A 114,456-nucleotide genomic window follows, 5' to 3' on the forward strand; every position below is an offset into this window, starting at 1 on the left:
TTGGCTTCCAGAACCCCACACCCTCCTGGTTGTCTCCCTACCTCACCAGCAAGCAGCTCCTTCTCCATCTCTTTCTCCACACCCCTTCCTCCCCTGACCTGTATGCTTCGCTGTAAATGAATATTCCCCAGCTCTTGAGCAGGAGTTGTCCACAGTGTTAGCCACTCTTCAGGACAAAGATCTTCTTTTGATTAAAAGGTATTGAGAAATTGTCTCATTGGTAAGTGAAAACAAGAAAAAAGAATAGGGGAGGGGAGGAAGGTGGGAGGCGGGTTCAGGATGTCGGGGACCCATCTATACCTTTGGCCAATTCATGTTGATATATGGCTAAAACCAACACAATATTGTAATTATCCTCCAATTAAAGTAAATTAATTAAAATAATAATGGTCAAGTGGCAAAAAAATAACAAAAACATCTAATGTAGCCAGGGTAACTTGGCTTGGATGAAGAACAATTTGCTGGTGGCACTACGGCCTGCCTCAATAAGTTCCCAATATGTAGCAGCTTTGCGAAACATGGGTTCAAACTCTTAAAAGCAGTCCTCCTACTTTGGGAAGACACTCTAAGAAAATAATCCTAAAGGGGGAAATACATATCAGTTGTAGAAGTAGAAATGCAGGTGCTTCATTTTTAATGCAAGATAGAGAAATGAAAGGGACAGCAGCCAAGGCCCAGCAGGTGGGAGTGGCAGTCAGGGACTGGTTTGCAGAGACCCACCCACAGGTAAATTATCATAGATCGATATAATCCTGAAATACTGTCTAGAGTAAATTTGTGAAGTCTGTGTCAATACTGGAAATGTTTAAATGAAAAGGATTTTAATTGGAAAAAAAGTGGGGCACAAAATAGTACCTTTTTTTTTTTTTTTTACAAAATAGTACTTACATATTGATTGAACTGGAAAAGGTCAGTTTTCATTCCAATCCCAAAGAAAGGCAATGCCAAAGAATGCTCAAACTACCTCACAATTGCACTCATCTCACACGCTAGTAAAGTAATGCTCAAAATTCTCCAAGCCAGGCTTCAGCAGTATGTGAACCGTGAACTTCCTGATGTTCAAGCTGGTTTTAGAAAAGGCAGAGGAACCAGAGATCAAATTGCCAACATCCACTGGATCATGGAAAAAGTAAGAGAGTTCCAGAAAAACATCTATTTCTGCCTTATTGACTATGCCAAAGCCTTTGACTGTGTGGATCACAATAAACTGTGGAAAATTCTGAAAGAGATGGGCATACCAGACCACCTGACCTGCCTCTTGAGAAACCTATATGCAGGTCAGGAAGCAACAGTTAGAACTGGACATGAAACAACAGACTGGTTCCAAACAGGAAAAGGAGTACGTCAAGGCAGTATATTGTCACCCTGTTTATTTAACTTCTATGCAGAGTACATCATGAGAAACGCTGGACTGGAAGAAACACAAGCTGGAATCAAGATTGCTGGGAGAAATATCAATAACCTCAGATATGCAGATGATACCACCCTTATGGCAGAAAGTGAAGAGGAACTAAAAAGCTTCTTGATGAAAGTGAAAGTGGAGAGTGAAAAAGTTGCCTTAAAGCTCAACATTCAGAAAACGAAGATCATGGCATCTGGTCCCACCACTTCATGGGAAATAGATGGGGAAACAGTGGAAACAGTGTCAGACTTTATCTTTTAGGGCTCCAAAATCACTGCAGATGGTGACTGCAGCCATGAAATTAAAAGACGCTTACTCTTTGGAAGGAAAGTTATGACCAACCTAGATAGCGTATTGAAAAGCAGAGACATTATTTTGCCAACAAAGGTTCGTCTAGTCAAGGCTATGGTTTTTCTTTGGTCATGTATGGATGTGAGAGTTGGACTGTGAAGAAGGCTGAGCGCCGAAGAATTGATGCTTTTGAACTGTGGTGTTGGAGAGGACTCTTGAGAGTCCCTTGGACTGCAAGGAGATCCAGCCAGTCCATTCTGAAGGAGATCAGCTCTGGGATTTCTTTGTAGGGAATGATGCTAAAGCTGAAACTCCAGTACTTTGGTCACCTCATGCGAAGAGTTGACTCACTGGAAAAGACTCTGATGCTGGGAGGGATTGTGGGCAGGAGGAGAAGGGGACGACAGAGGATGAGATGGCTGGATGGCATCACTGACTCGATGGACGTGAGTCTGGGTGAACTCCGGGCGTTGGTGATGAACAGGGAGGCCTGGCGTGCTGCGATACATGGGCTCGCAGGGAGTCGGACACGACTGAGCGACTGATCTGATTGATTGAAGCTGTGTGAAAACAAATCAGATCATAAATATTCATCTGGGAAAAAAGTTATCAATGACAGGCTTTAATGAACAGGGCAGCATGCTGGGAAGTGACAAGAAAAGGGCACAAATATGCAGGAATAGTGTACAATCGGGAAGTCCAAGCTGCGTTCTGGGCTCCCTAAAAGTCTCTTGCAATCTCTGGGTTTGCAGCTGAGGACAAAGACTCTTGAGAGTCCTCCGGACTGCAAGGAGATCAAACCAATCAATCCTAAAGGAAATCAATCCTGAATATTCATTGGAAGGACTGAAGCTGAAGCTCCAATACCTTGGCCACTGGCTGCGAAGAGCCGAAGAGCCGACTCATTAGAAAAGACCCTGATGCTGGGAGACATTGAAGGCAGGAGGAGAAGGGGACGACAGAGGACGAGATGGTTGGATGGCATCACCGACTCGATGGACACGAGTTTGAGTAAGCTCCGGGAGATGGTGAAGGACAGGGAAGCCTGGTGTGCTGCAGTCCATGGGGTCGCAAAGAGTCCGACATGACTGAGCGACTGAACAACAAGGACAAAGGATGGGGTGGACGTCCTCATCGGGACTGTGTCCGATGGACCGCTAGAGGGCGCATCAAGCACGTCTCCACGTCCCCGGGCGCCCCGGGGCCGCGCGCGCTCCGCAGGGCTCCGAGGTCAGACATCTCCCTCCCTGCCGGCCTCCGCCCCGCCCGCCGCCAGGGGGCGCCGCAGGCTGCCCGGCGGCTCGGCTCGCCGTCCCGAAGCGCCAGCGCGGGCAAGCGGCGGAGGCCGGCCAGGCGGCGGCCATGGACCGCTTCGTGTGGACCAGCGGCCTCCTGGAGATTAACGAGACGCTGGTGATCCAGCAGCGGGGGGTGCGCATCTACGACGGCGAGGAGAAGGTAGGGCGGCGGCCGGCCGGGCCTCGCTCCGCGACCCCAGCTCCCCGGCTGGCCTCGCCAATAGGCGCCGCCCCCGCTGTCCACGCCCGCCCGGCGCCGGGCTCCGGCCCGACTCGGGAACGGCTCCCGCGGGGAGCGCGCGGACGGCGCCCCGCTCCCAGCCCGGGCAGAGACCCCCGCTCCGGGCGGCACGAACGCGGGCAGGGAACCCCGAGTCCTCGCCCCCGATCGCGCCGGGCAGGCCGGTTCCGCCTTTGTCCCGAGGCCGCCGGGTCCTGCGCTCCCGAACCGGGCGTGGCTTCGGGCGCCGGGACCTGGGGGAGCCCGGGGGACAGGGCAGTCCTGGCCGGAGCGGGAGCGGGGCGAACCGAAAGGATTTCCGAAGAGAAAAGCCCGCATCTCCTGGGACGCCTCGGCCAGAGGCTGTGTGTGTGTTGTTGATTGCTCTTGGTCCGGGAGAGACGTTGGAAAGGAGGTTTGATTGTTTGTCGAGTGATGGAACAGGCCGTGCCTGGTAATCCAAGCGTAAACCATAAAGAGGTGTGTTTGCAGATGGCAGGGAGAAATACTACCTGTGTTTCACGGACACGTTAACATTCACTGGAGACTACCGTCATACTACGAACGATCATTCTGTTCTGAATGAAATGTATGAGCTGGAATTGAGGGGGGGGGGGCGGAAATTGCTTATCAGCATTTTTAGTTTCCAGAACTTTTCTCTTGCTACCTTCTCCTTCCTTGTAGTTTCCTTAGAGAGAAACTTCCTCCTGTACTTTGGAACTCGTTGCCTGACCCAGAGCTTTTCCTGTCTGTATTGGAGAGAGTAGCTTGAGGCCTCCTTCCTTCCAGGGCGGGGCTTAACTCAGCCACCCGAGGCACCGCTGATACGCCTGGGGACCCCGGTGCCCTGCCTCCTCGAGGGCATTTTTGCATGTTTTTATTATTGGGTCGAGATTCCCTTTTTTTTGTTTGGACTTAGAAACTCTGTTTCGGAGAAGGCAATGGCACCCCACTCCAGTACTCTTGCCTGGAAAATCCCATGGACGGAGGAGCCTAGTGGGCTGCCGTCCATGGGGTCGTTAAGAGTCGGACATGACTAAGCGACTTCACTTTCACTTTTCACTTTCATGCATTGGAGAAGGAAATGGCAACCCACTCCAGTGTTCTTGCCTGGAGAATACCAGGGACGGGGGAGCCTGGTGGGCTGCCGTCTATGGGGTCGCACAGAGTCGGACACGACTGAAGCGACTTAGCAGCAGCAGAAACTCTGTTTCCTGGCTTTTCTCCGTGGCTCAGCTGGTTAAGAATCCGCCTGCCAAGGCAGGAAACACGGGTTCAATTCCTGGGTCAGGAAGATTCCTCCAGAGAAGGGAATGCCTACCCTCTTCAGTATTCTTGCCTGGAGGATCCCATGGACAGAGGAGCCTGGCAGGTTACAGTCCCTGGGGTCGAAGAGGCGGACACGGGGTATGGAACTAAACAACAGCTCTTTTTACTGCTTCAGTATTTTTATGAACTTGATCTCAAATTGGGTTTGCATCTTTTGCTTGGCATGATTAGCTAAATGTCTTTGTTTTTGTAAACGGAGGTTCCACCACAGTATAGAACTGTGGTGACTGGGAAGCTTAATCAACGTCCCTTTCCTCAGGGGATTGGAACTTCCCCAAACAACTGGTCTTCAAACACAGCTCCAAAGTCACCCTCTGATAGCAGTCTTGCTTTTGCAGATCACCACAGTGTTGTTCTACTGTAATTCCAATATGCAAATTAGAGACATCTTGGCTAAAACACAATATAACTATAATATCTTTAAAACAATAAAAAATCAAAACTATTAGTAGTTGGATATAAAAAAACCATTGCTGAATCAGCAAGTTTTAGTTTTTCCTTTTTTTATATTTCTGCTTGTTTTTGGGACAAGTAGATACAGGTATCAGGATTAAGAAAAAAGTTATGGGAAAAATTTAGTTGAGCCTTTTAAGTCAATTATTATTATTATTATTTTAAATAACCAATTCTTCTTACTGAAGTATAGTTAATTTACAATTCTGTGTCAGTTTCAGGTGTGCTGCAAAGTGATTCAGTTGTTATATTACAGGTTATTTGTTGTTGTTCAGTTGCTCAGTCATGTCAGACTCTTTGTGACCCCATGGACTGCAGCCTTCAAGGCCTCCCTGTCCTTCACCATCTCCCAGAGTTTGCTCAAATTCATATCCATTGAGTCGATGATGCCATCCACCCATCTCATCCTCTGTCGCCCTCTTCTCCTCCTGCCCTCAATCTTTCCCAGCATCAGGGTCTTTTCCAATGAAGTTATTACGAGATACATAGTTCTCTGTGCTATACAGTAGGTCCTTGTTGTTAGTCAAGAATTCTTGACTGTTCTGCAAGTTGAGGGTGCTGCGGGAGGGCTGAGCTCTAAGGCACTGTGGTCCCCAGGCCAGATCTACTCAGTCACTGGCTGAGCCTTCTCGAGTGTCACCTGAGGCCAAACTGAGTCCCAGGGGCAGTCTTGTGTCCTGGCTTCCTCGCTCTGCTGGAAGGTGTCCACATGGCCCGTGGTATGAGGCCTCCAGGAAGCTGCACATCAGCTTCCATATGTGAGCAGGAGCCCTTTCAGAATCTCTCACTTGCCCCCTCGTCTCAGCACCGCAGTGCAGACCTTCCAGCCTTCTCAGCTTTGCGCTCAACCCATTCCTCCAGCCAGTGGGCGCAGGGCTAAGACCAGTGGGTGCTCTCTCTTCAACCTTGTGTCTTCTGGCTCTTTGTGAGTGTGAAATACATTAAAGCAAGCACACCTTGAATAGACATAGTACCTACTATGTGCCAGAAGCTTTTCATAATTTAATCATCTCAATGGGCATATGAGGTGACTATTTTACTGAATGAGAAGAGAACTCTCAGAGGTAACATAATTTGCCTAAGATCCACTGAAGTAGATTACCAGAAGCGTGTGTGCTCAGTTGAGTCCAGCTCTTTGAGACCCTATGGACTATAAGTGGCCAGGCTCTTCTGTCCATGGGATTTCCCAGGCAAGAATACTGGAGTGGGTTGCCATTTCCTTCTCCAGGGGATCTTCCCGGCCCAGGAATTGAACCTGGGTTACCACAGAGCCAGGGGTTAAATCTCTGCTGATCAGATTCCCAGAGCCTGTGCTTTGTTCCCAGTGATGGAGTGCTTGAGAAACACAGCAGTCACCAGTGCCAGCCCCTTTCTGTCGTGTAATGTGTATCTTCCACATGCAATTTGTTTATGAAACAGCGTATCCTCTGAAAATGAGGACGCCGAGACCTTCAGTGGGTGGTTGAGAAAACTGCAACCTGTGCAGGGTCACACAGTTGGTAATGGTGGAGCCAGACCAGTGCTCTTTCCACCGCCCAGGTGCCTTTTGCTTGTTTATACAGACACAGTTTTCATGGGCCCCTTATGACCGGATAATGTGTTTTCGTAAGCATTGTAGACAGGTCATTTGTTTCAATTCACAGAAGCGTCTGTTAGCCTCAGCTAATTTAAAAAGTAATGTAAGAAGGTTAGTGGTGTGTAAAGTGTCAAGTTGCTAGCTTATACTAGAAGATTTAGAAAATGTATTTTCTTAAGTTGGCTGTTTCACTTTTTAGGAATTTCAGGTTAGTTCAGTTGCTCAGTTGTGTCCGACTCTTTGCTACCCCATGGGCTACAGCATGCCAGGCTTCTCTGTCCATCACCAACTCCTGAAATTTGCTCAAACTCATGTCCTTCGAGTCAGTGATGCCAACCATCTCATCCTCTGTCATCCTCTTGTCCTCCTGCGTTCAGTCTTTCCCAGCATCAGGGTCTTTTCCAATGAGTCAGTTCTTTGCATCAGGTGGCCAAAGTATTGGAGTTTCAGCTTCAGCATCAGTCCTTCCAGTGAATATTCAGAACTGGTTTCCTTCAGGATTGACTGGTTTGATCTTCCTAAATTTTAGGAATTTACCCTTGGGAAATAGTCAGGGACACATAAAACTATAAAAACTATAATGAATGCATATGTGCATGTCAGCAATATTATATGTATATATAGAGACGTATCTCTCTCTATGTATAGATATACATAGGCTTCCCAGGTGGTGCTAGTGGTTAAGAACCCACCTGCCAATGCAGGAGACATAAGAGACAAGAGTTCAATCCCTGGGTTGGGAAGTTCCCCTGGAGGAGGGCATGGCAATCCACTCCAGTATTCTTGCCTGGAGAATCCCATGGACAGAGGAGCCTGATGGGCTACAGTCCACGGGGTCACAAAGAGTCAGACTCGACTGAAGCAACTTACACAGCACATAGCGTATATATGCTGGGAGGGATTGGGGGCAGGAGGAGAAGGGGACGACAGAGGATGAGATGGCTGGATGGCATCACAGACTCGATGGACGTGAGTCTGAGTGAACTCTGGGAGTTGGTGATGGACAGGGAGGCCTGGCGTGCTGCGATTCATGGGGTCACAAAGAGTCGGACACGACTGAGCGACTGATCTGATCTGATCTGATTATTCTGCCATATAGGGAAAAATTGGAAGCAATCTGAATGTCCACTATGGGGCTTGGTTAATTAAGTATGACATGCCCTAACCAGCTTGAGGAATGACTAACAATAGGCTGCTAAGTGAAAAAAGCAAGTTATAAAATTATAAATATCATGGCCTCATTTTAAGTTTATATCCACACATCCTGGCTGTCTAATTATGAATGATTTCATTTTTGTTTTCAGACTTAAAAATTTTTTTCAACAGCATATTACTTTTATGACAGACAAATGTTAAAACAGTAAGAGCTTATTCAGTGAATGCCTAAGTTATTTTAACTACTAACTTTTAAGTAGTTGAAATTATTCTAGCTCTGAGTGGTAAGCACAAACCAGCCTAAACTTGTCTGTGGGCTTGAGCTCATAATCCCTTGCAATCCCTGAAGCCAACGATTATTACACAATGTCTTCACTGAGGGCAGCAACGCTTTACGCATTACGTGTACACATTGTTCACCCCATAGAAATGAAACGTCCTCTGGCTTCAGCTTTAAACTCGCAGCCTTATGCTTGGATTTCAGACAGATGAGGTGCAGTTTCTTAATCAGGACTATTAGGTAGTTATGCTGTGTAATGTGGCATCAGGTACTCTCAAGCTGACAAAATATTTGCTCCTGGGAAAGGGCAGTCTTACTCATTGGCAAAAAAGAGATTTTTTAAAAATAGCTTGAACTCAATCGTTTGGTTTTGTGTATGCCACATTAGCCAAAACATTCGTCGCCAGACCAAAATAAGTGCCAGGAATGAGTCTGTGTTACTTCAGATGTTACTTCTCTGAGGTGCTGAAGTGCTTGGTGGAGTAATCTCTCTCAGAGTGTCTTCAGCCAGGCAGTGCAGGTTTCTTCCTGCGCATGCTTGTTAACCGTATTATTTAAAGTCACTAATGTTAAGATATTAGTAATATAGTCAGTCAGAGAAGGCAATGGCACCCCACTCCAGGACTCTTGCCTGGAAAATCGCATGGATGGAGGAGCCTGGTGGGCTGCAGTCCATGGGGTCGCTAAGAGTTGGACACGACTGAGCGACTTCACTTTCACTTTTCACTTTCCTGCATTGGAGAAGGAAATGGCAACCCACTCCAGTGTTCTTGCCTGGAGAATCCCGGGGACGGGGGAGCCTGGTGGGCTGCCGCCTATGGGGTGGCACAGAGTCAGACACGACTGAAGTGACTTAGCAGCAGCAGCAGCGATACAGTCAGTGTTACTCTTAGAAAATCATTTTTTAAAATTCATGTTATGTATTAGGAGAAGCCCCTGGTGGTTCAGATGGTCAAGAATCTGCCTGCAATGCAGAAGACCCAGGTTTGATCCCTGGGTTGGAAAGATCCCCTGGAGAAGGCAATGGCAACTTACTCCAGTATTCTTGCCTGGAGAATTCCATGTATTAGAAAAGGACTTCTGACAAAGAGTGTTTCTGCTTATGTTTGATTTAATAAAAAATAATTTATATACATTTCAGAGTTGCATGAAGTCATATATACCTGTAACAAATTCCTTTGTCTTTTCTTATTAGATGAATAATAAAGTTGTTAAAGATGGGTAAGCTGAAAGAAGTAGCTTGAGATAATCAGTATTCCTTTCCTTTTGGCACATTCTGTCTGTGTGATTGTGCACGTGTGTGTGTAAACTATGTGTGTTGCTTCCTTTATTAATATCAAGAGTATCTTGTTGGAAAATCCCATGGACAGAGGAGCCTGGTAGGCTACACTCCATGGGGTTGCAAAGAGTCGGACACGACTGAGCGACTTCACTTTATTAATATCCAGAGTATCTTGTAATATATTGTCAAGTGCCTATATAAGTACATTTATGTATATTTTCACTTAAGAATGATACATAATAATGTTCTAATTGGTTATTTACTTGATATACATTTTTTAACCACATTATTTTAAACTCAAAAGAATTATTATTGGTAATAATCTGGACCCTTACTAAAATCCTTTCCTTTAAGTTTCTATTTTATACATAGGATCAAGCTTGTATCTTTTGAAATAACTGCTCCTCAAAAGGGTATGAGCACGTCCTACCTATGGCCAATTCTACTCTCTAGCAATTAGAGTGAATAGAAGCTTCCAATGTATTTCTTGCTTTCAACAAAAATGGAGAGGTTTGGCTTTCCAGTCTTTTGGGGTTCCAACTCCAAAATTTGCTTATTTAAATAATTTACAGTGTATATCAAGAACCCACCTTGTACGTGTTCGTTAGTCACTCAGTCGTGTCCGACTTTGCAAAATACTTCCAGTGCATAGTAACAAATTATGAGGATTACAGGTTTGGTCCTAAAGACCTAGCTGGCTTTTTTTGTGATTGTATTTTAGTTTTTAAAAACATTTTAACATTTGTGTTTTGCATAAATGACACGATTCCATGATAAAAAATAAAAAGCTAAAAGTGTCCCTCCCATCCTAGGAGGAGACTTTGTCCCCAGTGCCCGCTCAGAAGTCACCAGCGCTTCACTCTAGAGTTATGCATTTGTGTTATACACAGGTGTTCACGTAGAATACAGTCTCTTGCCTTTTAAAGTGTCAATTCATACTATGCATATAAAGCTCTGACACTTTGCTTTTTTCACTTATCTATGTAGAGAATTTATCGTATTTCATTCATTCTAAATGTACATTTCCCCTCAACCCCCTCCTCCCCCACACACATTTTAACAACTCTAGAAGCCAGATGTATCTTATAATTAATGGCATCTTAGATTTTATCAGATACAACAAATACATGAAGAGTCTCCTCATTCTTTTTTAATGACTAAGTTGTCATTCCTTGTGTGGGTGTGCATTTCCTTGGTGATGGACATTTAATTTGTTTCCTATCTTTTGCTTTTAAAAAACAGCAATGAGTAACCTTATATACACATGTGCAAATTCATCAGTGGGATACCTTTCTAGAAAGACATTGATTGAGTCAAAGGGTTGGTGTATTTGTATTTTTGACAGATGACAGTACACTGCCCTCCAGTGATATGTGCAAATGCTTATTTTCCCAACGTGTCAGCCGCTCAGTGTTACCGAACTTGTGAACCTCTGCCAATCTCATGGGTGAAAAGGGTAGCCTGGTGTTCTCTCAATTTGCCTTTTTCTTATCATCAATGAGGTTAACCATCAGTTAATGTGTTTAGGAGGCATGTGTAGTTCCTTTTCTGTGAACTTTCTGTTAATAGTCTTTGCCCATTTGTCTAATGGATTATAGACTATTTTCTTACTGATTTGTAAGAGTATTTTATATATTAAGGAGATGTACATGTTTGTCTCTGATGTGAGTTGCAACTATTTCTTCCAGTCTGCCGTCTTTGCTCTTGATGATTTTTGCCATGAAGAGTGTGTGTGTGTGTGTGTGTGTGTGTGTGTGTGTGTGTGTGTAGGTGAATTGTTCCATCTTTTCCTCTAATGCTTATGGGTTTACTATTTTTCTTAGAAAGATTTTCTCCCCTCCGATGTGATTTTAAAAATTCTGATTTTTCTAGTGCTTTTATAATTTTTAACTCAAATAATTTTATACTTTTTTGTAATAAATTTTCAATTTTTTAACTCTGTCCAGAATTTATTTTGGCACGTTGTGTTAGGTGTAAATCCTACTTTGTTTTTTTTTTTTTGTCCCTGCTGAGCAATGCAAGTGTCTTGGTACCATTTACTGAATCTCCATCCACACTCATTTTGCATGTGTTTGTGTCTTTTTCTGGATTTTCTTGTTATTTAAAAACCATTTTAAAAATTTATATGAGTGTTATGCACCTTCAGTCTCATGGTAAAAATTCAATCAATAGTGAGATATATGGTTTTGGAAAAGAGCCCTTTGCTTCTCTTTCTTCCATTCCTTCATACTTTTTCTAAGATAATATTAACAGATCATTGAGTATGGATCCCATTTAGACCTTTTTCTACTATTTATCTGTGTTCATAGTACATATACACATCTATCTGTCTATTTATAGATATATCTCACATGTAGTTTGAGAAATATGGAGTTTATTGATATCTATATCTGTCTGTCTATTTGTCTAATTACATTGTATGCAGTATCCTTTGATTGCTTTCTTCCCCGCTCATCCTATGTCTTAGAGTTTCATGATAGTTTATATAGCTCCACCTCATCATTCTTTTTCATCTCTGCCTGGATTTCATAGTATGAATATATCACTCCTGATTTAGCCACTCCCCTCCTGTTACATAGCTAGGTGGTTTGCAATTTTTTTTCCTAATTTTAGCAAGGTTTATGAAGTGTGTAGCATTGCTTCTCTTTGACTTATGACAAACTTAATTCTAAAATGTTTATGTGATTGACTTACTATCGTGCAGTTCATGGGGAAGAAAATCTGGACCATGTTGTGTGATATGTTATTAACATTTTGTGATGATCTTGTTTTTCCAGATAAAATTTGATCCTGGGACCCTCCTTCTTAGTACGCACCGTTTAATTTGGAGAGATCAGAAGAATCATGTAAGTTTAAATTATTTGCATCAGTTCTAGGTTTTAAGTAGGAGAAGGCAATGGCACCCCACTCCAGTACTCTTGCCTGGAAAATCCCATGGACAGAGGAGCCCGGTAGGCTGCAGTCCACGAGGTCGCTAAGAGTCGGACACGACTGAGCGACTTCACTTTCACTTTTCACTTTCCTGCATTGGAGAAGGAAATGGCAACCCACTCTAGTGTTCTTGCCTGGAGAATCCCAGGGACGGGGGAGCCTGGTGGGTTGCCGTCTATGGGGTCGCACAGAGTTGGACACGACTGAAGCGACTTAGCAGCAGCAGCAGCAGCAGGTTTTAAGTCACTAATTTCTTTTCTTTCATTTTTTCTTTCTGGCAAAGCTATAAGTAGATGCGATAAATTATTGCTTTCAGATGTCAGAAGAATGTATCCCATAGTCTCTCTCGATGGGGTGCAGATAGAGGAATTAAGGTCTAGCCTCTCATTCAACCCTGAAACAGACGGTAATTACTGTACAGAGAGTCGTGGTGACTCCTGGATTTTAAGCCCAAACCAGATCCTCCCCCACATTCGAGTGTCCCCATCAGTCAGCAGTCCTTCAAGCAACCCAGTCTCCCTGATTGTTGTTGAGAAACAGGAGGAGGACGCCTGCTGCCAAGGGCATGCTTCCACCTAGATGCTGAGGGGAGCTGCCTCTGGGTCACTCGGCAAGAGGAGAGACCCCCTCCCACCCCGTTTTTGCATTTCTAGGGGGAGAGGACTCAGTTATATGTATAGACCTGACATCTTTATCTCAAAGAGCTTTAACTTGAAAGTGTGTGTGTGTGTATCTGTGTGTAAGTTTCTGTCTTGTAAAAGAAGCAACACAGCATGGCCCCTAACCCCATGAACTTTTAGTTCTACAGGTAAACTATGCATTGTACTGAGGCTCTTGGAAAGGTCACTAACCACTGCAAATTCTGTCTCTTTTTGCCCTGCAAGAACCAGTTTTTCCCCCTTGGTGGTAATATTGCCCTTACTGGTAATGCGTACCTCAGAACTGGTAATTTGCCTAATCCTTTCTTTTTAAAGAAATAAGCATTCAAGAAAGACATCTTTTTTTGGAGGGATAGCTGTCCTCAAGCCATATATTTATAAATTATTCTTGGTATAATTTTTTTTTATTATCATGGAAGGAAGCTAATATGGCTATCATTAGACCTATTCAATGCCAATCATTCATAATGAAACAAAAAGTCATTATAGAACTTTATTCCTATTTCTAGTTGATCATAAGTTTCTCAACTTGCCACACACCCCATAAGTTTATAAAACAAGGATTTTTGAGGAATCTTATGGATCCTGTTTTCTCCTGATTCCCTCCCAGGAATGCTGCATGGCCATTCCTCTTTCCCAAATCGTGTTCATTGAAGAACAAGCAGCTGGAATTGGAAAAAGGTAAGGTCTGTATATGACAGTCTTTATGCACAAAAGCGTTTCCCGTCAAGCCATCCTCATTAACTTGGTTGTGTCATTGCCCAGTCAGTCATGGCCATGACAGCCTATGTGTGAGCGAATCTGTTGGTTGTGTTTACCTTGAGAAAGTATTGTCCTGGGGGAATAGAGAAATGGGTGAGGAAGGTTAAGAGGCATAAACTTCCAGTAACAAAATAATTGAGTCATGGGTATAAAAGGGACGGTGTGGGGAATATAGTAAAAAATTAGGTCATATCTTTGTATGGTGTCATATAATAGGCAGACTCCTACTCAGGAGTTTGCTTACAGTGTGGGAGACCTGGGTTCGATCCTTGGATCAGAAAGATCCCTGGAAAAGGGCATGGTAACCACTCCAGTATTCTTGCCGGAGAATTCTATGGACAGAACCTGGCAGACTATAGTCTATGGGGTGGCCAAGAGTTGGACACTGAGCAAGTTCCACTTTCATATAATAACTAGACTTATCATGGGATGGTTTTGAAATGTATAGAAACATCAAACCTGTCTGTTGTGTAACAAACTAACATAGTGTTGGAGGTCCGTTATACTTCAAAAACAACTAAATTCATGGAAAAAGAGATCAGATTTGTGGTTGCCAGAGGTGGGGCGGGGAGGGAAGGGAAAATTGGATGAAAGTGGTCAAAAGGCACAGACTTCCAGTGATAAGATAAATAAGCAATAGGGGTGTGATATACGACATGATGAATGTAATTACCACTGCTGTGCACTATATATGAGAGTTGTCGAGAGTAAATCCTAAGAGTTCACCTCACAAGGGAAAAAAAATTTTTGTTTTTCTATTTCTTCAATTTTGTATTGGATGTTCACTGAATTTACTCTGGTAATTGTTTCATGATGTGTGTAAGTCAAATCATTATGCTCCACACCTTAAACTTCTAGTGTTGTATGTCAGTTATATCTCAAAAGTGGGGGAAAATATCTATGTTTACAAAGAGATGTTATCCTACTTTAAACTCATTGATAAATGGAAGTCATTCTTAAAGCATGAATCAAGTACTAAGGTTGTTGTAGTATCCTCGGGTCATAATAAATAAGTGTGGGTCAGCTGTCACTGAATATATTTTCAAACAGTTGAATCTTTTTTTTGCCCTGACACATGGCTTGCAGGATCTTAGTTCCTCGACCAAGGATTGAACCCAGGCCCCTGGCAGTGAAAGTACAGAGTCCCAACCACTGGACCACCAGGGAACTCCCCCGACATTTGCTTTTATGCATCTGTGTATCTCTCATGGTCACCTGATGCGAAGAGCTGACTCCTTGGAAAAGACCCTGATGCTGGAAAAGATTGAAGGCAGGAGGAGAAGGGGACAAGATGAGATGGTTAGATAGCATCACCGACTCAGTGGACATGAGTTTGAGCGAACTCTGGGAGATGGTGGAGGACAGAGGAGCCTGGCATGGTGTAGACCATGGAGGCACAAAGAGTCTGGCATGACTTAATGACCGAACAACAATAACATTTCTCATTCAGTACTTAAGATCAGAAATGACCCATCTGAGAAAAATGCCTGACTTTACTCCTAATTCTAGTTGACCATGAGTTTCTCAGCTTCAACTTTTCAGGCATCAGTGTTGAATAGAGTGTCACAAGAGTTAGTGTCCAAACTGGGACATTTATTAGAATAATAGGGGACCCTACTTATCATTAGACCAGGCGAGTATAAAAAACAGGACTGTCCCCAAGCAAACCAGGAGATGTAGTCACCCTGTTTTAAAGCCAGAGGTTGAAATGTTTCTGTTTATTCAAGTATATAAGACATTTTGGCTTATATATACTTGGGCACATGTAATTGAGGACAATTTGCAAACAAATATTGCTGGTAAGGAGTTTTTCCCCTACCTGGGCTTATCTTTAGCTTTCATGTAGTCAGATCCTGCAATCAAAGAACTGGGTCCCTCAGCAGTGAGAGCACAGGGTCCTAACCTCGAGACTGGCAGGGAATTTCCAGCATGACTCTTATGCTTACTTTGTTTACACTTCATTTTGTATCATCTTTTAGCTTTTCATTGAGTTTCCTTTGAAAAGTCCTGATAGGGCTCCAGGTTTTTTTCAGTTTTAAAGGTTGTATGGTGCGTATGCTCACTCCTAACTGATCCTAATTGTCATAGTTTGTTTGTTTCCCTGACAGTTCATTTCAAACAGTCTTGGGATTCTGCTTACACGGTTTTATTTACTCACTTCACTTAAAGATAGTCCCCAAGAAGGAACCCATGGAGAGTCCATCCACGCCTAGCCCCAGTTCACTAACCAAAGCGTTTGTGACGTCAAGGAGGCCCCACATGTGGTTGTTCAATTTTAGGATGATATTTAGGCAGCTCTATGGGTCTAAACAAAGTAATACTGCGTAATCGGTATATTCCTTGTGTTGGCCCAAAAGTTTGTTTGGGTTTTTCTAGAAGATGTTATAGGAAAACTCGAACGAACGTTGTGGCCAAGCCAATATAATGTGGTCATAGAGAAAAAGGTCTAAGCTAGGTACGCAAGATACTTTGAGTTTTTCAGTTTTGCTCATGTTGATAGGAGATTGTTTATTGAGCTGGTGGGGGGGGAAAAGACACAGAACTGAACAAATACAGTGGTGTTTTTAATGGCATAGAAGATAGCAGTTGTCATAAAGATCATGGCAGTTTGTGATCCTGGGGTAGCAGCGTTTTGAGAATTGTTTTTGCTGCAGGATATCTCTCTAAATCATGTCATTGACTGAGTGGCATTTTCCAAAAATGACACTGTGGAATGTTAGTTTTGGATGGAGTTTTAATAAAATGTCAGCTGGCCAGTTTTACGCAGATAAGTTTTCACATTTTGTTTTCAAATGAGTACAGTCGTATGCCTTGGCAGAGATGATCGGCCCCTAGTCACCTTTGGAGATGACTCTGTGGGTGGAAAACCTGATTGTCAACCAGCATCATAAACCACCCCACATTCTGCAAGTTTATTTTGAACTGATTTCCTAAAACCACATTTTTATTTAATCTATAGAGCTGGTAACTTTAATTTTTTTGGTGCACAGCATATACGTGTTAAGTAGAGAAATTTTTGAGAGATTCATTAATACTGAATTGATACAGACTTTAAAAGGATTCCTTTCAGGATGTTCTTTGTTTCTACATGAATTTTTTAAGTGATCTGAAATACGTTAAAAGTTACAAAAATAGAATTAATGGCTTTTTTTTTTTTTTGTCTGCGCTGGGTCTCCATTGCTGCATGTGGGCTTTCTCTAGCTGGGGTGAGTGGGGGCTTCTCATTGCGATGGCTTCTCTTGTTGCAGAGCACAGGCTCGAGGGCACGTGGGCTTCAGAAGTTGTGCTCCCAGGCTCTCGAGCACAGGCTCCGTAGTTGTGGTGCACGGGCTTAGTTGCTCTGTGGCACGTGGGATCTTCCCGGACCAGGGATCAAACCCGTATCCCCTTAGTTGCACGGTGGATTCTTAGCCACTGGGCCACCAAAGAAGCTGCCAAATTAGTGATTCTTAAAAGGCAATTCAATACATTCCATCTGCTTTTTCTTCAGTGCCAAAATAGTGGTTCATCTTCACCCAGCTGCTTCTAACAAAGAACCCGGCCCATTCCAGAGCAGTAAGAACTCCTACATCAAGCTCTCCTTCAAGGAACATGGCCAGATTGAGGTAAGTCTCCTTATGAATAAAACTGAACTAGAAAAGTGGCTTTGTATAAATCTGGTTGTTGTTTGTTTATAGGATGGAAGGCAGTATTGCTCAACATACCCGTTTTCACCATAACTTTCCAATGAAATTTTCATCATCTCTTAAACCTGATCAGTGAAGAATATGAAGTTTAGGTTTCAGTGGGAACAGGAAGCAGGAGGATGTGGGAACAGGAAAGATCGGAGGCTGGAAATGAGCTAAGTCGTGGCACTAGGTGACTAGTGAGGATTCGGTGCTGTAATTTGTTTGGATGAAGGGACAGAGGATGATGCAGTGAAATGTGTAACTTCCTCTGTGCCTGACAGTTCACCAGCCTTACACCAGGCAGTCTACCTTTATTAACTCCATACCAATCTAACTGTTGTAAGTTCTTATTCCACAGTATCATGGTTTATACGTTCTGGCTAATAAGTTGGTATGTAAATATTCTTTAGACATTGATAAGCCTGTGTTTATCTCCCCACCAGGATCATAAAGTATGTATGTTCTTTTTCTTTATAGCATCTGACCCAGTGTTCTCGATCCGCAGGCTCTGAGCAAATTGAAGTGACTAACTCAAGTCATTCTCACTGTAGTTGAAAGATACAGTTGTTGGTTTTTTTTTTTTACGAGCATAGGCATGTTTTGGCCCTAATATCTGGCCTCACATTTTAACTAGACAAATTATTCTCTGCTTCCTTCATGGATAATGGTTGTGTATTTTTCTTGGCACTGGGTCAGTTTCAGTATGGATCGAAAACAATCCACACATGCAGGATTGTTTAAAGTCAGTCTATTTATTTCATTGTCACTCATCTGTTTGTTGAGAATAGTTCACTTTATGTAGAAGGTCAGTTCCTTCTTTTTTTTTTTTCTTTGTGTTTTCTGAAGTTGATCCAAGAAAAGAACTTCCTTTGATTTCCTTTGATGTCTCTGAGAATTCTAGGCTTGTCACAAATGACCGAACAGACCTCTCAACTAAACAAATGTTAAGTAATGATGTGTATGAGGATGGCGCAGCCTGCCTGATTCAGTATCGTGTATTAACACATATATATGGAATCTTGACAGGCGGTACTGATGAACGCATTTGCAGGGCAGCAGTGGAAACGCAGACTTGTGGACACAGTGGGGGAAGGAGGGCTGGGACAAATTGAGAGTAGCATTGAAACATATGCACTCCCATATGTAAAATTAGATCGGCCGTGGAAATTTGCTGTGTGACGCAGGGAGCTCAGCTCAGTGCTCTGCGGCAACCTAGAGGGGTGGGATGGTTGGGAGGTGGGAGGGTTCGAGAGGGAGGGGACATATGTATACCTATGGCTGATTCCTGTTGATGTATGGCAGAATCCAGCACGGTGTTGTAAGGCAATTGTCCTTCAATTAAAAAGAATTAAACAAATTAAAAACAAATAAAGTGTTTGTATGTGCATAACAGTTTTACAGGCGTCTATCAGAGGAGATGACACAGCGAAGATGGGAGAATATGCCAGTTCCCCAGTCATTACAAACAAATCGAGGACCCCAGGTATTTTTTTAACTGTTTCCTAATCCAGTGTTTTCAGCTCTGTCTTTGCATCTTCATTAAAGGAAAAAGAGTTCTCTGATTATAGAGCTCGCCAGAAGCAAAATGATGATGTTCTAATTAGAACCTTATTTTCACAGAACCTGACTTAGTACTCTCTAGACAGTAGACACTTGGAAATAACACATGATTAACTACTTACTAACGTAATTTCAGGGTGGCAGGAGTTAGAGTCCATCTTCTGGCATTATGTTTTTCATAATTAGCATGGCATCTGACAGAACAGACAGCAGTACCACGGGGTGACGTTTTCCAGGCCAGTCTCATTCACCACCAACTCTGGACAGGCACTCAAATGTGTAAAAGTAGCTTGTATAATAACTGTCAAGTACCAGAATTTTAACTCTTAATTTTTTGCACATTTGAGGCCCTATTAAATATCTGATACATGCATGATGACTTGCCAGAAAACAAAATTGAAGAGGAAATTTAATTTATACCTGAAATACAGAGTAAAAATATGCCATCTATTTTTGTGTTCAGTCTTTATTTATAATGATTTGAAGGTCATTATGTGTGGCCATAAACCGACAAACGTTTTGAAAGGAAACTGGATGTAATTATGTGCTGTTTTTCTTGGGTTCTTTGCGTGTCCTCTCTCGCCATTGAACACACAGTGTGGTGGGGTTACAAAAGAGTGTGTTCTTCCTATTTGGGACATTTTATTTTCTACTTTTGTTTTTTAGCCAGGAAGAATACGGGCTGTAGGAATCGTAGGTATTGAAAGGAAACTGGAAGAAAAAAGAAAAGAAACTGACAAAAACATTTCTGAGGTAATTCTTACACAAGTTCCTGTCAGCTGTCTTTTTCAGCCATCTTGCTTATTCTTTGGGATACAGCTGTGGCTGCCTCCATTCTGTGTATTGGAATATAGCTTTCCTGAAGCCACAGTTCCCATTGAATGCATCTACTTCAGGTTGGCATAATTAAGCCCAAATGTGTTTTAAAAAGGCTTTCCAGAAAGGAATAAAAAAGAAATACAGATTGATTTTGTGATGTTAGAAAACGTCATGAATTATTGTCCATATATTTTAAAGTCTAGGTGGCATTGACTGGATGGTACTCATAAGGAATTCAAGGTCCCCTGTATAATTATTTTGAATGTTTGATTAACTTAGTTAAGGGGCAAATGCTGTTCTGCGGCCCTTGAGTCTGATTGGGCACCCCCGCTTCAGCACTGAGGACCACTCAGGGACCAGGCACGGAGATAGAAAGAGTGGTTCAGACCAGCACGTTACGTCTTCTAGGAGCACAGCTTGCACTTTGGTGTTTCTGAAACCTCATCATATTTGAGGAAATTCAAGTAAAGGGGAGGAGAAGGCAATGGCACCCCACTCCAGTACTCTTACCTGGAAAATCCCATGGACGGAGGAGCCTGGTAGGCTACAGTCCATGGGGTCGCTAGGAGTCGGACACGACTGAGCGACTTCACTTTCACTTTTCACTTTCATGCATTGGAGAAGGAAATGGCAACCCACTCCAGTGTTCTTGCCTGGAGAATCCCAGGGACGGGGGAGCCTGGTGGGCTGCCGTCTATGGGGTCACACAGAGTCAGACACGACTGAAGCGACCTAGCAGCAGCAGCAGCAGCAGCAGCAAGTAAAGGGGAAGGAACTCTAGTTTAAAAAATGAGCAGTGCATTAGATTTGGGCAGTCAGTTAATACATTTACATCATCATCAGTTTTCCCATGTTTATATGAAAATGGTCTTGCATTTTTATGAAATGATTTTATGAAGTAATTTTTATAATTTTTTATAATAGTTTGTAAGTAAAATTCCATTGATGAGTGCTGTTTATGGAATTTCAAAGATTTACCTCAATCAAATAAAGTCCAAACTGCAAATAGTTACCAGATACTTGTGTTAGTCAAGGTTTCTTTTAAGGAGAAGTAGTATTTCAAACGGAGAAGGCAATGGCACCCCACTCCAGTGTTCTTGCCTGGAGAATCCCAGGGACAGGGCAGCCTGGTGGGCTTCCGTCTATGGGGTCACACAGAGTCAGACACGACTGAAGCGACGCAGCAGCAGCAGCAGTATTTCAAAACCATAATCTGCCTGCTAGAAATTTGCATCTCTATTGAGTTGATGTTTATTTGTAACCCTTTCCACTGGAAAAAGCTAAGGTTTTTTTTTTAGTAAAAGTGTGTCAAGAGGTCACACTAATGCTTCTTATTCAAATTCAGGACTACACTAGTGAAGAATTACTAAAACAGTTAAAAAGTGTATATATATATATATATATTTTTGTATATGTTCTTCCCTTTCTTCCCAAATGTAAAACATAGGTGTGCTGTATCTATTAATACACTGTCTGTGCATTCAGCCACCATGTACCCTCTTCCATTTCCCCTGTCATTCAGTCTCATTCGTGAAAAAAACTGTGTGTGATGCGCCTGGTCCCTACATTCACTTCCCTCTGTTCATTTCTGTTGTCTGACGCTCATCCTCTCATAGATGTTTGAGAAAGTGCTCATGGGAATAATACTCCCTGAATTCTGGCATCTCCGTGTTCCTTGTACACGAAGGTCAGTTTTGCTGGATTTATAGTCCTTGGCTCACATTTTCTTTCCTGAGTGCCTTCAATGTGTGACTTTCACTTTTTCGTCTGACATGAAGTGTTGCCGCCAGAGTAGTGAAAACCTCATATTCTCCGTTCTTTGAAGTCACTTGCTGTTTTTTCTAGATGCTCAACAGATTTTTTTTTTTTTTTTATCTTTTGTCATTTTACTAGAATGTTAAGTGTTAGTCATTCTGGATTGTTATTCTCAGGGACACAGTATGCTTTCAGTATTTGGTTTCAGACATGTTTTCTTTTCATTTCAGAGATGTTTTTCTATTATTTTCAATAATCGCTTTGGTATCTTTTTCTTCTGAGACTGTATGTTGCAGCTTTATTGCCAGTCTTCCCTCTTTGTGACTTTCTTCCCAACCCTTTTTGGCTTTTTTATTTTAGAAAAATGTCCTCTTTTTCACTCTTTTTTCTCTTAAGATATTATCTGTTGTGTTTATTCCTCCTGTGTTCACCTAGTAGTATAGTCTTTTTTTTTTTTCTTTAACTTTTCATTGTATGTATTTATTTTTGGCCACACCGCATGGCCTGCTAGATGTGGGATCTTAGTTCCCTGACCAGGGGTGGAACTTGGTCCCCTTGCGTTGGAAGCACAGAGTTTTAACCACTGGACCACCAGGCAAGTTCCTAGTATAGGCTTTATTTAAAAAATGATTTAAAAAATTCATTCCTGATTTATGGTGTTCTTTCACAACTTCTATCATTTTATCAACATCTATCAGCTCATTTTGAAACCGAAGGTTAATTTTCGATCCGATCTGTGAACATGTCTTTCTGGCTTTCTTTCATTATCTGTAATGTTACTCGGCTCCTGATTTTCCTTTTTTCTTGTAGTAACCTTGTGTGGGATTTGACCTTGATACTTTGCTGTTGCTAATTTTCATGTGAAATTAGTTTTCCTGAATTTTTAGAGGAAGGCCTAGCTCAGGGCGGCGTCTCTTACTCCACAGTGCTCACTCTTGTGCTCTGTTCATGCGGGGCACACGAGGGAGGTGACTTGCCGTCCGTGGTTTCCTGGCCCCATGCCCACCCCTGTCTTTAGCTGACCCTTTCCCCGCTTCCTATGTTACCCCTGCCTCACTCAGGTTTTGATTCCTGTCTCAGTAGTTTCTCCCCAATGTGGGCTCCTGTCCTGGCCGGGAAGCCTGGGGGTGGGGGGCCCTTTCCAGAGTTTACAGGCTGCTTCAGCCCTGCCTGAGGACCCCTTGCCCGCATCCACTGCTGAAGTGGGCAAAGCTCTCTCCGTTTCAGTCCCTGACCTCAGGTTTGCCCGTCTGCTCTCGAGTGATGCCTGCTGGCTGGGTCGGGGTCTCCTCTCCTCAGGTCTGTCGGTTGCTCTGTTGCCTCCCTTTTCTCTCTCTGCCTCACTGTTAAGATGAGGAGCTCTTGGGGCTCTTGGTGGCTTGTCTCCACTAGCTTGTGTCTTGGGGTTCTTGTGGAGATCTCGTCACTCAGCTTCTTTGTATATGCTGCCTGTGGGTCTTAGAGGTTTTGAGATCTTGTTGGCCCATGTTCATGGTGGGATTTGGAGAGATTCAAAAACGATGCTGCCACAGCCCCCATCTTCCCTGAATCCTCTAGTCCCATAAAATTCCAGCATTTTCTCATGAGAGGGCTTCTTACTATCCAGAGAGGGGATCATCTCAGGGCTGGTGATGAGACTTGGAACAAGGGTTATGAGGACTTGGGTTTCCTGATTTGCAGACAAGTGTGGTCTGCTATGTCCCAAGCACTCTCTGCCACCCAGAAGGTGCTGTCGCTGTCCTCTTGCGGTGGTTTTTGTAGTCACCCTTCTGTGTGACAAGCTTGGAGGTGGCATGGAGCAATGAACCAATTTTGCATTATCAGTATTCCCTTTTCTAAAGGCTGCCATACTAACGTGGTATTCAGAATAGCGTTTTTCTTAGCTTATGAACTGTTATTCCACTTCAGTGTGGTTTTCAGAGTTGCATAGTCAGGGGAGTCCACACAAGCATCGGGCTCTTATGCAGGTCATTGATTTCTTCACCAGATGGTCCCAGGTGGCGCAGTGGTAAAGAACCCGCCTGCCAATGCAGGAGACCCAAGGGGATGTGGGTTTGATCCCTGGATTGGGAAGATCCCCTGGAGTAGGAAGTGGCAAACCACTCTAGTATTCTTGCCTGGCAAATTCCATGGACAAAGGAGCTGGTGGGCTACAGTCCATGGGGTCACAAAAAGTCAGACACAACTGAGCAACTAACATGTTCAATGCTAATACCAAATTTTAGAATAATAATAGAAATAGAAGTGAGGACGCTTTTAATTATGCTTTATAATTACCTAGAATTTTTTTATAGGTACTTCTTCCAAAATACTAAAATATTTGTATTTATTTTTTATGGACTATGCACATTAAGGGTTAATTTGTGTATTCTACATAGACTTACCATTATTTTCAGCAGACTTTTTCTATGAAAATATAATACAGTAAATACAATGACTTACCATATAAAAATTTAGAAATGTTGTCTTTTCTTTTCACTTAGGTAAAAGAAATCTAGTAACTGTATATGCAAAGTAAAAATCTAAGTGTGTAAAGTGTCTGCATTTTAATTTTATTTGAAAATGAGGTTGGTATGCGATTTGCCCTCCATTTAAACATTTGAATAGCCTTAGTTTCAGGGCCGTTGCCCAAAGTTTCCCACAAAAGGTTTCCTGCATCTGCTGGCCGCTGCTGATAAGAATCCAGTGTTTAAGCCTTTTGTTTATCTGAGGAAATTCCTGTTAGGTGTGTGCACATTCGTTCCCCTTTGTTTTCGGTAGCAGCCCAGTGAGTTGACCATAAGAATTGTACACAGTACTCTATTCTTTTAGCAAAGTCTTTCTGCAGATGGGGGATACGTTCCTGCATGTCATTAAGACGGGCATCAGCCAGGCTGAACCCGTGGACCACTGTTCTCGGTGGATTGAAAGAGTTTTCAATTAATGATAAGCTGCTTAATTGGTTTTAAAAAGTAACATCTGTGCACATCAGTTAGATGCTATTCTGCACTGGAAGTGTGTGAGTGTGTGCTCATTTGTGTCCGACTCTTTGTGACCCCATGGACTGTAGCCCGCCAGGCTCCTCTGTCCATGGGATTCTCCAGGCAAGAATACTGGAGTGGGTTGCCATGCCTTCCTCCAGGGGATCTTCCTGATCCAGGGATCGAACCTCCATCTCCTGCATTGGCAAGCAACTTCTTTATCATTGAGCCACAAATACTTGAATTATAAATATATCTGATCAAGTTTGAAGAAGCCTTTGGAGGGGATGGATGTTCATTGTAGTACATCAAACAGTTGATGGGTTTTATTTAGATATGTTTTGGTGGTATTTAAATGTTCTCTTGTGATATCCAGTTTAGCCAAGGCTACAAGTATAATCTGTGTAATATTCAAGGCTGAGGTTTATGGTTTTGGTTAATCACACCTGCTATTAAAGCCGAAATTGTTGGACCCAAAGAAGTATTCCTACAGCTGCATGTTGCCATTTTCGGCCAGGAAAACTGTACGACACCTGTGATTCCTGACCTCTTATCTGGGAAAAACTGGTGACAAATTTTCTTACTTGTGTCAAAGAGATAATATTTTCTAAACTATTGTGTCACCTTTTGTTTGTTTAATCAGTAACTGTTTTCTTTCTGAAAATTTGTTTTTTGTAGTTGGTTTTGGAAATTTGACAGCTTCTAAGCTAAACTGAATTCTTTAGGATAAGGTAGATTTATGACTATATAACTATTCATATAAATAAATTGATATTTGTCAGAAAATTTCATAAATTTCTATCATAGGGAAGAAAATAGAGTGCTTCATTGCTTTAAAACGTCTCAGTTCTTTAGACAAATTCCAACAAAATTTCATTTCTCATTTCAGGCCTTCGAAGACCTCAGCAAGCTAATGGTCAAGGTATATGTCATTTACATGTATTAAATTCATACCAGTTATAATACACTTTTGAAAATTTATTTTGTTAGCAGACATTTAGGGACATTATTTCTTTTTGCTCTTTTTCTGTTCTCTTGACAGGCTAAGGAAATGGTGGAGTTATCAAAGTCCATTGCTAATAAGATCAAAGACAAGCAAGGTGACATCACAGAAGATGAGGTAAACGGGTGGCCTCTTTAAGGCTTTGAGAACTAGATTACAGAGATAACACAAGGGCATTCTGGTGGTTTACCAGCATGCTGTTTCTTAAAATAGTGTTTGATTTCTTGTAGGACTTGAGGATATATGACAATGTGGAAGAAAAAGTCAGCCATAAAAACTTTGTTAGCTCTAGCAGAATTAAAGGATATTTCAGTACTTTTCCTGGAATGTAGAAAATAAGAGATACTGAAATGTGGAAAATTGTTCTTGACATACCCTTAAGTTTGATATGTTTCATTAAATTTGTCTACAATCTGGTCACAGCTGTTTTCCTAGGTTTTTGGTTTTATCATTTGGTTGACATTAAGCAGAAGGATGGTTGTTACCTCAGTCTCATCTGCCACCAAACCTGTGGGGTAAATAGAGACTGAGATACTAAGGCAGGAGGAGAGTAATGATCCGATTTATGCCAGGAAATACTAGGAATTCACTCATATATTTCACAGCATAGAAACACAGTAGAAGAGATGGGTAGATATAGAAATAATCGAGTGGAACTGAATGTCTGATGGATTTCAGATGCTGGGTAGAGAGACTAAATCTGCATAGTCTTTTTGTGTATCTTTCCCTCTCCTTATAGACCATCAGGTTTAAATCCTATTTGCTGAGCATGGGGATAGCTAACCCGGTTACCAGGGAGACCTATGGCTCCGGCACACAGTACCACATGCAGCTGGCCAAACAGCTGGCTGGAATACTGCAGGCACCTTTGGAGGTAAAAACAAAATCTTAATGGTCTCTTTAAATTGTGTTAAATTATTTTTGTGTCATCAGAGGTCTTAAGAGCTTAACTCCTTTCATGATGTGGCTTCTATTCAACCAACATGTTATTTTTCCTTGCAGTAATAAACTAAACTAGTTCAGTGATTCTTTGGAGAAGGCAATGGCACCCCACTCCAGTACTCTTGCATGGAAAGTCCCATGGATGGAGGAGCCTGGTAGGCTGCAGTCCATGCTAAGGGTCGGACATGACTGAGCGACTTCACTTTCACTTTTCACTTTCCTGCATTGGAGAAGGAAATGGCAACCCACTCCAGTGTTCTTGCCTGGAGAATCCCAGGGACGGGGGAGCTTGGTGGACTGCCTTCTATGGGATCGCACAGAGTCGGACACGACTGAAGTGACTTAGCACTTAGCAATGATTCTTTGTCAATAATTTTCTAAATTGTTTTTAATTTCCATTTCAGATATCTAAATCTGTTTGATACAAAAAGTCTTTCTTATCTCTTATTTTCAAAAGGAAATATATAATCTGTATATATTTTAGACACATTTTTTTCATATACCGTGTGCTATTAATAACTTCATAATAAAGTTTCATATTCTAGTTTAACATTATTCAGGGAATCAAAACTTTATTAAAGCACCTGTATTAAGAAATATTTCAAACAGATGACAGAGTAGGATAGCATAATGAATCCCTATGTCCCCATCATCCAGCTCCACTCAAAATTATTTTAAAGTGAATCCCAGACATCATATCCCTTTACCTGTAAACATTTAACTATGTAATTATAGTGATAAAGATGCCTTTAAATGTGATTATAATCCCATTTCACACCTAAAAATTAAAAAATAATTTTTTAGTATTATCGGATACCTAGTTAGTATTCACATTTTCTGCTGCAGTTGATTTGTTCAAGCCAAGATACATTGCAAATGTTTGATTTCTTTCAAGGTTTTTTTTTTTTTTTTTAATTCTATGGGTTTTTCCTTCTCCCATCTCTTTTTTCCCATCATACAATTTATTTACTGAAGAAGCTAGTAGTTTATCTTACAGTGTTTCAGAGTTGGATTTTGCTAACTGTAAGTTACCATGCTTCACCATCTTGTGTGTTCCCTGTAAATTGGTAGTTATATCTAGAAGTTCTTTTTTTTTGTCCTAATAAAAATATTCCATAGAGGGTTTTGTGCGTTTCCATCAGAAGGTATGTTATATATGATTATCTTTTTTGTGTGATATTAACAGCTACTGACAGTCATTATCTATATCTGTTACTTCATTAGGGGTTGCAAAATGGTGATATTTAATTCCATCATTTATTTAGTTATTAGCTGGAATAACTTAAAACATTTAAATACACTTTTTGAAACATAGTGTCCAACCCCTCTTTTTATTTAAGTAAATGTTAAAACAGTAATTATAGTATTAAAGTCCAAATAGGGAATTTGAAGTGCCTCCTGGTATCTGAATAGGTTCCTGGTGTGTAAATATAGTTTTCAAAAGCTTCTTAAGAAATTTTATAATTTATGATTTTGCTCTGATTATGATTTCTATTAGGAAGTGCTAACTAGTGCTAATTATAATGTTTCTTTTTATTTAATATTTTAACAGGAACGAGGGGGAATAATGTCACTTACGGAGGTGTACTGTTTAGTAAACCGAGCTCGAGGAATGGAAGTAAGAATTTTTAGATATGCTTTTGGCTAAATATAGACTTTCTTGATAGAATACAAATTCTCCTACAATGAATACAATCTGAGGAAGGGCTGTGAATATCAAAAGTATTGATATTTTGAAAAGCAGTGTGGTGCAGTGAAAAAGAACACTGCCCTGGGATCCAGAGGGTAGATTCTGTTCCTGGTTTTGCTCAGTGACTTTGAGTAGCTTCCTTAACCTCTCTGGAACTCAGGTTTTTTACCTTTAAGATAGGGTTTAGATTGAGTGATACCTCAGCGTTCTAATAGCCTGTGTTTGTGTCGTGATGAGCAAGACTATGCCTGGTGACCTTACTCTGTGATTGTTAACTGTTTTGAATGAACCTGGCTGGACTCAGATTGCCTGTGGATAACACAGTGGGGAAGCTGCCCTGTTCCTTTGGCTTAGAATCAGCCCCAGCTACACCTCAGCTCTCGCTGTCCTTTCCACTCACATGTCCTTGGCCTCCAAGGGTCTGTCTGTGCAGTCTCTCTGCCCTCCACGCAGATAGCTCACACATGTGTCTCCAGTGCTCACCCAGGTTCCCCAAGTCAAAGCTCTGCTCTGTGTTTTTTTGTTTTTTTTGAAATTTTTGACTGTGCCACACGGCATGTGGGATCGTAGCTCCTCAACCAGGAATTGAACCCACATCCCCCTGCATTGGAAGTGACCACTGGACCACCAGGGAGGTCCCTCTGCTCTGTGTTTTAATTTGAGCAGTCATAGTAATCATCCCGGTGGGTACTTATTATCCACCAGGCGCTCTGCACGTGTTCTCTGCTTATCCTCCCCATCACTCAGTGTGGTAGCTACTTTTACTCTCCCCATCTGGGGGACAATTAGGGGATGAGGACACTGAGGCTCAGGAAGATTCAAAAGCTTGACCACGGCTCTACCAGGAGACAGTCTTGTGACAGAGATTGGGACTCAGGCTGGACTGGCTCCGGAGCTATTCCGTGTGACTCACAGCTGCTGGTCACCACTGTACTGAGCTGATTCTTCAAGGCCACGTGAGCCAGAAGGGTAGCCACTACGTAGCTACAGGTGACGATCGTGAACTTGAAATGCAGATAGTCCAAATTGAAGTGTGCTGTAAGTGTGAATTACACCCTGGATTTAGAAGACTTTGTATAGAATAGAGAAGTGTTAACTATCTTATTAATGATTTTTATATCAATTACAGGGCAAATTTTTGGCTCTTTTGGGTTGAATAAAATATATACATTAAAATTAATTTAATCTGTGTATTTTTTAACGTGGCTACTAGAAGGTTTTAAATTACCTATATGACTTGTATTATATTTCTTTGGATAGCACTGCTCTAATGAATAGATGTCTTTGCTTCTTTGTTAATCCTTTTTGCCTTGTAAGTGAGTAAGCCACCTAAAATCCTTGATGCGTGATCATTTTACACTTATCTCTTCTGTTTGAGTGGTCATCATAATTACATAGCATCACTCTATTAAATTTGCAGTGTAAATGGTAAACTTGTATTTCTCCCCCCCTCTCTAGTTGCTTTCACCAGAAGATTTAGTGAATGCATGCAAGATGCTGGAAGCGCTGAAACTACCTCTCAGGTAAAAGAACCTTGTGGGAAGTTTGCCGTCTGTTGTCACAATTCCACCCTGAGTAGACAGAACAGCCCTGTAGGTCTGTCCTCTTGCGTGGTGAGCCAGCATATACATCACTCTTCTGGAAGTTTGTTTCTCACATGTGGGCAGGAATCACCTGGTACCATGGACATCTGTCATCCCAGCTTCCATCCTTCTCAGGGCTGTGCAGGGCCTCAGGGGCAGGTGGTCAGACTCTTGCCAATGTGGGCTCCTCCCATGAGGTCACAGTGACCAGTCTTTCTGTCCTTACACAATTTTTTTTGTCTTAGTCTCTGGAGACCTGGAAGTACAGTCAGCTGTGAATTGTGTTTTCCTTATCCTCAGGTTTTAAAAAAAGTAGCCAGGCATATTTTACTTAGCACGTGGATTACAGTTCAGAATTTCATTAACTGTTTATGAGCTTTTTTGGTTATGCTTTAGTCACCCATGGTCGTTATATCTGAAATGCTGTTTTGTGTTAATATTGCCCTCAGACCTGGGCATAAATGAAAGTAAAAAAATATTTTTGCCTCCCCGAGGGTCCAAGATCCCAGATGTTCACGGCTTTGTTCTCCCTTCTTCGACTTTTAGACTCCGCGTGTTTGACAGCGGCGTCATGGTCATTGAACTTCAGTCCCACAAGGAGGAGGAAATGGTGGCCTCAGCCTTGGAGACGGTACGGGGACCCCGTTTCCTCCCTCCCTTGTTAGAGCTTGCCCCCCGAAGACCCCAGTGCTTAGCAACTTGAGAAACAGGATTTCCTTTTGAATTTAACTTTGCTAAAAAGTAATGTTCACAGACCCAATTGAAAACGGTTGATCATTAACAATGAGTGACTATTCATCACATTTATACTTTGAAAGCTCTTTGAAACTTGCCAACACTCATAACATTTTGTAAGTAAGGGGAGCTAGAATGAGGGAGGTGCTTACTCCCTTTCTGTTTGAAACTCAGCCTTGAGAGTAAGTTTTTAACTTTGTCAGAGTGTTACCCATGATTGAACTTTTTCTTTTAGTCATACCCACGTAAGCTGCATTGTAAACATTGCAAATTGTTTTGTAAAATAATTGCTTCAAAAAATATGGAAAGCAACTGTAGTTTAGGTGGATTTTGCTGGCCAAACTGATTATTTGTTAGGACCTTGAAATATTCTTATTTTAAATTTGATGAAAGTTTCAAGACTATACATATTCCGATCACATACTTAAAACCAGTCCTGTGTATAAGGGTCCTTCGCTGGAGCATGTACTATGCACTCAGTTAGAATTTGTTGTATGTTCCTTTTCAGACTATGAAGTACATTGCCCTTATTGGGCTTCCCAGGTGGCGCTAGTGGTAAAGAACCCGCCTGTGGATGCAGGGTACTTAAGAGACACGAGTTCAATCCCTGGGTCCGGAGGATCCCCTCGAGGAGGGCATGGCAACCCACTCCAGCATCCTTGCCTGGAAAATTCAATGGACAAGAGGAGCCTGTCGGGCTATAGTCCGTGGGTTCGCAAAGAGTTGGACAGCACTTAAGGGACCTCGCGCACACACGCACACACTCCCTATTACACAATGTTTCAGTCTACAGTGTTTGTTTTGGGTCCTTCCACTTTTGTAGACTTAAGCATTAGTGAAGAAGCTTTAGTTCTGGAGTGATTTTAGTAGAAAATTCAGTCAATTATTTCCTGAGTATACACATAGATATTCTCAGGTTAGTACCGAGGTGGCCTAAATGATCACATTTTTTTTCCTGCTCTGTGTTTCTGTTAGGTTTCAGAGAAGGGATCGTTAACATCAGAAGAGTTTGCTAAGCTCGTGGGAATGTCTGTCCTTCTGGCTAAAGAGAGGTAAGCAAGGTCTCTGCTGCTCACTTGTAGCTCTCATTTGTGTTTCTGAATGAATGGATGGATGATGGTGTTTTTTTTCCCCTTGACTCCTAGGTTGCTTCTTGCTGAGAAGATGGGCCATCTTTGCCGAGATGATTCAGTGGAAGGCTTGCGGTTTTACCCAAATTTATTTATGACACAGAGCTAAGAGTTTTGTATCTGAAATAACTTGTTATCCATATACTTGCATCATGGAGAGGTTGAATGCCATTGAGCTAAGGGTAAACCCTGATAAACAGAATTACTGGAACTTTGTAGTATCATACAAGACCCTTATAATTTCTCCCCAAATATTATGATCCAGGAAGCTTCTCTAGGATATATATAGGAAAAATACAGAAAGCTGAATGCCAATATGAATTCAAAATCATGCTACCATTGTATAGAAACCCTCAGAGTTTAACTGGAAATTTGGTGGATTTTAACTCGATCTTCAAATCTGACCATTTTTTAAAGAAAAGAATTTAGTTCATTGGGGGAGAAGGAGAAGTTGCATGTTTGGACAGTTTAGATCGTTATTTTGGTTTGACTGAAATTCGCTGAATTATAAAAGAAGTTTTCTTTGCATTTAGTGTGCACCTTTGAGGGGTTTTCATGAAGAAGTTTAGACCTACAGTGTAGTTTAAGAACCTGACAACATCCAACTGCAGGATGTCACGTAAGGCTCTTCCTAAGGGCTTTTTAGAAGCAGCCATAGGCATGTCTTCAGCAGACCAAATAAAGCAGCTTAAAAAAAAGAGAGAAGTTTTCTTGACTTCCATATATATAATCTGACTAGTTCCTTTTTCTTTTTTTTTAAGTGATGATTTCATGGCTGGCATTTAAAGAATGCAACTATGTCATTCTGTTTTAAAAACTGCTGTGGATTTTGCTAGTGAATTAAAGAGCTGTATGGACATGCCCGGAGATAAGGTGACAAATTTGGGAAGTAGACTGTTCAGGATTTCCCTCAGATTGTTGTGTGGGTGGAGGCGCCTGGAAGAACCTTGAACTAGCTTTACATGAACCTTGGTGCTCTTTTACCTCAAAGCCAAGGATGGACAAATAGAAAGTGGAAATGTTAATATGTCTCCTTTTCCTTCCCTTAAGGAGTTTTACTGCTGAACTTTAAAAAACTCTTTCTATCATCCTCTAGCAATATTTTTTTCCTTTGCTTCACACATTATAATTTGTGTGGAGAAACTCTCACTAGGAAGTATTACTGAGATGACTGGCAAATATTGAATCCAGATCGCTTGAGTTTTCTAGTGACCGCCTGACTTCATTACTGCAACACGGCGTACAGTCCGATGGCATTACCTCAAACTCAGGGACACCACAGGGAGAGCCCCTTTCAAGGCTGAGTTGGCAGTGGAAGGTCACTGATAGGTTTTGGCCAAGCCTCTAAAACGGGTGGTATCTGTACTGAGAGAACCTTTGAGACCAGGAGGCAGGAACGCTCAGGCTGAGACTCTGGGCTCCCTGAGACATCCTCACTAAGAAGTGGAGGACCACTGCCGGGCTGCTGCAGATGCCCTATGGGCAAGGTCCGGGCACCCTCAGCTGCAGACCCAGGGAAACCCTCCACGTGCAGCCAGAGTCGATCCCTGACCCCTGCCTGATCCCTGTTGCTGCTTCACATCCTCCAGTGTCACGGGAACGTCGTGGCTGAAGCATCCTGACTTAGTTCCAAATCTGTCGCTGATTCCACGTGGTGATGACACACCCCTTAACATCCCCTCTCATTTGTCTGGGGGGAAATTCAGTGTCTGGCTGCCCAAGTCTTTGGAGCCATTGTGTATGGTTTTTGGCATGTCACTCCTCTCTGGGAAGCACTCTGTCTCACACACACACACACACACACACTCATCTCATTCACTCCATATCTCATCTGGCCAAAGTTTTTAAAAATTACACAGATAAATAATCTGTTTCACCAGTTGGAATGAGTTGCAACTAAGATTGTTAGAGCTACTGGGTCTTCTAGCTCTAATGGTGTTGATTCATTACAGCAGACTCATGAGTCAGCATATTTATTTATACTAGTGTGCCAACACATTAACAAAAATGGAGCAGTCTGAATTATATAAAGTGAACTAAAGTGACATGAATCTAGTTTTGCAAATGTCACATTAATTAAAAAACAGGTATGATTGATTTTATTGTTTTAAAGTGGGCATTCTTCACTGTTTCCAGACCTCTATATGTATATTTTTGTTCTTTGTGTTTTGTTTTTGCCAAATAAGGTGTCATTTTCATTCCTTTGTTGGTAGAGGTTATGTTTGAATACAACCAGTCAGGCCCTAAGTGCAAAAAAGTTCCGTCTTCTTGGTGCTTATCACTGTTATATTATTATTTTTGCTTTCTAACTTTGCTCTTCAAAGCACAAATCTGTAGCTTTATGATAATGGAGTATTTCTAGTCACATACTGTCCAATTTTTTACATTGTACAAGTGAAGAATGTTTTCAGGGTTAAATGATTGGTATTAATGTATACAGAGTAAAATTATTGCAAAATTTAAAAATGATTTTTCTTGACTTGGTGTTCTTTTTAAATACTCTTTGAAAATGTATGAAAATGATAAAGGTTTAGTCAGAATAAACCCATATATTAAGATTTTTTCTTTTAGATTTTATAATCAAGTTGATTATAAATATTTTTGACCTCAAGGTCTTACTATTTTAGTTGTCTTAAAAAATGGGAAATGACTCATGAACTGTTCTTTTTTATTTTTTTTAATTCTTGATGTGAATTCCACTGTTGATTGACCATGTGTATATAGGTGAAGGTACTATCTCTTGTTCCCTGTTACCAGACTAAGCCAACCAGACATGGATTTATCATGTCATTATTCTCATGTTCAGATACTTAGAATGGTTCTTCCTTGCCCAACAACCTCCGAGTTTCCATCTGATACAGTAGAGTCACAACTTCTATGATGGGTAGGTTTTAAGGTCTATGCTTAAGGATGGAATCAAGCATGCTCAAAATGATCCGTGAAAATCTCTGAAATTGCCAATAAAGTTCTCTATATAATCTTACAAGTAGAATGGCTGTAAAGTGATACATGGCTATGAATATTTTATGACTATAGCAAGTAAAATATATAATAAAAGACTATATATCAACAGTAGACTTTTGTAGTACCAATAATTAAAGTACTTAAGTGTGTCTTTTTTGTTTTCCTTTTTCTTCACTATGCTGATAGGTATGGCTGAATTTATGTAAATGTATCGCTGATCCTACTCCTTATGATAGATCTTAAGTGTCAGCTCCACGGGGGCAGAGATTTTTCTCTGCTTTGTTCACGGATGTGCCCTCAGCCTAGAGTGAGGCCTGGCACACAGTAAGCGTCCAACGAAATGACAACCAAATGAGCGACCGCCCGTGTGTGTGCCTGCTTATAAATGGGCTTCACTTCACCCTACTTTCATCTCTCATTGAATTCAATAAAAAGAAACATTTTTGAATACCTGTTGACTTTGTGTGAGGAACTGGGCCACTGGGGGATACAGAAACGAATAAGATGCAGGCCCTGCTTTTAAGAGGGTAGCCTCACTGGGACATAGACATGTGAGCAGCCTTAACTGAAGATGGGAATGAAGTCTGTGCCATGGCAGGGGCACGGGTGCCATGCTTGGAGGACAGAGGAGGGAGGCTTCTGTTCTGATGGAGGACAGTCTGAGAAGGTCTGGTGGGAGAGGAGGAGCTGATCCACTAGGCTCAAGAGAACCAAGAGATGGTCAGGGGAAGGCATTGATCAGGCCCTTCCTCTTCCTGGGCCACATTGCCCTTGTTCAGACGTCCCTTTGTTATTTCCTCCCATCCACCCACCCCTATCCTAATAATCAAAACCATACTTTGCTCATTCCCACCTGCTCTAGAAAAATCTGTTTCCGGGACACAACTACTATTCCGAAACCCAATTAACCATATATTGGGTTGGTCAAAAAGTTCATTTGGGTTTTTCCATAAGCTCTTACGAACTTTTTGGCCAGCCCAACACTTGACTGTCTTTTATCTTGTTCTCTGTTATCTCGATGCCACAAGAAAATAGAGAAATTAGATTTCTTTAAGTTATAAGGAATATCACACAACACCTCTTTGGAATTCCCAGTGACCTACATCAATAATTGTACAAGGTAAATTCCTAGTTAAGTATTCACTCAGTTGAGTGGCTTTTCAATTATAGTGTGTCTTGAGTCTGAAACTTTAGTCTGTGTCCTTTACTCTCTTTCCAAGAGGCTTCTTATCCACACTTGTCCAGCCTCAGCCTGTCTGAGATACGCTGTCTTATTCAAATTCCATAACATGGGCCAGGTCCATGATGTGGGAAGCGTTCCAGAAAAGTTAGATTAACACACACATAAGGTCTTATTTTCACAATGTGACAATTGGGTCAATCATTTTCTTTCTTGTGCTCTAATAATCACAAGTCAGTTAAAGCTTGTCTCTCAGAGTGTTATCTAGGGGGAAAAAATCTCCCTATTTATATAAAGGGTATTATTGAGATAGTGAACACATTTTACACAATTTGCAAAAGATCCCTTGACCAGTCACTTACTCAAGATATCTTTGTCAGCCAGCTTGTTTTAGTTTAATACAGCTAAGACCATACCACGGTTCTTTTGAAAGTTTTTTCCTTTAAATTTCTGTTGGCTTCTTTTTAGAAAGGATTAAACTGTCTTAACTATATAGTAAACAGTTTGGCAAGAATTCAAATTAAAGCAAAAATGACCAAACATCTCAATAATGCTCTTATTTAAAAATTGACCAAGCACACTGACCCCAGGCCCTTGCAACTTCGATTGAGGCAGAGTGGGTTTCTAGGGAGAGTGTGTGTCTGAGAGATCAACACTGAGCAAATTGCTTTCTATACATTTCACTCATTCACCACAAAACTTCAGTATGACTACATTAGATGTCTTTTGCAGTGGAGGAAAGGAGGGGTTAAGTATTTGCCCGAGGTTATGGAGACAAAGTAAAGAGGAACTTAAGAGCCTCTTGATGAAAGTGAAAGAGGAGAGTGAAAAAGTTGGCTTAAAGCTCAACATTCAGAAAACAAAGATCATGGCATCTGGTCCCATCACTTCATAGCAATAGATGGGGAAACAGTGGAAACAGTGTCAGACTTTATTTTGGGGGGCTCCAAAATCACTGCAGATGGTGACTGCAGCCATGAAATTAAAAGACGCTTACTCTTTGGAAGGAAAGTTATGACCAACCTAGATAGCGTATTAAAAAGCAGAGACATTACTTTGCCAACAAAGGTCTGTCTAGTCAAGGCTATGGTTTTTCCTGTGGTCATGTATGGATGTGAGAGTTGGACTGTGAAGAAGGCGGAGCGCCGAAGAATTGATGCTTTTGAACTGTGGTGTTGGAGAAGACTCTTGAGAGTCCCTTGGACTGCAAGGAGATCCAACCAGTCCATTCTGAAGGAGATCAGCCCTGGGATTTCTTTGTAGGGAATGATGCTAAAGCTGAAACTCCAATCCTTTGGCCACCTCATGTGAAGAGTTGACTCATTGGAAAAGACCCTGATGCTGGGAGGGATTGGGGGCAGGAGGAGAAGGGGACGACAGAGGATGAGATGGCTGGATGGCATCAGCGACTTGATGGACATGAGTTTGAGTAAACTCTGGGAGTTGGTGATGGACAGGGAAGCCTGGTGTGCTCCGATTCATGGGGTCACAAAGAGTCGGACATGACTGAGCGACTGAACTGAACTGAACTGACTGATGGAGGCAGGCTGGACTTTATTTCTGCTGCATCTAACTCCCACTCTTAAAATGAGCTCTTGCTTTCAAAACCAAAAATGGCAGGGCTTGTGGCATGTATTTAAAAGGAGTTCTCACTTGGTTAATGAATAGATGTTGGACTAGATAATTCTGACCGTGAAATTGGATGGTGACCTTTGCCAACTAAAAATTGTCACCTGCTACCTGCCTCTGTAAGCATTTGGTAACCTGTCCCTGCAATCACTGACCCTAACATACCCTTGAAAGGAGTTTAGGGTGGAGATCAAGAATGACACTGCCCTGGAAGGCTACCTGGGTGGCAAAGCAGTAAAGAATCAGCCTGCCAATGCAGGAAGCTTAGACGCAGGAGATGGGGATTCGATCCCTGGGCTGGGAAGATCCTCTGGAGGAGGGCATGGCAACCAACTCCAGTATTCTGGCCTGGAGAATCCCATGGACAGAGGAGCCTGATGGGCTACAGTCCGTGGGGTCACAAAGTGTCGGACATGACTGAGCATGCATGCATGCATGTGCGCTGGGAAACAGTGCCAGAACAGGCCTTCAGACAGGTATTTTTCAGATTTTATGAGCTCAGTTTCTTGCCTCTTATATCTAGAATAACAGTAAAATTATCAACAGAGACATCTGTGCCTGGTGACTAGCACAAACCACCTATATATACAGACCTCCCACCCTACCTCTTGGGAGCATTTCCTCGGAGCTATCTGAGAGGAGAATCCTGGGCTTTAGTCTTCATTTTGCTCCAAATAAAAACAACTCTCAACTCTCACATTGAATATTTTTTTCATTCCACACATTAAAGCCTTTTTTGAATCTTTGGCTGGATTGAATCAGTACAGTGCTTTGCAAATTTGGTACCTCTGATAAGCTCTGATAGCTCTAATAACCGAATAATTGGGCTACCTTTTAAAAGATTAAGTGATAGATTCAAGGACCTGCAAATGGTACATTTCTGAGTTAAAAATGGAGACAAAATTTACAAACAGTGAAATGAACGGATATTAAGTTGGATGTTTTGACAAATACATAATGAATCCGTGTAATTCACACCTCAACCAACAGAATGTCTCTATCCCCACTCCGCACACACCACCGCCCCCTTCCCCGCACAGATTCCTGGAGCCTCGTTCCAATCACCTGCTCCCCAGGGACCACCAAATCTGGGCTCCGATTTCCTTACCACATTGGTATGCTAATGGTAAACTGTCTTGCACATTTCACTCTATTCAAAAACAAGCCCGGCTGTTAAGGTGGAACTCTATCCTCTCCTATTGTTTTAAAAACACAACTTGAACACTTCCGGATTCGAGTTTTTAAAACGTTATTTTTAATGTAAATAACCAATCCTGGCTCCGGAGAAAAATGAAGAGGCACCTTCGTGAGCTCTTCTCTTTTGAAGCTTTTCAATGACGTCTGGAAAACCAAGCTTACAGCCAACTTCAATGACTGCCTCGTGATCCCCCAGAAGATAATGACAAGGGGGCGGTGGAGGGGTCGGAGGAGAAGAGACTGGGTCGCAAATGCGGGGAGACAAGGCGGCTCGCCCTGAAACCCGGCTCCGGGTCGCGGGGTAGGGGTCCGCGGCTCCTCCCCGCAGGCCCCGGCTGGCCGCGCGTTTCCTGCAGGGTTTCCTGTCCAGCCGCGGGCCAGCCGGGCGCGGGCAGGAAAGGATGCGCGGCCCAGAGCGGGCGGGGCGGCTCTGGCGGGCTCCCGGAGGTCCCCGCCCGCCGGGTGCCGCCCTCCCCGCGCCGTCGGGGGCGGTCCCGGGCGGGGCTGCGGGAGCGGCGCGGCTGCCCCGGGCACAGTCCCGGGACGCGGGATGCTCCGCCAGCTACCTCGCCGCCCGTGAAGTCGCTCGCCCTCCGCCCGCCTCGCCGTCCCGCCGGCCATCCCAGAGGTAAGCGGGACCTTCTGGTAGCGACCTGGGGTGCGCCCTCGCCGCGGGGTTCCCGGAGGCTCCCGGCACCCTGCTGCCCAACTCCCCGCCGCCGGAACGCGCAGGTGGACGGTACTGCCCCCTCCATGCACCCAGTCCGTGACCCTGGCTCCCCGGGGCTCAGCCCCGGGGACGCGCGATAAAAAGTGTCGTCTCCGCCTCTCCGAGTCCCGACTTCAACCTGCACCTGGCGCAGGCGTGGCCGAGGAACCCAGGCTGACCGCAGATAGATGGGCGTTGAGTCCGGACAGTTTGGGACCCTTGAAAATCAGCGTCTGGGATATTCTGCGTTTCAGAACTGGCTTGCGTCTTTCCAGAAAGAAATCCTTTCTGGGATACAAGCAGTATGAGATACGTGCCGTTTTAGGAGGACTTTGGGCTGAGGACACCGGCCGCCTTAGATTTCCAAGCGTGACCTTGACTTGCGGGCCTGGGAAAAGCTGGGTGGACGCGGCGACCAGGCACCGCCGACTCGGACGAATACATAAATGCACCCTGCTGGAGTTTAGGGATTTCCTGTTAATAAATATCATTAGACGTACAGACGAGCGTGTGCACGTTTGTCAGAAGGGATAGAATCACTTTTCCTTTTATTCTTTCCTAAGTCATTGGTCTCATGAACCTCAGCGTAATTCAGTGTCTTTTTCTGAGTTCTGAAGACGCCCTAGGGGGCCAGATAAGCGTTTATCTTAGCAGATTTCAGCAAAGTACTGGGATCGGAGTTCTGCGTCATGTCATTAGCCACTGAGAATATGCCCCTACCCTGTAGCTGCTATGTTTAGAATGTCTCTAAACATTTCTGTATGTGAATGCTCTACATAAGTTTTTTTTCTTTAAATGTGTATAAAGGATGCACACGTTCTTATTTTCTCAAAAAACGATTATCAAGCCAAACACTGTAAGTAGCCAGTCATGGTATTGGGAACACCTGTTGAAAGAAAATAAGCAAGGTTTAAAACAAATTAAAGAAGCTCGCTATTTTCTTAAAAAAAAAAAAAAAAAGTAATGCTTTTTTAAACCCATCATTCCATGATATTCTGGGGTGCTCTGTTAACATCTTCATATTAATGAAAAAATCAGGATTTATTTTCAAAAGCTTGAGAGTATTTTTTAAAAATCCATAGTATGCAAACCATATTATGTTTTATAAAATAAAACAGCCTGGTTTCAGATAGCCTGGATTATTTTATAATTCCATTTCCATATAGCTCTAAATATCGATTATCACTATCCCATTTTACTGATCTTTTTCATAAGAAAGAAAATGTGTTATAATCAGAAAATCAGTTGTGGTTAAGAACTTCTTTGAAAATGTTTGTCATGGCATGGTGAAGTGAAGTGTTAGTTGCTCAGTTGCTGGCCGATTCTTTGGGACCCAGTGAACTAGCCCGCCAGGCTCCTCTGTCCATAGGATTTCCCAGGCAAGAAGACTGTAGTGGGTAGCCATTCCTTTCTCCAGGGGATCTTGCCAACCCAGGAATCAAACCCAGGTCTCTTGCATTGCCAGTGGATTCTTTACCATCTGAGCCACCAAGGAAGCCTGTTTGTCATGCGGAAACAAGCAATTTGGGAGGAGTCAGTTCCACTTTTGGGGGCCAGAGATTGCTTGTTTCTTTCTTACCTGGGTTACTGAGTATCAGTGACTTAAAGGAAGCATTTTAATTGCCCTGTGTGCCCACGCTTGCCCCAGAGATGCGGTGATGCTCATCTGCTGTCTTTGGCCAGGTTTCCCAATTCATGTTAAAGGAAAGGATTGGGTCAAATCTATGCCTTATTCCAACAAAACTGAATTTTCTTTTTTGGTTGTTTTTGGAGAGGGTGAGAGCCCTAATTGTCTGCATAATTACACTTTATATCTCTGCTTCTCCTTGAGGAAGTTCAGCATTTCCTTTTGCTCAACCAGCTCCTACAGAGAGAAAGATAATAGAGACAGACCTGTTTCCTTTCCACCAAATTTCTGATTATTTCAATCAGTCTTCTTAATTCCCTTAATTCCTGCCTTATCTGAAGGGATGTGACATACATATATTTTGAATATAATATGCTTTTTAAAAACTTACTAAAACTAGATTAACTGTGCACAATAGGGGGGAATGTAGACATTAAGAAAAATATCTATTTGGTAATGTTTAGTATCCAATAGTTTCCTAGACTCAAGTATGAAAAAAACTGGCTCTTAAATGCCCTGCATCTCATTCTGTTGTGTAATAGTGTGTTTATATCAAAGTGCCACTTCTCACAAATCATTCTGAACCACGGGCCATCAAGGTCTTCCCTGCCCTCCTAGGTGGTCTGGGAAGATTGCTGCCTGAAATCATACATCTCCTGATGCATGCCAGCCAGCAGCAACAAGTATTGGAAGGCTGCCAAAGATGATAGCTGTTTTGTCTTTAGAATGCCCTAACCAAGGGAAGTCAGGGCCACATGAAGTTCACATGTAATTGCAATAATCTGAGTACCTTTTTTTTTTTAAGGCTTAATAATTTTGATATAGCTCCTAGGCATTAAGAAATGGAGCAATCCAGATAACACACCAATTGTGTAAGACAGACAATGTTAATATAAGTCCGTTTGTGGAAGCAGGGAGGGTCTACACAACAGATGCAAAAATTTGGCAAAATGTTAGTCAGTTGGTTAGCCTTCTATGCCATGCATATAAATGTGCGAAGATATATTATCAAGGTTGGCTATGAGCTTCAATAAAATTAAGCAGAGAGCAACCAACTGTCCACGTAAGGGTCTGCTATAAAGATAAAAGACATGGAGTTTTGCAGAGAAAGCCTTGCTGTGGGCAGACCTAAATGTTCTTAGCAGGTGAGCTATAACGAAAGGAAAGGAACGTGTATAATGACCGATCATTTCCCTGGGGGCAACAGTAATGTCCTTCCTGTTTTCTTCTCAGTATTAACTAGGAAGTCTGACTTCTTAGAATGGTCTTGTCATCTCAGGGTTACTATTTTATGAATCACATTAAACAGAGCCAGTATTTCTTTGCGGTTCTCCTTGCAGGTGTTTTTGAAAGAAGACTCCACAATTCGGATGTGAGAAAGGACATGAGGAGACCAAAGACCTGGGATTTTGCTGATCAGAATGAAACAAACGTTGAAAGACTTTTCAAATCTATTGCTGGTGGTGCTCTGTGACTATGGTAAGTGTTGAGTGTACTTATGCTGTGGGTCTCAGTGAAGAAACAGAAATGGGAGGTTTTTAAATGCATGAATGTTGATGCCTCTCTATGAAGGAGGCAGGGCAGGGACTCCAGTTCAGTGCCTTTTAAACCATGATTCTTGCAACCTTAGGTTCTCTTAAGGTTCTGCATTATTAAATCAAATTTCATTTAAAATATATTTTAAAGTTTTTTTTTTTTTTAAACTCACATTTCACAAGTTGGAGACAAACATGTTGCCCTCACTTTGATTTCCTAGTGTTTCGGTATTATACATTTGTGTGTGTACTGTTTTTTAGTTTTATTTTTGTTTATTGTTTTGTTTTCACTGTGTCTCAAAGCATGTGGGATCTTAGTTCCCCAACCACGGATTGAACCCACACCCCCTGCAGTGGAAACACTGAGTCTTAACTGCTTGACCGCCAGGGAGGTCCCTGGGATTCATTTCTTTTAAAGTCTTTTGTGCATACTCGTGTATGCTCAGTTGCTTCAGTTGTATCTGACTCTGTGCGACCCCATGGACTGTAGCCTACCAGACTCCTCTGTCCATGGGATTCTCCAGGCAAGAAGTCTGGAGTGGGTTGCTATTTCCTTCTCCAGGGGATCTTCCCAACCCAGGGATCGAATCTGCGTCTCCTGCATTGCAGGTAGATTCTTTACCACTGAGCCACTGGGGAAAACATTGCTCTGCATCTAACAGCCTTATACAAAAAACTATAAAAGGGTACTTTGTTTCATAAAGATAAAGACATCAAAAATTTCTCTTTAAATAGTCTGCAAGGATGTTTGTTATTGTTGAGAACAGAATATTTTACCAGCACATAAAAAAGTTGATTGAGCAGAAAATAAAGCATAAAAGTTGAGTGCAAAGGCTGCTACTAAAAATGGAGGTATTTTCATATATGTGGGGTTTTATCCCCTTCTCCATTTGAAATTGATCAAAACAGACCATTACCAGTTAGATTTCTTTTGAAATCCATATGTTTATATTGAGACACCAGTTCCTTTAAAGGAATGGGAGAGAGGAAATGAATGAATGGAGAAAACTGAACTGTAGTAGTCAGTTTATGGTATGACCAATTGTAGTTTTCTAAATGAGAATATATTCTTGCCTGTAGAAACTAGAGTTCAAGTGTAAAGCAGCCAAGTTCCCTGTTCAGTACACACCTTCTTTCTGCTGCTGTTGAGATTCATCAGTTGTCTCTTTCCTGTCCATTTCCAAAGGGACATGTGTGTCTCTTTCATTGACTAGCTGCCCAGCAAATTAGAATCTGATCTGCCTCTGTGGTAACCGTATCCTTGACAATAGGTTTTCATTAATTAACTAAGTGTGGTGTGCTTCTCAGTCTAAAAATGCATCACAGAACCATTCTGCCCCATCGGATGCAAATGAATACAAGCTTTGTTCTCAGTCCTTACTCCTTCCTTGGGCTGCAGTGAGCACTGGAGGTCAGCTCTGAACCCGCACAGAAGCTGCATCAAAAGCGACCGCCTTCCTTAACCCTGAGTCACCTTCATCCAACAGGGAGTATTCCTCAATTTGTATGTTGATGAAAAAAAAACTATTATGGTCTTTCAAGTGTCCAGATCTATCCGAGTTTTATACATTTTATTTCCCCTTATCTTAAATAAGAAATGAGTGAAGTGCTGAGGCGATCAAAACAAACCCACATGTGACAGTATTTCATGTGCTGATTCTAATAAAAATAATTTCATTTTTTAATATCCTTGAATAGTCTACTTTTTTTTTTTAAAAAAAATTTTATTGGCGTATTGTTGATTTACAGTGTTGATTGTTTTCTGCTGTATAGCCAAGTGAATTTAATTTATTTTGTATTGATGTATAGTTGATTTACAATACTATGTCAGTCTCTGCTATAGATTGAATGTATTTAAGGACTACCAGCCCAGACAACACAGTGAGGTCCTTTGGGCATATATGACATATGTAATTATTGTTATTATATTAATATATTTTATTATCATGTATATATAAGAAGACTTACAAATTCCTACTTACACATGTCGTTTTTCAAACCAAAGGGCCCTGCACTTTCTTAAATCTAGAATGCTTCTTACCCTAGCCACAGGCCAGTTGATTGTTGTATTGCCAAATTCCGTCTCTTTTGGTATGTATTTGGATAGGGTTCAAAATAGAAACAAGGATTCTTGTGTGTCTGTGTTCTTTCTGCTTTTTACTTCAGCTGCTCCAGTGGGTCTCTTTTTTAAAAAAAGATATGATTATCCTAAACTAAGTGATACTTTTGGGCTAGTAGTCATCTATCTTGTCTAGGCCTGTTACTATAATGTCATTAAAATCACCAAGGACATGCTTAGCTATTCCATGAATATTCACTCTGTCCCCTGGATTAATTCATGTAGGATAGAATGTCAACATTTCTTATTCATCTAAAAATTTCTGCCTTATACAAACGAAAGGCAGTTTCTTTATTGGTAAAAATACTCACACACTTGTCTTGAATGTCAGAAAGCAGTAACTTACAGGTACAGCTGATCATTGGACAACGTGGGGTTTAAGGAGTCTGATCCTCTGCACAGTGGAAAATCCTGATATAACTAATAGTTGGCCCTCCATAACTGCTGTTTGCATTTGCAGATTCAGCCAACCGCAGATCATCTAGTTACTATTTATTGTTGGAACAAATCTGGGCGTAAGTGGACCCTTGCAGTTCAAACCCGTGTTGTTCAAGCATCAACTGTATATTTAGAATCGTCCATGTTAAGTAATCTAGAGTACTTCATATTCTGCCATTTAAATCAGGCTTTCTTTCACTTCACCGTAAACTTGTGGATGTGTGTGTGTGTGTGCATGCACATGCTAAGTCACTTCAGTCATGTCCGACTCTTGGCAACCCTATGGACTGTAGCCCGCCAGGCTCCTCTGTCCATGTGATTCTCCAGTCAAGAGTGCTGGAGTGGGTAGCCATGCCCTCCTCCAGGGGATCTTCCTGACCCAGGAATCAAACCTGCACCTCCTGTGTCTCCAGCGTTGCAGATGGATTCTTTACCACTGGGGAAGCCCTCACTGTAAACCTATTTCCTGCAAATACCTAAATACTACAGTATGACTAAAGTGGGCAAAGTGAAGTGTTGGATTTTTATCATGAGAATTGTCAACTGTTACTCTTGCCTTATTAGGTTTTCTTCACGGATAGATTCCATTGTTGACTGTTGAGAATTCAGAGTATCCATTCGTTATTTTGAATGAGAATCATGAAAGATGGAGATGAAGGACCTGAGCCATTTTAGAATGGAAGAGGCTCAGGGCCCAGCTCCCAGGGTTAGCACTCAACATCATTTTATGTCATCCTTTGCTCAGTTCAAACTTCTCCTGTGTCTAAAATGCTGTTTTCATCGATGTCATCAGTACTGCCACTCAGATGTCCCTTTTTAAAACTCACTATGACCATTTCCTTTCAGTTCTTGGAGAGGCTGAGTATCTCGTGCTGGGGGAGCCAGGCCATGTAGCACTAAGCAACAGCACAGTGACGGTGGATTTCCGTGGTGCCAACGGGACGCTGAGGAATGTCTCTGTCCTGCTGGTGGAGGCCAGCTCCAACCAGACTCTTACCACCAAATACCTCCTGACCAACCAGTCCCAGGGGACCCTCGAGTTTGAGTGCTTCTACTTCAAGGAGGCAGGCGACTACTGGTTCGTGATGACCCGGGAAGCGACAAACAGCAGCCTCCCGGTCCCCCCGAGGGAGAGGAGCGCCTTTCTCAAGGTGGAATGGCCCGTCTTCCACGTTGACCTGAGCAGGACGTCCATGGCGGCCGAAGGCACCTTCCAGGTGGGCCTTTTCACCAGTCAACCACTGTGCCCGTTCCCCGGGGACAAGCCCGACATCTTGTTGGAGGTCACCTTCACCAACAGCCTCCCGGAGGCGAGGGCGGGTCAGGCCCTGCCGCTGGAGATTAGGGCCAGCAAGAGGGTGGAGCTCGCTCAAGGCCAGTGGGTTGAGTTCGATTGCCCCCCTGTGGGGCCGGAAGCCTATGTCACGGTCACCGTGGTGCTGAAGCTGCTGGGCCGAGACTCCGTCATTATGTCCACAGGCCCCATTGACCTGGCCCAGAAATTTGGGTACAAACTGGTGATGGAGCCGGAGCTCACCTGCGAGGCCGGGGTGGAGGTCACGGTGCTGCCTCCACCTTGCATCTTCGTCCAAGGGGTGATCGCCGTCTTCAAGGAAGCCCCCAGACTCCCCGGGGAGAGGACCAATCGGCTGGCTGAAAACAGCCTGGCCTTGGGAGAGAGGAGAACAGTATTCAACTGCACTTTGTTTGACATGGGGAGGAATAAATACTGCTTTGACTTTGGCGTTTCAAGCCAAAGCCAGTTTTCTGCAAAGGAGAAGGAGTGCATGCTAATTCGGAGAAGTATAGGTTGGTATTGCGATTTTAAAACCGTTTTTTTCTTTTAATGAAATTGGTATCTTCATGCAATCAAAATTATTCTTTTGAAATTAGATGAACTTGATTTTCTATGAACTTCAGTACAGGCACTCAGTCATGTCCGACTCTGCGACCCCATGAACCATAGCACTCCAGGCCTCCCTGTCCATCACCAATTCCCAGAGTCCACGCAAACCCATGTCCATTGTGTCAGTGATGGCATCCAACCATCTCATCCTCCGTCATCCCCTTCTCCTCCTGCCCTCAATCTTTCCTAGCATCATGGTCTTTTCAAATGAGTCAGCTCTTCACATCAGGTGGCCAAAGTATTGGAGTTTCAGCTTCAACATCAGTCCTTCCAATGAACACTCAGGACTGATCTCCTTTAGGATGGACTAGTTGGATCTCCTTGCAGTCCAAGGGACTTACAAGAGTCTTCTCCAACACCACAGTTCAAAAGCATCAATTCTTCTGCACTCAGCTTTCTTTATAGTCCAACTCTCACATCCATACATGACTACTGTAAAAACCATAGCCTTGACTAGACGGACCTTTGTTGGCAAAGTAATGTCTCTGCTTTTTAATATGCTGTCTAGGTTGGTCATAACTTTCCTTCCAAGGAGTAAGTGTCTTCTAATTTCATGGCTGCAGTCACCATCTGCAGTGATTTTGGAGCCCAGAAAAATAAAGTCAGCCACTGTTTCCACTGTTCCCCCATCTATTTGCCATGAAGTGATGGGACCGGATGCCATGATCTTCGTTTTCTGAATGCTGAGCTTTAAGCTAGCTCTTTCACTCTCCTCTTTCACTTTCATCAAGAGGCTCTTTAGTTCTTCTTCACTTTCTGCCATAAGGATGGTGTCATCTGCATATCTGAGGTTATTGATATTTCTCCCGGCAATCTTGATTCCAGCTTGTGCTTCTTCCAGCCCAGCGTTTCTCATGATGTACTCTGCATAGAAGTTAAATAAGCAGGGTGACAATATACAGGCTTGACATGCTCCTTTTCTGATTTGGAACCAGTCTCTTGTTCCATGTCGAGTTCTAACTGTTACTTCCTGACCTACATACAGGTTTCTCAAGATGCAGGTCAGGTGGTCTGGTATTCCCATCTCTATCAGAATTTTCCACAGTTTATTGTAATCCACACAGCCAAAGGCTTTGGCATAGTCAATAAAACAAAAATAGATGTTTTTCTGGAACTCTTGCTTTTTCGATGATCCAACGGATGTTGGCAATTTGATCTCTGGTTCCTCTGCCTTTTCTAAAACCAGCTTGAACATATGGAAGTTCACGGTTCACGAGTATTGCTGAAGCCTGGCTTAGAGAATTTTGAGCATTACTTTACTAGTGTGTGAGATGAGTGCAATTGTGTGGTAGTTTGAGCATTCTTTGGCATTGCCTTTCTTTGGGATTGGAATGAAAACTGACCTTTTCCAGTCCTGTGATCACTGCTGAGTTTTCCAAATTTGCTGACATACATATTGAGTGCAGTAGTTTCACGGCATCATCTTTTAAGATTTGAAATAAGTCAACTGGAATTCCATCACCTCCACTAGCTTTGTTCATAGTGATGTTTCCTAAGGCCCACTTGACTTCACATTCCAGGATGTCTGGCTCTAGGTGAGTGCAAGTGATCACACCTTCGTGATTATCTACGTCTTGAAGATCTTTTTGTACAGTTCTTCTGTGTATTCTTGCCACCTCTTAATATCTTCTGCTTCTGTTAGGTCCATACCATTTCTGTCCTTTATTGCGCCCATCTTTTCATGAAATGTTCCCTTGGTATCTCTAATTTTCTTGAAGAGATCTCTAGTCTTTCCCATTCTGTTGTTTTCCTCTATTTCTTTGTATTGATCGCTGAGGAAAGCTTTCTTATCTCTCCATGCTGTTCTTTGGAACTCTGCATTCAAATGGGTATATCTTTCCTTTTCTCCTTTGCTTTTTGCTTCTTTTTTTTTTTGCTTTTTTTGCTTTTCTTCTCTATTTGTAAGGCCTCCTCAGACAGCCATTTTGCTTTTTTTCATTTCTTTTTCTTGGGGATGGTCTTGATCCCTGTCTCCTGTACAGTGTCACAAACCGCCGTCCATAGTTCATCAGGCACTTTATCTATCAGATCTAGTCCCTTAAATCTATTTCTCACTTCCACTGTATAGTCATAAGGGATTTAATTTAGGTCATACCTGAATGTTCTATCAACTGCCATCATTTTTATGGTTCACTCCTCGTAGTGTTCCAAATGATGTTAACATCCTTATCTGAAAAATGAAAAATATTGGAAAGCATACCCAGCTCACTGCTAACTGCTGTAGGTCTCAGCTTCCCCATCAATAAAATGGGGATAATAAGAGTATCTGCCTCGGAGAGTTGTGAGAATTAAGGAAAATCAGTGTGTACATTTCTTAGCATGGTGCCTGGCATGTAGGAAGCACTGATAAACTTCAGCTATTACTACACTGTATTTTATTTTTTAGGTATGTTTGTCCTTTTATTTTATATTGGATAGCTGATTTACAATATTGTGTTAGGTTCAAGTGTACAGCAAAATAAATCAGCTATGTATGTATGTTTATCTCTATTCTTTTTCAGATTCTTTTCCCATACAGGTTATTAAAGAATACTGAGTTCCCTGTGCTATGCAGTAGGTTCTTATTGATCATCTTTTTTATATATAGTGTGTACATGTTAATCCCAACCTTCTAATTTATCCTCCTGCCACCTTTCCACTTTAGTAACCATAAGTTTGTTTTAAAAGTTGGTAGGTCTGTTTTCTGCTTTGTAAGTAAGTTTATTTGTATCATTTTTTTTAGATTCCACATATAAGTGAGATTATATGATGCTTGTCTTTCTCTGGATTTACTTCGTTTAGGATGATAATCTCTAGGTCCGTCCATGTTGCTGCAAATGGCATTATTTCATTCTTTTTTTGCGGCTGAGTAGTATTCCATTGTATATATACTGTTACTGTTGTTCAGTCACTAAGTCATGTCTAACTCTTTGTGACCCCATGGACTGCAGCACACCAGGGCTCTCTGTCTCTCACTTATCTCCCAGAGATTGCCCGAGTTCATGTCCGTTGAATTGTTGATGCTATCCAACCATCTCAACCTCTGCTGCCTTCTCCTTTTACCTTCAGTCATTCCCAGAATCAGGGTCTTTTCTAGTGAGTTGGCTCTTTGCATCAGGTGGCCAAAGTATCCAAGCTTCAACTTCAGCATCAGTCCTTCCAATGAGTATTCAGGGTTTATTTTCTTTAGAACTGGCTGGTTTACATGAGCACATCTTTTTATTCATCTCTCTGCTGATGGACATTTAGGTTGCTTTCACGTCTTGGCTGTTGTGAACAGTGCTGCATGAACTTAGGGGTGCATATATCTTTTGAATTATAGTTTGCTCCACATATATGCCCTGGAGTGTGATTGCTGGGTCACATGGTAGTTCTAGTTTTAGTTTTTTAAGGAATCTCCATACAGTTCTCCCTAGTGGTTGTACTAATTTATGTTTCCACCAACAGTGTAGGAGGATTTCCCTGCACCCTCTCCAGCGTTTATTATTTGTAGATTTTTTGATGATAACCATTCTGACAGGTGTGAAGTGATAACCTCATTGAAGTTTAGGTTTGCGTTTCTCTAATAATTAGTGATATTGAGCATCTTTTCATGTGTTTATTGGTTATCTCTATGTCTTCCTCGGAGAAATGTCTATTTTGATTTTCTGCCCACTTTTTTGATTGGGTTGTTTGTTTGATATTGAGCTACATGAGTGATTTGTATATTTTGGAGACAGTTGCTTCATTTGCAAATATTTTCTCCCATTCTGTGGGTTGTTTTTCATTTTGTTTATGGTTTCCTTTGCTGTGAAAAAGCTTTTAAGCTTAATTGGGTCCCATTTGTTTATTTTTGTTTATATTTTCACTACACTAGGAGGTGGATCCAAAAAGATATTACTGAAATTTATATCAAAGACTGTTCTGCCTGTATTTTCCTCTAAGCATTTTACAGTAGCCTGTCTTACATTTAGGTCTTTAATCCATTTTGAGTTTATTTTTGTGTATGGTTTTAGAGAATGTTCTAGTTTCATCCTTTTGTATGTATTTAAATATTATGTTACTACATCATATGGCAAGTCAGGATTCACAGCTAAATCCCAAATTGTAGTGAGTAGTGTTGTGTTTCTTCTAGAAAGTGTCTTCAAGGTTGTCTCTTTGCTGTCATGAGTCCCTTGTTATAAGAATGATGCTTCTTTAGTGAGAGTTCACAGCCAGATTTCTAGAAACGTCTTCAGATTCTTAATTCTTTGCACAAAGAAGTAGGGTTATTATGGTTCCACCCAGGCCCCAGGCTCCTCTTTGCATTTCTTTCCCTTTTCCTGGGTGCAGGCCTGGTCTTGGCAAGAGGTTAATCCAGCAGAAATGTTCCTGATACATACACATTCCCTTATCTACTTTCCCACTAGGCCCTGTGCCCCCTGATGGCCCAGGCCTCTGAGGATCTTCGGTGCCGCACGTGTTTCTTGCTGCAGTTGTGCTTACTTCTCCTGAGGGATGCTTGTGACTCCGTCCCTACCGCTGGCGCGTCCCTGCTTGTGGTTACCTCTCTAGCTTACGTTCTGCGGCCTGTTCCTTTGACAACTCCTCTACCAATACCCCAAACGCCCCTGCCTCGTTGTCCTGATGCCCCTGCCGCTGCCCTCTGCACCCAGGCGGAGCAGGGCCGCTAGGGGTGCACGTGCCTCCTCTCCTGCCGGACCCAGCGTACCACCCCCTCCTGCTCGCGCCCCTGCTGTTCTGCTCTGCTCTGTTGGCCCTCCCCTGTCCTCACCCCCACCCCTGCCTCACCCCCAGAGCTCACGCAGCCACACAGAGCAGCTGGAAGCCATCAGGGGTGTGCCTTCTCACTCACCTACCGAGATCCCCATAAGCCTGCAGGCAGCCGTCCTGTCCTCTCCTTTGCTGTCCCCAGAGAAGCAGCGTCATTCCTCCAGTGCGAGGTCAGCCCTCCCCTGCCCTGGGGATCCCAGCCCCTCTGCTGTCTCTGGAACCTTCTGTTAATCGTGATTACCCTCCTCTCCTCTGTCTCTAACTGTCCCTTCTTTACTGGCTCATCCGCATCCACTTTGAGATGTCCTTAGTCGTCTCATCTGAGAACAAAACAAACTTGCCCCTCGCCTCTGCATTCTCCCCAGAACACACCGTCTTTCTCTCGTCTTCCTTGTGTAGCCCTGGGTCTTGAAAAAGGCACCTGTACTTTGGGGTTTACTTCCTCACCCCCGTTCACTTTGCAGCCCACTCCTGTCTCTCACGCCTGCCCTGCAAATGCTCTCATTAAAGCAGCCAGTGAATGACTTCTAGGTCCCCAAACCTGGGATGCTTCTCGTCGGTGTCTTCGTTGACCTTGATTCTGTGACATCACACTCGCCTTGTTTGCCTCCTACCTCCCTGGCTTTCCTTCCTTTGCCAGCCTGTTCTATACCCATCGCATCCCTTAAGCCTCGGACTTCTGAGTCTTCTATTTGGCCTTCTGCATCTTCTATCGGAACCTCTGCGTTTTTTCATTCTTCTCACAGTTGCTAGGTGATTGCTGTCCTGTTGCTGATGGCTCCAGGCTAGCGTCTCTCACCTGCATCCAAGAGCTGAACAGCTGTTGTCCCCAGATGTCTTCCAGGCCCCTCAAAAGCAGCGAGGAATTGGACTCATCAGCTTACCCCCCAACACTGCTCCTCAGTACGAGACTCCACCATTTCATTATTTGAACCCCAAACTCAGGAGCCTTCCTCTTCTTCACCTCCTATGAACTAATCACTAGGTCCTATGGATTTTGTCTCTTCAAAGAATCCCTGAATCTCTCCGTGTCTCTTCATTTCCACAGACACCCCTTGCTTTAAGCCTCCATCATCTCCCCGCTGGACTCTGTTTTTGGCTGTGCTGTGCGGCTTGTGGGATCTTAGTTCCCAGTGTGTGTGTGTTCAGGTGCTTCCATCCTGTCCAACCCTGTGACCCCATGGGCTGTAGCCCGCCAGGCTCCTCTGTCCATGGGATTCTCCAGGCAAGAATGCTGGAGTGGGTTGCCATGCCCTCCTCCAGGGGATTTTCCCCACCCCGGGATCGAACCCACATCTCATCTCCTGCACTGGGAGGCGGGTTCTTTACCACTAGCACCATCTGGGAAGCCCCCCACTTGGGCTCTTTTAATAGATCCCTAATTGTTTTTCCCTCGTCCGCTTCATTCTCTCAAAGCAGCCAGAGAGGGATTATTGAAAATTCAGGTCGACTGAGGGCTATTCTCTTGCTTGAAACTTGTCAGTCACCTCACTTGACACCTCGCCTATGAGGATGAGCATCCATGCTCCCTCCGTGGCCAGCTGCCCCCCACCCCCTACAGTCCCCATCCATGGGCTGGAGACTGGGTACCCTTCTGCCCACCTTCACTTGGTTACATTAACCCATCCCCCAAGTCTCCTCCTGGGTACTCTTCCTTGATCCCAGGCTCGGTAAACTCCCTGGTATAAACTGGCGCAGCATCCTTAGACCCTCCTTCATGGCATTTATCCCTCGGTCACTGCTTGTTCAGTGTCTTTATCCCACATTTCCACACCTCCCTGAACTCCAGGTTACAGAAGCTCATTTGGCGACAAAAGCCGACTTGTGCTGCCATGAAGCTATTTATGATCTTTGGCCCACTTCATATACCTGGCACATTAACAGGTGCTCGGTACATATTTAGTAAAGGGAAAGTTGTACTCTGTTGTGACAGGTCTCAGCTAGGTGTCAGTGGAAAAACAATTATGTTAATTTAATCATTCAAGATGTGGTTGCCGTTTCAAAAGAAGTTGCTAAGAGAGGAAAAAAAAATTTAATTGACTGAATTTAATGGAAGCAAGGGCTTCCCAGGTGGCCCTAGTGGTAAAGAACCTGCCTGCCATTGCAGGAAACGTAAGAGACTCGGGTTCAATCCCTGGGTCAGGGGAGAAGGAAATGGCAACCCACTCCAGTATTCTTGCTTGGGAAATCCCACAGACAGAGGAGGCTGGGCTACAGTCCATGGGGTTGCAAAGAGTTGGACACGACTGAGCGACTGAGCACACACACAGTGGAAACAAACCATGGCCAGGCAGAGGAGTTCAGGCCACTTGATGAAAGACCTTGGGAGCAGGAGGTCTCCACGTTGGTTCGTTCTCCCAGCTGTGGGGCTTCCCGCTGACTCCTCCACTGGTGCCTAAAGACTGAGTCCCTCCCAGCAGCAGACGGAAGACCCTGGGGTCGGGGGTGGGCAGAACAGGGAGTAGAGCTCTGTGTCCAGGCTGAGGGTGCTCAGGGTTCCCTCTGGGGCTGCAGCCACTAGACACAATCGGGCATTAGGGCTGGAAGGAGAACCTTGAGGGGCTAAACGATCCTGGAAACCTCAGATTCTCTCTCTTGTGTGTGGCCACCCAGCAGGGCTTTGCTTGGCTGGTCGAGGAAATTTATGCTAGTGATGGAAACTCGATGCCTTTGTGTTTCTAGTATAAAAGTTAATGAATAAATCAAGTTCTTTTCCCTTTCCTTTTAAATTGCTGGCTCTGACCAGTAAAGACTGTCCTTGTTGCCAAATGGCATCATTCAGGAACCCCTCCCCCGCCCCTCATTGAGCCCACCGTGAGCTGTGACTCACTGATGCACAATGAATTTCCCATTAGTTCCTTTTGAAAAGGGAAAATGGGTTTGACATGTTTGTCTGTTTTTCCAAATATGTCTTAGGACCTTAAACATGTACATACTAATTTACAGGAACAGGATAATGTCAAAAATGATTATTTGCGATCTTCATTTATCCTACTTAGTGTGAACGTTTATGAGTTTCTCTGCAGAAATGTTATATGTGTGGTTATGAGATGCTGTGAGGGGAGTGTTAGTAATATCAGGCACAGGTGCTGCAGTAATATGCAAAAATCTAAATTGAGAAATTCTGAATTCTGTGCTCATTTGCCCCAATGGTGTCAGATAAGGGATAATGGATCCTGTTTCTCAAGGCAAATATATATGTAATACATATATTTAGGGCTAAATTGAGAATTACTGATAGAGGGTATAAATTCAGAGTCACATAGTGTTTTTGACAAGTAAAAATTGTAAATATTCAGAACATAGTTTTCTTGATAATTTAAGTCTGTTGGCTGTCTTCTTCTTTCTCTGATTGGTTAGTTGGTCTTGTTTTTCATTCCCAGTGTGACTGGACAAGAGCTTTTGTCAAGAACAGGAGTACTGTCCTCCTGTTATTGTTGTTTATTTGCAGGTGCTTAATTACTGTTTCATCTTTAATTCTTTGCCAGAATCTTTTTAAACTACTCATCCAGTTAGTTTACCTAAAACTGGAAAATATGATTTAATATAAGCAGGCCCTTAGATGCTTTAATACTCTGCAGTTCTCTGACAATGAAGGAACCAGTAAACCCTTCCACTTGGCGGAACTCCTGCTCTTCCTTTGGGATTTTTTAAGAATAGCTGACATGCCCTATGTGACCATTTGGCATAATCACATTTATACAGTGATTACTTGGCACCAAGAGCTGTTTTGGGTGCTTTATGAATATTAGCCCATTTAATCCTTACAATAATTGTGTGAGTTAGGTTTATTTTATTGTCAACTGTATAGGTAAAGAAAGGGAGGCATAGAAAGGTTAGGTTGATGGCTTAAAAACTGCTGGTGATTAGACTGGCTTGAGCACTTTCTTTTTGGCTGTGCTAGGTCTTCATTGCTACGTGCAGACTTTCTCTAGTTGTGGCACCTAGGGGCTGCTCTCTAGTTGCAGTGCACAGGCTTCTCACTGCAGCGGCTTCCCTCCTGCGGAGCACAGGCTCTAGGGTGCAGCCTCAGTAATTGTGTGACACAGGCTTAGTTGCCCTGTGGCATGTGGAATCTTCGTGGACCAAGGATCGAACCCATGACCCCTGTATTGGCAGGTAGATTCTTAACCACTGGACCACCAGGGCAGTCCAGCATTTGCTATATTACCGATATTACATGCTGCCTACCATACAGTCATCTATCAATCTGGATATTAAGTAATAGGAAACTCTTTGAAAAAAAGTTCCAGTATTTTCCTCCTCACCTCATTGGTTCATCTTGTGCTGCGCCCCCCCTCTTGAAGACATCTTACCCACTTGGGAACCCACTGGCGCAGGTATGAGCATGCGTGGTCTCATGTGAATGAGCCTGTGTCAGGCTCAGAAAATCTGAACTGCTGACCCAAGAGTCTTTTCTCCCACGGCTGCTCTTAGCTACTCACTAAAGTCTCTTGAATTTTCTTATAAGCATGTTTTGTTTCGTTACATTAGACTCGACAAAATGTCTTGCAAATGTGAAGATTTCCTACTCTTCAAATATGCTTGAAGTGGAAACAAATCTCCCTTTTCCTATTCTGAACACATTTTGCTCATTCAGATTTAATATCCTATAGAGTGGCCTGTAAAGCATTTATCCTGGCCAAACAGGTTTGCTATGTAGTATGATGTACAGACATCTAAACAGGACAAAACAAACAGCCTGTCATTCATGAAGGAAGACTATTTAGAAAATTGGTCATCTTACTCTTCATTTCTACCACGTTTATTATAGCTATCCAGTCAGTCCCCATTTTGCTAAGTATTTTCTTCAGTGTTAACAGAAATCTTTAGGGAACAGATAGAGTTATTTAAGGCATTAAAAATTTTGCCTGATTAAATTTGTTTATTGCTTTGAGTGATTTCTCTTATTTTCTGTTCAATTAATTTGGTTTAGAAGTTTAAGAACTAAAACTTAGTTTAAATGTTTATTTTTTTCTAATGGCTAATGATCCTACTGGTCCTGATTTTACTTTCAAAGGAAAAAAGCACATTTCATAATGAGATTTTTGACATTAAGATTCATGCTTTTACCAGAACTTTGATTTTTTTTTTTTCTGGTTCCTACTAATGGAATTTTTGGTTTTGGTTTGACATATGACTATATATTTAAATAATATCTATGTAATATAAAGGGTGGGCTTCCCTGGTGGCTTAATGGTAAAGAATCTGCCTGCCAATACAAGAGATTTGGGTTTGATTCCTGGTTTGGGAAGATACCCTGGAGAAGGGAATGGCAACCTACTCCAGTGTCCTTGACTGGAAATCCCGTGGACAGAGGATCCTGGCAGGCTACAAGTCCATAGCGTCCCCAAAAGAGTCGGACGGGACTTAGAGATTAAAAATGAAAACAGCGCATATAAAGTAGAAGAGTTAAGAAAGAATAACAAAAGGATTCTTGGCTTTTGTAGTCTACCTTTTGTAGTCTTAATACAAGCACAAGAGAAGGATAAACTATACATTGACTTAATTTGCCATTTAGAGGTCACAATAGTGGAATTCCCAGGAGATTTTTCAGAAATAAATCACAGTACTTTAGCTCAGAAAGACTTACTAGGAGCTTCCCAAAGCTTTACAAGCATTGGAAGCTTAGTGTCTGGACAGCTCTGAAGCTCGAGGACAAAGCTGGCTTGTTGTTCAGCCATTTGAGGAGCTGCAGTGTGAATCTGGGAGACACAGAACCAATATTGTGTTCAGTTGGAACTCTGGATGGAACATAATTACCACACCTCACTTGACATTGGTCCAGGATACTGGTTTGTAATGCTCCCACTCTTGTGAAAATCCAAGACTTTTAATTGCCGTAAAGAACTCATATTCCATGACTCATCCAAGGATTGCACCACTTGGCTCTCCTGAGAATGTATCTGCCCTGCATGTTCTCCTTATGTTTTTGTAGTGCTTTGTAGACCCTTGACTGCATGATGAGTTTTTGTCTGTAATGATGAAGAGAGACTTTTATGCACAGGATGTTTTGGTGCCTAGTGTGGGCATGACCTGATAGATCTTGGGATTGGATGGGTGTTGATAGAGAAGGGACGTAGGATAATTATTTATAGGGGGTTATTCAATTATTCTATCTGGCAGTGATTACATATATGCTTGGGGAAGAAGGTTGCATTTGCCAATCAATAATGACTGCGTTGGATGTGTTCTGTATGTATTTTGAAGCTCTGAAGTTAGTGCACGCGTGCTCAATCACTCAGATATCTTGACTTTTTGCAAGCCCTCTGGTGTTCGGTGTATCCCTATTTAGGGTTGTTAGGTCTCCTTGCTGAATTGACCCTTTTATCATTATGTAAACATCTCTCTTCGTCCCTGGTAATACTCCTTGTTCTGCAGTCTAGGCTTCCCTAGTGGCTCAGAGGGTAAAAAGCGTCTGCCTCCAATGCGGAACACCCAGGTTTGATCCCTGGGTTGGGAAGAGCCCCTGGAGAAGGAAATGGCATCCCACTCCAGTACTCTTGCCTGGAAAATCCCATGGACGGAGAAGCCTGGTAGGCTACAGTCCATGGGGTTGCAAAGAGTTGGACACGACTGAGCAACTTCACTTTCTTTCTAATACTCCTTGTTCTGCAGTCTACTTTGTCTGATATTAATGTAGCCACTGAGTTTTCTTTTCATTAATGTTTATGAAGTATAACTTATATCCTCTTACTTTGAACCTGTTTCTGTATTTATACTTAAAGTGTGTTTCTTTTAAACAGCATATAGTTGTGTCAGTTTTTTTTTTGGCCACGCTGGGCAGCATGCAGGTGTCTTAGTTCTCTGATCAGGGATTGAACTCGTGCCCCCTGCAGTGAAAGCGTGGAATCTTAACCACTGGACCACCAGGAAGTCCCTGGGTTATGCTTTTTTATCCAACCTCACAGTCTTTGTCTCTTAGTTGGTCTTTAGATTATTTGTGTTTCACATTATCACCACGTGGGGTCTTTGTGATGATGCCGCCCCTCACCAGTGGTAGATGCTCCATGTTAGTCTCGGCCCTGGGTCTCCTCTCTAAGGGTGAAGCTTTCTCTTCTTCTTCCATTCCTTGGCAGCACTAGGTCTCAGCTGGTGCTCTTAGAGTGACGGGGTTTCCCGGCCTGTCCCTACTGGTTGGGGCTCTTGATGACAGATGGAGAGGAGGATCTGGATGAGGTCTGTCTGTGGCTTTCCCACAAGCTGCTCCTCCCCTCCTTGGCCTCCACCTCAGGGAGGTTCTCTCCCGTCTTGAACCTGCCCTCAGACCTCCTTGTGAACGTCTGATGAGCTCGGTGGCAAAGAGCCTGCCAGTGGGTATAAATCTCCCGTGGGTAGTGTGGCTCCCAGGGGTTCTGTATTAGCCTTCACCAGGCCTCTGATAGTTTGTTACATTTTTTTTTTAATTTAATTAATTAACTTACGGCCCTGCTGGGTCTTCGTTGCTGCGTGTGGACCTTCTCCAATGGCGGTAAGCTCTGCTTGGGCTTCTCACTGTAGTGGTTTCTCTTGTGGAGCACGGGTTCTCGGGCGTGCGGGCTTCAGTAGTTACAGCACGTGGGCTCAGTAGTAGTGGCTCACAGGCCTAGTGTGGGATCTTCCCAGACCAGGGATCAAACCCATGTACCCTGCATTGGCAGGTGGATTCTTCACCACTGAGCCAACTGGGAAGCCCCTTCATTACATTTTTAGATGACTTCTTTTCACCAGTTTGTGTGAGGCCTGGCGTCTGCCCCAGGAAATAATGTTTGCATCCTGACTTTCCTTGGAGGAGTCTGTCTTTCCTTATAATTCAGGCCATTTGGTTGTCCTGTGACCTTTGCTGTCTGATGGGTTCTAGAATGGTTGCTATTTTATAAATTATACAGGCTTCCTTGGTGACTCAGATGGTAAAGAATCCGCCTGCAATGCAGGAGAACTTGGGTTTGATCTCTGGGTCGGGAAGATCCTCTGGAGAAGGGAATGGCCACCCACTCCAGTGTTCTTGCCTGGAGAATCCCAGGGACAGAGGAGCCTGGTGGGCACATGGGGTCACACAGAGTCAGACACAAGTGAGCTACTCACATTGTCACTTTCCTTTTCGTAAGGGTAGCAGCAATATTCCAGCTTTGCCCATCTTTAGGAATGTTCTGCGTTACTGACTTTTCGTGGCCTGAGATTTGAGTTTTGCCACTTCCTTTGGGTGTGCTGACATTCTGATTCTCCAAGTGAGTTAGTATTAAAAGCCTGGCCGGTGTCCTTGCAGAAACTTGGGGGCTGTGGCAGCCGTGGAGCCAGTGTAGCGCCTCGTGCGGGGACGGTGTCAGAGAGCGTCGCCGCGTGTGCCTGACCTCCTCCCCCTCCCGACCTGGCTGCCCCGGAATGTCCTCGGAGACCTCCCCGTGTTCCCTGGAGGACTGTGCTGGTAGGTATCCATCCTCCCGCCCGAGCCTCTCCTGGAGGGGCTGCTGCACTCAGGCCTGCCTGGCAGTCGCCAGTCTGAGTTCAGGAGTAGACTTAACTGCATTGTTGCTGCTGCTGACTGTCCAGACTCTGTGCCCCTCAGTGTGTCTACACTGGGGCTGGCTTGCCAGCAAGATGACCGGGGACTTAACACTGTCAAAAATGGGAACATGACAAGGACATTGGTCTAAATGAAAGGTTCAGACATACAAAATCATTTTTAAAAATGCAAAAAATGGGAGGGATGATCATTTTTTCCCAAGATTTCTTGCTGTTTCTCCCTCCTTTAACTTCTCTCCATCAAAACTGTGGGGAAACATTAAAAAATTGTTTTTCTCCTCCTCATCTCCAAGAAGTCCCAGGGAACCATATAGATCAATTGTCCAAAATGGGGCAAGACGCCCTGCCTTATCCCCTGAAGGGCCCTATATTTATTCTTTACTCCCCTGCCCAGGAAGAGAAGGTGGGGCGTTTCACGTTACCATCACCTGGAGACTGGCCCGTCCTTCATCCTCCTGAGCATCTCGAAGGCCCACACCAGCAGGTGCTCAGTGAGGACTTGATGTAGATGGTCTGTGGTGGGGTGCTCAGGTCACTCAGCTGGGTTTGCCGCAGCTTATGGAGCTGAATCCCATTCATTTCCCACAGGTTACAGTAAAAGGGAATCTTTGCTCTTTGCACACACTATCCCCCATCTGAGACACAGCCAGCTCTCCATTTAGTTGACCAGCCTTTGCTCTGGTCCTGACCCTTAGGTGAGGCCCCTCTCCAGTCCTGACTTCTTCCATTCTCCAACTCCAGGTTGAAAACCATCCCGGTTCCTGTCCCTTTGGGACCTGGAGGAGTTAGATGTTTTCTGTGTTTGATCTCAGAGCACCTTGTTGAGCAAACCACCAGCATCTGGCAGTACCTTGACCGGTGTCCCCACCTGTGACCTTCCAAAATCCTGCTGTCTCGTCTTTGCAGCCCGTGCTGTAGGCCTTGTTCCCTTTATTCCAGCATCCTAAGGCCATTCTCTCTTCTGTGATTTTCCTATTACAGCTTCAGACACAGGCTCCCTCCCAGGCCCCAGCTTTCCCCTCCTCTTTCATCAGCTCTGGGCCCCACCCCAAATCTGTTTCTCCAGTTGTGTTTCATACTGTCTTCTAAGGCTTTCTTCTGCATCTATCCTTTGCTTTATAAGTCCCCTTACTCTCCATAGCTCCTTCCTTGTGTGTAACTTCTTGCTTTTCATTCTGGGAGGGCATGCTGTGTTAAGCTATTCCATCTAGAGTTCCATGATACTCAAATGAAGTAAAAATCAACTGCCCCTGACTTCTACTGCACCTTTAGCAACGACAGCAATAGCAACCATTTACTACATGTCTCACTCAAAACTCATAATAATTCTACAAGACAAGGATTCTTATGCTGGGCTCAGATTTTGAGAGCTTGGTGCTGCCAGGCATTTTTTAAGTGCCTTGCATGTATAAAGTCGGTCCATCGTTATCTCCATATACCGGTATGAACTTTGTAGCAGAGAGAGGATAAGCCACCTGCCCAAGACCATAGAGCTAGAAAGCAAGGGACTAGATCTGGCCTCACCCTAAGCTCCCTAACTTGAATACTTTGCGTCTATATATTACAGGTCAGTCTAGCTTTCTAAAAGCATCCTGGAATTAGCAGTCTGTTTTTGTGGCTGTGGTATTATTTCATGTTTTGGCATCTTAATCTCTTTAATCCTGGGTGGGAACTAGAAATTTGTGCATTATAAATTAGCAAAAAGGGTAAGTGTTACAGACACCCCTGCTTCTACTATCAGTGGTCCTCAGATAAATGCTCATGTGGATAAAAATGATCATTTCTCCCAAGTGTTTCTGTTTGCGGTTTAGGCTGTTTTCCACTCCTTCAAAGTGTAAAGACCTGTTTGCAGGCTGCTTAGCATCAGGAAGCTCTCCTTCACTTCAGGGAAAGACGAGATGAGGCAGAGATGGGTGAGGTCAGCACCTCTGGGGCTTTTCTCCAGCTGTGGTTTTAAAGGATTCCAACCAGAGTCCAAGGTGACAGCTAAGAGGTCTGTCATGTACGTTTGCCACTGACGGGGCAGCCGATCATGTCTGCAGACGAAGACCTGATCATCCAGGAAACACGTCTTTCATCATGCAACTGTTTTCACTTGTTTGAAAGTCTAGAGTTCTGTTTGGTTTTGAAAGGATGTTTTTATGCCAAGGTCTAAGTGAGGTTCTACATTAATTTGGCCCTTCTTGTTCGCCGCAGCAGTGGGTGGATCCAGTTGCCATGTACCCACATTCCATCAGATGGGATGTTGAACATTTTGTTACTACCTTTAAAATAATGAATCAATTACTGAATATAACATTGATTGAGTACCAGCTCTGTGCCAGTTATTGACTGGAGTTGGAAATATATAGGTAAGCCATGTCTCTCTGTCTGGAAGGGGCGTATGATATAGTAACTTAGCAGACATGGGTGTGCTAAGCAGGTGTAGCGTCCAGTACAATAGAAGATATCCACAGCTTGCTATGGATACTTGGCGACAATCCAGGCTAGGAACACCTCTGTTCATGGAAGAAGTGATACGGGAGCTGAAGTTTGAAAGCTGAATAAGTGTCACCTGGTGAACTAGGTGAGAAGGGGAGTTTTAGCAAAGGGAGCAATGATGAAAGCTCGGCAAATGATGGGCACCTTAAGAAACCCAGAGAACTGACAACAGTTTGATGTGGCTGGAGGACAGTGTCAGGAAGGAGGGATAAAAATGAGGCTGGACAGGGGGATTCCCTGGCAGTCCAGTGGTTAGGACTCAGTGCTTTCACTGCCAAGGGCCTGGGTTCAATCCCTGGTCAGGGAACTAAGATGTTGTAAGCCGCATAGTGTTGCAAAACACACACACACACACACACACTGAGGCTGGACAAGCCAGATCCTGAGGGCCCTTGAAAGATTGGACCTGTGCTGTAGAGGGCTCTTTCTGCTGCAGTGTGGAGTAGAAATCAGAAGGGGCAGGAATGGCTGCAGGGAGGCCTGTTAAAAGAGTTTGTCAGTGACCCAAGGCAGTGGGATGCAGAGGAGAGGATTTACCAAGTCTGGATGTGGCAAGCGTGGAGAGGGGAGCATCCCGATGAAACTTAGGATTCTGTTGCTGCCAACTGCATGGATGGGTCCCAGCTCTGGGATGGTGAGGGAGACTGGACCTGGGTACCGCTGACTGATGACTGCCTGGAAGTGGGGAGATGACAAGAGTTGAGGAGAGGTAGCGGGGTGTCTGGGTGGATGGACATGGGCATCAGAAGAGTAGAACTTGTACACGGAGGTGAAAGAGTTGGTTGAGATGGCAGCCAGGGATGAGGAGGCTGAGGGACACGCCCTGCCGCTGGCTCTGCTAACAAAGCTCCCACCCAAGAGTGGGTGGAGGAGGCTGTGCCCTGCGGGAGGGCCCATCCTCAGGTCAGGCAAGGAGACAAACAGTGTTTTGTGGAAAGTTTCTGGATGGTGAGGTCTTTGGCTATAGGTGTCTCATAGGGTGCAGTGGAAAGGGGAGGGGAGCATTGGGGATGGGTCCAGGAGATGACTCACGGAGCTGGGGGTAAGACTGAGGAAGAGAGACACCGGACAAAACCAGCACAGCGTTGTGGTGAAGCAATTACCCTCCAATTAAAAATAAATTTAAAAAATCATCTGGTAGGCTAATCCTTACCTGTTCCCCCTTTTGGAGGGCAGAATAGAATGTGGTGATTGGAGCTCGAATGATTCATGATTAATGGCTCTGCATGATCACAACTTGCAAGACCCTGATTGCTCCTGATACATACATTAACTCAGTCCAGTTCAGTTCAGTCGCTCAGTCATATCCGACTCTTTGCGACCCCATGAATCACAGCACACCACATTAATTAGTTTAAAAAAAAAAGAGGGAACAGGTGACTGGAAGGGCTTAAATGATGGACAGTGGCCTAAGAGTTGAAAGAGAGGTCCTGCCGGGTGGAACTGGGTGGTCTCAGGTTCCTGGGTACTTTAGCGGCAGTACAGGCTGAGGTCCCAAGTGGCGTCTGAGTCTTGGTGAAACATTCTGATGACCGTGGGACACACCAGACTGAGAGACCAGGGAAGAAGGAGGAAAATCAGCACCACATGGAAGGGAGGGAGGAGATAAGAGAGCTAAGAAAGCAGAAGTGGGAAAACAGAGGCTCCAGTACCTAGGAAAGGCAGTTCCCGGACACGGGAGAGAAAAATTGAGTTGTAATATATTGCCAAAAGACCTATTTTCACCTACTAATTTCTCTTGAGATGTGCACATGTAGCTGCAACCTGCCTAAATTACTTTGCACTTCAAGTGTTACTGAAAATTTTCCAACATTCATCTCAAAGGTACATTTAACTGTCGATATCCCATGTTCACCTCTCTCTAGTGCTCAGTTGCGGAGAAGGCGATGGCACCCCACTCCAGTACTCTTGCCTGGAAAATCCCATGGACGGAGGAGCCTGGTAGGCTGCAGTCCATGGGGTCGCAAAGAGTCAGACACGACTGAGCGACTTCACTTTCACTTTTTACTTTCATGCATTGGAGAAGGAAATGGCAACCCACTCCAGTGGTCTTGCCTGGAGAATCCCAGGGATGGGGGAGCCTAGTGGGCTGCCATCTATGGGGTTGCACAGAGTAGGACACAACTGAAGCAACTTAACAGCCGCAGCCGCAGCCCAGTGCTCAGTTGTGTCCAACTCTCTGCAACCCTTTGGACTATAGCCCACCAGGCTCCTCTGTCCAAGGAGTTTTTCAGGCAAGAATACTGGAGTGGGTTGCCGTTTCCTCCTCCAGGGGATCTTCCCCACTTAGGGATTGAACCCACATCTCCTAAGTCTCTTGCATTGCACACAGATTCTTTACCACTGAGCCATCGGGGAAACCCTTATTTACCTTACCTTAAGTGAAAAACCTTGATTTTTTTACCTTGAAACGCTCCTCCTGAGGCTTCTATGTAGAAATTTGGGTTCAAGTGTCAGCAGACACTGAATGTGCCCAGGAGTCACCCTGATGTGGCCCATCTGGTCACCGCACTTCTTTCTACCAGTCTCTCTTTTTCCGTTTGACTTAAGTTGTCTGTAGAAATATGCACGACCAGAAGTCCTAGTCCTTGTTTATTTCACTTTAACTGCTAGATAATTAGAGCAAGCCACCCAGAGACCTTAGACCCATGCAGAGAGAACCATACCAGAGGATGCATTTGTTTCTTTTTTTTTTTTTTTTGGTAGCTTTCCAACCATCCAGCCCATCTCCTCTCCAGCCCCAGGCTCCCGTGAAGTCCAACAACGTCGTGACGGTCACTGGCATATCCCTGTGCCTGTTCATCATCGTGGCCACCGTGCTCATCACGCTCTGGCGGAAGCTGGGCCGCGCCCCCAAGTGCAGCACGCCCGCCCGCCACAACTCACTGCACGGGCCCGGCTGCCGGAAGAACTCCGACGAGGAGAACATCTGTGAGCTGAGCGAGCCGCGCGGCAGCTTCTCGGATGCGGGTGATGGGCCGGCGGGGAGCCCCGGGGACCCAGGCATCCCGCTGACCTACCGGCGGAGCGTGCCAGCGCCCCCTGATGACGAGGCCTCGGGGAGCGAGAGCTTCCAGGCCAACGCCCAGAAGATCATCCCGCCCCTGTTCAGCTACCGCCTGGCCCAGCAGCAGCTGAAGGAGATGAAGAAGAAAGGCCTGACGGAGACCACCAAGGTGTACCACGTGTCCCAGAGCCCCCTGACGGACACGGCCATCGATGCCGCCGCCGCCGCAGCAGCAGCAGCAGCATCCCCCGGAGGGTCCGAGAGCCCCGAGGAAGTTGCGGCTGGCAAGTTTCGTATCAAATCCCCGTTCCTGGAGCACCCCCCCGCGGTGGGCGCTGGAGACAGGCCCCCCTCTCGGCTGGACCATCCATTCTCGGCGGCCAGCTGCGCCGTCAGCCCCAGCCAGACCCTCCTCCGCAAGTCGCAGGTGAGGAGCCACTCCCGGGGGTCCCACTTCCGCAGGACGGCGAGCTTCCATGAGGCCAGGCAGGCCCGGCCGTTCCGGGAGAGGAGCCTGTCCACACTGACCCCTCGGCCGACCCCCGCCCATGGCCCCAGGGCCCGGACCTGGGACCAGGCCGGAGAACGAGGCCGGCCTCCGAGTCGAGGCACTGCCCTGTTCCCGGAGAAACGGGACCATGGCCCAGGGGCAGCGGGGGCCAGTGGTCCCTTAAGCCCTCTCCCCAAACCCCACTCCCTGGGACCGCCCCCAAGAAAACCGGACCTGGGGGATCGCCAGGCCGGATTCGTGGGGGCAGGTGAGAGACCGGAGCCTCCCCGGGCTCGGAGGGGGCCGTCCCCCAGTCACAGGAGTGTCTCAAGGAAGCAGCCTTCCCCGCCGGCGCCCAAAGATGGTTACCAGAGGGTCAGCCCTCTGAGTCCTTCTCAGGGCAGAAAAGACAAGTGTCAGAGCTTCCCCGCCCACCCGGAGTTCGCCTTCTACGACAATACGTCCTTCGGCCTCACCGAGGCAGAGCAGCGGATGCTGGATCTCCCGGGATACTTTGGGTCAAATGAAGAGGATGAAACCACAAGTACGCTGAGTGTGGAGAAGCTGGTTATCTAGCCTGACATCACCCCGGAGACTTCCCACAGCGGGGTCCTGGGCCCAGATCCAGGGATCGGCTGCTTACAGTGTTCTGTGGACTCTTCAGTACAGCAGGGCAGGATGTGGGCGAGGTGGTAACTCACAAGTGTGCACGTGTGTTTCAGTTCATAAGAAGTTATTTATCTCAAACGTTTCCCCTTCCTTAGCCTGTTTCTGTCAGCTTATCACTACTAACTATGATAATAAAATTTAAACAAGAGCAAAACAGGGCTTGGTCTCTCATGTGAGTATCAAAAATGACAAGATACAGCATGTGAGTGTGAAATGGTATGAACACTTCATTGGCAGCTTCCAACTGGAAACACATCTGAGTGTTTCAATGTAAGAGGTGCTGGAACAAAGTAAGCTCACCAACACAACTGTGAATTGTAATTTATTAAGTTATAGATAATTCAGAATTTGATTCCTGCACAGACGGAATTAAATAGGTTTCATATGTGGCTGATTGTCAATGATGGCTATTTCTAGGCTACCTAGAAATAATGATACCATAGATATTCCAGAATAGTTTTCAGGCGAGAATTGGGTGATGTCTGAGCCTCCCTGGTGGCTCAGACGGTAAAGAATCTGCCTGCGATTCAGGAGACCCGGGTTCAATCCCTGCATTGGGAAGATTCCCTGGAGAAGGAAATGACTACCCACTCCAGTATTCTTGCCTGGAGAATCCCATGGACAGCGGAGCCTGGCAGGCTACAGTCCATAGGGTTGCAGAGTTTGACACAACCAAGCAACTTAACACACATGTTGTCACTCAGTCACGTCTGACTCTTTGTCACCCCATAGACTGTAGCCGCCAGGCTCCTCTGTCCATAGAAATTAGCAGGCAAAAAGGCTGGAGTGGGTTGCCTTCTCCTACTCCAGGGGATCTTCCCAACCCAGGGATCGAACCCATGTCTCTTGTGTCTCTTGCACTGGCAGACAGGTTCTTTACCACTAATGCCACCTGGAAAGATACTCAGTTTTTATAGGGGTGGGTCGTTTCATAAGCTAAGAAGTGGAAGGAGTTTTCCAGCTATTTTGGGAAAGAGGCGGGGATTTCCAGAAATTGGGCCACCACCCACATTTTGATCTTTATGATCAGCCTTGGAACTGTCATGCCTGTGAGTGTGTCATTAGCATGCTGATGTGTTACAGTGAGCATACACTGAGGCTCAAAGTCTAGTGGAACTGGACTCATCTGCCATCTTGGACCTATTTGGTTCTAATCAGTTTGTGTCCAGTCCTCGGAGTATGTCATTCTTTTAAATGTTGTGCTTTGCCCCCTTCCCTCCTGTTTGAGAAGAACCTAGAGGTTAGGCTCCGTTACTGGACTGTCATCAGGTGCCATGTGGACACTGCAATCTGGTGTACTTCCTCTCAGACCTTGAACTTGATGCCTTATCTGCATACACTTGAGTAATTGCACTTTCTTCTTTGTTCATCTTGACCTTTGTTAGCTGCCGCACCTACCCTGCCTTTTAGACTCTGTTTTCCTTCTTCCTTTTAGAGTTTATCAGGCTGTCAGCCTGCTGGCGAGGTTTCAGGGACCACTGGAGAGAGTGCAATTAGATGGGGAAAAGTAAAAATCACAAATGCAATTACTGTACCTTAAAAAGTTTATTTTGTCGCAGTACCACTTCATTTGTTCCATTATTAATGAAAAACCAAAATATATTTCCTTTTGGAAATGCTTTAATAATAGCTATCTACTTTTCAGGAACAGGAGAAATTGATTATTCAATGGTGTCTGACAACTGATGGGAAGAAGAGGAAATCAGACTTCTTAATCTCCCTTTTCTTTGTTTGTCCTACTGGAAAGCTCTGTTCTCCTTCCGAGTTCACAGGATTATGTGCCAGCCTTTAACAGAGGGTGTGCTTGCTTGTTCTGGACTTCATGATGGATTTCCAAAAAATTGTTTTCATCTGAATGAGATAAAAACAGCTATGGGGAAGGTGAAAATTAGAGGAAAACACTGTGAATGGAAAGATTTTCTGTTAACTTATGTCTTTCCCTTGTATATCACGCATCTAAATTAATGTCACGGTGAATTAATAACCACATGTAATATGTTCACCAACCACCTAGCCCAGTTTTCTGTGGGTCAGTCTCTACATTTCAGAATTAAGCTAATTTGGCCTCTGTCTCTGAGAAAGAGAAAATTGGATGTTTCAGCACTGTCTTTGATGGAGAAGTGTTTAACTTCCTTAGAAATAATCTATTCCTCACCACAATGTCCCTAGGTCCTAGCCCCAGTGGCTGCCATAGAGTAGAAGCTCCATAAAGATTTGTTGAATAAATGACAGCTATTCAAAAGCCCTCAAACTATATTTGTGGTTGAATTGGGACAATTCTTATGACACTTTAAATCTTAAACCATTACGAATGGGATGGGTTCCTGTGAGATACTGTGGGGTTTTTAATTTCTGGAAGCATTCCAAAATGAAGAAATCCTTAACTTTTCAGGATAATGCTTTGGCAAAAGATGAAGGCATCTGTAGAGCCTTTTGCAGTGTCTGTGCAAGTAAGTAAGTATTGAGTGTATAGGAGAGAGTGGCTTCCACATGGACAGGGTGCCCTGTCTTCCTAGCAAGTCTTCTTTTCACCCCACTGCCTGGAGTCCGCACCATCTCATTTGGTCAATTGCTGCCCAGATGTGACTTCTAAAGTGGATTTATTTCATAGACCTGAGAGCACTCAGTGTGCCAAGCCCTTGCCACTACCGCCCAAACGATGACTAGGCTTCCTCCCAATTTTCTCTCCTCGAGGTCTGTTCCACTCCAGACTGACCCACAAAATATCAAACTGCTGTTTTACTACTTTTATGATTTTTTTTCATTTTACTCTAGATACATAACTTGTAAAAATTGTACAATTTTTAGTCCGGGAAGTTTATGAGTCATTTTTATACACAGATGACAGTGTATTTTAAACATATTGTATTATGTAAGGGCTTGTTTCTCCAGGTCATACCAGCTGAGTCATGATTTGTACAAAAAGAAGTATTTGGCACAATCGAAAGCACACAGGTTTAATTCTGGCCCTTCCCTTTCTAGCTGTGTGATCTTAGGTAAGTCACTTAATCACACGAACCTCTTTTTTTTCCCAGTGTAAAATGGAAATGTTCATCCCTGGTTCAAGATGGGGACTTGAGTATATATATTTATTTCCTCGCCCTCCTAGGATTCGAATATAAAACATACAATACCAAAAGCAGTTGAGAGAATAAGAGATGAAGTGATTTACATGGATTTCTAGAGGACAAAGTACATGGAAGAACATGGAATGGAAGAAGCTTTAGCCCAGGATATGTTTAGAGGGTCTTGCAGAACATGGGGGCCCTGCCTCTGTGCTAGCCCCTCACTGAGGTTGGGGACTCAGAAAAGTCACTGGAGTGAAGAGAAGACAGAAGAATAGTGAAGATCTCTATATGAAACGGTCATCCTCCATTCCTACTCTTCAGCGCTGGTGCCAAGAACTCCCAGCAACTGGATGTTCAACCACAGACCAAACCAAAACCAACCAACCAACCAATGACCAGAGGGGACTTTTATAAAGACAGCGAAGCCTGTTTCCAAGGAAACTTGAACAGCAGTAGTTGTCGTTGGTAACCTGGCACAAAGCCATCTCATTCCAGCACTTGAGAAGTCTCAGCACTCAGATCTCGGACTATTCACCCTCAACTGAAGCCTGCCGCTCAGCACGTCCTGCGCATGCACTGTGTCCTTTCTCCCTCTCTCAGTCATAAGAAGAGCCTGACAACTGGATTCATGAAACATTTGAGAACAGTATGACAAAAGTAAAAAGAGAAAAACTGACCCCAGAAGAAATGTATAATTCAGGGAATATGAGAAAAATCAAATAAAAACCCTACAAAATGAATTACTTATCACTCAAGTACAGTAGTATTGCGAGAGGGCATCAGAGGGCAGACACACAGAAACCATAATCACAGAAAACTAGTCAATCTAATCGCATGGACCACAGCCTTGTCTAACTCAGTGAAACTAAGCCATGTCGTGTGGGGCCACCCAAGACGGGAGGGTCATGGTGGAGAGGTCTGACAGAATGTGGTCCACTGGAGAAGGGAATGGCAAACCACTTCAGAACTCTTGCCTTGAGAACCCCATGAACAGTATGAAAAGGCAAAATGATAGGATACTGAAAGAGAAACTCCCCAGGTCGGTAGGTGCCCAATATGCTACTGGAGATCAGTGGAGAAATAACTCCAGAAAGAGTGAAGGGATGGAGCCAAAGCAAAAACAATACCCAGTTGTGGATGTGACTGGTGATAGAAGCAAGGGCTGATGCTGTAAAGAGCAATATTGCATAGGAACCTGGAATGTTAGGTCCATGAATCAAGGCAAATTGGAAGTCGTCAAACAAGAGATGGCAAGAGTGAATGTCGACATTCTAGGAATCAGTGAACTAAAATGTACTGGAATGGGTGAATTTAACTCAGATCACCATTATATCTATTACTGTGGGCAGGAATCCCTCAGAAGAAATGGAGTAACCATCATGGTCAACAAAAGAGTCCGAAATGCAGTACTTGGATGCAATCTCAAAAACGACAGAATGATCTCTGTTTGTTTCCAAGGCAAACCATTCAGTATCACAGTAATCCAAGTCTATGCCCCAACCAGTAATGCTGAAGAAACTGAAGTTGAACAGTTCTATGAAGACCTACAAGACCTTTTAGAACACCCAAAAAAGATGTCCTTTTCATTATAGGGGACTGGAATGCAAAAGTAGGAAGTCAAGAAACATCTGGAGTAACAGGCAAATTTGGCCTTGGAATACAGAATGAAGCAGGGCAAAGGCTAATAGAGTTTTGCCAAGACAACGCACTGGTCATAGCAAACACCCTCTTCCAACAACACAAGAGAAGACTCTACACATGGACATCACCAGATGCTCAACACCGAAATCAGATTGATTATATTCTTTGCAGCCAAAGATGGAGAAGCTCTATACAGTCAGCAAAAACAAGACTGGGAGCTGATTGTGGCTCAGATCATGAACTCCTTATTGCCAAATTCAGACTTAAATTGAAGAAAGTAGGGGAAACCACTAGACCATTCAGGGATGACCTAAATCAAATCCCTTATGATTATACAGTGGAAGTGAGAAATAGATTTAAGGGACTAGATCTGATAGAGTGCCTAATGAACTATGGACAGAGGTTTGTGACATTGTACAGGAGACAGGGATCAAGACCATCCCCATGGAAAAGAAATGCAAAAAAGCAAAATGGCTGTCTGAGGAGGCCTTACAAATAGCTGTGAAAAGAAGAGAAGCAAAAAGCAAAGGAGAAAAGGAAAGATATAAGCATCTGAATGCAGAGTTCCAAAGAATAGCAAGAAGAGATAAGAAAGCCTTCTTCAGCGATCAATGCAAAGAAATAGAGGAAAACAACAGAATGGGATAGACCAGAGATCTCTTCAAGAAAATGAGAGATACCAAGGGAACATTTCATGCAAAGATGGGCTCGATAAAGGACAGAAATGGTATGGACCTAACAGAAGCAGAAGATATTAAGAAGAGGTGGCAAGAATACACAGAACTGTACAAAAAAGAGCTTCACGACCCAGATAATCACGATGGTGTGATCACTGACCTAGAGCCAGACATCCTGGAATGTGAAGTCAAGTGGGCCTTAGAAAGCATCACTATGAACAAAGCTAGTGGAGGTGATGGAATTCCAGTTGAGCTATTTCAAATCCTGAAAGATGATGCTGTGAAAGTGCTGCACTCAATATGCCAGCAAATATGGAAAACTCAGCAGTGGCCACAGGACTGGAAAAGGTCAGTTTTCATTCCAATCCCAAAGAACGGCAATGCCAAAGAATGCTCCAAGTACCGCACAATTGCACTCATCTCACACGCTAGTAAAGTAATGCTCAAAATTCTCCAAGCCAGGCTTTAGCAATACATGAACCGTGAACTTCCAGATGTTCAAGCTGGTTTTAGAAAAGGCAGAGGAACCAGAGATCTAATTGCCAACATCAGAAAAGCAAGACAGTTCCAGAAAAACATCTATTTCTGCTTTCTTGACTATACCAAAGCCTTTGACTGTACGGATCACAATAAACTGTGGAAAATTCTGAAAGAGATGGGCATACCAGACCACCTGACCTGCCTCTTGAGAAATCTGTATGCAGATCAGGAAGCAACTGTTAGAACTGGACATGGAACAGACTGGTTCCAAATAGGAAAAGGAGTATGTCAAGGCTGTATATTGTCACCCTGCTTATTTAACTTATATGCAGAGTACATCATGAGAAACGCTGGGCTGGAAGAAGCACAAGTTGGAATCAAGATTGCCAGTAGAAATATCAATAACCTCAGATATGCAGATGACACCACCCTTATGGTAGAGAGTGAAGAGGAACTCAAAAGCCTCTTGATAAAAGTGAAAGAGGAGAGTGAAAAAGTTGACTTAAACTGACTCAACATTCAGAAAACGAAGATCATGGCATCTGGTCCCATCACTTCATGGGAAATAGATGGAGAAACAGTGGAAACAGTGCCAGACTTTATTTTTTGGGCTCCAAAATCACTGCAGATGGTGATTGCAGCCATGAAATTAAAAGACACTTACTCCTTGGAAGGAAAGTTATGACCAACCTAGATAGCATATTCAAAAGCAGAGGCATTACTTTGCCAACAAAGGTCCGTCTAGTCAAGGCTATGGTTTTTCTTTGGTCATGTATGGATGTGAGAGTTGGACTGTGAAGAAAGCTGAGTGCCGAAGAATTGATGCTTCTGAACTGTGGTATTGGAGAAGACTCTTGAGAGTCCCTTGGACTGCAAGGAGATCCAACCAGTCCATTCTGAAGGAGATCAGTCCTGGGTGTTCTTTGGAAGGACTGATGCTAAAGCTGAAACTCCAATACTTTGGCCACCTCATGCGAAGAGTGGACTCATTAGAAAAGACTGATGCTGGGAGGGATTGGGGGCAGGAGGAGAAGGGGATGACAGAGGATGAGATGGCTGGATGGCATCACCAACTCGATGGACGTGAGTTTCAGTGAACTTTGGGAGTTAATGATGGACAGGGAGGCCTGGCGTGCTGCGATTCATGGGGTTGCAAAGAGTCGGACATGACTGAGCGACTGAACTGAACTGAACTGCCCGAGATGTGAAATGATATTGCATCTGTTAAACAAAAACATCATGTTACAAAAAGGAAGAGTCAGAAAATGAGAAGGAACCCTTGGAAAAGGAAATCTAGCTCAATAGCTAGATCAGTAGATGAATGAAACAAGTATAGCAAATACTTGTTAACAGTTGTTGAAGTCTCGTGGATATATGTGTTACTGTATTATTTTTTTCCAGCTTTTCTGGATACTTGGCAATTTCATTTATAACATTTTGAAGTAGCAAAATTTAAAAAGTAATAGTTTCACATAAAAATGCACTCTCTTGCTTTTGACACTTAGCAGCTGTATGACAGGACTTCCCAGGTGGCTCAGTGGTAAACTATATGCCTACCAATACAGGAGACACAGGTTCAATTCCCTAGGTCAGGAAAATCCCCTGGAGGAGGAAATGGTAAGTCGCTCCAGTATTCTTGCTTGGAAAATTTCCACGGACAAGAGGAGTTTGGTGGGTAGCAAAGAGTGGACACAACTGAGCATACACACACACAGCTATATGACAGCAGTGATGCCAAGGGAAGAAGATTCTTGGGGAGGGAAGGGGAACTGGGGGACGCTTGATTCTACCCAGATCCTCCATGGAGCCCCCATGATGCCTCCCCAGAAGCATAAGGACAGCATGTTTTGGAATAAACCTCCTAAACACTAGATTTTGGCTCCTAAAGCCCACCCACCAAAATCTGTGTCACCTGGGTGAAGTACTTAATGTATCCATGGATCTGCTGCTGCTGCTGCTGCTAAGTCACTTCAGTCGTGTCCGACTCTGTGTGACCCCAGAGACCGCAGCCCACCAGGCTCCCCGATCCCTGGGATTCTCCAGGCAAGAACAGTGGAGTGGGTTGCCATTTCCTTCTCCAATGCATGGAAGTGAAAAGTGAAAGTGAAGTCGCTCAGTCGTGTCAGACCCTCAGCGACCCCATGGACTGCAGCCCACCAGGCTCCTCCAATCCGTGGACCTAGTGTTGAGCAAATCTGAAGAGTGAAGAGGAAAGGATGGCTTCTAGATTTCTGGCCAGCATGACATCTCAGGAAGAGAAGGTGTAAGCATCCAAAGCGGGCTGGAATTATTTCAGGACACAGGGCTCAAAGAGGAAAGAATGACCTCTTCTGTAAAAGTGGTGTAGGGACTCCAAGTCATCTAAGTTTAACAAAACAGGATTTCTGCTTGTATCCCAAGCTGATGGAGAGGAATGAAGCAATTATGTTTCATTTTCAAATGTTTGATAGTGAGCTTATATTGCTTTATTTGTAAAGAGAGATTCTTTTAAAGCAGTCCTTTGGGGTAAAGTTCAGAAACAGCAAAAACTGCTATGAAGTGTTGTATATTATGAGCTATATTTTTAATTGAATATTTATATGATGGTGTGGAGGAGGAAATGGCAGTCCATTCCAGTATTCTGGCTGGGAAGATCCCATGGACGGAGGAGACTGGAGGGCTACCATACATAGGATCGCAAAGAGTCGGACATGACTTAGCAACTAAACAAAATGTTTGTGCGCTAAAGTTAAATTTTCAAGTGCCTGCATTTGAACTGATAAATTTATATCAGTCGATGTGTAATAATAAGACACAGCTTGATGTGTGTTAGGAGGGAGAAAAGTGACAGGGGCTGTAAGCACAGGATGGGAACTCGCCCCAGCAGCGGAGGTGGCATCCGGAGTAGAGGTGGGCAGTGAGAAACCATTCTTGAAGCTGGAGTGCTGCAGAAACAGTAGGCTTGACAGGGCAGCTGGGCAGTGGAGCCACCTGGGATCCCCAGGGAAGGAACAGATCTAGGAAGAGGGAGGTGGGACGTCTAATAATAACACTAGGAGAAAATCCCACTCGTAACAGTTACAAGATGGCTCACTGACTAAATTTCCAGGCTTTCATAATAGATTACCCCTGACTGTCACCGTAACCCTGTAGGATATGATTGTTATGTTTGGTTTGGTCTGGTCAGAGTTTTTAAAAAGACAAATAGTACAGGAAGATTTACAACAGGAAGCAATGGTTCCTTTTAATTCCATAGCCTCAGTTCCACTTTGCAAGGGCAACCACTGCTGAAGCTTTCCAACTGTGTTAAAATGATGGAGCTGCTATTTCATGACATTGCTTACTGACTCTTGTTGCTAAAGATTCATCTTAACTTCCTATCACCCCTGTACACGTGATTGTTACATCACTATTTTTAGCTCTGTTGTTCACTTTTGCAACTTTAATTTCCTTAAACTTTTGTTTTTAGTTCTCCTAAATATAAACAACATGTCTTGGCTTTCCATTTCATGAGAAGAGGGTATTTGAGCTCCTGACTTCTCCTAGGCTCTCCACCTGTGCTTCCACTTCCAAACTTTTCATCAAGATGTTCTCCAACTCTTAGATTTCTGTGGCTGAGGATATTTGCATTCTAGTCTGTAAGCATAGTTAAGTCTTATAAAATTTGTCCTCAGGTGAGAGTCTAGTAACCTCTACTGTCAGAGGTCTAGTCTGACCAATAAACAGCATGAAGGCTAACTTATTTATGATATAAATTCATCGCAGAGACAAGAAGTATGTTTCCTGCTCTGTAACGTATCACAACCCTATGCTTCTCAATTGCTCAAAATCAAGGTTAAATTTTTTTTTCTTTTCCTAGTGTTTTCTTGTTGAAAGAGGACATCTGTGCCTTCTCCCCATTCTCTCTATTGCTTGGAATAATTTTTTTTTCCTTTTTGAAGTCCATTGATTTCTTCTAACTTGATTCATATTTGTACTGGAACTTTTGTCTAGAGTCTTTTAAAAAAATTTCTAGTTGCTTTTCTTCTTTCCAGGCATCCTCTGCTTGTAGTGCATCTGTAAGTTCTTTTGATTCTATGTCTTATGAAATCCCTTTCTTTCCTGGAGCCCTTCTCTTGGCTCAGATATAAACTGGTGGCTCATCCATTCAAACAGCAGACGATCTTGGTCACATTGTTTTGCTGATGGAGTACGTGCTCAAATAACTTCTTAAGAAAAGGTTTGTGGCAAGGAAGCTTTCTGAGTATTTGCACGACTAAAAAAAATCTTCATTTTGCTTTCACAAGTAATTTGACTAGGTATGGGTTTTCCAGATTGAAAACCAGTTTTGCTCCTGGTTACACCTGTGCTTCTAGTGGAGCTAGTGAGAAATCAAATGCCACTATTAACCTTGTCTCTTGTCCAGTCGTTAAATTCTGTCCAATTCTTGCAACTCCCTGGACTGTAACTTGCCAGGCTCCTCTGTCCATGGGATTTCCCAGGCAAGAATACTGGAGTGGGTTGTCATTTCCTACTCCAGGGGATCTTCCTGACCCACGGATTGAATTTGAGTCTTCTGCGTTGGCAGGCAGATTATTTACCACTGAACCACTGGGGAAGCCCCTTCTTTCTTGTAGAAGTTGATTTTTCCCAGTCCCAGGAAAACTCTTAAGACCTCTCCTGTATAACCTCCTTAATATCTTCCAAATTAAATGTGGCTTTTTCCATTCCCCTAATTAAAACTCAGGAGGCCCTTGTTAATGGAAAGCATGTCTCTTTAGTTCTGAAAATTTTCTTTGTGATGTATCTTTGGTGTCTTTCTCTCCTCAGTCTTCTCTATTCTTCCTGGAATTGTTATTTCTCTTATTGGACCCCCTCTGGAGTGATCTTGTGTATGTGTCTATTTCATACTTTCATATTGTACATATTTTTGCTCCAATTGGGAAATTTCTTCTGTTTATTAGGTTGGACCATAAGAAATTGTAATAGAAAATAGTTGAATATAAATAATTTCCTATAGTTCAATCGTGTGTGTATGTGTGTTGCTGAACAATTTAAAAATACATTGCAGGGAATTCCCTGAAAGTCCAGTCGTTAGGACTCCACACTTCTACTGCAGGGGACAGGGGTTCGATCCCTGATCTTGGGGAACTAAGTTCCCACAAACTCTAAGGTGTGACCAAGAAAGAAAAAGAAAAGGAAAAATAATATGTTGCAGATACACATGACCCTTTAAAATGTATCTTCTAACAATAAAGACATTCTTCTACAAAACCCATATTATTATCACACCTAAGAAAACAAGACCCTGATGCTGGGAAAGATTGAAGGCAGGAGGAGAAGGGGACAACAGAGGATGAGATGGTTGGATGGCATCACTGACTCAATGGACATGGGTTTGAGCAAATTCTGGGAGATGGTGAAGGACAGAGAAGCCTGGTGTGCTGCAGTCCATGGGGTTGCTAAGAGTTGGACACTGAGCAACTGAACAACAAAGCAATTCCCCCAAATAATATCCAGTCCATGTCAGATTTTCCCCAGTTGTCCCCTAAATGTCTTTTTCTGACTCAGAATCTAGTTGAGATTCTTGCTTTGCATTTGATTATATTTTCTTGTGTCCTGGATTGTTCCTCCACATACGTAAAAAATGACACTGACTTTGCCAATTGTCCTGTCAAATGTAGATTTATCCGATTGCCTGCTGACAGTGGTAATGTGTTCCTCTTTCTGTATATTTCTTGTAACCAGAAAGTCGTATCTAAAGCCCTGCTTGGATTCATTTGAAGACTCCTAGGGAGTTTGGGTCAGAGAAGGCAATGGCACGCCACTCCAGTACTCTTGCCTGGAAAATCCCATGGACGGAGGAGCCTGGTAGGCCGCAGTCCGTGGGGTTGCTAAGAGTCGGACACGACTGAGCGACTTCACTTTCACTTTTCACTTTTCTGCACTGGAGAAGGAAATGGCAACCCACTCCAGTGTTCTTGCCTGGAGAATCCCAGGGACGGGGAGCTTGGTGGGCTGCCGTCTATGGGGTCGCACAGAGTCGGATACGACTGAAGCGACTTAGCAGCAGCAGCAGCAGCAGGGAGTTTGGGTATTCTCTGTCACATCACAGCAAGAGGCACAGGTGTCCCATAATTAGCAATGTTTAAACACTTGATGAAAGTGGTGATGGCCACCTTCCCTCTCCATAAACTCATGGAGTTTTAAAAATTCAATATTTTATAATCATTTATCCCTTTCTCACTCTCCCTCCCTGCCAACCATAAATATACAGCTGCCTGGGAGAATTTCCAAACCTGTGTTCCCACAGTACTTTGCTCATAAACCAGTTTTGCATTCATCTCATTGCTTTATGCTTATTCATATGCTGTTGTTCCCAACAGCATGTGAGAGCTGGGAGCAGGGATCGGATACACTATTCCTCTGTGTCTCAAGCAGCACTTGAAGCACTCAAAAGGGGAAGGTTCATTGTCTCTGGAGTCTGGGCTCTTCCACGTTCCTCACTGTGTGAGCTTGTGTGTGGACTTCACCATTATGGACTTCAGGTTTCTTACAGGTTTCTTATCCATAAAGGAAGAATCATCTCTTCTTGCTAGACTGTTGATGGTATTGAGTGAGATGTTATGAGTGAAGGACCCCGGCGTGTGGTCCAGCCATTTTCCAAGCTCCTGGTGTTCCTTGGCCACCATTTGACTTGTCCCAAGATTCAACTCCCCATGTCCTCCCATGACATCAACTCTTTTGATAGACTTGACATATTTGAAAGTGTAGTTTTAATTGCTTAGTTGTGTCTGACTCTTTGCGACCCCATGGACTATAGCCCACCAGGTTCCTCTGTCTGTAGAATTCTCCAAGCAAGAATACTGGAGTGGGTAGGCATTCCCTTCTCCAGGGGATCTTCCCGACCCAGGGATCAAAACTCAGGTCTCCTACATTGGCAGGAGGATTCTTTATCATATGAGCCACCAGGGAAGCATGGAAGAGATCATATTTCGTTATTACCTTGTCCCAACCAGGCAACTCCCATCATGATTGTCCCTGTGTTCTCTCTGTTGGAAATAGGTGTTCTTGCTTCTTAATTCAGAGCTGCCGCTGCTGTTGCTAAGTCACGTCAGTCGTGTCCGACTCTGTGCGACCCCATAGATGGCAGCCCAACAGGCTCCTCTGTCCCTGGGATTCTCCAGGCAAGAATACTGGAGTGAGTTGCCATTTCCTTCTCCAATGCAGGAAAGTGAAAAGTGAAAGTGAAGTCATTCAGTTGTGTCTGACTCTTCTCGACCCCATGGACTGCAGCCCACCAGGCTCCTCCATCCATGGGATTTTCCAGGCAAGAGTACTGGAGTGGGGTGCCATTGCCTTCTCCATAATTCAGAACTAAAATGGATTTAATGGAGAGAGTGAGATGGAAACACCCAATTTCACAATGCCAGGGCGCAACATGCCCACGGTCTACACCGTGAACCAAGTCCTCAGGAGCTGTGCAACCTTGAAGCCCTGCTTCCTGGTCTCCAACTACAAACTATCTGCTTCCAAACCCTTCTCAGTCTACATTTCTGCTGTGCCTTCCACCTGTGCTAAGGAGCGCATGCCTTCTCTGATCCCACTGGGCTTCTTGGAGGAGTTATCTCTGCTATTTTCTTCCCTTTTACCAGCTCTTTTCTTATCTCTCCACCCCACTCCCTCTTCCGTTCATTGCGTCTGGCTCTTACCTCCAGTAGACTGAAACTGACTCCAGTAAAAAATCACTCTAATTTCAAGATCTTTGCCCTTGCTCACTGGAATTTTATAATCATTATTTTACATTGCATCCCAAGAAGTCTATTGTGACAACCAGTGTATACATTTTACCATTCTAAAATCTCTGTATTTTGTAGGCTTTTGTAGGGCATTTATAATTCCTTTTATCCATTTTGTGTTCACCAGAGTCACAGGTGGTCATGTTAGATCACAAACTCCAGAAGGGCATAAAGCCTTGCAATGCTTGAGCAGAGTGCCGGGTGCATCGTTTCTACTGGCTGGGGTGACTTAAGCAGAGTTCAGAACAACTTTCGAGCAAGCTCAGAAAGGGCAAGATTAGGAATTTCTCTGGTGGTACAGTGGCTAAGACTGCGCTGCCAATGCAGGGGGCCAGGGTTCGATCCCTGGCCAGGGAGCTAGATCCTACATGCCCCAACTAAGCATTCTTCTGCCGCAGCTGAAGTTCATCTACCGCAGCTAAGACCTGATGCAGCTAGATAAATAAAAGAAATATTTAAAAAACAAAAGAATGACAAGATTAAAAGCAGATTTGCTATGATTCTACTTACAAATAACAACAGTAAAACATTTTGCTGCTGATAACTGGAAGGTGCCTGTTTATTTAAAGGAATAAGAAACTGATGACATGACTTGCTAAATCTTGCTAAATCCAAACCCTTGGAGTAAAATAGGGGCTGAAAAGTAGGAAAACCTGCATGTGTGGTGTGTGGTTCTTCTCAGGGTAGGTGCTCTACAAATTCCTGTTGAATGAGTCCAGTTACTCTGCCGGATACGGCTTGAATGAGCTCCCAGGAGCAGCTGGCCACACATCCTTTAATAATGTCTTCCTGCTGACAGCTGCAAGATGTGTTAGCATACTGGCTAGATGATGGAGGAGGAGAAAGGCCAAACCTGAGTAAGCATCTAGGAATGTAGCACTCAAAGTTTAGCAAAGCACTGCGTATGACTACAAGACTGAATGTCAGTTACTGCCCACTTCGTTCTGTTAAGGTGTACCCGGTAAAGAACAAAAGCGGGGCTTCCCTGCTGGTCCAGCGGCTAAGAATTCTGCCAACGCATTGCATGCGGGTTCAGTCCCTGGCCCGAGAACATCCCATGTGTCACAAGACAACTCAGTCTGTGTGCCACAGCTACCGAGCCCATGTGCCCTAGAGGCCCGTGCTCCTCGACAAGAGGAGCCACCGCAGTGAGAAGCCTGTGAATCGCAACTAGAGTAGCCCCTGCTCGCCGCAACTAGAGAAAGCCCGAGTGCAGCAACAATGACCCAGTACAGCCATGAGTAAATAAAAAATGTTTTGAAAAGCTAATGTCTGCTTGCCTGAGATTTGGCTTTAGCCTACAGGTGAGTTTTGGACAAAATATTTGAATTAGAATCTTTTGTTTTTTTTGATGGGGCCAATACAGTCCAGATTTCCACAGTTCCTAATACTCCCTGTGATCTTGCTTCACTCGTTTATAGATTTGCACGAGACCCCTGAAGGCAGGAAACCCAAGCTTACAGGAAGCAGAAACCAGAGAGGGACCCCTGGGCATCTAACTGGCCTAAAGTTAGAATTTAGTCTTCAACATTGGTTTAGCCGAGATTTCAGAATTTATGGGCGTTGTGTCTTTATCTGATTTCTCTTAAGAGCTTTGTTGACTGCTACAACTTATGGAAACAGTTTACAAAGAAGGGCTTGTTATGAGTGATTTCCCAGAAGACCCTACAGAGACGTGTTTTTTTTTCCAGTAATGAAGAAGCACTTATTAGCTGCACAGGTGTATGCTGTCTTATTGAATTTTGTGACCGTGGAAGGCTCAGAGAACAAGAACTTGCTCAAGGGTACACAACCATCATCCAGGCCAGGAACGATCTCCTGGACCAAATACCGTGTCCTTTCCACAGGTCCCTAAGGCAGCACATGATTTCCTATCATTCTGGGGGACACTGAAAAGTAGAAGTTGGTGATGGACAGGGGAGCCTGGCGTGCTGCAGTCCATGGGGTCACAAAGACACCACTGAGTGGCTGAACTGACTGAAGAGCAGAATAGTAATTTTATAATCTATATGTGGTCAGCAGTGCAAGAGCCCCAGCGCTGCTCCCAGGAGGTGACCAGCTGTTTCTGTCCAACCATCGCTGAGTCCAGATGCTCCAAACCTCTGAGCACAAGCCCTGCAGTGAATGTTTTCCAATTGAAATTTCTTTGTTCAAGAACATCCAGGCAGAGCAGTATTTTATGGAGGTTGGACTTTGGCTATTTTGAGCCATGCTTTATTAAAACACAATTCATCTGAGGCATTTGTGCTGTGTTCTCAGTCAGTCGTGTGACCCTTCATTCATTATATTAAACTTTGGGTTTTAGCATGACAGAAAAAAATATTATTTTATTATTATTATTTTTTAAAGATTTTCTTTTTTTTGATGTGGATCGTTTTTGAAGTCTTTATTCAACGTGTTACAATATTGTTCCTGTTTTGTTGTTTTGGCTGAGAGGCGTATGGAATCTTAGCTCCCCGACAAGGGATGGAATCTGCACCCCCTGCGTTGGAAGGCGAAGTCCCAAACACTGGACCACCAGGGAAGTCCCAGGAAAAAAATTTGAATTTCTAGTCTGAGCTATTGCAGGAAAGACATCTTCTAAAACAGAAGGGGGTAGCAGGAACTTACTATGGGTTCCTTGCTCACTGTCGTAAAAAAAAAAAAAAAATGTTATGACAAGGATGTTTGTTTGACCTACCTTTAAAAAAAACCAGTTGATTCTGATGTTTAAAGAGTTGAGAGTCATGAATAATGAATGTTTGAAATTTACATGGATCAAAAGAGAAAAGTCATTATGAGTAATTTTAACTTAATTTCCATATATTTAAAATCTGGTTTAAGACTCAAAGAAGCTTTTGAAGAAGAGAAAAGATATCCCAGACCCCTAACTGCTTTTCATTTTGGGGTGTTCCTTTCCAGCCTCTAATAACATCAGGAAGTGATTAGTGGATGGAATACAGGATATACTTTTGGTGCTAGGGTGACCTATCCAGAGCTCTATTATCTAGTTTAAGTTTTATGACCCATCCCATAAGAAACAACTTAAGTGAAAGAGGAGGCTTTCCCCCATTTAAAAACAATTTTAAAGCACAAAATTTACTATCATGGAATTTGACTGTTTTCTGGAGTTTAAAAGGGTGTGGTGACTATAAAAACAGCTGCTTATTAACTGTAGGCAGAAATTATACAAGCTTGGCAAAAGCAGAAATTCTGAGAGTATTTTTTAAAAAGCTAAGCAAGTAGTCATGTACGGATGTGAGAGCTGGACCGTAAAGAACGTGAACACCGAAGAATTGTCGGTTTTGAATTGTGGTGCTGGAGAAGACTCTTGAGAGTCCGTTGGACTGCAAGGAGACCAAAGCAGTTAATTCTAAAGGAAATCAACCCTGAATATTCACTGGAAGGACTGATGCTGAAGCTGAAGCTCCAGTACTTTGGCCACCCGATGTGAAGAGCCAGCTCACTGGAAAAGACCCTGATGCTGGGAAAGACTGAGGGCAGGAGGAGAAGAGGGCACTAGAGGATGAGATGGCTGGATGGCAATACTGACTCAATGGACATGAGTTTGAGCAAACTCCAGGAGATGGTGATGGACAGGGAAGCTTGGCATGCTGCAGTTCATGGGGTGGCAAAGAGTCAGACATGACTGAGCAACTGACCAACAACAAAGCTGGGAAGAAAAAAAAACCCAGCAGCAGCAGTACTAGGGAACGTTTGAGTTTGGAAGGGGCTGGAAACCTTCCGGAGGTAGTGTCTGGCAGGGATGGGCCAGTGGCTGGAGATAAGAATGGAGGACAGGAAGGAGGCTCTAGGCCAAGTTGGAATAAATGGGGCTTTGAAATTAGCATGTAGAGTTACACTTCTATGAAAAAGTAGCTGCAAGGCGATATACTATAATACTTAGATTTCCAGAACGTTAAAGAAATAACCTGCCAGTGTTTGTACCAGAGATCAATACCACTGTTTTTATATCTAAATGTTAGAGCTCAATGGGTATAACTTGGACATTTAAAGGTTAAGTCCAAAGAGGCTTGTCTGCTTGGGATTTGTTGCAGGGACCAGTGTTTGAATCTAACACAGTTGATATCTGTTGGGAGCTTGCTACTTATGAGACATTGGTAAAGGCTTTTACATGTGTTAAATAATTTAATCTTTACATCAACCTTGTGAGGTACATGTTTTCAGACAAGGACACTGAGACTCAGGGAGGGTCAAGAGCTCGTCCACGTTCACGCTGGGAAAATGATGGAATCAAGCTAGTACTCCAGCCATTTCCTCCAGAGCTCTCACTATTAACCAGGGTTAGAGCTGCCTCTCTGATGCATGGCTTTTAGAGTGGTGAATCAGGGATGCTTACCCCTAAAAGGATTTGCAGCAAATTTATTCACAATATCCCTTCCTAGGGGCTTCCCCGGTGGCACTAATCATAAAGAACCTGCCTGACTGCAGGAGACATAAGAGACGCGGGTTTGATCCCTGGGTTGGGACGATCCCCTGGAGGAGGGCATGGCAACCCACTTCAGTTCTTGCCTGGAGAATCCCATGCACAGAGGAGCCTGGCGGAGTTGGACACAACTGAAGCAACTTAGCACACACACACATTCTCTCCTAACAGATTCACGACCAACATTAGCGTGGTGCGTGACCCGGTTCATTCACTGAGATGCCTTCTTCAGCCTGACTTTGTGTGGAGTACAGTCTGATTCCCACCCGCTCAATCCTCGACTGTGTCTGCTGGCTCCCTGGGATGTTCCAGCCAGCAGGATTAGTGTGAACATTAGTGTATCCATTGGATTTGTTTTCTAGTCCTTTCTGGTCCTCTTACTAATTTTATACCAGTCTCAATTTAGTTCAGTCGTTTGGTCATGTCCAACTCTTTTCGACCCCATGGACTTCAGCTCACCAGGCCTCACTGTCTATCACCAACTCCCGGAGTTTGCTCAGACTCGTGTCCATGGAGTTAGTGATGCCATCCAACCACCTCATCCTCTGTCATCCCCTTCTCCTCCTGCCTTCGATCTTTCCTGGCATCAGGGTCTTTTCCAATGAGTTGGTTCTTCACATCAGGTGGCCACAGTATTGGAGTTTCAGTTTTAGCATCAGTCCTTCCAATGAATATATCAAGACTGATTGGGTGGACTTTAGGATGGACTGGTTGGATCTCCTTGCAGTTCAAGGGACTCTCAAGAGTCTTCTCAATTCAAAAGCATCAATTCTTCAGCGCTCAACTTTCTTTATAGTCCAAATCTCACATCCATACATGACCACTGGAAAAACCATAGCTTTGACTAGACGGACCTTTGTTGGCAAAGTAATGTCTCTGCTTTTTAATATGCTGTCTAGGTTGGTCATAGCTTTTCTTCCAAGGAACAAGTGTCTTAATTTCATGGCTGCAGTCACCATCTGCGGTGATTTTGGAGCCCATCTAGCCATCTAGCTTTTAAAATTATGTTTTCTGTTGTAGCATATTTACAGTTTTTGGTAGCAGCATTTTTAGATACTCTATACTGGAAAAAGCGACTGCATGTTTATTCCTCGATATTTCCCCTCAATTATCTGACATGCTCTTCTCTAATATTGCTGTGAAACAGCTTGGATTCATCAAGATATAAATACATTACCCCAACAGCAAAAGGAATTCAGGCCAGAAAGGAATGGTGGGTGTTATTGCTTTGCAGAGGCGTGCATTAATTAGAGCAACGCTTCTCAACATTGTCTGGGAATTATCATCTTCTGGAGAATAGCTAAATGCAAATCCCCACCCCCAGCCTCCTTGAGGCCGAGGTTCATTAGCCCTAGGGTGGAACTCAGAATTCACATTTAAAATAATCACATCCAAATGCTTCTGATACAAGTGGGCAGTTGATCCACTTTTGAAAAACATGATACTAGCAGAAGGTTGGGGAAAGCATATTAATATATAGAGAGAAGTATAGCAATTACATCCACACACGTTGGGAGATGCTTCTTCTTTGGGAGGAGAGAGCATAGACTTTGTCACCAGATTGACTAATTTGAATATTGTTCCATTATAACTATTAATATCTATCCCACCTTGAGTAGGAATTGTAACCATGCTTGTACCTTGGTTTCCTTATGTTCAGTTCAGTTCAGTCACTCAGTCGTGTCTGACTCTTTGTGACCCCATGGACTGCAGCACTCCAGGCCTTCTGTCCATCACCAACTCCCAGAGTTTACTCACACTCATGTCGATTGAGTCAGTGATGACATCCAATCATCTCATCCCCTGTCGTCCCCTTCTCCTTCTGCCTTCTATCTTTCCCAGCATCAGGGTCAAGGAGAATGGAAAGGGGACAGTGGTACACAAGAAATGTTATCAGAGTTCAGAGGAAAATAAGTGGATGGAGGAGGGCAGATGTATAGTGGTACCCACAGTCCATGCTGCTGCTGCTACTGCTGCTAAGCCGCTTCAGTCGTGTCCGACTCTGTGCGACCCCAGAGATGGCAGCCCACCAGGCTCCCCGTCCCTGGGATTCTCCAGGCAAGAACACTGGAGTGGGTTGCCATTTCCTTCTCCAATGCATGAAAGTGAAAAATGAAAGTGAAGTTGCTCAGTCGTGTCCGACTTTAGCGACCCCATGGACTGCAGCCTACCAGGCTCCTCCATCCATGGGATTTTCTAGGCAAAAGTACTGGAGTGGGGTGCCATTGCCTTCTCTGTATGACCCCATTGGTTATCTATAGGCAGTGTCCATGCAGTGCTCATGCCCTCCCAGGGGTTAAGTGTTTTTATGGTCACTGCTGGACAGAGGAAGTTCATTTGTAGAGCATGTTTGTGATTCTTTAGATTGTATATTTTGGGGGGAGCTTTGATAGGGGTAATTAAGATTATGGGGGAGACGAAAGCTTCCTTGGAGAAGGCAATGGCACCCCACTCTAGTACTCTTGCCTGGAAAATCCCATGGATTTTGATTGGAAACACTTATTGCAAAGCGATTGCCACCATAGCATTAGTTAATACTTGCATCCTGTCACATAATTACCATTTCTTTTATGTGATGCCATTTTCTTTTTTGTTTTGCGGTGAGAACATTTATGATCTACTTTTTATCAACTACCAAGTATATACTACATTATTATTAACTATAATCACCAAGCTGTACCTTACATCCCCAGAACTTACTCATCCTGTAACTGGGAGGTTATTAATGCTATTTGACCAACGCCTCCTTTTCCCCCACCACTCAGCTCCTGGTGATCACCATTCTAGTCTGTTTCTGTGAGTGCAGCTTTTTTAGATTTGACATACAAGTGATACAATATAGTATTTGTTTTTCTTTGTCTGACCTATTTCACTGTAAAAAAAAAAAAGTGTTTTAGAGTGATTTCAGATGCACATGCTATAAATGTATTTTGGGAACATCATCACTTCTACACCACTGTGTAGTAAAGGGCTTGGATGTTTCCCTATCTCACTGAAGATGCAGATGTGAAACCAAAAGAAGAAATAGGTCTCTGAGCCTGTCCATTTAGAAAACCTAATGAGCCTGGGCTACAATAGGGTATCATTCATTGTCATCCCACTTCTCTGTTTTAGTACTAGCTTCCTAATACTTGAAATTAAATGAGTAATCTCTTGCTCTCTCTCACTCTTTGCTCTTTTGTTTACTTTTTCTCCTTAGTCTCATTTGTTTTAGCTGTCCTGGCAATACCTTTAATGTCTCACAGAAAATCAGCCCACACCAAAAAAGATGGTGAATTTAAGATTTTAAAAATAGTGCTTGGAAATTTTCTTGAAATTTTGCTCTATTTTTTTTAACATCGAAATTTACTTGGTAGATGCCATGGGCCCAAGTTCTTTTTCCAAAATGTCTCCAATAAGCCCATATTTCTTCATCTCTAGCCCAACTATGGCCCTGCCTGTCTCTCCAAAGCTTTACTAAGGAGCTTTGTCTGCTTCTTCCTTTATATACTTCCATCTCCTCCCCTGAAACATTATTTGACCTCCTGAAATCACTGATTGCATGCTCTTATCTTAAGATAAAATCTAGCTTTTTTTTTTTTTCTTTTTTGGCCTTGCAGCTTAGTTCCCTGAGCCTTTGGCAGTGAAAATGCAGTCTTAACCCCTGAACCATCAGAGAATTCCCAAATCTAGCATGCTTAATGCAACCTACTAAACCCTATGTAGTCTGACCCCTACCATCCCATAAGCTTCGATTCCTACTACCATTTCCTTCAGACATTATATGCTCCAGCCACAAAGCTTTCACGCAACTCCTTAAATACATCAAGTATTTTCCTCCTTGGGGCCTTTGCAAGTGTTGTTCCTTCTACTTACTATACTCTTTTCTCTGCTGTTTTCTATCTCCTGTAACTCTAGTTACATTTCACTGGCTTTGTTATAGATGAACTAAAAATTAAAAGCGAATCAATAACATCTAAGAAATGAGTATGTATATGAAGTCATTACAAATACAAATAGTAAGATTGGCCTATTTAAAAAAATTCCACCCCTAGGTATTTACCCAAGAGAGATAAAAACATATGTCCACAAATGACCTATATTTAAATATTTATAGGGCTCTCGTCATAATAGCACCAAACTAGAAATAAACCAAATTCCATCAACAGAAGGATGGATAAACAGATTGAGCTGTGTATGTATAATGCCCTACTGTGTATGCTCAGTCACTCCGTCATGTCCAGTTCTTTGCAATCCCATGGACTGTAGCCAACCAGTCTGCTCTGTCCATGGGATTTCTCAGGCAGGAATACTGGGGTGGGTTGCCATTTCCTTCCCCAGGAGATCTTCCCGACCTAGGGACCTAACACATGTTTCCTATATTGCAGGCAGATTCTTTACCACTGTGTCACCTGGGAAGCCCCGTAATTCACTACTACTCAACAAGAAAAAAGAATAAGCCACCAATACATGCAGCAGCTTGAACCTCCAAAACATTATATTAAACAAAAGAAGCCAGACATAGAAGAGAGTATATTGCATGATTCCATTTATGTGAAGTCCAAGGACAGGGAAATAAATACTATAGCACCAGAAATCAGAACAACCGTTATCTTTGGGGATGTGTGATGGCAGGGGGAAGGGCATTGGCTTGAAAGGGCACAAAGGAACTTCTGCGTGTTGGAAATGGTCTGAACCTTGCTTTGAATAATGGGGTTACATAAGTATATACTGGACTTCCCAGGCGGCACTAGTGGTAAAGAACCCACCTGCTCGTGCAGGAGACATAAGACGGGGTTCGACCCCTGCGTCAGGAAGATCCCCTGGAGGAGGGCATGGCAACCCACTCCAGTATTCTTGCCTTGAGAATCTCATGGACAGAGGAGCCTGGTGGGCTATGGTCCATGGGGTTGCAAAGAGTCGCACACGACTGAAGTGACTTAGCAGGCACGCACAGGTGTATACATTTGTCAAAACATTAAACTATATACTGAAGATGTATGCATTGTATTGTGTATGAAATACACCTTAATTAAAGAACAATGCAGTCTTATGTTTTTGTAATTTGGCTGCTCAAAGGGATTTTTCCATAATCAAGTCCAACGCATCATTTTATTTCCTTTCTAGCTTCCGTCACTTCTTTTGAATCACACTCAAATCTCATGTATGTTAATAAAGTGAGAGGTTACCAGGCCTCCCTCTGGATCTATAGACTTATTTTATTACTACATGTGGCGTTGTGATAACAGACGTCTCATCCCTCACCCGCAGGGGATAAGAAGTAGCTGTAGTGTACACTGGAAGGCACCCTGGTCACAGTGACACCTTGGCAGTGAAGGAGGAAAACTAAAAGTGTGACCTAAGAATCCAAAAGAGTGTGAGCCTGGAACAGCTGAAACAAAATCAGACCACGTTATACATTTCCGTAGTCACAGGGCATCATGTTTTGTAGTAGGGTTCATCCAGAAATGTTAAATCATATGCAGTATATATGATTTATATTCTATTTAAACCTAGTTAAATCATATTCAAAGCTATGGTTTTTCCAGTGGTCATGTATGGATGTGAGAGTTGGACTACAAAGAAAGTTGAGCGCCAAAGAATTGAACTGTGGTGTTGGAGAAGACTCTTGAGAGTCCCTTGGACTGCAAGGGGATCCAACTAGTCCATTCTAAAGGAGATCAGTCCTGGGTGTCCATTGGAAGGTCTGATGTTGAAACTGAAACTCCAATACTTTGGCCACCTGATGCCAAGAACTGACTCATTGGAAAAGACCCTGATGCTGGGAAAGATTGAAGGCAGGAGGAGAAGGGGACAACAGAGGATGAGATGGTTGGATGGCATCACCGACTCAATGGACATGAGTTTGAGTAAACTCCAGGAATTGGTGATGGACAGGGAGGCCTGGTGTGCTGCAGTCCATGGGGTGGCAAAGAGTCAGACACGACTGAGCAACTGAAGTGAACTGAACTGATCTTCTATTTTAAAAGCAAATAAGGGTAAATACATGAACATTTCATAGAGAACAATTTAAATCATATTTTTGTTTTGGTGCATGAAGGGATAAATCTTCAAATAGCCAGATTAATCCAATCTGGGATGAAAGCCAGTCCCTGGTAGAACCAGGACTGGTGGCAAAGGAGCTGCCTTTGGGTAGATGGCTATTATTACACAACCAGGCGGAGTCCCAGGCAACTGAAAGGGGTCATGTAATCCCAATAAGCTCTGATTTAACACCTTTATCACCAACATGGAGCTTTCTTACGCTATAAGGATGCTGAGTAATGCTGCAAACATCCACTTTCTGGGCCATCTGGTTATGAAAACCCCATAGGGTAAGACTCATGAGAAGGTCTTGCTAGTTTTTCTGAAAGTAAATAATTCTAAATGGGCTCCTGGAGAGTTTTCTGGGTAATTCATACTCTACAGAGATTTGATTGCAGAAAATTTCCAGTAAACTTAAAACTCAACTTCCTATAACACTTAGAAAGTGTACAAAAACAATTGGCTTTTGTTTGATTGAGGAAGACCCCGGAGGAGTAGAACTTTGAAATTTTGAAAGAAACAGGTAGATAAATAAAACGGAAATTTCTGACTGTCAGTGACTAAAGAAAACCTTGCTGAATTTGGAAAGTGTAAGAAAAGAGGGATCTTGCCTAGTTTGAGGTGTCGTACGTATCCTTGGGCTTCCCTGGTGGCTCAGTGGTAAAGAATTTGCCTGGCAATGCAGGAGATGTGGATTCAATCCCTGTTTCGGGAAGATCCCTGGAGAAGAACTATTCTTGGGTGGGAAATCCCATGGACCGAGGAGCCTGGCGTGTTGCAGTCTATGGGGTCGCAAAGAGTCGGACACAACTGAGTGACTGAACTGAGCAACTAAACAACATCTTGAGTTCAGCTTCACACTTGGATAGAATGCCGTGTGTTCTCAGGGATGAAGGGCCCACAGGAGAATGAGAGCGGGGAGGCAGAGGCCGTTGGAAGGAGAGAGCTTGGAATGTCCTAGTGGTCAGGAGAAATGCATGTGTGGGTGTGTGGGAGGGTATCAGGGGAAATGAACACTGCCAAGTTGATTTGTATTTTAACTACCAAGGCATTCCTAGGACATTCTTCCAAGATGCTGGGATTAGAGCGATGGCAAGTTTCAACAGTGTGTTTATCCATTACAAGTACAAGCACTAAGAAAAAAATTTTGGCAGATGTATCTATAATTCTAAAAAGACAATGGTGACATTAAGGAAACTTTGAAACAAAGTGACTTCTCTTTACTCTTCAACAGCTAATATTCCTTTACTCTTCAGTAATATTCCTTATATTCAGTATATAAGGAATATTCAGTATATAAGTGTATCCTTATATTCAATAATATTCCTTTACTCTTCAACAGCTAATATTCTCTTGTTCTATGTTTTCTTCTGGACTAAAACTAAAACTCTTTCTTTAGCAGTACTTTTGGGCGAGTAAGTTTCCTCTTGGCATGAACTCTATTGAAGCAGCTTCTAAACCCTAATGAGCTGGGAACAATTCTCCAGTCCTGTATCATTCTGCGTTAAATTGGACATTTGAACTGCAGAGAGAAATTATCTGCAATTATCATTTCACGACTATTTTCAAGATTCCCCACTTTCAACATCAGCATGTGGTCTGTGGAAGTAAAGCAAGTCAAACCCCGTGGGCAAGAAAGCAATTCTGTTGTTCTTCAGAATGAGCTTCCCTGATAGCTCAGTTGGTAAAGATCCACCTGCAATGCCGGATACCCTAGTTTGATTCCTGGGCTGGGAAGATCCATTGGAGAACGGATGGGCTACCCACTCTAGTATTCTTGGGCTTTCCTTGTGGCTCAGCTGGTAAAGAATCTGCCTGCAATGTGGGAGACCTGGGTTCAATCCCTGGGTTGATAATATCCCCTGGAGAAGAGAATAGCTACCCACTCCAATATTCTGGCCTAGAGAATTCCATGGACTGTATAGTCCACAGGGTCACAAAGAGCCTGACATGACTTTCATTTTCACTTCACTTTCCAGAATGGGCTTAGGGATCATCCTTCCTAACTCCCTGTTTATAAGAAAAATGAGGTCCAGAAAGGTCAGAACTAATAAATTCTGTAGTTGAGATTTGACACAAAGTGTTAAAATATTTTAATTTTAAATAATTTTAGATTTTTAGAAAAAAGTTCAAATCTACCTTCCTTTGCTGCTGCTGCTAAGTCACTTCAGTCGTGTCCGACTCTGTGACCCCATAGACAGCAGCCCACTAGGCTCCCCTGTCCCTGGGATTCTCCAGGCAAGAACACTGGAGTGGGTTGCCATTTCCTTCTCCAGTGCATGAAAGTGAGGAGTGAAAGTGAAGTCGCTCAGTCGTGTCCGACTCCTAGCGACCCCATGGACTGCAGCCCACCAGGCTCCTCCGTCCATGGGATTTTCCAGGCAAGAGTACTGGAGTGGGGTGCCATTGCCTTCTCTGCTACCTTCCTCTAGCCCCCTCTTAATGTTAACAGACAACCATAGTTCAATGATCAAAATCAGAAAACATTGTTATAGTACTATTAATTAAACTACAGACCTTCACATTTCATCATTTTTCCTTCTAGCATCTCTTTGTCTGTCATTCTGGGATCCAATTCAGAATCTCACAGTGCATTGAATTATTATGCCTTCTTAGTTTCTTCCAGTTTGGGAGAACTCCTCAATCTTTGTCTTCCATGACCTTGACACTCTTGAAGAGTACTGGCCAGATATCTTGTAGAATGTCATTCATTTGGGGTTCGTCTAATGTTTCTTCACCATTAGACTGAGTTTATGTTTGAGGCAAAGTGTCCTTCTCAGTGCATTATATTAGAAAATACACAACGTTGGTATGTCCTGTTACTGGTGATATTATCCTTGATCACTTGGTTAAGGTGGTATCTGTCAGGTTTCTCTACTCTTATTATTTTCCCCTTTGTAACTGATGGATATCTTAGCAGAGCTACATTGAGATGATGCTAATATCCTAATTTTCCTCAAACTTTCACCTGTAGATTTTAGTATTTATCAGTTGGAGAAGGAAATGGAAACCCACTCCAGTATTCTTGCCTAGAGAATCCTGTGGACAGAGGAATCTCAAGGGCTGCTGTACCTAGGGTCGCACAGAGTTGGACATGACTGAAGTGACTTAGCATGCATGCATGCATTGGAGAAGGAAATGGCAACCCACTCCAGTGTTCTTGCCTGGAGAATCCCAGGGATGGGGGAGCCTGGTGGGCTGCTGTCTATGGGGTCGCACAGAGTCGGACACGACTGAAGCGACTTAGCAGCAGCAGCAGCAGTGGATTTTACCTGCAACAATTATTATGATAATGTTTACCTAATAGTGATTTTGTTATAGATAGATGGAAATAGAGATATCTTTGTACTAATAGCTGGATGGATATTTATTTTGTTCTGTGGATCATAACCCAATGTTATCATTATATACTTTGTTGCTCAAATTGTTCCAACTTTGGCCACTGGGGACTCCTTTAGGTTGGCTCACATATCCTTTTGTCGTACCTCATCATTGTGGGGTTATGTTGCTTGTGGGACTATGTTGCTGGTTTGAGTACTTCATTCTTTTCTTCATTTTTTTTAAAGACTATGTTTTTAAAATTTTAATTTCTTTATTTGGCTGTGCTGGGTCTCAGTTGCAGCATGGGGGACCTAGTTCCCCGACCAGGGATTGAATCCAGCCCCCTGCATTGGGAGGACAGAGTCTTAGTCACTGGAACACCAGGGAAGCCCGAGTACTTCTTTATTTTCTGACACACAATTTTCCAGGCTCAATTACATTCTGCCTACCCCAGCCCTAGAATCAACTGCTTCTCTGAAGAACCCTCTGAGCCAAGACTTTGTCATAAGCATCTCATGTCCCTTCCATCAGCTCATGTTATGTCTTAAACAGATTTGACTTGACTGTTTAGTACACTTTTCTCAAAAACACACTGTACAGATAGGTGGAGTTTGTACTTGTCATTCAGCATCGGCTTGTGGTTACTCCTGATGCTCCTCTGTCCACGTTAATTGTCCCACAGGGATGATCCGGGCAGGAGGTAGCAGGAGGGTGGGAAGACAGAGAAGTGGACTGGAGGGCAGAAAAGGGGATGGTGTGGATATTGATGAAGAATGGAGAGGGAGGCTGGGAGACGCTGGACGGGACTCAAATAGGCACATCTGAGTTCTTTCTGCCACACAACTAGGCAAATCCGAAAACCTACAAACATTTCAAAAGGAAGTTAGAATTTTTGAAGTTTTAAGTTTTTGTTTTGTTTTGTTTTTCAGTCCAAGGTTTTTGTTTGTTTAAATTGAAGTATAGTTGATGTACTTTCCTCAGTGATTTTCAATGTATTCTTGACTCCGTGGCTATAATTAACAAACTTGATCATGCCATTCTATTGGTTTGGTTTTTCTTGGGGTGGCAAGGGGAGGGCCACGCTGAGTGGCATGAAGGATCTTCCCTGATCAGGGATCGAACTTGTGCCCCTGTAGTGGACGCATGGAATCCCAACCGCTGGACCACCAGCGAAGTCCTTAATTTTTCTGGCACTTAATCCACTCTGCCTGAAGGGAAGTTGCTCGTTGTGAGTTTGGCTTCTTTTCCTTATCTCCCTTTCTCTCTCTTGCCTCCAGCAGCTGTTCGGACTGATTTATGGGGTCGTGGCGAGTTGGTTTCGGGCTAAGTCTCACATGCTCATTGAGGATGTGTTATTACACTCCCTGTGTTAGGGGATGGATAAAGTTATACATAGAGATGTTAATTGAAAACAGAGCTACATTCACAGTGGAAATTAAAAGGAAGACTGGAAACAGAAATGAAACTTCTAGTTTTCTAATCTTTTTCATAAATAATGTAACTTAAAAACAACTTAGGAAACTTCAAATAGATGAATATATATCATAATGTGAATATATGCAGTAAAGCCCCATTCCATTCCAAGATTCAGAAACACTTAAGGATATCAAATACAGTACTTCTGGGGGTTTAGTGAGGGATTGTTTTGCTGTTATAGGAACAGTGCTTCTATATCTTTTTAACTGTCTACAAATGACTCTGCACTTTTTTCTACATACTTGCCCCTGTGTGTGTGAGAGAGAGAAAGAGATTCAAAGAGAGAGAGGACAGAGAGAGAGAGCAGTGAAAGAGATATGACACACTAGTTTCTTACAGGAAATTTAATACATGTCAGCACAAATCTGACACTGACTCATTTGGCAGAAAGAACAAATTCACACGCCACAGTAAACAGAGAATGGGGTGAGATCTCAAGAATAGGGGAAGGGTGGGGAGGCTGTCTACAATTTAAGATATGAAAGAGGTGCTTTCTTAAACTCATTTTCAATTTCTGAGTCATGTTGAATTTTTATCCTGACACCCTCAGCACTTGTCTTAAAGGATTTAGGAAGTTTCTTCCTCCCCTCTGATCCCCACAATCATTTAGCCATTATGTCCAACATAACCTATCTCCTTCTCATCATTTCCTTTCTGTCCCCATGAGTACTCAGTTGGTTCAGCATTCACCAAGTTTTCTTTCCATCTTTGACTGTTCTAGGCATGTCTTCCTACTTGGTCAGAGCTAGCCATTTCTTTCTTGATGCCACCACTGAATCTTGTGTTAACTGATTCTCTCATTCTCTCCCAAATGTACTGTAATTGATGGCTTGTGTACTCACCTCCCCTACTTGACTTAGGCTGTGAGGTTCCTGAAGACTGGGATTGTGTCTACAATCCCAATGGGGTTTATTTCTATATCCCCAGTGCCTAGCAGGGCTGGGCACACTCGGTGCTTGATAAATGCTTGGTCAGTGAATGAAAAAATAAATGCCCAGGTGAATAAATTAAGGAGTCCGCTCAGTTCATTAATGAACTGTTACTAGCTGGTAAACTCCTCATTGTCAACCCCAAAGCAGATGTTTCTCCCTGGAGCAGACAATTCATGACAAACCATGTGATAGAAGATTATATCCTTTAAAATGATATCTACAAGTGATAGTTTCTCTTCTACAAATAATTATCTTCTCAGGATATTGAGTTATTTTTACTTTCTGAAGGCATTTGTAATTATTACACCTCGTGGTTCCATCTGGGCTTCCCTGGTGGCTCAGATGGTAGAGAATCTGCCTGCAATGCGGGAGACCTGGGTTTGATTCCTGGGTTGGGAAGATCCCCTGAAGGAAGGCACGGCAACCCACTCCAGTATTTTTGCCTGGAGAAGCCCATGAACCAAGCAGCCTGGCTGGCTACATGCAGTCCATAGGGTAGCCAAGAGTCGGACATGACTGAGCTACTATGCACAGCACAGCCATAGCTCCATCTAGTGAAGCCAACTGGTAATACAGTAATTAAGATTACTGCATGAATATGAGAAACTGAAAAAATCATTTACAGAAAATGACCCTTCCCTTTCTAGGTTCAAAAACCTTCATTTGTGTCTACTTTGTACTTTCTAGAATTCACCAATCTTTTTCTTGCCAAAAGAATCTATTTCTAAATATATGGGCAGTATCATGTCACTGGAAAATAATGTGAATATATGGAAAACTTTTACAATTAGCTTATATTTTACTACCTTTAAATCAAAGAGCCACTGATATTTATTAACACAAAATACTATTTAGATATTTTATGGAATAACATTTTTGTAAACAATGCAAACAACCCCAGCAATTTAATTTTTTAAGAGTTTTTGTTTTTAAATGTGGACCATTTTTAAAGTCTTTATTGAATTTGTTATAATATCATTTCTGTTTTATATTTTGGTTTTTTTGGCCACAAGGGATGTGGTATCTTAGCTCCCCAACCAGGGATCAAACCCATACCCCCTGCATTGGAAGGCAAAGTCTTAACCACCGGCCCACCAGGGAAGTCCCCAATTTAATTAATATTTATCAAGTGGTTTTTAGTGATCAAAATGTGCTTCAGGATAAATATCATCGCATCATGATACCCATTATTGTAAAACTTCAGAATATTATAGCAAAATGGTGTATTGTTTAAATACCTGTCTACTTAGATTATAAAGCAAAGCAAGGGAGTCATGAACATAAAATACTTCAGAAGAGTGACTTACCTCGTGGTCCACTGGTTAGGACTCCATGCTTCCACTGCAGGGGACTCAGGTTCGATCCTTGGTCAGGGAACTAAGATCCTTTATGGTACATAGCATTGCCAAAAAATTAGAAACAACCAAAAAACAAACCTTCGGAAGAATGGTCGCCTCTCTGGAGAGACAAGAGGAATGGATCAGAGTAAAACCTCCAGAGGCTTCCACAGGATTAGAAAGTTTTCATTCTGTGTGAGGTCATGGGCACGTGGATTTTTATTTTATTGTTATGCTTCAAAACGTCAATGTACATATTTTTTGATCCAGTAATTCCACTTTTGAGAAATCTTCTTGCAGAAATGAAAGACCAATATACAAGGATATGCACAAAAAAGAAAGAAAGAAAAATTAAGCAAAAGAAATAAATAGTTACTATGTAAGCTCCATATATATTCTACTTTGGGACTCAGCTAAGTGTGATACATATTGGTTTTTCATAAATGCAAAATTTGATGATAAATATTATGAGCATTACCCTATGCTATGCTTCAATAAAAACTATGTTTTAAAACAAAAAAAAACTTTAAGTGATATTTTAACATTGTTTGGTATAAAAAGATACATAAGCATACTTATAATAAGGTATATTATGCTAATAAGAGAACACTGAATATGACAAAGTGGAGAAAGTCTGCTGCTGCTAAGTCACTTCAGTCGTGTCCGACTCTGTGCGACCCCATAGACGGCAGCCCATCAGGCTCCCCGTCCCTGGGATTCTCCAGGCAAGAACACTGGAGTGGGTTGCCATTTCCTTCTCCAATGCGTGAAAGTGAAAAGTGAAAGTGAAGTCGCTCAGTCATGTCCGAGAATTGTATTTGCCTCTTTTTTTATGCTACTAGAGAAAAAAGAGGCAAATACAGTTCTTTCATACCGCACTTTAAGAATGTTAAGAACAGAATGTTCCATAGGATTTTCTTCAGTCCAAAATTTTAGTATATTTTGGTAGTTGTTCCATCAACAATATTTTATTTCTTTTTAAATGTTTTTAAGGTTTTTATATATTTTTATTTATCATTACTGATGTGTAGTTGATTTGCAATATTATATGAGTTTCAACATAGTGGTTCAATTTTAAAGTTACATACTTCATTTATAGTTATTACAAAATATTGGCTATATTCCCTGTGAAAAGTGAAGTGAAAGTGTTAGTCACTCAGTTGTGTCTGACTCTTTGCGATCCCATGGACTGTAGCCTGCCAGGCTCCTCTGTCCATGAGATTCTCCAGGCAAGAATATTGGAGTGGGTAGCCATTCCCTTCTCCGGGAGATCTTCCCAACCCAGGGATCAAACCCTGGTCTCCTGCATTGCAGGCAGATTCTTTACCATCTGAGCCACCAGGGGAACCCCAAAAAAGTGACCTAAACACTTGACTAAAGAAGATATACACTGGCAAATTTCCTAATAAACTCTCTTCTCTACTCCTAAAGATCTCTTCAGGAGGAAAAGAACCCCACCTTAGCAGAGGATGGTTTCGATCCATCGACCTCTGGGTTATGGGCCCAGCACGCTTCCGCTGCGCCACTCTGCTGGTGTACTGTACCAAACATCCTTGTAACGTATTCATTCTGTACATAGTAATTTGTAGCTCTTAATTTTCTAACCCCATTAAACCCCACATCCCCCTCCCCCTGCCCAGCTGCTGCTGCTGCTGCTGCTAAGTCGCTTCAGTCGTGTCCGACTCTGTGCGACCCCATAGTTGGCAGCCCACCAGGCTTCCCGTCCCTGGGATTCTCCAGGCAAGAACACTGGAGTGGGTCACCATTTCCACTTCCAATGCATGATCCTGCTAGTAATCACTATGTGATTTTCCCTAGTGGCTCAGATGGTAAAGAATCTGCCTGCCCATGCAGGAGACCCAGGTTTGCAATGCAGGAGATCCGGGTTTGATCCCAGGGTCAGGAAGATCTCCTGGAGAAAGGAATGGCTACCCACTCCAGCATTCTTGCCTGGAGAATTCCATGGACAGAAGAGCCTGGCTGGCTACAGTCCATGGGGGTAGCAAGGAGTCAAACACGACTAAGCAACTAACACTTTCATTTCTTTAAGTCCCTACATCATTCTCTATATCTGTGTCTTGTTTCTTTTATGTTATATTCACTAGTTTGCTTTATGTTTTGGATTCTACATATAAGCAATGTCATACAGTATTTGTCTTGCTCTGACTCGTTTCACTAAGCACATCCTCCAAGTCCATCTGTGTTGTGCAAAAGGCAAAATTCCATTTTTTTTTTCTTTTATGGCTGAGTAGTATTCAATCTTATATATATATATATATATATATACACACACACCACATCTTCTTTATCCATTCATCTGTCAATGGACACTTAGATTGCTTCCATGACTATTGTAAATAATGCTGCTGTGAACACTGCGATGAATTTTTTTTAAATTAGTGTTTTTTTTCTTCTTTGAATATACACCCAGGAGTGGAATTTCTGGATCATATGGTAGTTCTATTTTTGAAGGTGGAGTACACTCAAATCCCAGCATGAGAGTAAAGCTAGTTACAAAACATTGGGGAAGATTATAAATTTATTAATACTTTTAAATCCACTGTCAGCAGAGGGAGACTGATTTGTTTGTTGGTTCACTTTGCCACCATATCCTGGTGGCACCTTGCTGGTGCTGGGTAAGTAAGACGTCAGACTCCCAAGGTGGCCAAACAGGAGAAAAAGATGGGCCGGGCCAAGAGGCATATGCAGTACAACCGGAGCTTTCTCAATATTGTGCCCACCTTTGGGAAGAAGAAAGGCCCAGATGTCAACTCCCAAATCCTTTGTAATCCTGGCTTTCTCTAATAAAGCCACTTAGCCCAATCAAACAACGACAAAACACGCCATTAGAAAAGTATGCCCAGAGGAAAAGCCATGCACTTTGAGAACCAGAAAGAAGGTGTCTGCAAGCCAAGGAGAGAGGTGTTGGAGAAACCACCCTTGCTGACACTTTGACCTTGGGCTTCCAGGCTCCAAGAAAATATACTGAAGAAATTAACATATGTAGCCAATTTGGGTGCCTGGATCTATGTGAAGGTGTTGGATTCAGCTGCCCACTTTGTCAGGTTCAAATCCTGTTACTTGGTTAACCAACAGAACTCTATATTCCCAGGAATATGTCAAAGTCCTCTCTTTACATCTCATTTCACATCTTTTTGTTTTTATAAGCATTATGTTTACAGGCATTCAGGCAACCACAATATTAAACCACAGAGCTCTAGATCTGGGGTTTTAGAACACTTCCAGGACATTCCTGGTTTCTGTGTTGATTTACCACTTGAGTAAGTATAAGTAGAGCTTCCCTGATAGTTCAATTGGTAAAGAATTCACCTGCAATGCAGGAGACCCTGGTTCGATTCCTGGGTCGGGAAGAGCTGCTGGAGAAGGGATAGGCTACCCACTCCAGTATTCTTGGGCTTTCCTTGTGGCTCAGCTGGTAAAGAATCTGCCCGCAATGTAGGAGACCTGGGTGGGGAAGATCCCCTGGAGAAGGGGAAGGCTACCCACTCCAGTATTCTGGCCTAGAGAATTCTGACACGACTGAGTGACTTTCAAGTATAAGTAAGTGTGAATATGTCCGTGTGATTATTTAGTACTTTGCTTACTTTCTTGTGAATTTAGTAATGTATTTAAAAGTACTTTTGGAAGTAGTTTCAGTAAAAATGGCAAAATAGGAAATATAGCCAATATTTTAGAGTAGCTATAAATGGAGTATAACCTTTAAAAATTCAATCACTATGTTGTACACCCCAAACTCAAAATGTTGTAAATCAACTAAATGTCAATAAAAATAAAGATATATAAAACCTTAAAAAAAACTGTTATGTAAAGAATTTGCTTCCAGTGGAAATGGATGATAGTGATATATGAGAGTTAAGAACAATATGCTGTCTAGGTAGAACAATGTTATTTCTTGTTCAGAAGTCCTAGACAAACTTCTACCCTCACCCTTAGGTTTCCCCACAGGTGAAATAAGAATATTACAGGGATTAGTAAAAGAGAGAGAGAGACTCTGAAATCTGTAATCTTCTATTATGGGTTTTGTGCCTTGAAGGGCTTTGCTGCTGCTGCTGCTAAGTCACTTCAGTCGTGTCCGACTCCGTGCGACCCCATAGACGGCAGCCCACCAGGCTCCCCCGTCCCTGGGATTCTCCAGGCAAGAACACTGGAGTGGGTTGCCATTTCCTTCTCCAATGCATGAAAGTGAAAAGTGAAAGTGAAGTCTCTCAGTCCTGTCCGACTCTTTGCGACCCCATGGACTGCAGTGCACCAGGCCCCTCTGTCCATGGGATTTTCCAGGCAAGAGTACTGGAGTGGGGTGCCATTGCCTTCTCCCAGGGCTTCTTTACTCATAGGCTATTGATTAATTCTGGGGAGTTTTTCAGGGATCTCTCTGAATCTTGACGGGAGGTACACTGTGAATTTTGCCAATACCAGTGGAGATTTTGTCTGTAAGGAGGGTGATGGCTGATTCAATAGGGACAAATAATCAGTGTTCCCAGGATCAGCTCTAGACAGAGCAAACAAAAGATGTCACAGCATCATTTAACTCATCTGATTGGCTGCTTTGATAAGTACTGTCAAATTATAGAATTATCTCCCCACCCCCTCCTTTTGGGAGAAGGAAATTCTGGCATGATACGTCTTTAAGAAGTCTCAGGCTTATACATGGATAGCAGGGGAAGAACTGAGGAGAAAAGGGTCTGTGTCTCTCAAAGGTCCTAAACAGAAGCACGCTGGCTCAGAGACAAAAGCATCTTGAGGTTCACTGGAGGTCTCCACTGTTTGAACTGTTCTACTACTCCAGGGCAGAGGCTGCTTTATAGTAGTGGGCTTGTACACCACGAGCTTAACTCGGATGTCAGTTAGGACTGGAGGAGATTCAGCCCCAATTTAGAGAAATGTGTCTGTAAACCACTTGGAGGGAGGATTGGGAAGAGCCTGTGTTACTCCTCAGGGCTCCATCATTGAGAACTGAGAGCTAGCTGGAAAGGCCCCTGAGAGGGTTACAAGTGCCCGAAGAGTTTAAGTGTCTCTTTCCCAAAGTCCCGGCTCTCTGCAATCCTAGGAGAAATTAGGAGGGTCTTGCTTTTCATTTGCTGGAGTTGAAGATTAAGACTTTTGGTGGCCTTCCACTTAGGTGACTCCTGTAGTGCTCAAGAGAGCTGGTTTGCCAGGTTAATTAAATTTGGAGTGGACATAGTTTCCGATTTCTCTTGGTCCTTTTTACTAGCAGGGAAATGTCCTGGTTTAGCCTGTAAATAAATAGAGTGAAAATCTACCTGATTAGAATTAGCATCTGAAGGAAGGTCAGAATTATCATTTAAAACTATCTGAAATCGACCGTATTAGTCATGAACAGGCTCATCAGATTTTTGTCTGCAAGCCTGAAATTTCTTCAACAGACTTTGGGAAAACCCTAGGAATTGCTCCAGGAAGCCATCTAGTGATTTTTGAGCCTGAGCGTATGACTTAGCAGGCTAGTTTTGAAACAGAAGGTAGTCATCAGATCTATTACACCTGAAACCTGCTTCCACTGATTAAGTTCCTTTTAATTGTTTTTATAAAAATGTGCAGATCCTCCAAGAGTCAAGTAGCCTAAACAATAAGAGGTTTGCCTGAGTTGTTTTCTAGAACTTGAAATCAGCTGAGCCCAATTTGAGCTCTAACTAGTTAAGACCCCCTGACCCTTCAACTGGGCATGCTCCGTGACCTTTTGACTTCAGAGGGCTGAACACTCCATCTGCAGAGCATGTTCTGAGTATACCTATTGTGAAGAAGCCTGTAGCTTAGTTCTGTCTAGGCCAGAATGAAGGTCACCTCACATTTTATTGTCTCCAATTAGCTTCAGTTTTATCCCAAAGAATACCTCCAGCCCCTCGCCTTTGAGGAAGTGGATTTGAGACTTCATCTTCTCGCTCGGCCACCTTGTAAGTAAACCCTTGCTTTGCTGCAAACTTCGGTGTCTCAGCATTTGGCTTGCTGCATGCTGGGCAAACAACCTTGGTTCAGTAACGCTTTACCAGTTGTATTTCTAGGTACCTTTCAGCATTTTCCCAGTTAGCAGTTTTAATTCAATGCTGGGCCTATCCTTAGCCAAGAAGCCTATGAACTGGCTGGTAAAAGTCGGAGATACCAGGTTGCTAAATTTGAGTAACATAAAATTCCTCTGCAAGTCTGTGAGGTTCTTTGGATTACTGTGGGGGGAAAAAAATCTACGACTATAGCTCAAAGTTCAGCTTTCGTTCAGAGAGTAGAAGAAATTAAGGGTTTGGTCTCTGGATCCTCAGTAGGCCTAATTTTAAAGGGATGGGTTCTGAAAAGTTCAGAGGAAAAGGGAGAGGGGGGAAGAGTTTAAGAGAAAAAGCAAAGTTAAGCAAGAATTAGTGTGGGGAAGTGAGGGTAGAGAGGAGGAGCAGGCAGCACAGAAGGGAGAAGACTGCCCCAGAGATCTAAGCACAAGGAGCTGAGACAGAGACAAGATGGTGCCTGGAGCCATTTTCTCTTTCTGGAATGGTAACCACTGAGAGACTTACCGGTTCTGGGCACCTGAGGTAATCTCTAATTACTAGCTGACCAAGCTGACTTTAGTGGTCATACTGTACGAAGAACAGAGTTCAGAAAAATCACTTAACAACAAACAACAGCAATAAACCCTAGAGAAAAGGGAAAATCTGATTTTTAGTTATTACATTTACTTTAAAAGTCTAGTTTTCAACAACAAAAAATTAAAACATAAACAAGGGCTGTGATCTTCGGAAGAGTTTCTTAGTCTTTTTTAATTCTCGTGTGAGACAGAAAAGCTGGAGGGGCTGGGGTTGTGTTACTGTCCTTCTTCAAGGTCAGATGAGGCTCTGGTCAAGGGCAGGTCTTTCTCACAGAAAGTAGGATGCTTGGCATATTTCAAAATGGTCTGGCCTTAAGGTCGTCAATCTGACACTGAAGTCAGTGACCATGTTTTATTAATTTTTGTAACTTGCAAAGTGCTTTATAGATATACTAAATTAATATGACTTTAATCTCTTTTCTATCTCTTCAACTGACCACTTACAGCTTCATAACATGTACCAATACAGACTGTCAAACTGATCTTTATTCTTCTTTTGGGGGTAAATTTTATATTGTAGTTTCCATACAAAATTGCTAATGTTTCACTAAGGTTTTAAAAACTTTTTTTTTTTTTTTCCAGAAATTCGCTGGGAATCCACCAGTTAGGACTTGGTGCTTTCTCTTCCATGGCCTGGGTTCAATTCCTGGTCAGGGAACTAAGATCCCACCAAAAAAAAAAACAAAACCTGAAGTGTAAAAGCTTTTTTTCCATATTTGTTTTCATTCGTTTGGTATTTGTTTACACCTTTCAGATTTACTCTACCAGGAAAATGGGTATAGTTTTAATTTACAACTAATATTTGACTGCTTCTTTTCAATCTTACGAATTGATAGCTTGAGTAAAATGAATTTTTGTGCTCCTCATTCCTATATCAATCTATTTTACTTAAAGTTAATATTAGCCAGAAAATATTCAGCTTGCTGGTCATTCTTGCCAACCTATGGGGAAGCCAAAACCTCAATCTAATCTTCAGAATCAGAATATGGAAGAAGAGCCCCTTCGTTAGATGCAAAAGGGAAAGTAACAGCAGAGAAGATCTGCTCTGAGATGCTTATCCTGGGATCTTTGATCTTGGTACCCCTACACCCGTCTTTAAGGGAAAGTCTCTTTTTAAGTCCCTGCTGCCTGGAACCAAGTTCATTGTATTCCTCACTCTACTACATCTCAGGACCACCTGGAATCTGTTGTCTAGGGTTGCCATGGACACAGGGTTCTTATTCTAGTACTGCCTTGTTAGCAGCAGCAGGTAAAGGCCTAGGGTGGGGGCCTCTGGCTGAGGACGTCCCATCACACCCTCTGCCCTTTATGTAGCTAATGTTGCCCTTCCACCCTCACAGAGTAAGAGGAGTAGAACATTTTACAGGGACAGATGGAGGGTGCGGGGAGGAGGAAGGATCAGGAGAAGGGTCAGGATAGGGGTCTTTGGGCCCGCTGACAGGAAGGCTTGCCTTGTGCTTAGCTGTGGGGAACCCTAATTAACATTCCTCTCCCCTCCCAGGGCATTTGCGGAGCCCCCTATCTCACCCTCAGGGGTCATGAGGGTGGAGGGAGTGGGGGCACTAGGCTTCTGTAGGCTGGCAGGAATTGGGCTGAGATTGGATTTACCACACTTGATCTGGGGGCATTAAAAAATAGGAAAGCATGGGAAGAAGGATGTGGCAGGGGGAGGCATTATCCTGAAAGGCAGTAGGAGAGAAATTGCTACCAGGATCTTGAGTAAAGTTCGCTCCTGCTTAGGAAAAGTACCCAAGTCACAAAATGCGCCCCACCGCCCCACAGCCCCAGCTCCGTCCAGGACGCAGCACCTCCGCTACAGCAGCCTTGCCTGCAGGTAAGCGGATGCCGCACCAGCAAGGAGGGGGCGGCCCCCCAGAACCAGGCTGGCTCTCCCATGGCCATCCGGGCTCTCGGGGCCACAGCGTCCAAACTTTGGGCTTCATACTCCCACTGCTCATGAGCTAGTGTCCCTTAAAGGTTTGGAGTTCACAGATGGCTGGACCCCAAGCCTCAAAATCAACATTGATGCACAAACTGGTCTGTTGTGGGGGAAAGATTTTGTTCTATTTGTTTATTTTTCTCTCCTTGCCCAGAATTGAGGGGCTTGTGGCACATTTCTGCTTGCCTCAGGTGGACATAATATTACTACTTGTTAACTTGGCGATGTATTAATACTTGGCAGTGGCTTTTATTCTGTGACTTAGTTTTTGTGCATGAAATCTGCCCTGTGAAATGCTGAGGTTCACATTTTTTTGCTTTCTCATTCCTGTGATTTATTCTACAGAGAACATTCTAGGATGGAAATATAAGTCACTCTGATGTAAAATTGGTTTGAAATGGTTTTGTTTCACTTTCTGGGTCCCGGGTAGCAAGTGGGTAATTTTTTTAAAGAGTCCTGTGCTTGAGCTCCAGTCCTTTGGCCACCTGATGCAAAGAACTGACTCATTGGAAAAAATCCTGATGCTGGGAATGACTGAAGGCAGGAGAAGAAGGGGACGACAGAGGATGAGATGGTTGGATGGCATAACTGACTGGATGGACATGAATTCGAGAAAGCTCTGGCAGTTTGTGATAAACAGGGAAGCCTGACATGCTGCAGTCCATGGTGTCGCAAAGATTCGAACATGACTGAGCAACTGAACTGAACTGTGCTTGAGCTAAACTTAAATTTTATTGAACACACACACAAAATGTTTTCCCCTATTTTTTGAGCTAAAATTCTAAGGGCAAATGCACAATGCGTGTTTCACAGGATATATAAAATTGCACAGTATTGCAGATTTTGTATTTGTGGATTCAAGACTTCAGAAATGCTGATCCTTACCTAGTAAGTCATATGTGTGACTTTCTTCCCAGTTGGGGGGATATCATATGTGTTTTAAACATATCAAATATATAATGGATGTGTGCTTTTGCTTTTCTTAGATTAACTGTAGATTAAATTCATCCACGAAACAAACCATGCAGGGATTAAAGAAGAATTCTTTAAGTGCCTGGCTCATGCATCCAAAAAATAAGTAAGTGATAAGGTTCAAATTTGCTGAATTTTAAGCATAATTCTCAGCCCTTAATAGAATAGGGAATATACCTGTACCTTCTTTTATAATAAATGTAAACTGTATGCAAATGAATTGGCAAATTCAAAATTTAAAGACCTTGTTGTATGCCTGTGTTTTCCTTAAAAAATACCACAGCTGAAGCAGTGTACCAGTAATAATATACACGTGACAGTCATAGTCCCTGTAAACTTCTCCTCTAGGGGTGACTGGTTGCTTTACTGGAGGAAGTTCTGTCTAGGGTGGTGAACATTTCCAGGGACGGCCACAAGGGCTTCAGTTGTTCCATCTCCATTAAAACCTGAAACATTGCTAATTCCTGCAAATGCATTTTTATTAGTGAGATTTTCAAATCAGCTTAATGGATGTTGGAAATATACAAATTTTTGAGATCCATGAATTGTAACTATCCATGAAAAATAGTAACTATCTCAAGAGATGTGTTGAGGACCAATTGCAATAGTATTTGGAAAGTATCAGCATAATGCCTGGCACTTTTTAGTAAATACCATTTAAATATTTGTAAAGTGAACATTGGGATTACAATTCAGCAATTACAAGGAGTAGACTGCATCCATGTTATGTCATGGGTGAGCCTCAAACATTTTGTGATGTGAAATGAAGTCAGATACAAGAGACAGTAAATTGTGTGATTCCACTTATATGAGATGTCTAGGAAAGACAAATCTATGGAGACAAAGTAGATTCACAGTTGGCTAGGGGTGGGAACAGGATTAATTATAAATGAACAGAAGGGATCTCATTGTGGGGATGAAAATGTTCTATAATTGATTAAATCCCTGGATTGTACATTTGAAAAAAAAATGTAAGGTGAAAGACAATTTCTTGGCATAATTTGGGGAAATTTATCTTTATTTTTTCTCAGCCTTTTCTGTTCCATGTTTTCTCATTCTCAGATGTCTGTATTCCAGATGTTAGAAATGGAGGATAAGAACATATCCATTGACTTTATTCTTTTCTACTATTTTCTGGGAGTTTCTCAATCTCACTTTCCAACTCTATTTTGCTTTTCACACGTACCCAAACTAGTTAATATCCCGTGAATGGATTCTTTATATCCAACAATTCTACTTTGACACGTAACGTTTCCTCTGGGGTTTTTTCTTTCTTTTATTTAATAATTTTATTTATGTGTGACTGCACTGGGTCTTTGTTGCTACTCGGGCTTTCTCTAGTTACTGTGAGCAGGGGCTACCCTCTACTTGCAGTGCGTGGGCTTCTCATTGCGGTGGCTTCTCTTGTTGCAGAGCGCAGGCTCTAAGGCGCAGGCTCAGTAGTTGTGGCGCGTGGGCTTACTTGCTCCGTGGCATGTGGAATCTTCCTGGAGTTTGCTCAGATTCATGTCCATCGAGTCAAGGATGCTATCTAACCATCTCATCCTCTGCTTCCCCTTCTCCTTTTGCCTTCAATCTTTCCCAGCCTCAGGGTCTTCTCCAATGAGTCAGCTCTTCGCACCATGTAGCCCAAGTATTGGGGCTTCAGCTTCAGCCTCAGTCCTTCCAATGAATATTCAGGGTTGATTTCCTTTAGGATTGACTGGTTGGATCTCCTTGCTGTCCAAGAAATTCTCAAGAGTCTTCTCCAGCACCACAATTCGAAAGCATCAATTCATACCGTCACCTTTAAGCTCTGGGCAAGGAAACTTTGGAGAAGGCAGTCACCCTAGGTTGTCATTTGGAGCTTTGGAGATGGGGGGGAGGGGGAGGATGAAGTATTGCTCTTCGGCCCCTCCCTGTTTTCATCAGCTAACCTAATGTTACCCTCTTTTGATTTTTCTTTCCAACACTTTTGCCTATTTATCTATGGCTGCGCTGGGTCTCGTTGCTGCACTCCAGCTTTCTGTAGTTGGAGTGAGCGGGGGGTAGTTTTTCCATAGTTGCGTGCAGGTATCTCACTGCGGTGGCTTCTTACGCTGCAGAGTGCAGGATCAGTGGTTGTGGTGCACAGGCTTAGTTGCCCCGAGGCATGTGGGATCTTCCTGTGTCCCCTGCATTGGCAGATGGATTCTTAACCACTGGACCACCAGGAAACCCCTGCTACCCTCGTTTTATATTAACAACATCTGGGTAATTGCTACTGGTTTCTAAGAACTCATTTATTGTCTCCAAGCAACTCAAGGGAAAGGCATGAACTGAACTTAAAATTTCCCCTCCCACTGGGCTACTCCAGTCTGCCCCTGTATGTCCACCAGCTAAGGTACTCCTTAGCCTTCCAGGGTTTGTTATTTCTTGGAATCCATACTTTCATTTGACTTTGGTATCAGTAGTTTTCGGCTGTTTCTCATCTTGGATAGAAACCCACCATTTCCCAGGGGATTATGGAAGTGTTATTACTTTAGAATCTTGAGGTGTTTTTGAAATTTAAAATATATACTGAGTTTTGGGGACATGACATTTGAAGAAGGTTGGCTGCCTAAAAACCAATGTTTGTGAAATAGTGGCTATTCAGTATGATTTTCTGAAGTTGACGGATGCAAAGTGCATTTTCATGTGTCTTATTTTACACAGGAGGAAACTGAGTTGTAGAGAGGTTAAATTAATAAAGCCAGTGATTCGGTGGTGGGAAGTCTTGATTTTGGATAATATAACCAGGTATCTTTTTGGAATAATTCAGAGAAGAATAAAAAGGAATCATTATAAATATGCTCTACTTCCAGGTCAGAAAAAAAAATTAAAGTTTTATATAGGCCATCCTTGACCTACTTACCTGTTTCTTCTCTACCAAATGGTGACCAGGGACAAGTCCTTGGAATTGGAATATTTGTCATTCTGGCATTTTCTTTTCTTTTTTCCTGTATCCCTTTACTAGTTATCAACTGGATCCATCTCCCCATTCGTACACTCTCAGCTCTTTCTGGTTTCCCAGATTGATTCCAAGTGTGTGCATGGTTTTGAAATGTGAAAGAAAGGTTTAATAATTAATGCTACACCTCCCTTCTTTCCTTCTCTCTCTAGCATATTCACAAACACACATAGCCCAGATGTGGTCTCAAGAAGTCCAGTGTTATACCCTGAAACTCTTTCTTCAATTTTTTCCATATTCATGAGTTTACATTTCATGTCCTGAAATTCTATTGGAAAGAAGCAACTAATTGCCTTCCGTACTGTCTGACTTTATATTTTTGTTTGTTTTTTTCACTCTTTGGCAGAGTTATGGATGCCTCTTTAGGCTCCTCTGACAACGCTGACAAGAGGTGCGTGATGTGGGTGGTGAAAAGGTATTGGGAGTATTGATGGCCAAGGAAGGTTTCTTTTCATAAAAGACTGGATGTTCTTATAAGTAACTTTATTTAGGGGTCTAGATGGGAAAAAAGAGATCATACGTGGGAGAATCCTTACTAATAGCCTGTTTGTGACCCTGATTAACTAGTAGCCAAAACTCTTGGGAAACTATAAGAATGTGTGTGAGAGACTCTGCTACAGAGTGCCAGGAGAGGAGGAAGAAAGAGGCAGAAAGGAGCAAACCCTAATAGATCTCGGCTCTAGCCCTCACCCTCCAGGGCTCTGCTCCCATCTAAAGCTCGTGTCCCAACTGTAAACCCACCGTCATGTTGGAGAGTCCCTACCCCAGGCTTGTAGCTCTTTAAACCAAACTGAGGAAAGGACTACAGGATACGAGAAAAGTAAGGATGCAGGGGAGGGACTTGATAATCAGGAACTTAGAAGGGGCTGGAAGATAGTAGACCTGCACACTGAAGTTGAATTTTAAGTAAACGCAACCTTGATGCAGTTAGACATAGAGTTAGGTTTAGAGGTAAAGAATTGTACTTTGCCAGGCTGCTTAGACAGCCCTAAGGTCTCATTACAACTATAATAAAGCCCTGTTTGTAGTGAAAATTGAAATACTGATTGCCAGATAACTAAATTTCAAACAGATCTTTAGAGTTAAAAATCAGTTTACAAATTGAAGACTATTTGTAACTAGTTAACTCTATGAAGTCATTTTGAGTTTGATGGTATGCTTTTAATTCCTTAGAGATAACTCAGTTGAACTGACATCAGGAGCCTATGATGATACCATCTATGAAAGGTGAGGTATTTATTGAGGGGTGAGGGGTCCAGGAGGATGGGGTGGAGACATTTAGTCTTGGGATTATCCATGGCAATGAAGAATTTTCTGGACAATGATCTAGAATTCTTTCTATAAAGATAGGAATTTCAGTAAGTTATGTTTACTATGTATTTTAGATTCGAGGAATCTTTATTCAGGTAAATTCATTATATCACTATTCCATATAGACTATCATTAATGAGATGTTTCTCTATCTATTGGTATTTAAAGTAAAATAGAACAGTTCTTCTTGATGGTGGGAATGAAGATGTTAACTTCCGTGAAAGTGTTAGTCACTTGTGTCCAACCCTTTGTGACCCTGTGGACTTGCCAGTCTCCCCTGTCCATGGAACTCTCCAGGCAAGAATACTGGTGTGGGTCGCCATTCCCTTCTCCAAGGGATCTTCTCAACTCAACCATCAAACCTTGGTCTCCCACATTGTGGGCAGAGTCTTTCCCATCTGAGCCATCAGGGAAGCCCATAACTTTGGTAATCCATAGGAATAAGTCAGTGTGACGTTTTGAAGGGTGGGAACTGTTGGTGGATATCATCACTGGGGAGATAGGGTTTATGCTGAGGCAAGAAGAAAAGGGATAACTACGGACAATAAAGATAGTGGCACTGAACAGCACCTTCAGTCAACTGCATCTAATTGACATTTATAGAATAGGTCATTTAACAAGAGCAGAGAATGTTGGGTTGGCCCAGAAGTTCATTCAGATTTTTCCATAACAGCCTATGGAAAAGCCTGAACAATTTTTTTTTGCCAACTCAATATATTCTTCTTAAGCTCACATGAAACATTCACCAATATAGATCACATTCTGGGACATGAAACCCACCTTAGCAAATTTAAAAGAAGAGGAATCACACAAAATTTGCTGTCAGACCACAGTGAAGTTAGAAGTCCGTAACAAAGATAGTTTGCAAGTCCCCAAATTCTTGGAGGTTAAACAGCATACTTCTCAGTAACACATGGGTCAAAGCAGAAGTCTCATGAGAAATTTTAAAATATTTTGAACTAAATGAAAACAAGAGCTATCAAAATTTGTGAAATGCAGCAAAGCCAGTAATTAGGGGGAAATTTATAGTCTGAATTCATATATTAAAAAAGAAGAAAGATCTAAAATCAATAAGCTTCCAGCATAGGAAACAAGACCAGTATAAACCTAAAAAAAGCAGGAGATAATAAAAGAGCAGAAATCAATGAAACTGGAATCAAAAAATCAATAGAGAATATCGACAAAGCCAAAAGCCGGTTCTTTGAAAAGCAATAAAGTTTGTATCTCTTTGGCCAGACTAACAGAAACAAGAGACAGAAGACACAAATTGCTGTTGTCAGAAATGAAGATCATCATGTCTGATCACAGGACATTGAAAGGATAATAAAGGAATATTATGAACAACTCCAAGCCCACGAAGTTGATAACTTACATGAAATGGAGTAATGCTTTAAAAGATACTACCAAAGCTCATACAAAGATCATCCTGAACAGGCCTGAATCTGTTAAAGAAATTGAATCAGTGACTAAACCTTCCATAACAGACCCTAGGCCTAGATGGCTTCACTGGTCAATTCCACCAAACATTCAAGGAAAAAATGATGTCAGTTTTCTAAACTGTTCCAGGAAGTAGAAGCACAGAGAAAAAATTTAACTCATTGTCTAAAGTCAGCATTACCAAAACCAGATAAGAACATTACAAAAAAATAAAAGCATAGGACATAAGAGGCAAAAATCCTAAACAAAATGTTGCCAAGTTGAATCCTACAATGTAAATAAAAAATTTTATACCTAGACCAAGTGGGACTTGGATGGACAAGGCTGGTTCAACATTTGAAAGTCAGTCAATGTAATCCATCACATCAACAGGCTAAAAAGAAAAAAATGATTGATGCAGAAAAATCATTTGACAAAATCTAACACTCATGATTAAAAAAAAAAACAACTCAGCAAACTAGGAATAGAGAGGAATGTTCTCAACTTGATTTAAAAAAAAAAAACAACAAAAAACACAGCCATAAAACCCCTGCTGCTAAGTCACTTCAGTCGTGTCCGACTCTGTGTGACCCCATAGATGGCAGCCCACCAGGCTCCCGTGTCCCTGAGATTCTCTAGGCAAGAATACTGGAGTGGGTTGCCATTTCCTTCTCCAATGCATGAAAGTGAAAAGTGAAAATGAAGTCGCTCAGTCATGTCCGACCCACAGAGACCTCATGGACTGCAGCCTACCAGGCTCCTCCATCCATGGGATGTTCCAGGCAAGAGTACTGGAGTGGGGTGCCATTGCCTCCTCCGAAACCCCTACAGGTAGCATCATATGTGATGGTGAGAAACTTGAAACTTTTCTGCAGAGAGTTACAAGGCAAGGATGCTCTCTGCCCCATTACTCCTTTTTAACATCATACTCAAAATTCCAAGGAGGATTATAGTAATGAGCAATAAGAAGGAAATCAAAGTATGCATGACGGAATGGAAACAAATGTCTTTGTTCACAGATGACATGATTGTCTATGAAGAAAAATCCAAAAGAATAGATTAAAAAAAAAACTGGGTCTAATAAGCTTGTGTCCTGTAATCTTGTCTAATTGCTTTAATATATTGATGCAAAAACTGATTACTTTCCCATATACCAGTAACAAACAAGTGGAATTTGCAATTAAAAGCAGAGAACCATTTAAATTAGGACCCCCCCCCATAGATTTATACCTAAATATATATTTACCCAGTAAAATGTACAAAATGTATATGAGGAAACTAAGTTCTTATGAATGAAATTAAAGAACTAAATAAATGGCAGAGACTTTATCTTCAACAAAGGAAGTCTCAATATTGTAAAGATGTTGATTCTTCCAAATTGTAGATTCAATGCAATCTGAATCAAAATCCCAGAAAGTTATTTTTGGGGTATTGGCA

At 43.0% G+C, this 114,456-nt stretch overlaps 2 protein-coding genes and 2 non-coding genes across 7 annotated transcripts; 3 read left to right on the forward strand and 1 right to left on the reverse strand.

The window, feature by feature from the left end:
• Nucleotides 1–2,975: 2,975 nt before the first annotated feature.
• Nucleotides 2,976–34,558, forward strand: VPS36 (vacuolar protein sorting 36 homolog). 3 transcript variants are annotated; one of them, XM_070380372.1, is made up of 14 exons: nt 2,976–3,151; nt 12,064–12,132; nt 13,487–13,557; nt 17,129–17,243; nt 18,700–18,789; nt 19,533–19,619; nt 25,290–25,322; nt 25,443–25,520; nt 26,143–26,277; nt 27,898–27,963; nt 29,494–29,558; nt 30,165–30,249; nt 31,329–31,405; nt 31,499–34,558. In XM_070380372.1, the coding sequence occupies exons 1-14, from the start codon at nt 3,056–3,058 to the stop codon at nt 31,590–31,592; spliced, it is 1,161 nt and encodes a 386-aa protein (XP_070236473.1). In that variant the 5' UTR covers nt 2,976–3,055; the 3' UTR covers nt 31,593–34,558. The 3 variants fall into 3 exon arrangements, with proteins under 3 accessions (XP_070236473.1, XP_070236472.1, XP_070236471.1); XM_070380371.1 differs by lacking the exon at nt 2,976–3,151 and adding an exon at nt 3,304–3,691; XM_070380370.1 differs by lacking the exon at nt 2,976–3,151 and adding an exon at nt 4,478–4,618.
• A 4,278-nt stretch (nt 34,559–38,836) lies between these two features.
• THSD1 (thrombospondin type 1 domain containing 1) lies at nt 38,837–67,176 on the forward strand. Of its 2 annotated transcripts, XM_070380373.1 has the most exons (5): nt 38,844–39,081; nt 42,130–42,268; nt 45,728–46,690; nt 59,764–59,922; nt 65,208–67,156. In XM_070380373.1, the coding sequence occupies exons 2-5, from the start codon at nt 42,211–42,213 to the stop codon at nt 66,572–66,574; spliced, it is 2,547 nt and encodes an 848-aa protein (XP_070236474.1). In that variant the 5' UTR covers nt 38,844–39,081; nt 42,130–42,210; the 3' UTR covers nt 66,575–67,156. The 2 variants fall into 2 exon arrangements, with proteins under 2 accessions (XP_070236475.1, XP_070236474.1); XM_070380374.1 differs by lacking the exon at nt 59,764–59,922 and having other exon boundaries at nt 38,837–39,081; nt 65,208–67,176.
• Nucleotides 63,632–63,763, forward strand: LOC138990301 (U8 small nucleolar RNA). The gene has a single exon (XR_011466414.1). It is a non-coding gene; the product is annotated as a U8 small nucleolar RNA (small nucleolar RNA).
• Nucleotides 67,177–99,266: 32,090 nt separating the features above from the next.
• Nucleotides 99,267–99,338, reverse strand: TRNAM-CAU (transfer RNA methionine (anticodon CAU)). The gene has a single exon. It is a non-coding gene; the product is annotated as a tRNA-Met (tRNA).
• Nucleotides 99,339–114,456: the final 15,118 nt, after the last annotated feature.

Source organism: Bos mutus, chromosome 12 (assembly GCF_027580195.1).
Source record: "Bos mutus isolate GX-2022 chromosome 12, NWIPB_WYAK_1.1, whole genome shotgun sequence".
Taxonomy (NCBI): Eukaryota; Metazoa; Chordata; class Mammalia; order Artiodactyla; family Bovidae; genus Bos; species Bos mutus.

Bases quoted from the DNA above. Each gene is read 5' to 3' on its own strand.
- THSD1 (XM_070380373.1), top strand. From the start codon at position 42,211: ATGAAACAAACGTTGAAAGACTTTTCAAATCTATTGCTGGTGGTGCTC. The intron at 42,269-45,727 runs GTAAGTGTTGAG...ATTTCCTTTCAG, and splicing joins GGTGGTGCTCTGTGACTATG to TTCTTGGAGAGGCTGAGTAT. The intron at 46,691-59,763 runs GTTGGTATTGCG...GTGTCCTTGCAG, and splicing joins GCTAATTCGGAGAAGTATAG to AAACTTGGGGGCTGTGGCAG.
- VPS36 (XM_070380372.1), top strand. From the start codon at position 3,056: ATGGACCGCTTCGTGTGGACCAGCGGCCTCCTGGAGATTAACGAGACG. The intron at 26,278-27,897 runs GTAAAAACAAAA...ATATTTTAACAG, and splicing joins TACTGCAGGCACCTTTGGAG to GAACGAGGGGGAATAATGTC. The intron at 29,559-30,164 runs GTAAAAGAACCT...TTCGACTTTTAG, and splicing joins GCGCTGAAACTACCTCTCAG to ACTCCGCGTGTTTGACAGCG.